Source organism: Ochotona curzoniae, unplaced genomic scaffold (assembly GCF_017591425.1).
Source record: "Ochotona curzoniae isolate NIBS_2020 unplaced genomic scaffold, NIBS_Ocur_1.0 contig_2723, whole genome shotgun sequence".
Lineage (NCBI taxonomy): Eukaryota > Metazoa > Chordata > Mammalia > Lagomorpha > Ochotonidae > Ochotona > Ochotona curzoniae.
The window spans coordinates 8,800,001-8,944,179 of record NW_024465573.1 but is presented as its reverse complement, the minus strand read 5'-3'; positions in this window follow the sequence as shown (position 1 = coordinate 8,944,179).

The following is a 144,179-nucleotide window of genomic DNA, read 5'->3' as shown; positions in this document are numbered from 1 at the left end:
CCTACACCCAGAAACATTCAAACTTTTGGAAGAAAATGTAGGAAACACGCTGCAAGAGCTAGGTGTAGGCCCTGACATTCTTAACAGAACACCAAAAGTTGTCATCATTCTGAGAAGATATTATTTTAATAATTTGCTATCTCGGGCCCGGCGCGGTGGCGCAAGTGGTTAAAGGTCCTCGCCTTGCACGCCCGGGATCCCATATGGGCGCCGGTTCTAATCCCGGCAGCCCCGCTTCCCTTCCAGCTCCCTGCCTGTGGCCTGGGAAAGCAGTCGAGGACGGCCCAACGCTTTGGGAACCTGCACCCCCGTGGGAGACCCGGAAGAGGCTCCTGGCTTCGGATCGGCATAGTATCGGCCCGTTGCGCTCACTTGGGGAGTGAATCATCGGACGGAAGATCTTCCTCTCTGTCTCTCCTCTCTGTATATCCGCCTTTCCAATGAAAAAATAATAAAAATAAATCTTTAAAAAAAAAAAAAAAAAATAATTTGCTATCTCAATGATGCATTCTGGTCCACATAGCCCATAAAAAAATCCAGTGAATCTGCAATATTCCTAGAATAAAATTCTTATCAAAATAATGTTAATTTAATATATACATATATATTCTTTTTTGCAAGTAATGAAAAATAATATATCTCGTAGAATATGATAAATAAGGTAATCTCTGCTCATTCTATATAGAAGATTTTTCACATCCTCAATTGTATGTGAAGTTCCTTAATTTATTCACTCCTTTGGGTAGAGTCTTTAAATATTTAGGTCTTAGTATTATATGGTGATAATTAACACATCATGATAAAAATGTAATCAGTAGATAAACCCATTCCAAGCAGTAAATACAATATTGCTGAAATACTTTATGCATGTCATTATTTGTGTTTTGATTTATGAAAAAGTATTTGTGAATATATATGCACATTTTATTAACTAAGTCAAAACAGAGTAATGAGAGTCTGGATTGATCATTTTAGAATATCTTGTGTCTAATACTTTGCCTTGGGCACACAGCAACCTCAATCAAAAGAGATGAAATGAACAGAGTACAAAACAAAAAAATTGGAGCCCTTGCTTCGATGGTGAAGTCAAAGAGCAACCTCAGATAGAGTACCAAAAACAGTATATTGTGTTGCTGTAAATATAGGATCATGCATCACTTTCTCATATGCACATTTCATTTCCTTTGGATACATTCCCAGAAGTGGGATAGCTCAGTCATACAATGGGTCAAGTTTCAGTTCTCTTAACATTCTTAAAATTGACATCCACAGTGACTATCAGCCTACACTCCCATCAACAGTTAAGAAAAGTAGCTTTCTCTGCACATCCACACCAGCAGGTGTTGTAGAGTTCTGAAAGTAGGCCAATTTCACCAGAATAAGGTAGAATCCACAATACTACATTAGTGAAGATATGGAAACAACCCAAATGCCCAAGCAAAGAAGAGTTGGATAGATCTACTCTACGGAATACTACTCAGCCATTATAAAGAATGAAATTCTGCCATTTGCAACAGAATGACCCCAGGTAGAGATCATCATACTCAGTGATATAAGCCAATCCTAAAAGAATATACATCATGAGTTCTGTCTGAAAAAATGCAACTTTCAAACAAAATATAAGATTAATAGATACAAAGGAAAGCATGCATATTCATAGATTTATCTAGAGGATCTGTATAATATAGGCAAATATACCACGAAGTGGAGATACATTATGGTATGAATCTCTGCTTCTGAATAAAAGATGACTCTCTATGAAATCGTTAAATATATCTTGACACTAAAATGCTGGACTTTACATCATTCTCTATACCTATAATGACAGGATAAATTTAAATAGCATCATGGTGGACTTGTGATTATTGTTGATGTACTAAACTATTGCTACAACATAGGGAAAAACAGCATTGAGAGGTTAGAAATGGGACATCCATAAGCCTAAGGAACTGTATCACGAATAACAAAGAACCTCAATTAAAAAAAAGAAAGAAAACAGTATAGGCAAAGCTGGTGTAAGTTGTACAGCATTTGGGATTTAAAATAAGACAAACTAGTTCTGAGTTTTTCTTTGCTCTTAAATCCACATTGTTAGCAATATAATTTGTGAATAAAAAAAAGATGATTCATTCTGTCATTTTCTTGAATGTCACTGTATATTCAGTAAAAAAACTGTCAACTGTTTTAACAGTCCTGTCAACTCAAGCAAAAGTCACTCAATATCTTTCAGTATCTTCCTACTTGTTCTTTGTAATAATCACCTTCAAGAAAAAGACTTTTGTGTTCAGAGCAGGCATTAGTTTTCAATGTGTTTGTTTCCAGATAGTCACTGTGTAAACACAACCTGTTTTTAAAATGTCAAAAAACTGCAATGATCAACAGCGTTGTGTATATTGAAGCATTTGCTTTTCAGACTTTAAATAATATATTGCTATTATTACACAGTGTTTCTGTTGTAGAATTTTGTTAGCATTTTTCCCAATATATTGTTTAACAGGAAAAGATTTTAACACTGATGTTACCATGTAATAAGTTCTCCTGTAGTTTAAGTGAAAAATATTCTTGTAGGAAGCAATTTGATATAAATTGTTTTAGTACCATTGTCTATGCAATTGTGACCCAATTGCTGAACTTTGTTGTTTTGTGTCTTAGAATACTACATGCCTGTAAATATTTTAAAATATTAGTAAATTTATAATATCTTAAAATTGAATTGGACACAGAAAAATAAATGCTTGTGTGTAAAAATACCAGTGGCAGGTTTTTATACTTCCTTTCCAAATGATTTTGATATTTAATTTTGATTTTCAATATACCTTTGTTATAAAAATAATTTGGAAATATTTGTTTTGCAAGATAGGAATGCTAGGGACTAGCAATACAGATAGCATAAAACTTTTGGCAAACTATAAATGCCCTTTACTATTATCCCTTTATAGGTAAAATACAAATCAACTAGCTGAGAAATGAGTGTGCTAACATCATTGTAGGAAATAAGTGCATAACCTTCACTTATCAGCAACAGGGACTTCATTTATCCTAAAATACTTCAGTCTACATTGTATAATGCTCAATAGGATCATCATTACAAACCCAGCATTGTAGGTGTAGACAAGAGTAGAAAGCCTGGTATCCTATTGTCAAGGTGTATGTACCAGTTTCATTGGGAGTCCTCTTTTTGTTTGGTAGTAGAGATGTGTACTGCAACATAAGTTCACTTCCCCATGTGCTAGTCTCCATTATACAGTTCATCTACAAGAATAAAACGAGACGCATGATATCACTTTAAACTATTGTGTACAACGTAAGAATAGGGGATTATTGTTCTCTTAATCCAGGATCCAGCAATCGTGTCCATTCTCCTCAGTGATTGACATTATGACAACCTATTGCATAAGAAGAAGCTATTTAAAAATAATCAGGAATATGAATTTTGTACCATCATATTTTTTAGAGAGGTTAACAGTTAGTGGGTGTCAAAAGCTTAACATTGTGAAGTAATGTTTTGAAGTTAAGCTATTTGTTATATGATAATGGGATCATATAAAAATGAAGAAATCAAAATGTTTAAAGAAACAAAGCAAGGTCTATTAATGAGTCTATATGTCCCAGAGTGCCCGGGTCTCCACTTTTAAAATAAAAATTTATGCATTGAAATTGTGAGAGGCAGAGAATAAGATGGAAAGAGAGACATCTCCTCTGCTGGTTCATTACTCAAAGCCATAGGAGTCAGGTCTTCACTCTGGCTTCCCCATGTTTGCAGGAGCCAAACTTGAGTCATCAACTTCTGCTTCCCAGGATTCTTATTTTCAAAAAGCTGGAATTCAGAAACTTGAACAAAGGCACAATGATATGGATGCCAGTGTTCCAGAGAGTGTCTTATTGCTATATCAAATACCTACCAAATAGTGTGTCTTTCATAATTATTTTACTTAACAGATTATTTCAGATTTTGAAGAAAAATATAGAATAGAATAAAGGAAAACTGTATCCTCCAGTTAGTTCAAATGTTTGTAATTTTCACTGAATATATTTATTTCAAGACCCTTTTTATAAATAGCATGAACTTGTATGTGTATATGTCTCTAATAATTGCCTCTATCAGATTTATGAGACCTTACATATTTATTAGGGTGTTTGCAAGCATTAAGCAATAGAAATTTATTTTCTCGTGAATTTGAAAGGGATAAACACAAGCTCAATTGTGTTGGCCTACCCTTTTTCTTCTTGAGCTTCTTCTTCCTTTGTGGAAGAGTGCCATCATTTTGTATCTTCACTTGGTTGTTCCTTGCTCTGTAACTATATGTGTTTGTTTTCTGTCCTTTTTCCTTTCACATAAAGACACTTCTACATAAATATATATAGGTCAATTTAGATTTATCTAATTAAGGGACTTGACTCAAATACAGTCATTCTATTTGGGTGCTAGAATTTCCACATACAAATTTGGGGAATAAAAAGGGTAGAGAATTCAGTTCCTAACATGGGTAGAGGAGAACAGTAATTGGAGATACACACAATGTATACAATGGACATGTGATAGCCTGTAGTCTGCAACTCTGGCATCCCATATGGGCTCTGCTTCTAGTCCCTGCATCTCTTCTGATGAAAAACCCTGCTAATCTCCCTAGAAAGGTGATGAAGGGTGGTCCAATTACTTTGCATATCACACATGTGGGAGACCTAGGTGGAGTTTCAGGATCCTGGCTTCTGCCTGACCCAACTATTATGGGAATATGGGAAAATAAATCTCTCTAATTCCTTCTCACAAAATAAAAATCTTAAAAAATTTCAATCGTATCCCTAAAATATCAATCCATTTCTTTACCCCATTCTATTTTAGTAGTAACCCTGAGTTTGAAGCAAGAGCTTAGCATTGTTATGAATTTTAATATATGTATCTATAAACCATGTAAATCTCTATTTTTCCTATTCAAAATTTATAGATTATATCAATTATTCTGTTTTATTCTCATAACTCTGTAACCACTCTCAGCATTGAGTTGTTATTTATCTCTGTTGATCCATACACTTTTATTTATTCAGTGTAATTGCTGATGATATTTTTGACAGAGAAACTCTTAGCATATTTTTATTACCAGTATTATCGACAACACCTTCAGCGACAAAGTGCCCTTGAGATATGTTTGTGTTTAATTTTATGTACCTCTATTGAAATGATGTCTATAGGTGAGATTTCTGAGTTGAAAATAATGAATATTCTTTAACATGACATTGTTGAAATCTTCAATTTTCCAGATATATACTCTTACCAGAAATGTGTATGAAAATTAGTTCATCTTGCCTCTAGAAATTGCCTCTGTTAGAATTGTGAATTTCTGCATCTGTTTGTTAAGGTGTTTGCATGGACTAAACAACAGAAATTTATTATCTTTAATGTCTCATTTTTCTGAAAGGTGGAAATAAAAGACTGATGTGTTGGCTGGTCCTATTTCTCCTAGGGTTGCTTCTTGCTTTGTGGATGACCTACATCTTTTTGAATCTTCACATAGTAGCTTCTTGGCCTCTGAATGAATGTGTTTGGTGCCTGTCCTATTTCTTTTCAAATAAATACACTTGTGGTGTACATTTATTTAAGAGACTTATTCCAAATGCAATCATTCTGATACTTGGGATGCTAGAACTTAAACATATTGATTTGATGGTGAAATGGGAAAGATAATTCATTTCTTAATCTTGGAAAAAATAGCAATCAAAGTCACATGAAATGAGAACATGTCACAGTAACAACTGGATTGAACCAAACCTATAATTTCCAATTAACTACATCACAGATAAAACTTACAAATTTGAAAAGGTATAAACAAGTCTCAGATGTCCCAGCTATTATATTTAACTTAGTTTTTGATACTGCTGTGGTACAGAGTATGAATCTAAACACCTGAGCGAGTAAAATGAGACTTCAAGTCTGTTTAGTGTTGGTACACTTCTTCATATAACACTCCTACCATGAAAAACTTGCATCTTACACACACACAACCGTGTTTTTCTAGCAAGAACAAAAAATAAATTCTGAAATGCATAGCATTTAAACTGAAGAAGACACTTTCAAGAAGTTATATGAATTATTGAAATGCTTTGAATTTATACAGTAGAATTAAACAACTATTTGTAGATAATAAATTATTTTACTTCTAAAGTATGTAGTGTACTCTTTCAAATTTTATCAGTTATATTTTCTTCACATCTTCTATCTTCAATAAATAAAGCTTTCCTAAAAATGTCTCAAGATCTGAAGTTGTCATTAAATGAATATGCATCTGTTGTTCCTAATTAAATCAAGTGATCTAAAATGACAAGACCCATCATTGTTCAAAGATTTAAAAGTTCCAGAGAACTTTTACAATTGGCTTTTAGACTGCTCTCTCTTTAATGTGCACCCATCACTGGATCAAATATCGCCCACTGATATTGCCAGAAGAAAGAGAATGAAAACAGGGCTGGCATGTACATTTGCTTGATTCTCATTCCTTGACACAGTCTGTTGCTCTTCATCCATGTAGTAAAGCTCTGTTTGAACTGAATGAGTGCTCAATGCAATGCAGTGACAGAGGGGAGCACAGAAGTGATGAGAATTCAGAACACGGAGTGAAAACTAGGCGTCTTTAGCCATCAAAAGAGCACAGTCTTCAAAGTGGTCTCTCCTTTCAATGACAGAAGTGAGACCAAAGGGCACATTATTTTTAAAATACCAAGGAGGTACTTGAGCAAATGAAATTTTCACATTAGAAATGAAAATAGAGGTAGGGGAAAAGGCTTCACATTACAAGAGCAGACAGGGGGAAAGGTTTCACATTTGAAGAGCAGAAATCTCAGAATTTTTCTGTGTCAAGGCAACACAATTAGCATCAGTCTCAGAATGCATGAAACAGCTTTCAGATTGTCACAGGGTTAACAAACTCACAGACATTTTCACTTCAAGATCCATAATACAGACCTTGATATCAAAAGGCATTATGCAAATGATTCTGAAGGTAATGAGGTTCAATTCTTCTGGGACCTCTAGAATATATAAAGAATACCTCTCAGAATTGTCTGACTAAATAATGGGAGATGGAAACACTTACCCATTAAGAATCATCTTCTGTTGGTTGAATCTTGGCACTTGGGATGTTAATACCTTGGCAAGTTTTATGTGCAAATTCTGACAGTGTCTGCAGTTTCTAAAGAGCCCCAAGGCAAGAAACAGATATGCAGTGAACCTAAATATGCACACACAATCCTTATAAAGATTCCTATACCAACAAGTTTAAGGGGGTGAAATCTTAGCATGATAGTTTTAAACAAGCCATTTATTTATTTGAAAGGCAGTGTTACAAAGAAGGGATGCCCCCAGCTGCCCAGGCCCTGCCACACAGATATCTTCTCTAAACTGGTTCAAATGCCAAATGGCCTCCAAAGCCAGGACTTGGTCAGGCCAACACCAGGGGCCAGGATCTCCCATGTAGGTAGCATGGACCCAAGTACTTTGTCCAACATTCACTGCATTCGCAGTTACATTAGAAGAGAGGTGGCCATGACTCAAACTGGCAATTCCATGATTTACAGGTGATATAAGCAGTGGCTTCGCATACTGTACTGCAATGCTGTAGCCCCTGCAGAGGACATACTGCTTAATAATTAGTGAGGCATGCTGCAGACCCACTGATATAGCTATTATTGATAGCTATCAACTCCTTTCTTTACTGTGTCTTCTAAATTTTTGTCTCTCTCACCAAGAACTGGAGCAGTTTGTGTGCTTACTTCTGGAGTGTAAAAGTTCATGTCTGTGGGACCTTAGCCCCATCTTCAAATTCTTATTCTGTATTTCCTACGATTATCAACAAATCATTTTCACTAATCCTGGTATTCTTTAAGTTCTCTTTTTCTCTCTTAGACACACACAAATATACCACCTACACAGACATCCACAGCCTTCCCTCAATCTTAGTGACTCTTGGTAATGCAGTTTATTTTCCCTGCACGTAGGGGAACATGCTTTTTTGAATTCTGATTCACTAGCCTGAAAAAAACAAAGTAACTAGGTGATGATTTTATCCTGAGATTTATATATTTAAGGTGAGTGCTTTGCTTTACTGCTCAAATACTGCATCAGGACTAAAGGATTTATGCATTCAACTCAATGCTCAATGGCTGAGAGCCAACCCTGTTTGGTCATGTTGATTAAATTGGGAGCCAGGTTCTAACAGTTATTTCTCAATCCCAGAAAGCCCCACATTCAAGACAAGTGAATGCAGACCTGGTCTCCTCATCCTAACTTTGACAATGTTGAAGACAATCCCTGTTTCACAGCTCTTCTCCTAGAATATGTTCACATGCTATCTCAAGGTGGTAACGAAATTCCAATATCTTCACTTGTGTTGAAATAGAATGTATGCTGTTGAAAATATCCTGCTGAGTCATACAGATAGTAATTCCACAATAATGTAGCTGATACAGTTAAGATGCCTACTCTTGATTAAATTGGTGTTTTAAAGAGTTAGCAAAGTGCTAAGGGTGACTGTTTTTCAGAAGTAAAAGGCATAGAAATTTGCAAGCAATAGTCAGAAGTTTTTCCCTGTAGTTGTAGGAGAAAGGAAGCTAAGGTTAGGCCCAGATCTAACAATTACAGCAGAGTTCTAGATAAATTCTCATCACTCATACACCTGATATGCCAAGCTGAGAATTCTAATTAGGAAAGAATAGAATTCTCAGACAAGGAGTGAAGACACTCTTGATGTAACTAAGGGATCTTGAAACCAACTCCCATTTTTTAAGACTGAATTAATGAGTGTTCATGTAGTTACTTTGTCAAGAGCTAGCACTTTCTTCTAATTTTGATGTGCTTTAGAAACGTTTACTTAGAAAAAAAAAAAGAAACGTTTACTTGCAAAAATTGAAGAGCAAACAAAACTGTGTGCACCTAGGCACAGTAACTGGCCCTTCCTGGCATACACCTTGAAAACCATAAGCAGGGTTTACTCAACATAACCCAAGTGCTCCAGGTTACAAAGAAACTAGAAAACAAACAAAAACAACACTTACTGTCAGGAGGCAAAAGAAACAGATAAGACCAAAAGGTGAGAATGAATGTTCAAAATATGGACATGTATAATATGATAGTTCACGGATGCAGAAATCCAAATTCTGCCATACGTACAGTACTAAACATGCTGAGGATCCCTTAATACAGACAAAGGATATTTCCTAATCAGGGGATGAGTTATCCTCTCCACCTGATTGTTGAAAATTTCCTTGGCAAAGTATGACTTCTCATGATAAATTGAATGAATATTAAATGTCTTCTTACGCCATAAATAGATTCAAAGATTCAGTAGCTTTCCTCTTCCCCATACTCCTTTGCTTTCAGTTTTCCTCTATTGCTTAGAGTCATGTAAGTCACTGAGTGCACAACACACACACATTCCAAACTGAAATATATCTCTCTTCAACCACACAAAGACTCCAAGAAGTACGTATAGCTCTACTAACATGGAACATTTACCTCAACTCTGTCCTTTAAGCTGCCTAATAGGGCTGTCCTTTTCATGGAACAGAGCTCAAGTCATATCAATATATTCAGACACTCATCACAATTGGGCTTTGTGTTTCACAGTACAGAAATTAGGCAAAGAGGTGCTCATATGAGGAAACGTGTTCATAGAAGGACAGATATTGTTACCACAGAAATAAGTGACGTAAAAATCTAAGTCATTGTTTCATGAGAATTATGAAAAAATATCAGAGAAATTATTTCAATTGCTCCATTTCTGTTAGAATAAGTATTACAGCTGTATCTGCATAAGGTGCAGCTCCTGATACTGAAAATACTATGGTTTTCTGGGCAGCCAGAGGTTCATTCTCTGTTGGCTATCAGTAGCCAGGTACATAGTCTAAAAATGTTCTAACAGTTGTTTTTCAAATAATTATTTGGATTCCCAAACATGGATTTTAATCAGAATGTTACAGTGCCCTATAATCTTACAGTTATAAATTCCCTGTATACTTCAGTCTCTAGCATACATGTATTGAAAGGTCACCCAGAGTATTTTCCAATTCATATTCACCATATTCAATTTTCATTTCATCACTGCAGTGGATCAGTGTACCGCACATTTTTTTAAAAAAATCAAGATCCCTGTGGTCCCTGAAGCAAAAGACAGAATGTTCATCACTCTGCTTCCTATGTTATAGAGACCTGCTTTGATCTTTTCTATAGATGGGAATTGAAAAGATGGAATTTGTCACATAATAAAGATCAGAAGCTATATTGATCTGTTTCTGTAAAGACACCACATTAAGCATAGTTTTCACAGTTCATGACCCATCTGGATATTAAAGGGGCAAAATAATATTGAATGGCATTATAATGGGACCACACACTTTGTCCCCTTTTATTCTTGAAGTGTAGCTGTAATCTCTGAAGTCTCACTGGGATGTAGTACTGCTTCTAATATATAGGCTTGGCTGGACTTTTCTGCTAATCATTTGAGGGTTCTTTTGTCTTTTTCAGTAATATCTTCACAAATCAGGCTACAAGAGCTATGTTTATGCATGTTCCTAAGTATTATAAGCCTAATTTTTCCTGGACTACCTAAAAAATACTAATAATTACAGCACTTTTGAGTGAATTTTCCAAGACTCCAGTTACCATCTAAATCTCCCAATTTTCACTATATAATAATAAGAAGGTATACTATTTCACTTTACATGATGTCAGCATTGTTTTCAACAGTCTTTGAACATTGCAGTAGAAATAAGATACATATTTATGCATATATTTCTGTCATCTTATGTAATCAATAACCAATTAATATTGGCTTTACTTTATAGATCATACAAATAATGTTGTGAGACATCAATGAGCATGCTTTATCATTGCCCAGTTTTCATAAACTCACATTTAATATTAATTTTAATTAATACATAATGATTTCACACATTTATGAGGTTCAATGCAATGTTTTGTTCCTACATACATATTGAATAATAATCAAATCATATTATTTTATATTTGTATTTCCTTAAGTTTTTACCATCTCTTCATTGACTGTACATTCAAAATCTTCCATGCATTTTTAGATGCACAATATGCTACTGTTAGCAATATTCATTATGTCATGTCACAGGACACCAGAAATTATTCCTCTTAAGTGTAACACTGCACATGCTGATCAACATCTTAGATCTTTCTTCCTTATTCTCCCATGTCTCTGGCAAATATTCTTCCAAACTCTTCTCTGCATACAGTTTATTTTAAATTTCACATATAACCAAGTTCATGCTGTATTTGTCTTCCTTTGCCTGACTTATTTCACTTCGTAGAATGAAGTTCAGGTCCATTTGTGTTGTTACAAGTAACCGGCTTTCATCTTTTTATTATTACACAGTATTGTGAAAGGCCTATGTATCACATTTTCCTTATACCTGTACTTTTCACGGATGTTTATACTGAATCCATATCCTGACTTGTAAGTTCTGCTGCAGTAAGTGTAGGATCCCAGGTGTTACTTTGACATGCTGAATGCCTTCCCTCATAAATACACCCAGAAGCTGGGTTACTGCATTCTATGTTTCACAGTTTTTTGTCTGCCTAATGAAATTCCATACTATCTTGCATCATGGATACACTAATTCACAAATTCTATCAACAGAATGCCATGTTGATTACTATAAATAGCTATTATAATAATAGTTACTACCATGTTTATTTAGCTGATTTTTTATGGCTTATTTACTCATATATTTTTTACTTTAAAGAGAAACAATAAACCCAGAAGAATTTTTAAACCTAATTAAATGAATTCAGAAATATATAAGGAGTTCAAAATATTAAACAAAACAAGCAATTTATAGTTAAGAAATGGGCAAAGGATTTGCATTTTTCGAGAGAAGAAATATTAGTGTGTTAACACATAAAAAAATGTTCAGTGTCACTAGCCAATAACTAAATGAAAACCAAACCACTTTGTGCTATTATCACACTCTACTTAAAGTAGCTATTACAGTCAAGACAAAAGAAATAACAAATACCAGTTTGGAGAAAAGAAAATACATACATATTATTGATGGGAACTAGAATTGTTGCAGTCATAAAAAATAATGTGGGGATTTCCCAAAATGCCAAAGATAGGTCTATCATATAATCCATGTATCCCACTTCATAAGCAAAGAAATTCAAGTCAGCAAATGAGAAATATGCCTACACTCATATTTATATAGTATATTCACAATATCAAAGCTGTAAATCAACTAGATGTCCACTCAAAGTTCAGTGAGTATCCAAAAAATTATACACATATAAAATAGTTTGTCATAAAAATAATGAAATGCTGACATTTGCAACATATTGATTGAATTAGATCACTACATCAAGTGAACAATGTCAGACACAATTATCATTTTCTCTATTGTCTATAAAATGTAGACATTTTTTAAAAGTACCTAATATTAAAACATATAGGTGTGTCTGTCTGTATGTATATTTGTATAGTCAATATGCATCTAAAATAGTGACAACTGGGAACTAGATAGATGCAGTGATGGGAGTTAAAAATAGGTATTTAAAAACAAGAAGGTAGTGAGTTCTGATGTTCCATAGAATAATAGGAATATTTCTGAATATATTCTATATTCTATACATATTCTATATTTCTGAATATAGAAAATGAAAGAATTATCTGCCAAGGTTTAATGTGTATCTGTTGATATATTAAATCAATTGCCTTAAAATCTCTAAATGTTTCAGGTAATCCAAAGTATCAATAATTTAAGTAGCTGTAATAAAAATATAAACCTGTAGATTTTAGCTGCGTATTAGTGAGCTCTCAATAGAGGCATCCCTATTACTCCCATCTACTCTGTCCACACTTGCCACAATGTGACCCCTGCTCTTTATATCACAAATGTGTAGTTTGTTTTCTCATGACTTATACCATGCAATATCATTAGATTTCAGCACAAGTGATGATACTTCACAAGTTAGAGAAATCCTAAAGACAGAGTCTCCGAAATGTTTTCATCAGGAAATAGTCGATACACATTCAAATGGCTAGAGCCAGGAAATGTGTCCAGGCCACTGAAATTCTCCATAACATTTTCAATGCTTTATACATTATGGTTATATTGACATGTTTCCTTTAAAAACTGGAAAATTCCTATGCCAATTTCCACACTAATTACTTCATTTCATAAAACAAATTTGAATTTTGAGCTACAATCGAAGAAGTTGTCTTTCCTTATTCTGTTTTTACTGCACATTGATTTTTTTGAAAATGTGACTTATAAATCATAAATTTTCAAAAATCAGTTTCTTTCTCCACCACCCTGCTCACTTCCCTTCCCTATATTTTTAAGCTTTCAATATCATAACACCATGCAACTGCTTGCACACTTAATAATGCTCCAGAACACCGCTGAGATATTCACTATAATTAGTGGTAAGGAACTGATACATTTATATATTCATTTATACACCATAAAAATCTTCACCAGATTTCCGGATTCTTCTAACATATTCAATAATAGGAAAGATATGCTAGCTCTAAATTATTATTCACAAACTATTTTTATTTCATCACATAATGAAATCCATTTTTAACAATTGGTTGCAACTTCAGACATTCAGTTTTTGCAAAATGGATGGAATTAAATTCCAGAGCGAAGAAATTTAATGAAATGTGCACCTGCAACATATCCTCCCCATTAGCGTGTCTTCTTAAGTTCATTAAATAACAGATGAGTCAGAATGATTTTACCTTCTAGGAATTAATTCTCCTTTTGCAAATTTGCTTAAGGAATAAAACAGTAAATTTTTGACATGTGTCAGATTTTTCTGTTTTTTTTTTCATGGCTAAAGGCAAAAACTTTCAGCTTCATGATGTTTTCTGAAGACTGATAACTACTTCATATTTAATGCACTGATTGAAAGGTACAAACTGTTATTTAACATGAGCTCAATACAATTCTATCTGCAACTTAGTACCTTGATTTGTTTCTTTCCATGAGGGTATAGAATATTACTTAAGAACAAGTTTCTTTACTACTTAACATAGTTTAGATGTGAATTATGCTAGTTAAGGATGAAAGCACTTAAATAGCAAAAAATAAAAATCAAAATATGTAAATTTTAAAATTGTTCAAGAATTTTCTTAAATCCCCAAAAGATACATACACTTTTCTCCCTCTTATTTTCTCCATTCTGCTTTCTCTTCCTTTCTCACTCTCTGTCTCTCTCTCTCTCTCTCTCAATCTATATATATATATATATATATAATACATATACCTTATATTTATATAAAGCAGAAAAGACAATAAAAGAAAACCTGGTGCTGGTAAAATTGTTTTTGAAAGGAATATTTAAAGTAACTAAGAAATAACCTTTCATGTGCTTTGTAAGAATCATGTACTCTTTTGCTTGTTTCAATTAATATACTATGAAACAATCCAAAAAATACATATATTTCCCCATTTTATATTCAGATTGATGTTTTAAAGAATTATGTGTGAAACTACTGTTCAAAAGGTCGGCAGAAATTTAAAAAATTGTCAAGATACATGTTAAAAATTCATTGGAAGAGTAGTATTATTCTCCCTCACCAATGGTTATCAAAATTAAAGCAGGATATAATTTCCAAAGTTCTCTATCAAATTAGAAGGGGATTGGAGGAGTCATTGTAATCTAATCAACATTTGGATGCAATTTGCTCCATAAATCTTTTTTAAAAAAGCAATAAGTATTTTACATCTAGAGATTTATTTAGTAAGGCAATTTTGATGCTTTTTTCCTAATTTAAAACAAAATGACTTCTATTCTCACACTATACCTCATATTGAAAAAGTAAACATTTTTATGTTTTTATTTTACCACTAACCATAGCATGATCATTCTAAATCATACAAATTATAATAGTAATATATCTCTGTTTTCTTTGAATTAAGACTTTTATGGCTATGTAATAAAATATTGCAATCACTATCTGAAATTTCATAGTGAATATCAGTGAACCTAAAATGGCATCTGTTTTCTTGGTAGCAGAGCTTTCTATCTGTGGAGAAATCAACCATGGGGAGAGGGCTCAGGGAGGGGTGGGGGGAATTCCAGTGCCTATAACACTGTGTTACATAATGCAATACAATTAACAGAAAACTCATTTTAAAGCTTCTGATCAACAATGAGAAACACATATAAGAGTTCAAAGAATTTAAGGAATATTTTACACAAGCAATAGCAGCAATAAAGCAAATCAAAGCTGATATATCAGAACTTAAGAACACAGTAGAGCAAATTAAAAGTGCAGTGGGGAGTCTCCAAAACAGAATGAAGCAAGCAGAAGAAAGAATCTCAAAATTGAAAGATAAATTTTGTCATCAGGGGGAAGCAAACAAAAAGCTGGAAGCAGAGCTGGATCAGGCCAAAAAAAGTATTCAAGAACTGAAAGACACTATTAAGAGGCCGAGGCCAAATACAAGAGTTATGGGATTCCTAGAGGATGCAAAAAGAGAAACTGGTTTTTCAAATATATTTAATGAAACATTAAAGGAAAATTTCTCTAATCTAGAAAAATAATTGGAAAACAAGATCCAGGAGGGGCACAGAACTCCCAACAGACCTGATCAACAGCAATCTTCACCAAGACACATGATCATCAAGCTCTCTTCAATTGAACATAAGGAAAAGATCCTTAAATGTGCACATGAAAATCAACTGCCATATAAAGGAATGCCAATTAAACTCACAGGAGATCTCTCACAAGAAACTCTACAGTCAAGAAGAGAATAGAATGACATATTCCAGATTCTAAAAGAAAAAAAAAAGTCAGCCTAGGATAACATATCCAGCAAAGCTTTCTTTTGTCTTTGAAAATGAAATAAAATTCTTCCACAGTAAAGAAAAGTTAAAAGAATGTGCCTCTTCCAAACCTGCCCTACAAAGGATACTTCAAGATGTTCTCTTGACAGAGAAGAGGAATAGTACCAAATATAACCAAAGGCAAATGTGAAGAACATCCCAGTAAAATGACAACAGAAGACTAAACCAATGAACAACCCATTACTAAAATGACAGGACCAAATTACCACCCATACATATTAACCCTGAAAGTAAATGGCTTAAGCTCAATCAAACATCATAGATTAGTAAACTGGATTAAATAAAGAAAACCCATCTATTTGTTCTCTAGAAGAGACACATTTCACCAACAAAAATCAGTGGAAACTATATCGCATGGGTTTTGATGTTTTCGGTTAATTCCATCTCTTTAAAACACTTTCTTCTGATTCAATTCTTCAATGACTCATAGAAAATATAGTAGCATCATTTTCTGCAAGAACATTCTTGATTTTCATTTCTTCAGCTACATGTTAGTCATTTAGTAGCATGTTATTTAACTTCACGGTGTTGTAATTTCATTTTTCTTCTCGGTGTTGATTTTGTTTTGTGGCTTTTCATTTAAGGGGATGTATAGTACCTGTGTAATGGAGTCTGTCATATCTTGTAACATGTTATTTAACTTCATGGCATTGTAATTTTCTATTTTTCTTTCTATTGCTGATTTTGTATTATGACTTTTCATTTGAGGGGATACAGTAGCTGTGAAATGGAGACTAACATATCCAGATGTGAGGATACAATGCGGTATGCATCTCTACTTCCAGACAAAGATGGACTTCTAATGAAACTATTTACTATATATTGACAGTAGGATGCTGGACTCTCTGTCATTGTCCATGCCTGCAGTGATGGACAGATGACTGTGTATGAAGAATTATACTTCAGTAATGATATAGCAGAACTTGGTGGGGGAGGAAACTGGGGCAGGGATAAGGGAAATACCAGGAGCCTATGGAACTGTATCATAAAATGATGATGATGATGATAATAATAATAATAAAATGTAAAAAAACATATATCTTTATTTCAGAGAAACAATTGCCTGTACAGTATATACCATGTTGTTATGTTAATGAGATTTTAAATAAAAATATTAATAGTTTTCATCAAGTGTAGTGAAAACAATTATCTTCATACAAAGTAACAAACCATAGCTATACTAACAACTTATTGAAAGGTGTAAAAAAATGGAATAGAATGACAAAACTAATACAAAGATCGAATTACAGGCTAATCATGGACTCCCATATGTTTCCAGTCTGGTGTTAGCATTTCATTTTCTGAGTTAAGTGAAAAAATCAAATATTTCACCTTTGATACTATAGTAAGTAGAATTGCCTTCCTATTTTCTTTCTGGCAAAGTTCCTTGTTATTGTATAGAAATGTCTGCTGGCATGCAGCAGTGACAAGTAAATTTATACAGAAGCAATAAAAAATGTTCAATATATTTCTATCTCCAAGAAAACTCATAGAAATCTATAAAAAAGAAAAACTTTTTGTTAGCCCTTGTTTTTTGCCTTAAAGTTTAGGTCTACTTCTTGCAATTTCTCTTCTTACTGATTTCTTCTCCATCTTGTGGTTTGAAAACTCACTCATAACATAATATTTTAATAAAAATACATCTCAATTTTAGATTTATTTCACTTTATAAAACATAGTTGATCCCATAAAAATTAACATATTGAACTCATATTATTCCAAACTTGACTCATTTTCAACCATTTATTTAACTCAAGACCAAAAGACAATACTGGCCCTATGGTTTGACCCATGTTGTCCTATAATAATTTGCTGTAACTAGAAAATACAGATCACAGAAAGCAAAACAGACACAAATGCATAAATACCTCTTTAAGAATGAGGACTTTAAGGAACACTGAGACTGAATGGTGTCTAAATTCTTAATAATAAAAAAAAATTTCAATTTGGAGCAAACAGGTGGTTTGATGACTAATATGCATCCACAGAAGCAACATGTGATATACCTTAGCACTCATGTCCCTGCAGTTCACACAACAGACCACAGCTGGCTATCCTTGCTGTTGGGTCATTGGGGTGGATCATCAGATGAAAGATTAGGGGCAGTTACTGTGGCTTAGTATATAAAGCCTGCAGCACTGGCATCGTGTATGGGCACTGTCTCAATTTCTTGTTGCTTCACTTCTTACCCAGATCATGGATAATGTGCCTGGGATATAAAGGAAGACCCCAGTGAAGCTCCAGGTTCCTAGCTTCAGACTGGCTCAGTCGTGGTCATTGAGATCATCTGGGGAGTGAAACATGAGATGGAAAACCTCTTTTTCTGTGTGCATTTGTGTGTGTGTGTGCGTCCACCTGCTCCTCTCTAAAACGTTGTTTCCTTTGAAAGAAACAAATACATCTTTATATAAAAAGATTTATCTATGTCTTTGTCTTTCTTTCAAATAATATAATTTTAAAAGATCCTTTAAAATTTTTGGCAGCATTTACAGATAATCCAGAACTATGGAATATTTCACCTTTTTTTTTTTCCTTGCACCATGCTATCCCTAAAGTGAGATATTACATATTGCAGTAACTTTGGTTTAATGGTTTTCAGTTGAGGTTAGCATATAGAGAGTTGATTCTATTTTATTTAGTTATTTTGTCTGTTATTTCTCTTATACTTATTAACTTTGTTTAACATAGCTCTCGAATTATACAACTATTACTCAAAATTATTATAGATGTTTAAAATTAATTCAGCCATATAAACTTTGGGATGGATTTTTTTTATATTCTGTGTCCTTTGAAATGAAAAAAAAAAATGATGAACTACTCAGATGACCTCATTGCTCATGAGCCAAATGAGTATTTTGACAGCTATAGATAGGAGACAAACTACAGGGTATTTATGTTTGATGTTAACGTGAGCATCAATCACTTTTTGTTAAAATGATGAGAAAATTGAATGTCACAGTCTTAGCACTTTGGTTTTAGTATCTCTATTCTAAGTTTAGCCAATTGTGACCACTCATTCTTTTCCTACACACTCAAGACTTGATAATAAGTATATTCATAGATTAAAAAATGAAAGGATTTCATATACAGCTGTTCTTATCATAGACTTCTCTCTGATATACCAACATGTATGTCAGGCAGCCTTTTAGCCCTCATTAACTCATTCCCCCTGTGTTACTCATCCCTCAAGGTAGAAGTTATGCCATAATTTCTACCAAGAGCTTTTAGTTCTTGAGTTTAGATTCTGGCCTGAATTCTTAGTAACATGGTAGAAGACTATTCTTTGCTACATCTTATTTCCCTATTTTTCTAAGTGCACATTTTTTTAAAAGATTTATTTATTGCTTGTAAACACTTGAGATTGTAAATGTTCATTTCAACATTGTTTTGTTATTGAGTAATCAAGCTCTAGTTATTAATTGTAATTCCTTCAGTGTCACAATTTTGGTCACACACTAACATCTATTCCTACAAGAAGGTTTTCAATTCCTGTTTTCACCACTGTTATGATGCATTTTTATTTTTGTAGCATGTCTGTTAGCTTCATGTGATGAAAATTCATTATTTTTCATCCTGTTGTGGACTGTGCTCACAGGTTCTATAATTTAGGAGATATGTAATGGAAGTGTAGCAGGGACTGATGTATTCAGACATGAGACAAAGTGCTGTGTGTCTCTATGCATTCAGACCAAAGATGGACTCCCAGTGAAAGAATTGAATGTATTTTAACAGTATGATAATGGAATCCCAGTGAAAGAATTAAAGCTATCCTAACAGTAAGATGATGGACTCTGATGATGTCCATGCCTACATTGTCAGGAAGCACTTCAATAACAGCATAATGGACTTGTGACTGTTCATGAAGGACATTTGTTGCAAAACTAGAGAGGAAATCACTGGTGTTGGTCGCAGGGAGGGACCTTGAGGAAGGGCATGGGAAACCCCATGCCCTTATATTTATATAAAAGCCAGATTTCATAAACACACACACACAGAGAAGGAAAGAGATAGAGAGAGTGAGAGAGAGAGAGAGAGAGATGTTTTCCATCAGCTGGTTGACCCCCAAATCGCTGCAATGGCCAGAGCAGAGCTGATAGAAAGATGGAAACCAGAGGTTTCTTCCCCATCTCCCATGTGGCTGCAGGGACCTAAGAACTTGCATCATCCTCTGCTGCTTTCCCAGGCCATAAAGAGAGAGCTGGAACAGAAGTGGAGCACCTGAGACATGAACACATGGAATGCTGCCACCGCAGGTGGAGGACTGGCTTTATATGCCACTGCATCAACCTCAGGTCTTACTCTCTGACCTTTTATTGACTGGGATGGTTTCACAAATGTAGCTGTGAATTATGACAGGGAGGGATTCTATATGATTTGATATATAACATTTAATTAGACCTATTACAAAAAAGAGTTTCAGGATGCAGATGCAAACCACAACTGCCTCACTCGATACTTATCTTTTACCCCAATGGTATGTGCTTGTCACAAGTCTAATACACAGATATGTCATTTTTCAAGTTCTGAAGGCAAAAACAATGTCAATATAAACTACCACCTAGAGAATTTAAAAATGTTAAATTGTAGAATATGAGAATATCAAGAAAGCAAATAGAATAAAATGCTTTTTTGAAATGTAATACTTTAAATGTTTGTTGAAACCTTTGAATAAAACAATGAAATTAATGAATAAAGACAAGGAAAAAACTCCAGGGGGCTAACATAATATGGGAGGCTAATCCTCTGTCTGTGGTGCTCCAAATCCATGTGGGAATTGGTTTGTATCACAGCTGCTCCGATTTTGATCCAGTGTCTTGTTTCTGACATGCGAAGGCAACTAAGGATGGCTCATGTTACGGGTCTTTGCACACACATGGGGAAACTGGGAGGAAGCTCCTGGACCCTGGCTTTGGATTTGCCCAACCATTGCAACCATTTGAGGAGAGAACCAGCAGATGGAAGACCTCCTTGTTTCACCTTATCTTTGTAACTCTGCCATTTGGAATATATATATATATTCCATTAAAGCAGTTTCTCTAATATAAAGTGATATGCAAAAGCACAAATAATATATCAAAATAAGTAAGAGTATAACAGAAGATAGTAACCAACCATCTTAGTAAAAAGAATAAAAAATGTGAGCAAGTTTGCAAATACTCATAACAATTTGTGCAAGCTAATCCATGCCCAGGGACTTTCTCAGAAACTAGTAAAGTTAAAAGTAACTTCTATCTACAAACCATTTTCAGTCACAGAGTATGCTGCGGTTTCTGGTATTATGTTTGGAAGTCCAATGCGCTATCCATTGCGCCACAGAGCCAAGTGCGGTTTCTGGTATTATGCTAAAAACATTAACTTAGTACATCTTCCAAATGCATTCAGTCAATAATTCCAGACAACATTCCTTCAAGAAAAATCTAAAGAATCAAAAAGTTTAAAAGTTTTTTAAAAATGATGGTTATCATTTAACAAAATATATTAGTAACTATCAGAAAAATAATAAATTTATATAAGACATTTATTACAATTGCTTCTGTGTGTTTTATTAGAATTTTAGATAACTAATGCTAATATAATGAGGCTTTGGTAATTAGAATTTTAGATAATTAATGCTACATAATGAGTCTTTTGTAATTTATCTTTAATTTCCCATGTATTTACTGATTGCAGAGACAATGAGCCAAGGAATGATAACCATGCTCTCCAAATGTCTGCAATTGTTGAAACTTGCCTACGACAAAAGCTGGGATCTGTAACTTCATCCAGCGCTCGCATTTGGGTGGCAGAGACCCTAGTACTTAAAGAGCCATCTTCTGATGGATTTTCCAGGTATTACAATAGGTAACTGGATTGAAAGCTGAACAGCCAGGACTTGAACCAGAACTCTGATTTGGGATGCTAGTATTGTATAGGTAGGCTAACCTACTGTGCCACTGTTCCAACCCCTAACTTTTTCTAGATTTCATCAGGAATGTTCATCTATGTTCAAATAAAAAATGAAAAAATAGAAAAATGGCTGACATGCATTGTGATAATTTAACACACACACAATCAGCATACATTTTAAAATGAGTTTCCACAGTGCTACGAAGCTGACATGAAAAATATTTTAAAACGCAAGGATAGAGATGGAACCACATAATTTCAAAAAGCATGAGCATTTTTAAAAATTATTAGCTTACTAATTAATTCATTAATTTGAAAGAGCCACAGAAAGAGGTAGGAAGAGACAAAAAAAAAAAAGAGATCCTTTTTTCTTTTCCCAAATGTCAACAACAGCTAGGGAAGGACCCAGGTACATTAGCAGGAAGCTGAGTTGGAAGAGGAGCTACATTTGAACCTGGATGGGCATATCTCAAGCACTATTTAGCAATTGTTCCAATCTTCCACCAGAATGCCATTTTCATTATTGCTGTTTTGTTCATTGTGTTTTTCCTTCCTGGCCTCCCCTTCGCTATTCTTTGCCGCATATTACAAACAAAAGCTCCACAGTGAAGGATGCATAAATTTTCTTTACTTACAGGTTCTCAATCATATCACTAATCATATCAAAATGTAGAAATTACCAGCTGATGAGTGCCAATACAAACTATAAATTCTTCCAGTTAGGAAAAAAATTGACTGACAATTAATCAAGTTTATAATTAGTCAAGTATTTAAGATATGGTAAAAAATGGAAATGATTATGTGAGGATTAGTTCATTTATTGCCAATGTCAATTTTTACAATTTCTTAAGTTTTAGAATATCCAAGGTTTTAGGCAACTTGATTGTTTTTTTAATTTCTCATAATTTGGGCTTATAAAAATTAAAGCATTTTCATGCGCATGTGGTACATTTTTTCTTTATTTTGTCTGCTAATTTTCTAACAAGGTTTGTATCTGAGACTTATTTTGCTAGCTGATCACTTCACAACATTTTATTCACTGGAAATACCATAAAGCAAAAGTGTTCACAAAAAAATACGAAACTGAATATACTTCCCTGTGCCCCGGAAGATGTTTACCTACATTGATGGGATTTTGAAAGAACCAAATAGTAATTCAACTTAAAAATACATTAAGTTAGTCATGCCCTCAATAATCTTGAGGATTAGCAGAACAAATTTTATCAGTAAAGAACAGATATTTGGAAAAGGTTAACTATTTCAATTAAGATCTGGAAGGATTTTCAAGTAAATCATCACAAACAAAAGGGAAAGTCAATTGAAGGAGAAAAACTAAGTATTTTTAGCTCTAATAATTGTTGACTTTTAATTATAAAAAAAAAAGTCAATTGAAACAACAGATGAAGACAAAGATGAGGAAAAAGACGGAAAGGAGAAGAGAGAGAGTCTGAGTGAGACTGGACTAGAATTGAGAATTCTCTTTCTAAATATACTAGTATTTCTCAAAGATTTTTTCTTCCATTGCATCTTAAACCCTTCAAACCACCTCTACTTCATTGGTGAAGTCCTGGATTTCACGCTTCCCAGATTCATTAGCAACAAACCTGCACTCAACACAATGTTCTCATATTGAAATTGTCTGTCAGGGCTGGAAACCGAATGGACCCAGCAATCACAACGACCAGCATATGCATAAGCTGATTGGTGTGACGAACAGTGTTGGAGTCTGTACTAGCAAACTCACTCAAGAATCAGATCTGGGATCAACTTAGATGAAGTTTCTTTGGATATCTCTCCAACTGAACTGCTGACCTTGGAACCCCAACCATCAAGAGACTGTCAGCCAGCGGACTCTGAATAGGTTTCAGTGCGGTTGGGACAGTGAGACTGGCAGCAATCCAGAACTGATAAACTATCAAAACTGTTTGAGCAGGACCCTAGGAGAGCGCCTCATGTTGGGGATCGGGGATGGGTGGGAGGTAGGGTGGGGCTTTTCCCTTTGTTACTCCCCTAACCCCAGATACAGGGCAAAATGATTATATGAGTGTGGAAACAATGATATTACCCACTTTCACCCTGTAGCCCTTGACCCTTTGTACCCTAATAAACTAAGATTATTAAAAAAAAAAAAGAAATTGTCTGTCACCTAGTTGCATGTAGTCATTGATCATTGATAATCTGTCAAAGTTTGGGACAGAACTAGAACCAAATTTGTAGAGTCCTGTGAAAAAAATTAACTTTCAAGGCATCTATACAAAATGAGTATGAATTTCAAGATGGCATTAAACCAAGGTGGAGGGTCCTGTGAGACTGTACATTCGTGAAACAGGCTCTGTCCAGGAAACTTCTCCTTCCTCTCCATAGCGCAATTTTAAAATTCCAAGAGGATGCTTTGTGATGTGAAATGTACTAGCCACATGTAGACAAACCAGAGTATCTGAAACTAATCCAGTGCAACTAAAATTTCATTTTTGAAAAATGTATAAAGCAAAACAAAATGATATTATTCCTTTAAAGTGTAACATTTTTGGCATGGCTATATTTCATTTCAATCAATGAAAATTTAATGTTGGAATTTTATACAAGAGGGGGTTTCAAAATGTTCTAAATACATTACATATTTTCCATTAAGTTTTAAAACCTTTTCATGTGATGTTGGTGTAAAAACACAGTTGGGATGGAGGAATGGTGTTATGGTATAGCGGGCAAAGCTGTTGCTGGTGGTATCAACCTGCCACAAGGGCTCAGGCTGGCATTCCAGCTGCTCCACTTTCTATTTCTAATAATAGTACCGGAAAGACAATGGAAAATGATCTAGGAACTTGAGCTCCTGCCACCCATGTGTGAAAGCAAAATGCAGATTCTGGACCACACCTGGCTTTTGCAGCCATTGAGGAAATAACTACCAAACAGAAAATCACTCTTTTCATTTGTCTCTATTTCTCCCTCTTCCATCCTTTGACTCTCTGTTGCCTGCCTTTCAAACAAATAAATGAATTTTAAAAAATCAAATAAAATCTAAAACTGGATTGAATGTGACATGAATGAAGGACCTAACTCAATTGCATGTTAATAATTTAGCATTATCTATGGAAATCCTATAGGAGTGAGGTTGACATTCTGGGATTTGATTTTTATTTACCACTTTTGTCTATAATAGGGTCAATTTTCCTCTACTTGCTGTGTGTGTCTTGGTATTTTTTTTTAAAGATTTATTTATTTATTGGAAAGTCAGGTATACAGAGAGGAGGAGAAACAGAGAGGAAGATCTTCCATCCTATAATTCACTCCCCAAGTGAGCACAATGGCCGATGCTATGCCGATCCTATGCCAGGATCCAGGAAATTATTCCGGGTATCTCACACGGGTGCAGGGTCCCAAGGTTTTGGGCTGTCCTCACTGCTTTCCCAGGCCACAAGCAGGGGTTGAATGGGAAGTGGAGCAGCTGGGATTAGAACCGGCACCCATATGGGATCCCGGCGTGTTTAAGGCAAGGACTTTAGCCACTAGGCCACAGTGCCGGGCCCGTATATTGGTATTTATACCTAATAGAGTGTTAAGCCTATGATTATGAAAAAAATAAGTTTCTTTTCCATTTATTGTACTGGCTACACAAGAGACAGATAAGACTATTCATGCATATAGAATCCTACTCAACTTCAGAGATTTCACAGAGAAATTCCACACAAAGGAAAACTGTATATAAACTAACATTTGATGACTTAAAAAAGCCATGTGAGTTATCATGAGATTCTACTGGGGGCCTCCAGAAGTGAGGGAAACAGCAATTAATTAATCCGCGTACAAATTTGACAGGTTAACAACACAAATCTTCTCTTAAAAGGTTTCTAGCAAGAGAAAATATACACTGGCCAGCATAAAAATAAAACCAAAATGGTAGCCATGAAGTTGGTATTGATTCAGTGAAAAAATTCTAGGTGAAGATCACGCAGATGCACAAAAGAAAACAAGCTATTTTTCTTTTTCATGGTTTTCTTTCCACCATTACTTATATGAAAGAGGTATTCAAAAATTCTGATATTGGTTGTGGACAACACAAGCAACATCTTAACTGCTAGAGCAGATGCCCACTGGGGCAAAAGTTTTGATCTTGACTAAACTTTTGACTCACACAGTAAACTTAAAATCTCATTGCTGTCAACCGTTGGATTTTAATTTATGTTTTGAAATGCTCTTACTTAGTTGATTAGGGTACAAAGGGTCAAGGGCTACAGGAAAGTGGGTAATATCATTGTTTCCACACTAATATATATTTTCCCTGTATCTGGGGTCAGGAGAGAAATAAAGGGAAAAGCCCCACCCAGCCTCCCGCCCATCCCAGGTCCCTGATGTGAGGCACGCTCCGACGGTCCTGTTCAAGCAGTTTTGATAGTTGAACAGGTCTGAAATGTGCCAGTCTTGCCTTTCCAATCACAATGAAACCTATTCAGAATCCACTGGCTGACATAGTTTCTCCATGGTTGGGGTTCTGAGATCAGCAGTTCAGTTTAGGGACCTCCAAACAAACTTCATCTGAGATGATCCCAAACCTGATTCTTATGTGAATTTGCCAGTAGAAGGCCTGGCACAGTCCATTGCCTCAATCAGCTTATGCTAATGCTCCTTGTTGCAATTGCTGGGTCAGTTCTGTTTCCAGCCCTTGAACCAATGGGTTTCCATTTGAACCAATGGGTGTTGTAGTTCAGCTCGATCCTGCCCACTTCATACTTGGCCCTCACACAAACCAGTGGGAGCTGCCACCTAGTTGGGGTGACTCACCATAACCCCCACCAGGCCTGCTCCCTACCCTGGTTCCCATGCATGCCAGTATGTACCGCAGGCTTGTTCAGTCTGTCCCATATCCCATTTAGCTCTGGTATTTGTTAATGGGCATTGAAGCCTAGTTCAACGCAACCTGGCCTACTATGCACTCCACACACTTATTGGCAGGTGCCTTTCTGTCTAGCCACCCTTGCCCCTGTCCTGGTTTTCATGCTCTCCAGTGGGAATGGTTACCCACGAGGGAGGTGCCCACTATCTCCCTACTAGGCCACTCCAACTTTGGATTGTGCACTCTCCAAGTGGTTCTGGCATTTAACTTAACAGAATTGGCCCCCATTGCCAGCCTCTAACATCTGATGATGTGACAAAGCTGTTGGATCTTTCTAATTGTATCATTTATTCAATATTTTTATGCATGTTGGAATAGAAGTATCTATTAATGCTATGATGTATACATGGATAGAAACAGTTGCAATGTATATTACAATTTCTAATAGGTATTCATGTAGTACATTTAAATATGAGAACCATATATGTGATAGAACTCTGCATTTTATTAATGTTGATATATTATATCTGCATGTATATTCTTATACAGCCACTTGTGTGCATGTAAATAAATATTACATATATCACAGCATATTTGTATAATCACACAAAAATGTAAAATGACTTATCAGAATCATGAGGTGTACGGACAATAATGGGAATGACACATGTATATTATAATCATAATCTTGCCTAAAGATAGTACTGGGAGACATTTTGACATAATTCTACTCATGAAAAAATGTAATGTTTGAGCATGCATTTCAAAACCTCATTTGCATGTATTTAATTAACATGTAATATATTTTAATCTTCATTATATCAAAGTACAATCATGTTTTGGCAAGCCCTAAGGAAAGCTACAGCTCAGTTGCTTTTCTAAACGGATGTTCCATCTTTTTAGAAGTTTTAGAAATAGCAATTTTTGTAAAAGGTCAGAATGAAGATACTTCTTACTTCCTCTAAGCTGAGGTGAATTCCAAGTAAACAATCTTCAACAGGAGGCTTTTTTTTTTTTGCTTGTTATCTTCTATTATATTCAGTAGCTTTGTATTTCAAACTCTATTTATAAATTTTGCTTAACCCAAACTGTGCTTGTTTTAATTTTTAACCATTTATTTATTTATTTGAAAGAGCTGGAGAAAAAAAGGTAGAGAGAGGAGGAATGAATAAAGTAGAGAGATGAGAAAAAAAGGAAAAATAGAGAGATCATCTGTTTATTGGTTCACTCTCCATATGTCCTCAACACTCATGGCTTAACCAGGTCAAAGACCATAGCCAAGAACTTCACCAAGGTCTCTAATGTGGGTGGCAGGGGCCTCAACACTTGGGCCATCTTCTGCCACTTTCCCAGATACATTTTGATGAACCTGACTTGGAGGCAACACGGCTGAGACTCAACCCTGTAAGTAGGTATGGGATACAGGCATCACAACAGCAGCTTAACATGCTACATGACACTGCCAGCAGCCGAAACTATTTTTAAAGTTCTTACTAAATACTTCGGTTTAAATATATGATATTATTCATTATATGCATTGAAAGAAGGTTATTAAACTTGAGGATACTTACTTAAATGCAATAAAGCAGAATCAGATGGCAAATCTAACAACTATCTTAAAATACAATTATTTATTTAGGGGATGGCATTGTGGCAATACAGTTGAAGTCTCCACCTGAGATGCCATTGCAACCATTGTTGGTAAGTCAACAAATGGATGGAAGATCTCCCTGTGTGTGTGTGTGTGTGTGTGTGTGTGTTTGTGTGTGTGTGTGTTTCTACAACTCTACCAAATGAATAAGCAAATGTCTTAAACTGCATTTAATGACTTATTTTTCCTTTGAAAATGTCTGTTTTTATCTTGGCTTCAACAGATAATATTGATGTGAGTGCAAAAGAGCATTGCTGTAGTTTGATTGGTTATTCAGATAATCCTTTGAATTCACTCTTGCATGGCCTAGTAAAATCCTGTGGTTACATGTCTTATTGGTATATCCAAATGCAAGCATCGTATAAGCTTAGTTATTTTTTACTTCACTATATCCCATTAATGCCCTCTTTTTTTCAATGTGGCATACCAACTCATGTAAATTCTGTAATATCTCTACTGGCTCTGCCTCTGCATAGAGGTTACTTTTCTGCCCTTTCAAACATTGAAATCTGTTCATATTTCAAAACCTGATACAATGCCACATACAACATAGAGACTACTAAATGAAACTAGCATGGATTTGATCCATCCTGGACCACAAGTTCAGAGCATTTTACACTTGCTTATACACTGGCTATAGTGCTCTTTATATTTGGGGTTAATAAAATGTGACACATGGGTTGGCCTTAATGATAAAAATTATTTAAAAATTAGTGTAAGTTAGAATGCACACTTGGATTCATACAGCAGTTTTTCTTATGTTATCTTTTTGTTACATCATTACTATAAATGAGCAGAAGAGATTTTTGTTGCTTACTTCTTGTTTTTATAAATCTAGATAAAAGTATCAGATCCTAACCTTAAGAAAAACAAAAGAATAAATTTTGGTTTAGAAATATATAGGTTAAATCCAGATTCATCATTGTTTAGGCATTTCAGTATTACAGACTGTTGTGTCTAGCTATTACATCATTCATTTTCGAATTGAAATTGATTTCTTTGATATTGACTTTTCATCAGAATTTTCTGTTGTTAAAGAAAAATATGACTTCAAATCCTCATACAGTTTTAAATAAAGTCTGATAGTTCAAAACTGGTAAGAAATTGTATTTATACCTTGACACCTGATTTTCTTATAAGGTATTAATTTTTCCTATGCATTCTATGATGATATTTAAATATTTGCACACTGCTGTCAAAGTTTTTCAAATCATAAAAACATTTTAAACATACACATGCAGGGCCCAGTGTTGTAGATTTGTGGCTAAAGTCCTCACCTTGCATTCACTGGGATCTCATATGGCCGTCTGCTTTGGTCCCAGCTGCTCCACTTCCCTTCTGGCTCCTTGCCTGTAGCCTTGGAGCGGGGGGGTGGGGACTGTCCAAGGTGTTAGGGCCTTGAACCTGGGTGGGAGACCTACAGAAAGCTCCTGGCTCCTGATTTCACATTGGTTCTGCTCAGGCTGTAATGACCACTTGGGGAGTGACCTAGCAGACAGGAGATCTTTCTCTTTGTATCTCCTCTTTGTATGTATATCTCCTTTTCCAATAAATACATAAATGAATAATTTAAAAAAATATATACAATATACATGCAATCTGTGCTTATTGCTCAGATAGAAATCATTCTATTGTTTTACTGTGAGATTGCCTTTAAATATCTACAAAGAGTAATTTTTATAAATATCTAATCACTTTAAATGAATTAAAATATAATTCAAAATAACTTAGTTTTGTGCAACTATGTAATTACTACTTTCTTGATTGATAATAATTTATTTTTTATCACTTCCAATGCTATTTTGTCACACACAAAAAAGCTAATTATTTTTACTTCAACCTTTGCAATTCAGATACACTTGAAATAAAGAATGAATAGCTTGAATTACTTCTAAATCATATAGTCATTTCTATATTATCATATAATAAATATATAGTAAAATCTATGAGTACCTAATCTTCCCGTGAGTTAATGTGCTATGATTTTCTCTGCAGCAGGAATTTCTAAGTTAGCTCATGTAATGGGATGATTGTTTCTTTCACTCCCAGTAAGGAAACTATAGGGAAAATGCCATTTTAGAGCTTTTTAAAACATGCCTTCAAAAACAAGCTACACTTTTAAAAATAATCTCAAAAAATGACAATTTAAGTAAATCTGATACAAAATTTTAGTTTCATGAAAAAATTAACTTTTTACATATCTTTCCATTATGGAGAAAATTAGTTTATTGGCTGATGTGACAAAATAGTAAAAAAAAAAAAAAAACCCAAACAAACAAACAAAAAAGACTAGGCATTTAAAAAGTTCAAATGCTACTCTAAACAGAAAAGTTTGGAATCAGAAAAAAAACTTTCTTTGGAGAACTACGCATTTTAGATTTATAAATTTCCCTTAAAATCTGGGAAGAAATCATTGTATTGGTTGTGTTTCACAGAAGCCAGAAAATACTCATTTGTAAACATTGCTTTAGATGCATTGCTTTAGGGTCTACGTAACTAGCAGGTGATGTTTGAAGTGTGTCTAACTAGACCAAGAACCATCCCACTCACATGTAAATGCAGGTCTCACGCTTAGATTTCAGGCATTTGATTTTCTGAGATTACTAATTTGATTTTTGGTCATTCAATTGCAGAAATCTGGACTGCTTATGATCTACATGAAAAAATTGTAAAACCTAATATACTTTTAAGACCCTATGCTACTCATAAAAACATGAATAATGGAAATGGGGCAGAAGAGCAGAGAAAACTTCCATATCCTTAGAATGTGTGAGGAAGACATGAAATATAACCTATCAGGAATGTAAGAGGTAACTTACAGACAACAGATTCAAATCAGCATTAGACAATAGTAAAACTATAAAGACATATGGGGGAATCAAGAATGATCCTGACAACCTCTTAACAGGAGGTCATATGCACAAAGCATGGCAGGGACCCCAGAGTGGAGCAGGTGGACAGGAGGAGGCTTGTATCCCAACCCTGGAGACTACCGGATCCTCACCAAGGACTATCAGTACAGACACCAAGGCCTACATCGCAACTGCCAAGGAGACCACGGGGAATTGGAGTGCCTTCAGAGGCCGAGAACTCTGAGGTCATCCACCCCCTTTTGGATCTACCACAGGGGATGGAAGAAGCCCAAATCCTTTCTTGCAGGATCCAAGTTCATCAAAACAACAGCCTGGAGCCCTGAGTGGTCCGCAGAAACAGAAGAACAGTAAACTTCCTTCAGGACTCGGAAGAGGAGCTTTCTCTGGTCCTTGCCTAGTTCCAACTTTGGATCCCCACCCTCTCTTGCAATGACCATCAGGGTCACTGCGGAGTCCCCCCAACACACACACACACACACACACACACACTAGAATAGACAGAGAGAGAACAACAAGGAAAGCTTGGAACCAGACAGGCAACAGTCACCCTGGACTCACATATACCTTACTAGGTAGGACACAAAGATTAGTTACTCCTCACTGGCGTATTGAAGATTTCTCTGCACACCCCTCCTAAAACTGTTCTGCATCTCAATTGTTGACATAGGCCTTGTTAGAGTTATAAGCCAGTTTTGACTATCCTAAAATCTGCCAAGTTCAGCAACACTATAAACTGCTAAATACTAAGATGAAAATAGACACCAGACAGCTGAATAGTAATCTATAGCCATTTTAAGGTGCATAGAAGTCAGTAGTATATAAACTAAAATTGAAATGTCAATGAAGTAGTCGCAGGATATGGTTAAGAACTTGCATTTTTTTTTAACATATTGTTTACTCAACACCATGTCAATTAATTCCATAATGTTGTAAATTGTTGCTGATGTTATGTTGTGGCTTTAAATTGATCGGGATGATATTCTGCCAGCTCTGCCTTCAGACCAGAAATGGTCTCCCCAAGAAAGCGTTGAATTTATCTGGACAATAAGATGCTGGACTCTATGATTCATATACAGTTGCAATGAAAGAATCTTGACTGAATTTGAAATGTAATACAGCAACAATATGGAGGACTCCACCATGGGGGGAAGGTACGGGGAGGGGTGGGAGGAATCTCAGAGCCTATGAAACTGTGCCACATAATGCAACATAATTAATAAAAAAATAAATATAAAAACAAAGAAATCCACTGGGCAGATAAATGAGTGTTCTTTCCTGAAGGGTTACAAATTCACAAGAACAAAACAGACTAGAGAGCTATTTGCTCTCCAAAAACTAGCTATAAATAAAATAATTTTCCTATTTAATTCAAGAATAATAATCCAATGAGCTTTTCTTCTAAACAATTTCTAGGTATCATTTCACTTGTTTTGTTAATCTTCAACCTCTCTTCCATTTATATCTATTTTCACAAAAAAAGTTAGCATAGGTTATCCAAAGATATCCAGCAAGATAAGTTTATGTGGGAAGGGGACAGAACAGATACAAGGCTGAAAACCTGTTGAAAAGAGGGTCCAGGAAGAGGATGCAAATGGCCCTTGCCAAGAGTGCATGCAGCCCCCAGTGAGTCCTTGGAATCCTTGATAGAGGGCAAGCATCTGTGCTCTGTCTAGCTATTAACCAAGGTCACACAGTGCTCCACATCAATTCCCCATTTCAATAGTGCATTGACCGAGATGTCTTGTTATCTTTCCTTGAACTCCCTGCTTACAGACATCACCCAAGTCTGAGTTGTGTTTGAACTATTGTGTTGAGTGTATAAAACCTGGAACCCTGGAAATAAACTTTTGTCAGTTGCCTACAAGAGCACTGTCTTTCACATACCCCGCCCCCCATTTCCTTCCAGTCACTTTCATCCCCAGGACCTGCAAAGTAACTTGCAAAAGGTATCATCTTGTCTTTGTGTGGTAAAGTTTCAAAGAGGATTTGTCAAAGCATAATGGCTTAATCTGTTTCCATTTTTCAGCTACACCAAACAGGGCTTCAAAAATGTAACTTCTATTGCTAAATGCCACCCAATTTCAGAGGATTTCTAAGCATTTGGCAGCTGACATGAAATTCATTACTGGACCTCAGAGATTTAAAGTAAAAGAAGCAAATTAGATGCGAAAGCAAAGAGAAAAGCATTTATATTTCCATATTTTGGTAAGAAAAGAGCAGATGGCATGTTGAACACCCTGGATTGGTGAAAATGTTGTGTGCTATTAAATAGTTTAACAAAATAGAAATCCCAGAAGGTAACAATGTGAGAAACTTCAGCAGTTCATCAAATCAACGGCATTTCTTACTTCTTTATAGCAGTGATGTCCAGAGGACCCAAGACAATACGCATTTCTGCAGCAGCATCCACTTTCAAACTGACCATGGTAAAAACTTGATTCAGCCGTTGCTATGAATTTGCCTTCCTATTGTCTGCATCATTTTTGATGTATATTTATTAAACACCAAAGCCAAACTCCACATTATCATCAAGTTGGCACCTTTTTGGTACAAAAGGGCTCATTGACAGCAGGAAATTTTGACCAAAAAAATTTAAGAAATGATCTGAGATATTTTCCTAATATAGTTCTTTTCCACAGACAGTGAACTGTTTTTGTGTTGTTAATTAATACTCATTTTGCATTGAATAATCTGATTAATGCCTAATGTTTAACAAATATCACTCATTATTCCACAAAGGCATGTAATTTTTGCTTTTCCCCTGGAGAAAAATTGGAAATAAAGATTGGTACTTAAAGGACAACAGAAATCTTTCAAGCATACTTGATAGGCAATTTTATACTAAATCTCTCTTTTTCAATCTATAATGCATCTGATAATTTTGTGATGGAAAATTGTTAATTTTCTTATACATTTAATTAAAATTGATCATAATCACAAGAGCGGAAAGTAGTATAACTCATTTGTTACATTCATAGAATTTTTAATCCAAATGACACTACAAAACTGAACTGTGTAGATAATGAATTCCCTTGTCTCCAAAAGCAATTTTTACCAAGTACACTGGCTTCTCAGGTAATTTTCATCCTAATTTCAGTTTAATCATCACTTGCATTTTAAAGCAAAATCTTAAGACAATGCCAGCTGAAGGCACAAGTTAATGTCATGTTCTCGTTGCCCATCTTGATTTTTTATTGAGTTAAATAACGTAAGAGAACACATACAAGTAAGTGGTATTGTGAAATGAGGAAATGGTCCTACCTGGAAGGTCGGTGGCAGAATTGTCAACGGTGAGTTTGAAGGAGATTTCCTGGATATGAATTCCAGCTCTGCTACTTTCTTACCATGGAGCCTTGAGCAAGCTACTCAAAATCTTCATGCCTCATTTCCTCCACTGTAAATTGGAAAAACTATTTGTATTTATCTTACAGTGTTAATATAAGCAGTAAATAAGTTAGTATCTGTGTAAAACAATTGCAACAGAGCTGAGGACATGTTATGCACTATATGAGTATAGATAAATAAATAAATTCATTTGTTAAATATGGATTTTTCCCTAAATAATAGCAAAACAAAGTGTGTGTGCATGTGTGTATGAAATTAAATTTACATTACTGTTTCATTGAACACAGTATTTATCCTGGGATATTTGAGATGCTGCTAATCCCTATATTTTGAATTGTCCTTTAGGTAGAAGTACAAAACAATTTTGTTATTCAATTATAGCATATTTTTCCTATAATTACTTTTTTAAAATTTTAGCACATTTACAGAAAATTGCCAGAAAAAAATGGTGCAAATGTAATGGAAAGTTCAGCTGTAACATACACCCAGATTCTCCTATTATTAACATCTTACATTACAGCATATTTATTTGATACAATGTTAAGCGATTACTTAGTGAAGTAATCTGTTGAGTGTATATTTCCCTAGTTTTTACCTAACAGCTCTTTTCTACCAACATCCCATTCAAGAAATCACATAACATTTAGTTATTTTTCCTTGGGTTCCTCTTATCTCTGATAATTTATCAGACTTGTCTTTAAAGACATTCATATTCTGTGAGGTCCTGGTCAAGTATTCTGCAAAATGTCCATCAGTGGAGATTTAATAATAATAATGATAATTAATTTTACAGAGGGCAGAGAGACAAGGAGAGAGAAGTAAAGCAATAAAATGTGCCACATGTTGGTTCACTCTCCAAACACTTGGAATTATATCTGGGCCACGATAAATTCAGTACCCCAGAATACAACCCAGGTATTTCATGTGAGTGACAGGAATCCAAGTGCTTGAGTCCTGTTCTGTTGCTTCCCTGGCTGTGCATTAGCAGAAAGCTGGAATCAGGAGCAGAAGTCAGGACTCCAACCCAGAGAACCTTCTATGGAATGGGAACATCTTGAGCAGGTTCTTATACAGGTTTCATGAACTTTTCTCTCTCTCTGTGTGTGTGTGTGTGTGTGTGTGTGTGTGTGTGTGTGTGTGTGTGTGTGTGTGTGTGTGCATGCGCATGCGCAGAGGGTACAAGCTTTCAAGAACTGTCTTAACAAACCGAGTCGTTATTTCTTCTTCTGAGAGCTGCCTAAAAGATGTGGTGTCACCTGCTGGTGCATACTTCCCCCTGCCTCTATCCCTACACTGTGGGGCCTGTGTCCTTATCAGCCCTAAAGCACTCTAACTGGATGAGTGCTTATCCTAAACCAGTACGACTTTATCTTAACCAGAGTATAACTTCAAAGATTCTATTTCAAACAAATTCATATTCACTGAAACTAGGGCTTAGATATTAAACATCATTACCGGGAACAAAGTTTAACTTACCAATGAACAAACTTTATGGAGATCAGTTTTGAAATAAAATATGCAACTTATGGAGGCTAAAGCATGTGAGGAAGTATCTTTGAAAATAAAGCCTTCAGATCTTGTGAGTGCTCGAATACCCACAGAAGATGACGTTTTCAAGTCATCCAGTAATTATGTTTTTGCTCTGAGATAGTAATTTCTTACTACTTAGTTCCTCTTAGCAGCATGATATATATTCAAGCCACCCATTGTACCAATAATAGAATCAACACACCCCGCCTTCTATAGACCTCAGTGCTCTAACAAGCTTGGAAAAAACAGCATATTTTATCATGAAATATATGTAGTATAATGCTATATAATATAGTGTAACAATAAATGCCATGTAAGCAATATACAAAGTATTATGCTATATTTGAAATATACTTTCACAATAATCCTCTGCCTGAGCTGTATGTGTAATTCATCATATGCACCGTAATGAGTTGCTAAATAGAACCATTTTGCATAGTCTTTACTGTACATATCATTAATTGCTCTTAGCAATTTTCTTTTTTTTTTTAAGACTTATTTTTATTATTTTTTCATTGGAAAGGCAGATATACAGAGAGGAGAGACAGAGAGGAAGATCTTCTGTCCGATGATTCACTCCCCAAGTGAGCGCAACGGGCCAATACTATGCCTATCCGAAGCCAGGAGCCTCTTTCGGGTCTCCCACGGGGGTGCAGGTTCCCAAAGCTTTGGGCTGTCCTCGACTGCTTTCCCAGGCCACAGGGAGGGAGCTGGAAGGGAAGCGGGGCTGCCGGGATTAGAACCGGCGCCCATATGGGATCCCGGGCTTGCAAGGTGAGGACCTTTAACCACTTGCGCCACCGCGCCGGGCCCGAGCAATTTTCAAAACATATCATTAGATATGAAGGGAGTCTGGCATTGTGTCACAGTAAGTTAAGCTTCCATTTACAAACTTGGCACCATTTGTAAGCAACAGTCTCAAACCTGTCTGTTGCACTTCTCTTTGAGATTCTTGCTAATGTATCTGAAAAACCAGTAGAAGATGGCTCAAAACTTTGGAACATGTTAATACACCAGAGACCAACATGGGGATTCTGGATCCTGGATTTCATTTGATGCAGACCAGATGTCATGGCCATTTAGGGAGTGAACCAATGGAGAGAAGATCTCTCCCAGTCTAACCCTTTCTCTCTCATTAACTCTTCAAATAAGCAAAATTTTTTAAAAATACAAAAGAACTTTAAATGCTGATTTCCATGAAGTTTTTGAAGCTTCTTCATGTAATAACCATATCACACAGTAGATCTTTTGTATTTATTCCTTCCATCCTTCCAAGCTGTGTATGCTCTGATAAAATATCTCATCAACTCCAGTCCCTGAAAATCACCATTCTTTCTACTTCCCCAAGTTCCACATCTTCCAATTTTACATATGAGTGAGATCAATCAGTCTTTCTAAGCTTGATTTATTTTATTTAGGATAAAGTCTCCAGGGTTTGTCAACACTGCCACAAATGACAGGATCTCATTTTCTTTTTCAAAACTCCATTTTCTTTACCAGGGAACATGTTGCTGGACACTAAAGCTGACTCCATATCTTGACTATGGTGATGTGAGTGCCGCTATCTTCAATACATTAATTTCAATTTCTTTAGAATGTGGAAAGAGAATATGACTTTTTATTATAGGTAAGTTTCAGATATTTTGTTTTCTAGAAATCTTTTCTATGGTGACCGTACTAATTTATTTTCTTATCAACAGTACAAAATATTACTCTCTCTGTACAAACTGCCCAACAGTTCTCTCTCATGTTTCTTATGATAATAATTCTAAAATGTTGTGGGTTCATGTGTCATTGTGGTTTTAACGATGAATTTGTGACTTTGATCATTTACATGTGGTTGTATTTCTTTTTTGGGGGGGTGTCTATTCAAGTCTATTACCATTTGGTTTTCATTTTTATATAAGAGAGAAAGAGAGAGAGATATTTCTACCCAATCTTTCACTTCCAAAATGGACACATACGCAAGGGTTGGACTAGGTCAAAGCTGGGAGTATGGGACTCCATCCAGGTTTTCCACTTGGGGGACAGGAGCCATCAGCAGGGATCTGGGTTACAAGTGCAGTAGTCAAAAATTAAGCTGGCACTGATCTAGAATGCTAACATCACAAATAGTGGTTTAAAAAACTGAGCCACAACACTAGTCCGAGCCAGAGAAAAATTTTTTTCTACTAGTTCAATCCACATCTGTGCATTACAAGGAATAGTTTGAGCCAAATATGCAAACTCAATGTTTTTTTCATGTGAATAATAACAATCAAGGCATTTGACTCAACCCATATTACCTCTTAGGGTCTGTATTAGCTGGAAGCTGAAGTCAGGATTTGGAGCAAGATATCAAGTCCAGGCACTCTTATATAAGATTAAATTGTCTTAATCAGCATCTTCTTTCACTTTTTTGACCTACAGAAAGAGATCTTCCATCCGTGGGTTCATTTCCCAGATGAACACACAGCGGAGACTGCCAAGGCTGAAGCCAGAAGACCTGAGTTTTATCTATCTCTCGCATAGGAACAACTATGCTTGCTTTTCCCAAGTGTTTAGTAGAGAGCAGAATCAGAAGTGAAGCTGCCAGGGCATGAACCGTGGGGTGTAGGCACAGCAGATGGTGGCCATCCTAGCAACCCCACAGTACTGGTCCTCTTATCAGGTTAACACTTGTCCATGCCCATTTTTTTCAGGTGGACTTTTTTTTTTTGCCATTAGATTACACTCCTTAAATATGTTGGATACAAAGCCTCTATTATTTCTAGAGTGTTCAAATATTTTATCCAGTTATTTAGCTCATCTCTTCACTCTGTTGATTATTTTCTTGGCTATGCTTTTGGTGTAACCATTTGGTTTTTATTACTTTTTTGTGCTACTGATTTTGGATTCATATTTGAAATCTTTGTGATATAAAAATTGAAGCTTCTTTTCAATGTTTACCACCTGAATTATTTTACAGTTTCATGTTGCATTTGGTTTCTAATCCATTTTGAGTTATACATGATGTGAAAAAGAGTCTAGATTCATTTTTCTACTGTAGGTAGCAAATCATCTTCAACATGACTCATTGAAATACAGGGAACTGTATCGGAAGTACAGCAAACTGGACTTAAACCTGTACCTGTATGGGATGCTGGTGCTGTGGCTAGAGGATTAGCTGAATACACTATGATGCCGATTCCTTTACTTTTCTGTTGTCTACTTCGAGAGGTTTCACTGGAATTCTCAGAGGAATTACATTGATTCTGTCAATGGCTTTGCGTCTTACAGACATTTTAATGCTATTAATTCTTCAATCCATGAACACAGGATATCTTTCCATTTATCAATTATATTTTCATTTTAGAAATTCTTAGTAAGGCCTAACATTTAAATTGTTGTCATGGGCTCACGCGGTACCCAACTGCCAAAGTCCTCACCTCATATGCACCAGGATCCCATATGGATGCTGGTCCTTATCCTGGCATCCCCACTTCCCATCCAGCTCCCTCCTTGTAACCAGGGAAAGCAGTCAATAATGGCCAAAGCCTTGGGCCCCTGCACCTGTGTAGCAGACCCAGAAGAGTCTCCTGTCTCTTGGCTTCAGATTGGCTCAGCTCCAACTGTTGTGGCTGCTTGGGGAGTAAACTAGAGGATGGGATATCTTTCTGTGTCTCCTCTCTGTATATCTGACTTTCCAATAAAAATAAATAAATCTTAAAAAAATCCTGAAATGGCCTAGTTAGGGCTTTTTTTTAGATGATGCTTACATTGTTAATCAGGTAAGAAGGATCCAGGGTTGGGAAAAAAATGGATGTGATCATTGTTTCCGTATTTTCTATTTCTTCTTTCTTTTTCTGGCAGATGGGAGGATATAATGGAAAAGCCATACCCAGTCTCCCAACTCACCCACTACCTGGGGATGGGGAACAGTCACCAGCAATGTGGCACCAGCTCTGAGTGTTCTATCCAGGTGATTTAATTAGCTTTAAAATGGATTCCACTGATCCATGGATGAGGAATCCCTCTAAATGTACATTGGCTGGCACAGTGGAATTTAGATTCTCTATTCATCCAGATACTTGCTATTATCCTTTGACTGGGGTAGTTGTCCACTTTGTTCTGTTCTTCTTTTGCTACAGTACCGGATGTCTTATGCAGTGCGCAGTGAGCTGCCATTCTATGTGTATCAGGGCCAGCTGTCCATTATACTGTCTCTTCCACTGAGGATCAGTTTTCACAGGCAGGTCCAAGGACCCAGGCCAGGCGATCTGGGCTCTGCCAGAATCCCTGTCCCCAAGGCTCACAGACATGGCACTCACCATGAAGCCAGGCCCAAGAACCTAGACCAGACAATCTGGGCCCCACTGAAGCCCTCCTCCTCCCTCTCCAGGGTCACAGACCTGGCACCTACCGATCCCAGATGAGCATGGCTTGCCTTACCTCAGTGCTTCAGCCTACCTTGGTCCACTCTGCCCCTAGTTCCAGCTCCTGCTGGTGGGTAATGCAACCTAGTTTGGCAGAGCAGTCCCCAGCACTGGCCCAGTGTGAACTGACTGGTGTTGTGGCCCAACCCAGCCCCTCCTGCACCCCATCTTGCTTCTCAGATCTGACTATAGTTCTTATGAAATGGTCCAGGCTGACACTCCCCCAGACCTGACCCACACACATGCCAATAGTAGTGTAACCTGCCCTGGTTTAGGCTGCCCCTTGCCTTGGTTCTTGTGTTCACCTGCACGGAATGCTTTCTGATAAAGGAGTTCCCCAAGCTCCTCTTTCAGGTCTCCTCCCAATGACAACGTTGCACACACTAGTGGATCCTTAGCTTGACTTTTTCCCCTCTCCTTTTGACAGGAACAGTGTTATCTACCAACCAGCCCACACCCAATCTGGTTCTTACTGTTGATTGTTACAGCCCAGCCACACATGGTCCATGCCAAAACACAGCTCTCACACACTTCAGTGGGACCCGATACCTAGCCCAGCCATTCTATAATCACCCTGGCTCATGAGTACTAGTGGCTGCTGAGTCTAGCCCAGACTGGTGCTCCCCAGTCCCAGAACACAACCATGTTAAGGAAGATTGTAGCCATGTCCAATGCAGCCTACTACCCACATTTTGCCTCTCATGCCCACCAGTGGAATTGCAACCCAGCTGTGGTATTCCCTTAGCTCCCAACCAGGCATATTCTAAGCAACAGATCTTGCACATCTCCAATGAGACGGCTGTTTCATTTGAGTGAGCCTACATACTACCCCAAAGATTCTGTTCCCAGATCTGATTCACTTATATGTTGGTTAATGTCATATGAGGTTATCTCACATTACCCATTCCCTGTTCTGACTCTCATTAATGGGTTCCATGATATATCCCTGCAAGCAGAGTGACCTTGTCCATTGAAGTGCCTGAGAACGCATTCCTCACCTGGACATGAACCCTTATGTCCCCCACTCCCACCAGTGCCATCGTTCAGATCCCCTGGAAGCCCACACCCCACATCCCCAGAGTTTACCACCAACCAGCCCAAGGGCTCCAGGACCCCAACTTCTGCTGGCTGCAGCCACATGGCTGGCATGCAGAAATCCCAGCCACCCCCCCACCCCTGCCCCAGCCTAGACTACCTAGTTAGGATTTTAAATTTTGTAGGTGGTATTGCTTTGTGACAATAAATTTGAAGGATATGTAATTTGGTTAGGCAGACTCTATACGTAATGAATAGCATAGAAAACGGCTAGGTTTCTTGGTTCTAATTTCATAGTTTATATTAGCAGATACAGAAATAAGTCCAGAGAATGCTTCCAGAAAAGATTTTCCTAGGCAATGCATACATGACAGCTTTTACCAGCATTAGGAAAGCATCAGCACATGGAAAGTTTTGAATCTATTCTTTGCTTCCAGATTAAGTTATTTGACTCCTCATTCACTAAAAACCATTTTGTAAGGGGAGTGAATCATGTTTATCTTTGTTACTTCCAATCTATCTCTTTTATTTAGCTCTGTGTCAATTTTACCAGTCAATAAATAAAATTTCCAAAAAAAGTATTAATTCATTACTTGGATGTTGAAAAAAAATTAACTGGTTCTTTTAATTCTAATCTTGAGTAAGCATCTCTTTAGATACAACATCATTTTGAGGAAGACTGCATTTAAACTAAAATAAAACCAAGACTCATTTAGATTTTATAAATCTGTTAGTCTCATGATATAACAAAACTAAAGACGTGTGTGTGTATGTGTGTGTGTGTGTGTGTGTAGCACTGATTTATCTTCAGATCCTGTTGGGCATATCTAGGGACTCTTCATTTTGTAATTTGTACTCTTATTTGTCTGTAAAGATTTATCTTCCTGTGTGCTATGTAGTGATGACAGATAACCTCTTTAACATTTTATGTGTTCTGTTTACTTATTGATACAATGCCATGGTGTTTCTCCCATTTTTCATTTGAACTTTCCCCAGTTCCAAGGTAGAACTGGTAATGAGTTAGTATAAATTAACAAAAGACTTCTACAATATAAACGTACACATATTGCTAAGATTCAGAAAGCACTGTAAAAGAGAGGTAGCTAATAATTTTAGCTAATTTTACTCTTTTGTTAAACACTCTCACATCAACTCTTCACTTCATGATTCCATGAACTGTACAGCTATTCAAGGCACACTGAAAGCTAATCTTTGTGGCCTTTTCGGAAGGGACTCAGAAGATGGAAGATTCCTTATTACTCTCGCCTCCACTTTCTGTAACTTTGTATTTCAAACTAAAAAAATTTAAAAGATATTTGAGACTTCACTGCTTCATGTGACACAGCCACTAATGAATTACACACAAATGACAAATGCCCACCACAAACACACACACACACAACCCTACACATCCACAAATATCAAGGATCACACTTGCAGCTAAGATCCAAACACACATTCATATATATTTAAGGAGTTTAATATAGTAAAGAAAAGTAGTTGTTATGTACTACAGTTTGTAAGTCTGATAAGTCTGATTTGATTAGATCAAAATCTTTACTTCTCCTGGCTTTTAAAACATCCACATGATCATCAATCCCCAGCTAAAGTTTCTCGAAAAGTGGTTGAAAATGCTGATGAAGGTCATTTTAAAATGAGTATCTCTGGTATTTATACTAATTTTTGACTGAATTTCCTATAAGACTATAAATACTGTCATCATAGCAAAATTTTAATTGAAAAATAAAAGAAAGGGACAACTCCTTTGGCATTAGCAGTGCTATTCAGAGATTCCTCACTCGCAGCCACACGTCTTAAGATTATAAAACTCAATTGCCTTAAAAGCTTTTTTCACTAGAATCTTAAGTGAAATTACAGTAAATGTGCCTAGATTGAATTTAGAGCTGCCACACAGTGCAAATGTTACCGGTGCCTAGATTTTTACCTCTTGCTAAAATTTCTAGTTATCAAGTCTGTCTCATTCACCTTCAATCAGTTCATTAAATTTCCCAGCTTGGTTTTTCTTGTTTTTTTCAGAGACTTGAGCAGGTTTTGAAGTTCTTAAAGAGACAGGAGATATAATTTAACACCTTGCAATGTTCAGCAGAGAAATGTACCAAAGTGTATGTGATTTACAATTCCATAAAAAGGTATCAGAAAGGAGAGTCAAGGAATACTAAGGAAAAAAAAAAAGTGTGCCTGTGGCAACAAGCTGCCAAACACCAAATCAAAAATAAAAAGTGAGGAAAGGAGACTGTCTCTTGGCAATATTCATGGAGTGAAGCCTCCACACAGTCTCTGTGAAAAAGGACATGCCAACCTAGCCCTTGCACACAATGAAAAATTTCAGTAACAACCTCACTGCATGTTGTTCCCTTTCCAAATTTAATAGGCATATTGAAATGCTTGGTTTTTATTCCATTTAATATTTTGTTAAATGTGTTTTTATAAAATAACCTCTGGCTGCAATACAACTCTAATGGCATAGGTGTTGCTTTCTTATGCAATTTTGTTTTTTCCATAAAAGGGAATCAACAAGCTGTTGTTTGTGTCCTTCACAGAAAAAAGACTGTACTCAGAAACAGTTTCTTTTCAAGCAGGTGCTTCTGCATATAAAAAGTAAAATGATTTTTAATAGTCACATCCTGAGCTACCTTACTTTGCTGCAGTAGAGCTCTCTAAGGAAGATAATGCCATGCTGCTAAGTTCTGTTTAGCTGATCATTTTAAAAAATAGTATGCCGTTTTAGATTTACATCATAATGACTGAATCCTTGTCTGTGACTGGTACAGATGTTTTTGAATGAAGGTAGATGATTTTTACAATGGGATGACCTACTCTTGTCCACTGGATTATTAAATGCATATCCATTAAGAACGGTAACTCCTCGCATATGCATCTTTAAATCTCATTAACCCCTTAACTCTCTGTGAAGATTTTTAAAAGAATTATATATTTCATAAAAGACAACATTAATTCGATGGTTTGCTTTTACTCTTATCTTCTACAGGAGATTTTTACCTCTGGAAAAGGTACTGTATTTTTATCTTATAAATCTAAGTATTTCTTGTATTTTCTAAGGGCCAGATGCATACTAGGTTTTAAAATGACATATTTTGTTTTAATAATGTGCTGGGTAAACTCTTCATCTTGAGCATTTACAATGATTACATTATCTCTACCACTACATTCATTTCAATTTGTATTTATATAGAACCTATGTCAAAGAACAGGAACTTGGGTTCTAACATAAAGTAGTCAGATGTTTCTCATGCGACAGCTGGTACATTGTAGCTGGCATCATGGCATTGTGGCATAATGGGTAAAGACATAGCCTGCATCCTATTTAAGTGCTGGTTCATGCCCTGGCTGCTCCACTTGCAATCCATTTTATTGACAATGACCTTAAAAAAGCAGCAGGAGATGACTCAAGTCCTTGGGGCTACTAATACCCACATAAGAGATCTGGAAAAAGCTACTGGCACATGATGCTGGCCTGGCCAAGTCCTGCAATTGTGGCCACTTGGGAAGTGTACCAGCCTATGGAAGAATGTGTTCTCTTTCTTCCTCTCTCTCTCTCTCTTTCCTCTTCCCTCTATTCCACTTTTCCTCCTTCTCTCTCTCTCTCCTTCTATAACTGACTTTCAAAAAATAACTTAAAATGGTATATTAGGGCAGATACTGGACTGAGTCATTATATCACGTATCAGGCATCCAGATGCCAGTCCAGATTTCTGGTTCAGTTCCTGGCCCCAGTTGGCAGATTCCTTCTTCACAAACCCTGAAGGACAGTGCCAATAATTCCAGTAGTTGTAGTCTTCTCATTCATGTGGGAGACTTGGATTGAGCTCCTAATCCCTGGCTTCCCATGCTCTCCTTTTCACAACTTTGTCATTCTAGGCATTTGGCGAGGGAACCAGTAGATCGGAGCCTACTACGTTTCTGTTCTTATTTCTTTCTGTATTTCTGAAAAAATTAAAGATAAGAAGAGAGAGTAAGAGAAAAAATAAAGAAAAGGGAAAGCAAAAAAAAAAAGAAGAGAGAGAAAAATGAAGAGAAGGAAGGAAGAAAAGTAGGAAGGAGGCAAAGGAGGAGCGAGGGAGGCAGAAAGGAAGGGAAGAGGAAGGAAAAGGAAAAAGGAAAATGAGAGAGATGAAAAGAAAGTGAAGCGATGAGAAGGGAATGAAGCGAAGGGGCAAACAAAGGGAAAGGAAGGAAAGGGAAGGGAAGGGAAGGGAAAGGTAGGGAAGAAAGATTATATTTTTATGATGATATTAAATTGAAAGAAAACTGAGGAGAAAGTAAAGAAATACTATTATATATGCTATGAGATCCCACAAAATTTGTCACCCTTGATGAACCTTTACTTTTCAATAATTAGCACTGAAAGTACAGAATTCTCATTAGATTTTATTTTCAGTCTTATATATTCTATGCTTTTGTTCAAATGTATATAGAGAAATAGCCACCATTATAGTACCAGACAAATGTTTCAATGGTTTAAAAATCCTCTCTATTTGTTTTTTCACCTTTTCTGTATCCTTAGGTTGAAACAGTCACTGGTGTTTTTACTGACTCCATTTTTTTTCCTTTTTAACATTATTTCTATTGGAAATGCAGATTGAAGGAGCAAAGGAGAGACAGAGAAAGTCTTCTATCCACTGGTTCACTCCCTTAGTGGCCACAATGGCTGTAGCTGAGACAATCCAAAGCCAGGAGCCAGGAGTCTATTTCGGTTCTCCCACATGGGTACACTGTCCCAAAGCTTTGGGGCATCCTTTACTGCTGTTCCAATCTCCAGCAGGGAGCTGGTTGGGACATGGAGCATCCGAGGTACAAACTGGTGTCCATATTGAATCCCAGCGGTTACAGGCAAGGATTTAGCTACTAAGCCACTGTGCTGGTCCAGCTCTCATTCTTTTTTAAGATAAACAGTACAAACCTGGGGACTCAAGAATTAGTGATGAATTAGGACATGCTGTTGAAAAGATAACATAAACAAATGGAAATAGAGTTTTCTTTTAAAAATTAAGCCTAAGTAAGATATTTACTACAAATGATATATAGGAATTGTGTCTTTAAACATAGAACAACAACAAAAAATGTGTATTTGCAAAGCAGAGCAGCAGAGGGAGAGAATTTCATCCACAGGTTCACTCCATAAATGGCCATGGCAGTCAGGGCTAGATTAAGGCTAAAGCCAACCACTTACAACCTGACCCAGGCCTCCCAGCCCTTACACCACCCACAACCTCCCAAGCACTGGGAGTTCGACAGGAAACTGGTGCTCATATGGATGCTAGCAACCAAGGCAGTGGCCATAACATCACCCCTTGTCCTCCCCTTTTCCATATACTCTAAATAGACCACAGTGCTAACAATGTAAAAGTCATTTATAATGGAAGTTTCATTTTTTCACTTGATTTAAAGATTTATGTATTTATTTTTGAAAGGCATATTTACAGAGAGAAGAAAAAAAAGAGAGAGATCTTCTACCCACTGCTTCCCTTCTTCAATGGCTGCAACTGCATAGTTATATTCACATAGTCATACCATTCTTATAATTGAATTACAAAGTCTCATTAAATTTTTCACGTTGTTTTCAGTCAGGTGCCATCTTTTCTGTATTATTCTGCTTCAAGTTTCTATTTTCATTATTTTGGCAGATATTTTAATGGGGCAGAAGATTCAATTTTAATGAATGTAAGTTTATCAATTTTTCATTGATCATACGCTTCAATGGTTTATATTATATGTTTTTAAAGTCTTTTGTTAGTTTCACATGGAAGGAAGAAAAATATGATCCTTTTAAATCTCTTTTTGGTATAAACACAAGTTCTAAATCAATTTTAGTCATTTTTAATTACAGACATTGCTATATATTTATTTGAATTTAGAAAAAGAATGGTGATATATTTGTATCTCTTCTTTTTCAGGCATTATGTTTTTGCTTTTTCCTTTTCTTTTCTCATTACAGTTGCTGAGTTATCCAAAACAGTATTAAATCCTTTACACTATTGTCTGCCATTCAACCAAAAAAAATCATCGTCTCATCAGAATTTCAGGTAATTTTCTTAAATGTTTATGATTCATTTTCGTATTATTTGAAATATTGCCAAACAGATAGGAGAGAGAAACAGACACAGATAAATCTTCCAACTGCTTGTACACTCTTCAGATGCCCATAACAGCCAGGGCTGTGCCAGGACTTAACAGAAGACCAGAACTCAGTCCAGGTCTGCCATGTGGGTAGCAGGCATGTAAGTACATGACTCAGTCCCTGCTGTTTCTGGGGTCCATATTGGTAAGAGACCGGTTGGGAGGCCGAGCTTGTACTTCAGTACAGGATATAGGTGTCTCAGGTGGTGTGGACCTTGAGCGACTGGCCTGTGCTCAAGTGAAATCTAAACATGAAACCAACAAAATAAATATTTTGTGTATATATACTATTAACATATTATGTGAATGTCTCATTTCAGTCTGATAAGAATTTCAAAAGGAAAATTTCATCCAGTTGCTTCTGTTCTATTTGTTTCTTCTTTTGCATCTTTTATTTGTTTAGGTAATTTCCATTGATTAAATCCAAACTTATATGTTTTTGTAACTTCTCTTGATAAAGAGGCCTTATTTATGTTCATATGCACTAATCTAGCATATAAAGAGTTAGTTAGGATCATGGGAAATTCTTTGGATGTGGGACACATGCATATAGTTGTTAAAAATTATTCTAAATTTAAAAATAAAATGTGATTGGAGAGAGTGAGCAATTCAAGGCAAAACATAAACAAATACAAGCTTAAAATACTCAGTTAAAACCTGCATACATGCACATAACAGGCTAATGATATAATCAAAATATATGTAAAAACCATTGAAAAAATCACTTTCAGATATTGTGGTATTGTGTAGAGATCTCAAGGAAAATAAAAGACCATTGCAAGACCAACCAAAGTTGTAGGTCAATTATTCCTTGGGAAAGAAGTGACCACTACCCAAGAATAATTTTGTGGACATTTATAGCTGAGAATCATTGAGTAACAGGGCCAAGAGGGAAGGTGGACCTTGGACATCTGCATTTAAGTTTTGTAAACATGATTGTCATTTTGGTTTTGCTCATTACAATATATTTAGGGCACATGATGAGTACCTACTGAAATTTTATCACAATGTCAGAGTTGTATTTTTAAAATACATACTTTTCTGACTGAATCTACCACTTTGTTACCAAACATTCTTCAAGATTAGAAGTGGGTATTTAGTGTAGTGGTTACTATAAGGCACTGACTGCTGCTTCCCAGGTTAACATGCTTGGGTTCAAACCATAGTTCACACAGGCTTCTGCTTCCAGTGATTCTGAATCCTGAGATACAGCAGTGATTGTTCAAGTAACTCAGGTGGGACCCTTAGATAACATCCTTGTTCCTGCCTGGAACCCACTCCAGTCCCAGTCAACCAGTACACGTGCCCTCTCTTGTTTGCTCTCATTCTTAATCTGTTTCTCTGATTTTCAAATTATACAAATTACACTGAAATATACAAATTAAAGATTTAAATTAAATGAAACATAAATGTTGTTTAAAACTTTTAAAGTATACTGAAAATGCTAAAAGTATTTTGCCATAATTTATGAATATTTTGAGATTCCTCATTAAGAAGTACCTGAACTTATACATTTATTAAATTTTTAAGTAAAATTTGCTTGTTTTATCAAAGCTCCCTTCTTGCTAACAGTCCAGCAAAGGCTGGTGAAAGCTTTTGGTAACTTTTCCATAATTCAGCAGCTAAGGGTAAATTTCTTACAGGCTAGTATAGTAAGAAGCCCCTTTCTGTCTACATCAAAATCTCTGTTGACAACTTGCCAATGGCCTGAGGCTAAACCCAATTAGCAGAACTTCATTTCCCAAAATAAATTAATTTAAGCTAAACTTACTTTTAAAATGACTGAACTCTTACAGGATATTCGTTAAAGAAAATTTATGTGACTTCGATTATGTAGCCTGTCAGGTTTCCTTGTACTCAGAATATATGAGAAGAAGCAATTTGTTAAGATACACTTTCCTTTATATGTCATAAAATATACCTCATATTAGTCACTACCTCACTGTCCATGTTAATCTCCAACTTTTCATGTGCTACAAAACTAAACTATATAAGTGTTCTGAGGTTGTATGTTTACATACATACATATTTACATACTGCATCCCCTGTATTAACTATTCTATTCCACTCCCCCCTCCCTGACATAGTAACTCAGTGAGCTAAGCTGCCACCTGCAACACTGGCAACCCATAGAAGAGTGCCTTTCTAAGCCCTGGCTGTATCACTTCTGATCTAGCTCTCTGCTAATTGAATGGCAACACAGAAGATGGCTTGAGTAGCTAGAGTCCTATCATCTATGTAAGCACCCAGCTGGAGCTCTGGGCTTCTCATCTCAGACTATTCCAGTTAACACCCTTTGTGGCCAAAAGTGTAATTGGAAAAGTGAATGAAAGAGCTCTATTGGCACAGGCATCTTTCATTGTGCCTTTCAAATAAATAAATAAATACACCTTAAAATAAACTATTCTTTTCTCATTCATATTTTGGGATACCTAAAAGTTTTCTGAGTATCAATTAAATTATTATTTTGAGTAAATTTCTTCCAAAAGCTTCTGACTTGCTTGATAGCTCAAAGTTTCTGTTCTCATATAGAAATTTCTACCAAAGCAACACTCTTAAATCCCAGCTATTATTCATGGTTGTATGTCAACTGGAATTTTAGTTCCTACGTACCTAGAATATTATAATTTTCTATTCAGCTTCAAAGACTTTATTTAATAAATAGGCATTCAGTGTATATTTGCAGACATAATGAAAGAAATGAGGTCAGAACTTTTCCATAATATTGTAATCAGGTGGGACCCTTACTAGGTCAAGCATGAAGTGAACAGCACCCTGAGGGGGGCACAGATCCAATCTAACTGTTAGCACTGAATTAAATCCCAATTAAACTGAGCAATATTTCTACTAATATAAATTTATTAAATTAGATAACTTCCACATTACTCAGATTCTTTTCCAAAAACAGAAAGAACACTGTTTCATTATATGTAATATATATATGTATGTATGTGATTTTTTTTATGCTCCAAAGTTATTTTTCTTAAAATATGTACTATAGTCACAATATTTAGTGCTGAAAATGAAAGACTTCATCGAAATGTGAAACTCTCAATATTGCCACTCAGGGAATAAAATCAAACTGTGTTATTGTAAGTGAAATAGAATGATGAGGCTTTTCAAGTGTTTACATTATGCATTTACACTGGAACTCTCCTATAGCCTCTATATCAGAGAATTCCATCTTCACTAAGCACACTTTTTACCACAGAGTACATATTCAAAAATTGTTACTTCGTAAAACCTTAAGTAAATCATTACAGACCTTATTATCACTGAAAAATATACTTTACTGTTGCTACCTTTGCAATAACATATCTTATAATATTTTTGAAAAAAGTTGCAGACTTTTAAACTTAAAATGTAATAAACGTAAAGCAACAGCCCCATTCCACACATTTTCATCATCCACTTTATCCAAAATAGAAATTCCAAACTCATGTCTTAGGCTCCTCATGAACCAGACACTACTAATATAGTGCTTCAAGAAGGAATACCTACGGGATCACTTTTCTGAAAGAAGGCATGCTTTACCAGGGACAGAATGAATGGAAAGCTTGACATGTTAGTAAATTACATAACACAAAAAATGGCAGTATAACTATGGAACATATGGAAATAAAGAGCAGTGTAGCTGGCCTAAAACCCAATGGCATGTATGAGAACTGGGTCTGGGAGTGGATCAAGTGGAGGAACTTGGGAAACTCCCCTGGCAGGTCATAGCTCTCACAGGCGAACACATGGTCCAGATCTGGGGGGTTGAACAAGCTGGGCAAAGTAGCTCCAATGGCTGGCTAATGTGTAGATTGGTAATGGAATAGGGTGGACCCAGCAGAACTAAGCAAACCTTAGCCCACAAGCAAAATTAGAAATCAGGGTGGAACGCAGGTCATGCTGAGCCAGGCTCTTGCACCTACTGGTCTGTGTGAGCCAGGGACGTTAAGCCACAGTGTGTAATGCAAGGGCCGGGACAAGTGAGGGGCTGAGCCAAACTAAGTCAGAGCAACCACTGGCATGTGCGTGATCTATGGCTGGGAACAGGCCCAGTAGGGGAGCTAAGGGAATATCCTAGCTGGGTGGAGGTTCCCATCAAGAGCTTGGGGCTGGAATGACGGCTGTGTTCTGATCAGGATACAGTTATAATCTCAGCACAAGTGTGGACTGGGACTGGACGCACCAAGCCGGGCTAGACTCCAACACCATCTGGTGCTCTGGAGGACCAGGGTAGATGTGGGATGTACTAGGCTAGGTCTCAGCCCCTAATGAGCCATGTGTGAGCCATATGTGGGTACGGAAGAACCATGGCTGGGCTGAAACATCCAACAGTAAGAACCAGATTGGGTTGAAGGCCAGTTAGGAAAAGCCACTGTTCCTGATAATACAGGAGGTGAACTGAGTAGGGCTGGCTCATGGACCCCCTGGTATGCGCAAAATCTGGCATTGGGAGAGGTTCTGATGGAGGAGTCTGGGTAATTCCTTTGGCAGGACACAGACCCTGCAGGTAAGCGCAAGAAGCATGAAAGGAAACAGCCCAGAATAGGCCATGGAAAGTTTCCCACTGGCATACACTTGGCATGGGTCGGGGGCAGACCAGGCTAAACCAGTTCACATCAGCCACTAGTGAGTCTGAGCACCAGAACAGAATGCAAGTTGAGCCAGTTTGGGTCACAACAAAAACTAGTGCACATTATGTAATGCCAAGGTGAGGTTACCTGTGCCGGATGTGACCAGAGCGCCCAAACCAGCACATGTGAGAACACAGATGGTGGGGGCAGAGCCGGCAGGGGGGATATGGAGGTGCTCCCCTGCTAGATGGCTACTCCCACTGGAGAGTGTAAGCTGGGATGGGGGCAGACCAGACTAAACAGGGCTACGACACCTGTGTGCCTCATGTGAGCTAGATCAGAGAAAAGCCAGGCTGGGCTGACTGTTCTTACTGGTGCAAGCATAAATCAGTGTAGGTGAGGGTTGTTTGGGCTTAGCCGCAGTATCAACTGGCAGATGCTGGCACAGGGTGCTAATTCTGTCAAGTTAAACTGCAGAACCACCTGGAGAGTGCATGATCCAGGAGTGGGAGTGACCTAGAAGGGAAATAATGGGCTCCTCCTTCTTGGGTTACCACCCTCACTGGAGGGCAAGAAAACCAGGATGGGGGCTTTGGTGGCTAGACAGAAGGCACCCAACAGCATCTGTATGGGCTGGATAGTCAGGCTCATTGGGTTGAACTAGGCTTCATGTCCACTGACATGTATGAGAGCTGAACGGGATGTGGGACAGACTGGACTAGTCTGCTGCATATACTGGCAAACTGGGATGGGGCCGGGCCTGGTGGGGGTTATTATGGGTCGCTCCAACTAGGATGCAGCTCCCACTAGTTTCTGTGAGGGCCGAGTGTGTGATAGCCAGAACCAGGATGGGCTGCAACACCCACTGGTTCGCATGGAAGACAGCCCTGGAAACAAAACTGACTCAGCAATTGCAACCACCAACTGATTAGAGTGATGGACTGTGCTGGGTCTTGTACTTGCTAGTATATGCAAGAATCTGGTCTGAGAACACCTCAAAGTCTTTTTGGGGATCTCCCCAATCGAATTGTCAGATTCAGAACCCTAACCATGAAAAGAGAGAAGACAGAACGAGTCAATCAACCACCTCAGCCATATGTTGGCAGTGAAAGACTGGGCAAACAGAGACTCTAAGATGGACTATGTCTATCAGTGGATTCTTCAACGACTTCATCATCCTTAGAATGGTGAGATTTGCAGCAATTCACTGTTGAACTATCAAAATCACTTGAGCAAGACCCTCAGAGCATGCCCCACATCAGGGACCTGGGGTGTTTGGGAGACTGGGTTGGGCTTCTCCCTTAAAATCCCACTTTACCTCAGATACATGAAGGAAACAATGTGGAAATAATAGTCTTAACCACTTTCCTGTAGCCCTTGAGCACTTTTACCCTAATTAACTATGTAAAGATTGTAAAAAATATAATAAAAAAATGGAAAAAGGAAAAAAAAAAGAGCAGTGTAGGAGACTCTCTAACTGGTATAGTGGAGGTGGTGGAGGGGGTGGGAAGAGGCGACAATGTCAGAATTGTTCATGTGTTGACACCACAGAATAATTATCCAAGGTATGGTCACTATTGTGTTTATTTCTTAATTAAAATTAATATTCTATGTGATTATTCAATATTACTGTAACCCTGCAATTTAGCAAGTCTACAGAGAAAAATGAAGTGACTTTCACTGAATTATGTTTTTGATTTGATCAAATCTAAGAATTCTTTTGAGGTTTTAGTGGGTAATCCACAATCAGGTTTGTGAAGGGATGCATAGCTAGGTGTAGGTTGCATTATACAATATCAAATGAACAATTTGCTATCAAATTAACAATTAGCAACTTGAAATAGAAAAAAATTTACCATTTGCTGAACATTAATTCCAAGGGAGGTTGCTATGCAGTTTAAATAGTTTATCCCTTTGAATTATTCATGATCACAATGTGGTAGCTATTTTATAATCCTTTTACAATTAAGAGAATCAGAGTTCTAGAAGGTTAAGGAACTATGTAATATTACACTTGGATTAAGTAAGAGAGCAGAAACAAGAATCCAGGCTATGTGACTGCAATATTAATGACCTTTTTACTGTAATTTCAAAGTTATCTTTTTCCCCATACATTTTTATAATGTTAATAGCAGCTGAAATAGGTCTAAACAAAATAGTAGTACAATCGATATATCCATACTATTCTGACTTTCGCACGTCAGGATTCTATGTAGGACAAAGGTAAAAATTCAATACTTCTTGAATTTTTGCAACTATTGAGTCATTTTTATATGTGAAGAATATACTCTTCCTAAAATAAGAAACAAGTGCCCAATTATTTCCTTACCCTTTTGTGGTGTCACAGACTTGCTAATTACCCTTGCCAACTTTTGTGACATTTTCTTCCAACTTGGACACACTGACTCATTCACACATGAAAGTTAATGATTGAAACGGTGATGAGCAGAAAAGACAGGTAGTGATGAAATATGATAATAGTCTCTCTTTTTTCAAATAGTGGAATGTAATCCTATCTGTACTCCTTTTCTAAGGCTATTATCTTCAGGATGAATCACTTGTCATGGCCCATATGTTTAAATTGGCTCCTACTAGGGAAGCTACTATATTCATCTACAATTGATTTCATTAAATGTGGAGCAAAATGATAAAAATATACAATACCACTAATCAGATGCCATGTTCACAACAATAAAAATGATAGAAATTGCTATCATCAAATATTTGCTATTTACTGGGCTTTGGGTATCTGTGCATGCATTTGTGGGTATATTTATTTTATTCTTCTGCATTCTTTAAACATTGTTTTAGTGATGAGGAGAAAGGGACAAACAAGACTTAAGATTTATCAAAGCCCTTGAAGTATTGATTTACCTGGACTGGAATTCTAACCCACATTTCACAGACCTTATGTACAATGATCCTGGCTCCTTTCTAGAAGAAAGTTTTGGTCATAATGCACAGTTCACTCATGGGATCGATATTTTTCAAAGTATGGTCTGCAGACTGTGACCTTGGAGAAACTTTCAGAGCTCTGCACTGTCAGAACAATTTCTTAATAGTACCGATAAATTATTTACTTTTCTCATTATTTTCATATTAGTACTGAAGGTAAAAATAGAATGATGATATAAGTATTAGAGTCAGCTTCAACCAAGATAGTAGCAAATAGGCAATGAACTTATTGCCCACACCTCCACATATTCACAGCTGATGTACATCTTAGACAATGAATTAATAAGTAAGCAAATGATGTCATAAATGAATAGATGCAGGTGTAAACAAATGTTGTGGGGCCAGCACCATTTGATAGCAGGCAAACCTTCCTTCTGCAGTACAAGCATTCCATATGTATGCCAGCTATAGTTCTGGCTGCTCCAATGCTGACCTAGCTTCTTGCTTATGACTTAGGAAAGCAACACAAGATGCACCCATTTGGGAGGCCTTGAAAGAAGCTTATGGCTCCTGGCTTTTTCCTGTCTCAACTCCCGCCATTATGGCCACCTGGCAAGTGAAATCAGTGGATGAAAGATGCTTTGCTCTGTCTCCCTTTGTAAAACTCTGTCAAAGAAAAATAGGTAAAATTTAGAAGAAAGAAAACCACATAATTTTGCTTAAGCATTCCCTGACAAAACAGGAAAAAATGTATGATTGGTACCAAACACTACTGAAAAGTGAACACATGATTTTTCATTCTTTGTGAAAAGTAGGAAGTACGCAAGTAGCACATCCATTGCCTAAGAAAATGCGATATTCTGCTCAGGCAAAGCACATTCAGTACAAATGCCCTAACATTTAGGACTCCATCTTTACACTGGAAGATGTCACAGTACAGCTGCTAGAATATGGTGGGTGCTAAATAACTATTATATATTTGTACATAGTTGAATAAAATTTCCTTGAGCTGCACAACTAAAATTAAGCTTTTCCAATTTATACTCCAGTTACATGCAATTTGTCTTTAGCACAGGTTTCAGTCTGTTTTATCTCTGTTTTATTTGTTATGTTTGAGTAAAAAGTAAAGATTCTATTGAACTAAAACTTTTTGAGGTATTCACTGGGAGCATAGACAACCCCATTTGATTTTCAGTCTATTATGATACTATGGATGGGAATGTATTGTCCCACTTTGTTACACATCATGCTACAAGCTTGGCATCTTGAAAGTCTCAATGTGTCAAAGAATCTTAAGCTAAAAACAGGTTGTCATGTAGATCAAATAACACATAGAAATAGTAACTTCCAGCATGCTCTATACCTGGTTAAATTGGAAGGGACTCATAATAAATGCAGTAAGCAAGAAAAAGAGGATGTCAGTGACAGGTATTACATGAAATTTAACAAGGATTTTCTCATGATACAAAACCAATGACTGTTAGAGTATCTCAGGAGGATCTTTGCAGTGAGAAAGCTCCTATAAATGGAACAGAAACAGGTAAAAAGTATCTTTGTAGCTTTCCTGTTCTGTACCTGTTAATAATTTTTTCTCCTTTGTAATGCCTTTGATTTTTTTTTTCAGTGTCATAGGCACTGGGATTCCCCCCCACCCCTACCCGAACCCTCTCCCCATGGTGGATTTCTCCACCTTGTTGCATTACCACAATTCAAATTCAGTTGAGATTCTTTCATTGGAAGTGCTTACCAAGCATAAAGTCCAGCATCTTATTATCCTAGTGAGTACAACGATTTCTTGGTGAGACCATCTCTGGTCTGAAGGTAAAGCCAGCAAAGTATCATCCCAATCAATTAAAAGCCCCAACATAACATCAACAACAATTTACAACATTACGGCATTAGTTGACATGGTATTGATTAACCAATATGTTAATAGGAAAATGCAGGTTCTCAACTGCATCCTGTGACTTCTTCATATACATTTCAATATTGTTTTATATTCAACTGGGTTCTATACACCTCAAAATGGCTATACATTACTATTTAGCTGTCTCGTGTCTATTTTCATTTTAGTATTTAGCTGTTTATAGTGTTGAAGCATGATTTTGTTGAACTTGGTTGTTTTTCGGATGGTCTGAACTGGCTTATAAGTCTAGCAAAACATGTGTCATCAGTTTAGCTACAGAACATTTTTTTTTAGGAGGGGTGTGCAGAGAAATTGCCAATACCTCAGTGAGGCATAACTAATCTTTGTGAGTCAGACTGCTTATGATCTACATCAAAACTGTAAAACCTAAAACACTCTTAATATCCTATGTTATTCCATAATGTGGAGGGAATGCAGAGAAATTTTCCATCTCCATACAAAAGTGTGAGGAAGACGTGAAATATAGCCTATCAAGATCAAATCTGGTAACTCACAGACAACAGACTCGAATTGGCAATAGACAATAGTAAAGCTACACAGGCATAAGAGGGGAATAGCGAGCGATCCTGACAGCCTCTTAACAGGAGGTCGTGCGCATGGAGCAGGGGGGAGACCCCAGAAAGGTGAAGGTGGACAGGAGGAGGCTTGAATCCCAACCCTGAAGACTCACCAAGGATCCTCACCAAGGACTATCAGTACAGACACCAAGGCCTACATCCCAACTGCCAAGGAGATCACAGGAAATAGGCGTGCCTTTGGAGGCCAAGAACTCTGAGGTCACCCACCCCCATCTAGAGCTTCCACAGGGGATGGAAGAAGTCCAAACTCTGCCCTGCAGAAACCAGCGTCTTCGGAACAACAACCAGGAGCCCTGAGTGCTCTGCAGAAACAGAAGAATAATCAACTTCCTTCAGGACTAGCGAGGTGAGCTCTCTCAGAATCCCCTCAAAACAAACGAACAAACATACAAACAAACAAAAAACTTAGAATAGACAGACAATAAAAAGGAAAGCTTAGAATCAGACAGGAAATGGTCAGTGTGGATTCATTCATACCTCACTAGGCGGGACACAAAGATTAGTTATGCCTGTGATTTTTTGAAAAGGATGAAACATGAATATAGGGCTTGGCACTGTAGCCTGGTAGTTTAAGTCCTTGTTTTGTGTGCATGGGGATCCCATATGGACACTGGTGCATATTCTGGCTACTCCACTTCTCTTCCAGTTTCGTGCCTGTGGCCTGGGAAAGCAGTCAAAGACAACACAAAGCTTGGGACCTTGCATCCACATGGGAGATCCGAAAAATGCTCCTAGCTTCTGGCTTTGGATTGGCTCAACAATGGTCATTGTGGCCACTTGGAGTGTGAACAAGCAGACAGAGGACCTTGCTCTTTCTCTCCTTCTCTCTGTAAATCTGACTTTCCAATAAAAATAAATCCTAAAAACAAGCAAACAAAAAAGAAAAATATAGAGACCTGTGACAAGCAGTGAGTTAAGCTGGTCCCTGCAGTGTCAACCTCCCACACAAGCACTGTTTGGATATTGGATGCTAAACTCCCAATTCAGCTCCCTACTGATTTGCCTGGTAAAGTAGTGAAGGATGATCCACGTTCTTGGCCGCTGAACTCACCAGGGAGAGCTGCAAGAAGGTCCTGGTTCCTAGCCCTTGATGTTGTGGACATTTAGGGTGAGAAACAGCAGATGAAAGGCCTTTCTCTCCCATTATTTCAGGAACTTTTTCTTTTTCAAATAAACAAAATCGATCTCTTAATAAACAAAAAAGTATATACTATCAATGTTTTTTAGATTTCTTCATCTATGACCCTCACTAATCAATTCATAAATTTTTGATCAGCTTGTAATGTGCTATAATAGAGTGACCGATAACAAAGCCTCACGTTACTGAAATCCTATTGTTGGGGCTGACCTTTGGCCTAGCAAGTAGGATATGCAAATTAAAACACCCACATTCCATATTTTAGTGCATAGACTCAACACCTTTCTTGAGTCCCTGAGTTCTTCCATCTCTGGTTCCATTCCCAAATAAACAAAGTGGCCAAATCTGGGCCAGGCTGAAGCTAGGAGCCAAGCACTGCATCTGGATCTAACCCCAAAGATGGCAGAGGTCAAAGCACTTGGCCATTTCCCACAATCTTCCCAAACATATAAGCAGAAATCAAGATCAGAAGCAAAGGACAAGAACTTGATCCAATACTCTGAAGTGGGATGCTGCCATTATGACCTGTATGTCATAATGCTGGCTCTGATAATATAAATTAATACAGTATATTTCATCAGTACTTGCCAGGTATTATATAAGAAATGCTTTCTTATTTAAAAGGCAGAAACTATTTTTTAAACTAAAATATCATGTTTTATATATTAGAAACTTAGTTTAGCATTTGTTTTTCACTTTTATATCTGTGAATTAATTTATGTGCATGACATGCTTTAGATATATATATCTTTTTCAATGTGGATAACTAATTGTCCTAGTGAAATGTTTCAAGCAATCTCTTATCTTTTAGTGGTATGAAATTACACCTCTAAGAGTGTTTGTGTGTGTATGTGCCTGAGTGAGTGTGTGTGTGCCTTTGACTAAGTTAGCTTATAAACCTTATCATTGCATGCAGTTGCAGTTCATTATTTTTCTTAGTACTTAATATTTTAGCCTAACAGATATTCATACACTGAAACAATTAGTACAGTATGTGGCATCATCTGTTAATAAATTTATTTTATAATCACAAAGATTACCTGATATTTCTAGTATATTAACGGAGAGCATTTTCATTAGAAGATCCATACACTACAACCATAGCTCAGAAACAGTCACAAAGTTCTAAAATAGGACACCACTGGGAAACTCAGGTGTAACTGGGAATGAAGGCTTAAGTTTTAGACTCAAATTTAAACCTGAAGTTTTAGAGTGAAGTATTAAGTTTTAGAACTCCAATTTAACTGCAAAGATGAGATATGAACCAAAGTCATGTTTTTATTGTGGGGTAGACATAGGTATTTTAGTGGCTGTGAAAACCTAGGGTCAGAATTGCACATCAAACAGCAATACAGTAGCTATTGCTATTGGATATCATTCAACACCAGAAACTAAAGACATAATTCTTCTATTTCATAGGTAAATTGCAATTTCTTTGTAGACAACCTCTTATTTTTCTCGGTTAACCTTAAAAACTATCAGATATTGAAAAAAAATCAAAAGCTTTTTCAATCTGGTTTTGCTTTTATTGATTGTTTTTCTTCTTAGAAATGACGACTTGAGGATTTTGGTGTGTGGGACCCACATGTCATTCAACATATTTAACAAACATAACACTTCCAGAAGAACAACTAGTGAGTAAAACCCACAGAGAACATGTCCATGCCCCTCTACTGAATTTTAAGTCCAAAGATGGCACAGATTTCTTTGTGTTCACTGCATTTACAGCCTCACTCCAGCATCTATAACTGATCAGTAGCAGATAATCACTACACACTTTTTAAAAAATATTTCTGCCTAATTAAACTAACTTCATATTTAGTCAAAATACTATCTTAAATTAATATAGAATAATATGCTAAAATGTATTCTATTTCTAATTTTTCAAATATCCCATACAATTTTCTTAAATACAGTTTATATATAAAATAAAATGTAAAATAAAATAAAAGATGACTACTTTTTCAGGATGAGAAATCCATGCCCAATTGTTTGCTGAGCCATTAACTGAAGAAATATTTATCAAAGAAGAAAGTTATCAAATTGACAATACTAGATGAATATAACTGGCACTATAAAGATTTTATAATTAGTATAAATCTGAGAACACCTTGAAAGTAGTCAAGACTATCAGCCTTTCACCTCCCATTGAACAAGACCAACGTGCATCATCATGTTTTAAACTTTATGTCAATTAACTTTACATGCAGTTACATTTAGGAAATTTACTTGCATTTGAGAATGCTGGACTAGTCATACTGATAAATAATTAAAGTCTAATAAGGATGTAAATGTATATTAACAAAGCCTATAGAATTATTTTCTTGTACCTGTATTACCGATAGATACTGCATCGAAACCCCATTACCTAGTGGGTCTGTGTTGTTACTCCTGGAGAGGTAGGAAAACCTCTCCTACCTGGACCATGTAGATATGTATAGTATCTTTTGCAGGCCACGCAAAACTGTCTCTTAAAAATTAACCTGCTACAAGTTCACTGAATTCAGAGTTCTGTTTGTGATTCTTTGACAGGGCCAGAACAAATGATTTTCTTTGCCTTACACAGCTATGGGCTGAACATTCTTCACCCCTGCTTGTCTGCTACCAAATACTTTCAAAGAAAAAAAAAGAAAGAAAGAGAAAGAAAAAAAAAGAAAGAAAGAAAGAAAGAAAGAAAGAAAGAAAGAAAGAAGAAAGAAGAAAGAAAGAAAATAAATTTAAATAAAGATGCAATTTTAAAAATGGGAGCACTCATTTTCAGCGGAAGTCTCCCAATACTTGATTGTAAATAAGAAAATATATCTATAATTTTAAAAAATTAATTTCATAAAATAGTGGTATTTCCTCAACAATGCTAAAACAATGCTAAAATTGGAGAAAGAAGATTATAATGACACAGGAGATGAAGTGTTCATTGGTTGAATTAAAGACCATTGAAAGTGGAAAGTAAGACATCACAGAAATTAACCTCAATGAAAATGCTGATTCTATTGGGATTACCCCAGCAAGCAATGTACAGGCGTGTATACAGTGTGCCAAGCTCAACCTGCCTCATTCCAACCACACCACTGAAATAAGTCTCTTGAAAAGCAAGAATGATTATCCAGTGTTTTGGATATGTTCCTTTTTGGTGTTGTAATTACATGTTGGCAACTTTTATTTCCCTTTCCTGTCGCTGCTGCTCTTCCCAAGGAATCCCACCAGGCCTGTATTTTGCTGCTCTCTGTGTTCTCTGATAATTTAGGGATCATGAAATGCTGAGATTTACAGCACTCTGCTGTACAGAAGACACGCTGTGAAAATGTCTTTGCAGGCTCCCAGCTGTCCTCACACTTGTCAGAGCAGGAACTTTAATGAAAACACCTCGGCAGACACAATAAAAGGAAACTAGGAAACAACACTTTTGAGAGAAGGACTGTGAGGAAATGCCAGGACACCATATGGTTTTTACTTTTTCTTTTTCTTTCTTTCTTCCTTTTTTTTTTTTTTAAACAAGAGAGCCTTCTTAAATCATTTGTACATCTGATATTAGTATAACTTTACAGGGACATATACTCGAAAGACATTCATGAAAGACATGGGACAAATACTAACCAAGAAAGACATAAATCATTAAATTGCAACAGCAATTTTAATGTCTTCTCATTCCATATCAGCTGGAAATAATGGGGACAGAACAGACATCAAGTAGTCCAATGGTCCTTTTTTTTTTTTCTGACAGAAGTGGCAGTACCTCAAGAATTATTACATTCCCTTTTATGTCAAGCATTTAGGAAACTGTGGGGTCTTTCCATACTGGTATGAGATCCCAAGTGTTAGCAGTCCATAAAAATGGAACATTAATTGGTTTGTCGTAAGTGGCTTCAGTGGCCACAAAAGCTAATGTGAGTTATTTAACAACAGTGTTTTTGGACTTTTTCACTTGTAAAATGAGTTACCAACATTTGTCATGGGGATTTAATGAGCATCTCAGATGACTCTTATACTTTCACACCTGTGTGTTTGCCAAGATAAAGTTCTCTTTTCCATTAACACCCAGGCTACTCTTGCTTCTCGTATTTATCTTTTCTGAATTATTATACTCATTTTATGCACAATTCCTTTCATTTCCTGAAATACTTGCTTTCTATTCCTTATCCTATAGGTCAGTAGGTTAACTAAATATTCTCCTTCCTAACTCTCAGCTATTATGAGATCTAAGATCTATGATGTCATGATCTGAGCCTAGTGAAGTTCATGAATATGTAATTTTTCACAAGGTCACGGAAAATTCTCATGCCAAAAAAATATTGCAATTGAATATAAGAAACTTTCTGATGATAGTTTTTCACGTGTTTTCTATCACTGATAATATGCTATTTCAACATACCACGTGAAACAGATATGATGTTTATTTATTATCCCAGTGCCAACAACATATTAGGTAAAGAAACCAAAAAAATCAGTATTCATGAATGGAGCAAACAACATGCTACAGAAGGTGATGTGCTGAGCTAATATATTAGCTATCTTTCCCAGATCAAAATGATGCGGAAGATAATCAAATATTTCTTGTTGATACATATAAATGATCATTAATATCAGATACCCATAATTAATACAACCAGTAAAGAAATATTCAAGAATACTGTCTTCAACTTGATAAGGAAATATGCAAAATAATAATGGGAGGGCCAGCTGTGTGGTGTAGGAGGCTAAGTTTCTGCCTGTGACACCAGCGTCCCTTATAAGCACTAGTTTATATCCTGGCTACCCCACTTCTGATTCAGCTCCCTGTTGATGGCCTGGGAGAGCAGAAGTTGGTTGAAGTCCTTGGACCCCCATACCCACATTGGAATCCCTAGAAACAGCTATTGAGCTCTGGCTTTGGATGGACTCAGCACTAGCCATGGTAGCCATTTAGGGACTGAATCAGCAGATGAAAGATCTCTCTCTATATCTCTCCTTTGCACTCCTGAGTTTCACATTAAAAAAAAAAAATCTTAAAAAAATAATAATGGTAAAGCACCAAATAATCCATAAGATGAAGACCATCACAAGATTTTCCATTGTCAATATTAGTTACAGAACAAATACAGGAAATCCTAACTGGTGAAACAAAGGAAGAAAAGAAAACAATTCCTAATTGGAAAGCAAAACAACAACAACAAAAAATTCTATTTCCATATGATATGATAGTCTTTGTATAAAAATCTAATAAACCTACAACAGGGGATAAAAGCAAAAGAAAAAAGGAACACATGCATGTGATGTCAGCAAGGTATTAGAAAACAAATAAGGACTCACAAGTTATTTAAATTTCTATGTATAAAAGCTAAAATTAAATCCAAAATTGCATTTAAAAATCACTCAGAAATTCTGAAACTAACATTTTACAGGTGAAGTCTAAAGATTTTTAAAGCACTCTAAACTGAAAATATTAATGTCAACAGGATGTTCCTTAGGTGGAAGAATGTGGTCAGATAAAGCATCACACTGCATACCATAAATTACAGCTGTATAGTTAAATACATAGAAAATGCTTTAGTTCATTTACATGTATTTCAAATTGTATTGATTATTTGAATACAAATACTAATAAAATATTGTGGAATTTATAGCATTCATGAATAATAATTTCATAGACATCAACAAAATATGGATGCCACAATAAGGCTTTTATGCTTAATTAAAGAGTATATCAATTTAAGATGAACTATTGTTGTAGGGTTTTCTACCAAGAATACGGCAGCAACCTCAATTTTTGTCTCACAGGAAAGAATAATTTTCATGTGGACACAGTTTAGTTTTAAGGCAGATTTATTAGAAAAGCTGAGAAGAGAGACTCCCATCCTAGTGACAGGAGGCAGCTTTAAGAGAGAAAAGAACCTCTACCTTCTGCTATGCCTTTTCCATGCCTGCTTATACCTTTTCCTTTATCTACAATGCTAGATATAATAGAATAGCAAAAAGTCAACCTTCTTATTGTTACTAGAGGAATATACTACAGTGATAATATGGGAGAAAATGGTAGAAGGTGAAAGAAGGGAGGAAAGAAGAAGTGAGAGAAGACCATTTCCCTATACCTACAAAACTATATCATATAAAAACAACAGTAACAAAAAAAAACTTTTAAAAAGCAATAGAACAACTTAGCAGAGATCAGTAAAGACATGGAATAATTGAACATCCCTTAACCATCTGCAAACTGAGATATTCAACACAATAATTAACAAACTTCCAGATGTTTTCTTAAAGGAAGTTGAAGAGCTGACCCTAAAATTTATTTGGAAATATAAAGTATCCAGGATACCTGAGATAACTCTAAGAAAAAAATTTCAAGGATTCAACCAGGTAAAGGTTTTGTTATAATAAATGTTCAAATATTAGATTGTACTGTTTATATACCTTCATGACTATACTAGAGTTCACAAAATTGCACCTTTTGAATGGTTGTATTTAATCATGTATTAATTATTGCAATGAAATTTGGGGGGGGGGGCAAAACATGAATACACTATAAACTAACCATTATCAAGTGGAGCAGGAATGGTTGTATCAGTAACAAGTAAAAGGAGTTGGTGCTGTGTATAGTGGTAAAGCCATTATCTACAAGCTAGCATCCCTGAGGGACACAGTTTTATGCTCTGGTTGCTCTGCTTCCCATCCAGCTGCCTGCCAATGGCCTGGGGAAAGCACCAGAAGCATTGAAAGTTTGGAATCCCTGCCATTCAAGTGGGAGTCTTGATAAAGCTCTTGGCTCCCTTCTTTGGCCTGGCTCAGCCAGCGGAGTGAAGCAGCAGAAAGAACACCTCTCTCTCTTGCTTCTTCTCTCTCCTTCTATCTTCCCCTATGTAACTCTGACTTTCAAATAAATAAAACAAATAATTTTTACAATAATAGATAAAGTGTATTTCAGGGCTAAGAATATTATGAAAGAAGGCAAAAGAAATTTATAAAGATGAGAGTAAAAAAATAAAATGTAGGAAATCTAATCATTTTTATGCCCCCAAAAGAACTTCTAATTATATGAAAAAAATTGATCAAACATCAAAGAAGCAAAGAAAATGCACACCTATATATCATAATTTTGATAACACTTTCAAAACACATGTTTAATCATAAAGAAAAAATATACAAAAAGCACAACCCACAAAATAGACAAAAAATTAGTTCTGTTTCAAATTAAAAAGTGCACTTTGGGAGACATTGTAAAAGCAAAAGGGGATATTATAGAAATTTGGAAGAAAGAATGGCCTTTTGAATTTTCTTCAAATGATTTGTGTCCAGAATATTGACCAAACATTCAAAACTAATTAGAAATGAATAATTAGAACAACAAAATCACTTACTTTTTTTAAACACAGATTTGTACAAACAATTCACCAAGGATAGTAACTCTTACATCATGGGTATAAGTTGATAAGAAGATGCCTGACATCTTCATTCATTAGTAAATGCAATTTAAAGTCTCAAGGATATACAAAATTCATATGTTAAAATAATAGTTAAAATTAAGAGATTGACAGTTGTAAATCTGGGGATGATGTGAACAAACCAGCATGTTCACACATCACTGATGTGTTGGTGATGGTTTTCTAATGGTGTATACATATGTCAGCGACTTACCAAAGTGCACAGCTGATTGCATGTGAATTATAGCTCCACATTATTTTAATGAAATAAAAATTATGGAAAAAAATTAAGTCAAACAAAAATCCTAAACACTTCGTATCACGTAGTGTTAAGTGCATTAGCCCTATCACTTGAACATCATTTAGCGAATATGATTTAGCTTCAACATCTTCTTGCATATGTGATGAAAAACATATTTCTCATTGCCTTAACTTTTTGTGTGATTTTACAGAAATGCTTTTTCTTCCTACAGGTGCTTTTAAAAAAGAAATCATTATAGATTCTATGATTGCATTCACAACTTAATTTACACAATTTAGTAAAACTATATTTTGACAGATTCTACTGGCAAGGGAAACTGTATTCATATTTACACAATACAAATAAGTAATTCTAAAGTTATACTTGAACCTGCTGAGGTTTCTTTCACCAGGGACATGCAAACACACACACACTGTAGCTTACGACATGTTTTCTACTCCATTGTTACTTATCATTTTCTATATTCAGAGATGGAATTGCATGAGGATGGGATCTAAATATTATATGAGACTGTGTATCTTATAAGCTTTATAATACATATTATGCTATTCAAGCATGAGAAAGAAGGAAGATTGTTTTCAGAAATACTCAGTGTCAGGAAAATAATATTCTTAAGGGGAGAAAGGGAAGTATATTTGGTGGCTGGGAACGTTTGATTAGTGATTTGGCATGTCTTATCTGTAATCTCACTGTTGATATCTGATTTCTTAACCTTAAAGTGTCCATAGACTTTACAGCCACACTAAAATCTCATTCTAAAATATGTGGTTGTATTAGATCTAGAGACTCTGAAAGGACTTTGAGGCACAAGCATTCTATCAGTAATCAACACCTGTGAAAAAAGCAGGCTGTGATGGTGAAGAGGCTAGGGGAAACACTGTCAGGGCAAAGCCAAGGTCACAAAGTACCAGACCCACAAAGGCATGAGGAAATCAAGAGCAAACAAGACGCTTTAGATTGACTACCACATGGCCAGAGTGGCTGTACATCCATCCTCTTCACTCAGTTAATCATCACATGTAACTCCCTTCCCCTGGCCTGGGGGTGGAATGTGCCCTCAGAGGAAGCATTTAAAGGAAAGAGTGTACTGGAGCTGATGGATGGGGTTGCCTGCTGACTGCAGTCCCTGCAGGTGGGCAAGAAGTTCTCCTTGCATTTGGACCTTAACAGAGGACCTTTGTTTTTATTGTAGCTGTGCCTTTTGTTAACTAGATTCCTGGAACATTTCCTTCAGATCATGTAACTTACCATAAAATTTAGACAGCATGTTTCAAAATGAAAAGTGCAGGGCTTCTTATTGAAAAAAAAAAATACTGAATTTTTCAAGGCAGACATTTGAATATTAAACACATTGGGAATGGATGCAGGTATCTAAGTATGTCCTACTGCCTACAGGATTAGGGTTGGTCTCCCTTCCTAGAGGTCAACACTTGGCGAAACAAAGGTGGACAAGGCAGGAAGGTGTAGAGAGCACCTGGAATTGCAATGATGGCAGAACAAAGCCAAGAGCACAGAAGCTGTGGAGAAAACATTTCCCTCTGGAGTACAGGTCTAACTTCCTGGAAAACTACATCCCTGATTTTTTTGTTCAGGAATGTGTGATAAAACAGGAAAGGATTTTGGTTCATACAGACCCTGAAGAAGCTAACAGCTGGAGACCCTGCTGACTACATGCCCCTGAGATGAGCAGTAAAGATTTAGTGCAAGGATGTTAGGATAACATAGCTTTGTGTCAATTGTACTAACAATCTTTAGTCATTTTCTAATGATATTCAAAATTAACAAGAAAAGGGGTAAATGTTCTCATTCTTCATTTTGCCTTTCTTTTTCACTTTTATCTCTGCGTTGTACATTTCTAGGTACAAACTCAGACAGATTTTGTCTATTAGAATTGATACAGTAATTTGACATTTCTCTCTGTATTTGAGCTTTATGCTGCATTTTAATTAACTTTAGCAAGAAAATAACTGTTTCAAGAGCCACATACTAGGCCAGGTACCATGGTTTATTGGCTAAATCCTTGCCTTGCATGCAACAGGATCCCATATGAACACTGGTTCATCTCCCAGCTGCTCTACTTCCCACCCAGCTCCCTGCTTGTGGCCTGGGAAAGCAGTAAAGGATGGCCCAAAGCCTTGGGACCTTGTACCCAGGATTCAAAATGTGGGGGACCTGAAAGAGGCTCCAGGCTCCTGGTTTGAGATCTGCTTAGCTCAGGCCACTGCAGCCACTTGGTGAATGGGCCAGCAGATGGATCTCCTTCTCTCTGTATATTTACCTTTCCATAAATAAATAAACAAACAAATAAATAAATAAATATTTAAAAGAAAAATGTGTACACACTTCATTAGGAAAATACATCCCTACACATTCTTATTTTCTGCCCCTGAAATCCATAATGTTAGAAATTTGGAATCTATATCACATCAAGGTGGAATGATAATGTAATCAACTTTTATTGTGGACTATGTAATGAGCATGACAGTAAATACATACAACTATGCAATGAAAAGTTTTAACTACTGAAAATAAATATCTTTGTGAAACTCACGAATATTTACCAAATAATGACAACACAATATCAAAGCTAAAAGTTAAATCTGAAAAAAAATACATTTGAAAATGTGAATAGATATCTATACATTCAGCCAAGAAAGCTGGTGAGAGACCCATAGCGAAACTAATCTTAGGCTTGTTCAAATATTTCCATGGAATCCAGGGGTGGAGAAAAAAAAAAACATTACTTTAGGCATAGAATATTGATCAAAGGAAGCAGAGGAGTTTTCAAGAATACATTTGAGTAAGCTACAGGCTTGTCAAATGCAGTACAGAATTTTGTTAACTAAAATTTATTTTCAACATGTCAGAAAGGATTGCAGAAGTTATTTTTAGTTATATAAAATAGAAGATGATTCTTGCATATGATAGCTAGTCTTGTCATGATGTACATTAGAAAAAAAAAGATGTGCTAATGAGCAATGAAAATGTATATCTCATCACAGACTATATTATCCAAGAAATAAAAAGTCATGCAACACAGTAAACAAAGAAATGCACATGGTTCCGTTTAAACTATACTAGATGGGGTAAGCAAGTAGTTACAAAGACAATGGATAATAAAAGAAATTACTTGAAAGACAGGCTATTAGGGGTATTGGGAAGAAATCTTTCATCCACTGCTTTACGTTTCAAATGACTACAGTAGCAGAAATTCAGAAGCCAGGAATTGCATCTGGGTCTCCTCTGGGTCACCCATAACCCTATCATTTGGGCTGCTAACCTAGGCTCAAAAACAGGAAGTTGGATGAGAAGCAGATAATCAAACCAGCACTATGATATGGGATGCTGAAGTTGCAAGCAGCACTATAGGTTTCAGACCAAAATAACAGCCCCCCCACCCCCACCCCTGCTTGATGGAGCTAAAATAATTAAATTTTGGGCCCGGCAGCGTGGCCTAGCGGCCAAAGTCCTCGCCTTGAATGCGTCAGGATCCCATATGGGCTCCGGTTCTAATCCTGGTAGTCCTGCTTCCCGTCCAGCTCCCTGCTTGTGGCCTGGGAAGGCAGTCAAGGATAGCACAAATCCCTGGGACCCTGCACCTGTGTGGGATACCCAGAAGAAGTTCCTGGATCCTGGCTTCGGATTGGCATAGCATCGGCCGTTGCACTCACTTGGGGAGTGAATCATCAGATGGAAGATCTTCCTCTCTGTCTCTCCTCCTCTCTGTATATCTGACTTTCCAATAAATAAATACATCCTTAAAAATAAAATAAAATAATTAAATTAAAAGCTATGACAAATAATTTTGTTAATGGAATATGGCTCCTTTCTGAATTAAATCCACTTTGTTTCAAATTTTGGTTCATTTCTACAACTAATAATTCCAGGAAAATATTTTCACATTCAATAAAGAAATAAAAGAATAAACATGGTATACTGATTACTTCTAAAAATTTTCATCAAGTCAAAGTCAACAGAAAAATATGAGTTATTCTATATTTCTACTACTTAATTCATTCAAGATGATTAGTCGATCGTAACATTAGCCTTTGAACAGTCAAATATTTTATATACCATTGCCCGTTTTCTCAGATCAAACCTGCTTGTGAAAATACCTTTGCATTTCTGAGTATCTTTGAAAGTTCTGCCTTTTAAATTCTACAGTGTCCATATCAACTGCGAATAACTGAGAATGCACCAAGACAATCATCAGACAATGTGGCAATGCTGCATAGTTTCAAGGCATCAACAGCTTCAATCAAATATTTATATCTAAGAACTTTAAAGAATATAAGAAAAGGGAAGGCCATAATCTTAACTTTTTTGTGTATTGTTGTTATTGGTCTTGGCATCAGCATAAAGATTTTCAGTGACTGCTTATTCAAATTATGAAAAATAAATGATACAGTGTCAAGAATATTTAATTCATATGAACATGATCAAGTAATTAAGTACAGGGCATGCAATTCTGTAGCACATAGATTCATGAAATTCAAGGTTTGGAAAAAAAATTGATGGTCCATCATGTGTACATTTTCTACATTTGTTTATTTCCTTTATTATAACAAACCCATATACACTTTGGTATATATACATAATAAGCAACACAGGGTATGTATACCACTAAAATATATCAGATGACAGCCCTTCTATGAACGAAAGTAGATATAAAGAATCAGAGCTATATTTATATTCATTAAGGAAATGATGACATTCACATGCTTCTATTAATGTTATAGCCTAGTATTTACTCACTAAATTGATGAACATTGTTGCTTAATCAAACAATCTACTTTAGAGATCTGAAAACCTTTGATAGATAAAAAGTTAAAATAATAGATATTGAAGAATGAAATAATTTAAGTTGCATAGGAGTTAATCCTGTACCAATTAAACATTGTATTTGCTCCTATTTTATGTCAGATAACATTAAATTTCATGGCTATAAAGTTGAGCAAAAGTACCAAATATTATTATTATTATTATTATTATTATTATTATTATTATTATTATTATTGAGCTCACCTTATGGTCTACTTTGGGAACAAATAAATAATTTCACAAAAATGTCAAATTTCACATTTAGAAAAGGACTAGAAAGGAATGGAGAGTCTAACAAAATTATCTTAACAAGACTGTGGCAAGAGAGGAAATTCATTGAGCATGAAACATACAAACGGTTCTGAGCCTAAGCATGAATGGGTGACGCAGATGGCAGGGGCAACAAGGCCATGAGGTCTTGTCCTGCAGGGCTGGTGTCTGTCCTTACCATATCTCAGTCACATTTCAAATCACTCTCTCATTTGAGAAAGAAACCATGTCTGACTGACTTCTACAGAAGAGACAGAAATAGTAGTACTTAAGTGACATTAAGTACACAAGCAAGGATTACAATGAGCACAGTAGCACAGCCTAAGAATTCTGAAAGCCACTGCAAAACTTATTAACAGTGTTAAGTGTGGAGTGAATGTATGATAACTTTTCCTTTCTTGACAACGTCACTATTCCTTCTCCCAAAAATGTTGGAAGGTCTCAACACACAGTTGTATGAGCAAGCTTTGCAAAATCTATTGAAGGAAGAGCATAAATAAGGGCTGGCATTGTAGCCAGATAAAACATTGCGTTCCACACCGGACTCCTGTATGAGTGCTGGCATGTGTTTTGGTGTCTATTCTTTATTTTTTAAATTTTACTTTTAATATTGTTTATATAATTGAGAGGGATGTACACCTATGTGGAGCTCTCATTAAGTTGGGGGCACGCAGGTATGGAGGAAGGTGAGTGGTACAAGTATTTCAGGTTTTTTCTCATGTGTCCACAGGGGAGGTGATAAGAGGGGTGCTGCTTGCTGTCAAACCACATTAGTAAAAGGGATTCACCAGCAGGAGCTGCAGCCCAGCAAGGGAGTAACCAAAGTTTCCCTTTCAAGCCTGTTTCTGGCCCTGAGTCTTATGTGTACTGGCGGTGCCTTGGCCCAGCCTGGGCTAGCACACCCACAGTCTCAGCTTTCACTGGCACAGGTTGCAGCCTAACTCAGCTAAGCATGTCCCACACACTGTCCTGACTCTCCTTCATGTCAGTAGGTGCTGAGGCCCGGCCTAAAATGGCTTGTCCAAAGACCCAGCCCACAAAAACTCTGATGGGTGGCTGCAGATTTCCCTGAACTGGCCTTCCCCGAGATCTGGCTCCAGCGTTTCCCAATGGGTGCTACAGTCCAGTAGGGGAGTTCCCCAAGTTCCCCTACCAGGCCTGCTCCCAGCCTAGTATCTCACATGTGCCAGCCCTGGACCCTGTGGGACCCTGTATCAGTGGGTGCTACAGCCTTTCTCCCCACAATCTCTACCCAGCCCCAGCTTCCACAAGTGTTAGGTGGGTTTCTGTCATTTGAGTTATATGGTCCAGCCTCGCTTGTCCAATCACCACTCCCAGCAATCTGTCACAACCTGGTTGATGCTGTAGTCCTACAGAGATGAGTTCACAAGTGCCCTACAGAGTTTTTCAACAGCTATGGTTCTCTCATGTTCTGGAAGCTGCTATGGCCCTGGCTGACATGGCCCACCCCCAATTCCTACACTTGTATGTGGGCACTGTGGCCTAACCCAGCCAGGAATGTCTTCTACCCCCAGGTTTTGCATGCTGTAATGAGTAGCACAAAATGCTGTTTAGCTCAGCTCAGGTCTCCCACATGGGTGCCCTGGCCTGATCCAGACTGTCCTCCCATTTCCCCTCTAAACCACTCCATCTCACCTTTATCACCTGAAAGCTTAGTGATCTTGTCTGTGGAAAATCTCTGGAAAACATTCCCTCAGGTGTTCTCACACCAATATACCCCAGGTCCCCTTCCCCAGGCTACCTTAAGGAGCTGGAGTGGCGACTCCTGCCCAAGTTCTCTGTCTTCCCCACTTATAAAAAAAATGCTGGGAAATTGGCATAGTTCATACAAATTTGGCATTAACCAGGTCCAAAATGCTATTGGCTGCTTTTATCCCACAGTGTACCACTTGCCTAGGTACAATGCAACATAACAAGTTGCCTAGGGGTCAGAGCTGCTCTGCTTCTCATACAGCTTCCTGCTATGACCTGGGAAAGGCTGAAATGGACACAAATGTTTACGCCCCTGCCACCAATTTGGAGATGAGGATGAAGCTCCTGGCTCCTAAGCTGGGCCTGACCCAATCCTGGTAATTACGGACATTTGGGAATTGAACCAGCACATCAAAGACATTTTTTTTTGCTGTCTCTCCACATCTTTCTGTATGTAAGCTTTCAAATAAAAAAAATAATTTTAAATGCTAATAATTATGTGATCATCACACACACATAGCATTATGGTACATAAGCATGTACAGTCATTCACGTGGTGGCCAATATATAAAAACACAGCTATATTTTCAAATTTGATGTAGATGAAAGGATTAAAACCTAGGAATGTCTGAAAAATTTGGTTACTGCCAGTTTTATGGACTTTTGAATTAAAATACTGAATAAAAAATGTATAGGGGCTATCATGAACGTATAGCATAAGATTAACAGCTATTTGCAATCATGACATCCCACACTGGAGTGCTAGTTTGAAGCCCAAGTGTTCCACTTCCAATCAAACATGTCGCTAATGAACCTTAAACGGTGAGGGAGATGATTCAAATATTTGGGCTGCTGCTACCAAATTAGAGAACAGAATGGAACTTCTGGTTCTTGGCTTTAACCTGACACAGACCTAGATGTTATACTCATCCGACGAACAAATCCGAGAATGAGAGATTGTCTGTCTCTCACTCTCTCTTTCCTTCCCTCCCTGTCAGTCTTAATCCTTCTTTCTCTCTCTCCCTTTTTCTCTCTCTCCCTCTCTCTCTTTCTCCCCACCTATAAGATTATTCAGCCAAACCTGTTTTTTTCAAAAATAAGAATACCCAAGAAAGATATGAATAGGTGCACAAGTTATTTTTATCACTCTAAGATTCACAAATCTATATCTCAAAAATTATAAACAAATCATTTAGCATATTTGACTCAATATTCTAAACTCTATTATTCCTTTCCATTTAATTCCCTTGCTAATTGCTTCTCCTGAGATGACCATTAGGGAAATATGGAAATTTCAAGTGTGAAAGGATTAACTATAATAAATGCCCTTTCCTTTCATTTATCCATTTATTATTTTACATATACTAGGAAATCTATTTAGCCCTTACTATGTGCTACATAGAAAAAGTTAATTAACTTTGATATTTTAGCATTGAAAGAAAAAAAGTATGAAATTCATTTTGTAAATAAGACAAAACAGACTCAGGGACCTTAAAATACCCAGAAACCTCCTGCCAGCTGGATATCACTGGCTTCAGATTCACAGGGTTTGCTCTGAAGCCCATATTCCTTCTTCTAATTTAAACTAATGAGAAGTAAGAATTGAAACAAATTATTCACAGAACAGATATTCCTCAGTAAGATTTCCAGCACTCCGGTTATAAATAATTCATCTGAATTCCACATTGAAAACAAAAAAATCAACAGTCACAACTGGGGACTGTAATGGGATGTCCAGGACCTTCAATGTCATTCAACCCCAAACACAGTTACAATTAACCGTGGTCCTACTAACATACAGACATCAATTTGCTTTGAATATAGCTAGATGGTTTTCTTCCACCGATGCTAGAGCAATGACATCCCATGAGGCTTTATTGGGGTCCTGTATAAAGAGCTGTTGGTGGTGTTTGAAAACAACATAAATGAGACACAATATCCATGAGCTATCATTTACTTTGTACAGGAAGATACACATATGTCTTTGGACTGCTGTCATCCTAAAGCTGTTAGCCTTGCAAAAAGTAAATTATTGCAAATCATAACATTTATTTATTTATTTATTAAGATTTGTTTATTTTTTATTGGAAAGTCAGATATACAAAGAGGAGGAGAGACAGAGAGGAAGATTCTTCCTCTGCTGATTTACTCACCAAGCGCACGTATCAACCTGTGCTCAGAGCATCTGAAGCCAGGAGCCAGAAACTCTTTCTGGTCCCTACACAGCTGCAGGGTCCCAAGAACTTGGGCTGTCTTCAACTGTTTTCCCAGGCCACAAGCAGGGAGCTGGATGGGAAGTGGAGCAGCCGGGATTAGAACCGGCACCCATATGGGAGCTTGGCATGTGCAAAGCGAGAACTTTAGCCACTAGGCTATCATGCTGGGCTCTTTTTATTTTTTCTGTTTTGCTCAATGGTGTGTTAGCAGCACTTTGTTTTTCATATTAATTTTGACAGTCTCATTGTGGTTTGTAGATAGAATGCTAAGAACATGACGATATCCTCTTATTCCTCCCTCTCTTTCTTCCCTTCTCTTTCTCTCTCCCTCCCTACATTTTTTCCTTTTTTTTTTTTTTAATTTTTGAGGTAACATTAAAACAAACCTATTTAAGAGAGAATAAGAGATATCTCCTGTCATAGTAACAGAAGGGAGCTACAAGAGAGGAAAGACCCAAGAAATGGTGAAGTAGTGTCTTTAATGAACCGTCTCACAGAGAGGGACAAATGAATTAGAATGGAGGAAGGGGACTCATCATAAAGGCAGCAATGTCTGGCACTTTGTTCAGAACAAAAAAAAAAAAAAAAACAGCAGAAGGGTGTGACTGGTGGCTTCCTCCTCCCATTCTGATGATAAACTCAACCACCATCTCTGTGATAGTAACTCAGAGTCATGGCTTGATATAGGCTGTGTCTCCTTGCTTTTGTCATGACCACAACTCTAAGTGACGGCAATTGATATTCTATTTTTCTCCCTTTGCTCTTTCTCAAGGGGACCGAGTGACACATTCTCTAAGCAGAATGTGCTGTTAAGAGGATAAAAGTAAGGGAAAAGTAAGATTTTATGTTTTAGAAAATTAACTGCAGTAGGAACCAGAAACTCGATCTATTAGCGCATCTGACACCTTACAGTGCAACATGGCTGAACAGGATGTAAACACACCAACTTAAACTGCTCAGGCATATGCAAAGAACAAAGGACTGAGATACCAGGTACACTATTAATGGACATTTTTAGTGAAGTGACAAAAAACAGAAAAGGCTGTGATTCAAGAAGAAAGATGACAAGCATTGTTGCAGCCTGTCTTTTGGCATAGCCAGATGCTATCTGTGAGCTACCATCTTCCACACCAAGGTAGAAAGAAACTTGCATGCCATGCTGCTTGCAATTTTAGCTGAGAAGGGATTCCACTCATTGACTTCAGCCTGGAGAGCTGACTGTGGTTTGAGCAACTATCAGGCTTGTAGTATGTACACTACATTGCTTTCCTCATATCTAACCCAAATAGAATGCCATACCTGGCAACAAATAGTGGCACAGTATGCCCTGGTTCCACTCCTACCAGCATCATAGTTGGAGTCAGGGTATCCTGTGGGGCAAAAAGATAACCTGCCATGTCCTGTAACCATGGCAGTTTGGTGGCATTAGTCTCAAAGCTACACTCACACACTCTGTGCGAGCTAAGGGGATTCACCTGAGCTTCTAGGAGCAAAATATCAGAGGCAGCTCATAAAATAGAAAAAAAAAATCTACTACCATTCTGGGAGACCAAGATAGTGACTCCACTACATCTTGTAAAACTAAGAGTCCTGTCTCAGGACTCGGGCAGTTAGTATTATATGTACCATACCAGTTGGACTCTCCTGCAGTACTTGAGGAAGGGTCCATCCATATGACACTTTCCTGTTGCAACAGTAATTGCTACTACAAGTCCTGCTACTAAGCAGGCTTGTCAGTAGAACAAGGGAACAATCACCTTTGTTTCTTAAGCACCAAGATGTGGGCCCTAACTATCACAATTGCCAGGGAGACTTTCACTGAGCTCTCTGTCAACCAAACATATATTGCCAAGGAGACACTCATTCATCTCAAATCCAAACTTCTATCCATATAAACAGCAGCAGACTAGACCACTGTGTCACTTACAGTCAAAGCTGACATTAAGACAAAAGGAATTACACAACCCCTACACTGTTGGGCGCACCTATAACCAAGGCCAAGGTACAATCCAAGTGACACTCAGCACTGTACTAAACCCTTCTACAGTAAAACCTCTATAAAGAACAAATCAGTTCACCAAATAATGGGGATGCCAACACAGGGACAGGGACATGAAGAAAGAAATCAGCACTATTCCCCATGAAGAATCCAATATTCCCACAGAATTAAATCCTGAACTGAGGAAACCCTATGGCATGCTAAAATTACAATTCAAAATAATGATTGTAAAGAAACTATGCATGCAAGAGAAAACATGTAGACAGATTAAAGAGATGAAGAAATGAATGTCAGTATGGTGGCATGGTATGCTAAGCCCTGCCTGTGATACCAGCATTCCATATGGGTGCCAGTTCCTGTCCCAGCTGATCTAGCCTTCTGTTTATAGCTTGGGAAAGCAGCAGAGTTCCAAAGTCTTGGCCTCTGTACTCACATTGGAGACCCGGAATAAACTTCTAACACCCAGCTTTTGATTGACTCAGTTCTGACAGTTGTAGCAGTTTGGGGAGTGAACCAGCAGATGAAAGATCTCTCTGTCTTTCTGTCTCTGTGTGTGTGTGTAATTCAAATTTTCAAGCATTTCAGAGCATGTTAAGAGGGAACATTTCAAGAAGAGCTTTTTGGTGATTATTTGGTAAGCCTCATTTAAGTAACCAGTGCCTCAAGAGAACAGTAAGAACAGTGAGTATAACTGATCATTCAGGAAATGTATCTCTATTCCCAAATAAAAGGAGGACTCCCAATGCAACTTAAATATAACTTGACAATATGATGCTAGACTTTATAAAATTTTCTATACTACAATGCCATGATACATTTAAATTACAGAATGGTGAACTTGTGCACGTTGCTGAAGGACTGTACTATTATAATAATATGGTAGAGGGGGACATTGTGTGAGAGAGAATGTGGAGGAAAGAGAGGTGAAGGAAGAAATCTCTATACCTACAAAATAATATTATGGAAGATGACAATAAAATACAAAAACTAATTTTTTTAATTTGGAACACAGAGTTACAAAAAGGAGAGAGAGAGAGAGAGAGAGAAGAGTATCTCTTTCAGCGTGCCTCACTCCCCAAATGACCACAATTGCCAAAGTAGGCCAGGTGAATACCTGGTACCAGGAGCTTCTTACAAATCTCCCATGTAGGTGTGGAGGTTGAATAGCTGGGCTGTCCTCCACAGTTTTCTGGAACACATTAACAGAAAAACAGTTGGGAAGTGCAGCAGCTGAGATTCAAAAGGGCAATTGTTTGCATCCCAGCTACTTTATTTCCCATCCAGCTTATGGTCTGGGAAAGCCACAGAGGCTGACAAGGGTACCCAGGCCCATACACGATATCCAGAGGAAGCTCTTGGCTCCAGGCATTTGCAACAGTCCAGTTGTGGCCTTTGCAGCTATTTGGTAAATCAACCAACAGATCAAAGAGTTTCTCTCTCTCTCTCTCTCTCTCTCTCTCTCTCTCTCTCTCTCCCCCGTCCGTGTGTGTGTGTGTGTGTGTGTGTGTAAAACTCTGCTACTTATATTTCTAGCAAAAATAAAGTCTTTTTAAAAATGGTTGATATGAATGGACAATCACACATAATACACCAAAGCCTATGAGATCCAGCCAAAATGACACTATATTTAATAATCTAGAACAAATAGAAGAACACCTGGATCAATTATATATCTTCCCAATATTGAATAAGGGGGCTAGCATTATGGAACAGTTGGTTAATCTGCCACTTGTCACATAAGAATACCATACCTGACTGTCCACTTAAGTCCCAGCTAAACCAACCACCCACAATGCATCTTTCTACTAACATACGTAGGAAGTCACTACAAGACAGGTAAAATAATTGAGCCCCTGCCACCCATTTGGAAATCCAGATGGAATTTCTTGTTCATGGTTTTGCCCTAAACCAAATTTAAATATCGTGGCCAATTACATAGTAAGACAAAAATACCTATGAATAGATATACCCAACAGTTAAATATTCCTGATAATGTGATACTAGATTTTCTATCTTTGTCTATACCTACAGTTTCATGATGTGCTTAAGTACAGAATGTTAAACTTGGAACTGATACTAAAAGACTACACTATCATAATAATATGGAAGAAAATGTTGGGAGGGGAATTGAGCAGGGATAAAGCAGGATAACAAGCAAGGAATCCCTATACCTACAAAAATGTATTTGAAAAATATTTTTAAACAACTAAAGAAAAAAAAATACATTTTCAAAACTAAAAAGAGAGGTAAAATTTCTTCACAATGAAAATTGTGAAACTTCGATAAAAGCAATTGAAAAACTCACAACAAAATGAAAGAGACTCTACATTTATGTATTGGATGAATCAGTGTGATTTACTTGCGTATACCGCTGAAAGTAACTTACAGATTCAAGCCAATCCCTATTACAGCATAAATATGGAACTACCAAAAATCAGTTACAATATTGGTGGAATCACAAAACACTGTATACATGTAAAGACGTATTACAAAGTACCCCATAAATACGTATATTTTAAAACAAAATAATGAATAATAACACAGCAAAAACAAACAGCAATAGCAAGCAAAGCAAAATGAGCGCCCATATGGAATCTCAGCCCATGCAAGACAAGGGTTAGCAATGGAGCAATCGCACCAATTCAGAAATTCAATTTTTTTAAATATTTATTTATTTTTATTGGAAAGGCAGATATACAGAGAGGAGGAGAGACAGAGAGGAAGATCTTCCGCCCAATGGTTCACTCCCCAAGCAGCCGCAACAGCCAGAGCTGAGCCAATCCAAAGCCAGAAGCCAGGAGCTCTTCCAGGTCTCCCACGTGGGTGCAGGGTCCCAAGGCTTTGGTCTATCCTCAACTGCTTTCCCAGGCCACAAGCAGGGAGCTGGATGGGAAGTGGGGTTGCCAGACTTACACCTGGTGCTGATATGGGATCCCGGCGCATGCAAAGCGAGGACTTTAACCACTACACTATCACACCAGGCCCCAGAAATTCAAAGTTTGTCTAAGCCAGCTGTGTATACAGTTTCCTCTGTTTCATATCTTGCAAGCTTTTGATTTTGATTATTAATTTTCAGCAATTGTTTAATACTTCTTTATAATTTTACTTTGTTTTCTTGTTTCCAAGAAAACAAAGTAAATGTTGAATTTGATCATTTAAACTGTATATTATTAGTTTACTTTTATTTTAAAGCATATTTGTTTTGACTACTTTACCATTAATTCGTGTATGTCATCAATCCATGAGTTTTCTTTATGAATTATGGATCATTCTTTATTAGTCTCACCTTTTACAAATATTTTTTTTACAGCTTGAATAGTCATTATTCTCTTAGTAGTATGATGCAATAAAATTATTTTTAAATGCAACGCATGCAAAGTTACCTTTAAATCCATATTACATTTATTTATGTTTGTTTTTTAATAATGTTTCCCTGGGAGTGGCACAGTGGCTCAACAGATTCCACCAGCAGAGACAGCATGCCCTATGGGCATCAGTTCCAGTTTTGGCTTTTCCACTTCCCATTTAGCTCCCTCGCTATAGATTGGGAAGGCAGTGGAAGATGGCTCAAGTTCTTATGCCCCTGAAAGCACCTGGGAAACCCAAAGAAGCTTCACATCAGCTGCCTTCACATCCTGGCTTCACATCAGCTCTGGCCACTGAAGCCATTTGGAGTGCAAAGCAGCAAATAGATTTTTTCTCACTTGCTCTTTCTGTATATCTCTTCCCATCCTTCTATGAATTTACCTTTCCATTAAAAATAAATCTTTTTAAAAAATGTATCCCTTAAAATTAAAAAAAATGCAGTAGAAATTTCTTGATATGAGAAACTAATATTGCCACTCACATGTTCTTACACCTCATGTTTCATGAAGTTATTTAACTTATCTTTTGTGCTTCTTTAGATGATGATGGCAATGATCATTTTGTGTTTCTCCATATAAGTAAAAATAAATTTCCCATCAAGATTTATTTTAAAACGCATCTTCTTGTACTAATTTGCTACTGTTTCCTCTGATTTAATTTCATCAAAATAACTCCCTCCCCAACACACATACACTATTATTTGTTATTAAGATCTATTCTACTATTCTAGCTGTTTATTGTTTAATAGCATCTTATCCTAATTAAGATGATTCCATAATATACACTTGTGTCTATTTCATCTGAAGCACTCCCACTTGATTCATTTTTACAATTACCTTGACATTTCATCAGCTTTCAGTATCTCAAATAAATTCTAACATCAAATTATCTAATTTTATGAAAGCATAATAGCATTTTTAAAAATGCATTGTATCGGGCCCTGCGCGGTGGCGCAAGTGGTTAAGGTCCTCACCCTGCATGCCCGGGATCCCATATGGGCGCCGGTTCTAATCCCGGCAGCCCCGCTTCCCTTCCAGCTCCCTGCCTGTGGCCTGGGAAAGCAGTCGAGGACGGCCCAAAGCTTTGGGACCCTGCACCCGTGTGGGACACCCGGAAGAGGCTCCTGGCTTCGGATCGGCATAGTATCGGCCCGTTGCGCTCACTTGGGGAGTGAATCATCGGACGGAAGATCTTCCTCTCTGTCTCTCCTCTCTGTATATCCGCCTTTCCAATGAAAAAATAATAAAAATAAATCTTTAAAAAAAATGCATTGTATCTGTTTTATTTTGATGCCTAATCAAATATTAACTCTATTTTTATGACACTGTGTTTTATCCTATAAGAATATTGATTTTTGAAATAATTGTTCATTATTCTATATCCTTAACTAGATTTCTTAGAAAAATATTCATGGATCATTGATTGTATTTTACTTTGATATTTTTGATATATACTAGGACCACCCCAAAGTTATAGCAGATGAAGCTTCTGCATTTGGCATAGGCATCTGGTCTCTGATTCATGTCCTTGCTGTTTCATTCACAATCTAGTTCTCTGGTTATGGCCTGGGAAAGTAGCACAGGATAACCCAGTCCTTGAGCCCCGGCATCCATGTGGGAGACCTGGAAAGAAGCTCCTGGCTCCTGGCTCCTGGCTCCTGGCTCCTGGCTCCTGGTTTTGGATTGATTCAATTCTGGCCATGGCAGTCAATGAAGAATGAACCAATGAATGGATGACCTCTCTTTCTTCTTCTCTTTATAACTGCCTTTCAAGTAAAAATAAAGTAAATCTTAGAAAAATATGAACACATTTTGCATGTAGAAAACGCATCCATCCATTCTTTTTTTCTGTGTTTCTGTGTTTATTTTTCTTTGCAAGATATAGAAATACAAAAATTTTGTAAAATGGATAAATAGTATTTTATTGTACATGTTGATAAGCTATGGTATTTATTATCACAACTTGATCTCATATTCCTTTGTATTTGCTAGATTTATAAGTCATATCATAATTAAATAATGCCCACTTGCTTGTTTTTTCATATATTTGACAAGGTAGTTTACACTGAATTTCTAGAGTCTTGGCTTTAGGTCTTTCAGCTGCCTTCAAACCTCAGGCATTGGCTTGTAGCATGCTAAAGTAACAAGTTCATTCAAGGCTCTTTTCCAACAAGGACTGGCAAGTGCTCCAAAGACAAATGTGTGAAACAACTGGCTTTAATAATACATTATTATCCCATAGAAATTTTTGCTTTCTTGTTACTTCTGGGTTCTAATGAATTCTTCTTTTTCTTGAAAATAAAAAAATACATCTTAAATATTTTAGATTTATATCCTGTGTTTTAGCTATACATTTCATATTGTGATTCTGACAAATACTGAGATTTATCTGAGCCTTGCTATGCTTTCTTGACTCTATGCAAGTCACAAGTAAAATGTTTTTCAACCCTTCGGTATGCGGATTACACCTATAGAAGTAGAGGAAAGGTGTACAGCAAGTCTAACACTGTGCATAGACATGAACAGTATGCACAATCTACTTGGCAAGATCACTAAGGCTCTTTTCCTAAATTTTCTGAAAGGCTATGGACGTTATATTTGGTAGCCAATACTATAAAAGTATTTCCACTTTATGTCTATACTTTTAGAGCTCCCTTGTAAAGCAAATCTGGGACTTCAGTTTTTGACATGTATAAGTGTAAATTGTTAAGTTAAATGCATTCCCTACCATGCAAAGCATAGGTTAATTTTAGTGTCTTTGGAACTTTAGAGAATGGAGTTCACATCTTCCCATCTTGGTTCTTCCATCTGTAAAACACAGAGTTGTAATTTGATGATCTTTAAAGTCCTTACCAGACTTTACATGCACAAAGGCAAGTAATTCTGGAGCTGGAAATTAAAGCCAGATTTATTTGATTCTGAGTCTATTCCATGCTATTCTGCTGCTCATTCCTTATGGAATTTGGTAAGTAAACCAACTGCAATCAAATGAAATTTGTAATGAATCTCTTAAGCTAGGTTTTGAGCCAGCAGTCCAAAGATTATAATTTGAACTACATTGCTAATTGGTCAAAAATACTTTAGTTTACAATTACCCCAAATTAGACCATCTGTTTAATGAATAAGAAAGTGAAAATATAAAACATTCATAATCCCCTCTCTCTCATTATTTCTGAAACGTTTGGGAAGATGATTAAACCTTATAACATACAAAACCTCTGTTATTCTTATAGTGGTTTCCTTTTTCACATATTTATTTTCTGGGTTGTTCTGCCTCCCAGGAACAAAATAACCAATTCAGATTCCAAATGTTTTAACTATTATACACTAAAGGAATACAAATATAAATATGTTTATTCACAGCTTAAAATTTGCAACACTTTTTTTTAAGATTTATTTATTTTGATTACAAAGTCAAATATACAGAAAGCAGGAGAGACAGAGAGGAAGATCTTCCATCCAATGATTCACTCCCCAAGTGAGAACAATGGCTGGTTTGTGCTGATCCAAAGCCAGGAACCAGCAACTTCTTACGGGTCTCCCACACGGGTGCAGGGTCCCAAGGCCTTGGGCCATCCTCGACTGCCTTCCCAGGCCACCATCAGGGAACTGGATGGGAAGTGGAGTTGCTGGGATTAGAACCGGCACCCATATGGGATCCTGGCACGTTCAAGGCGAGGACTTAAGCCGCTAGGCCACACCACTGGGCCCAAAATTTGCAATACATTATAGTTTTAGAATTAGAGTAAGTCATCCATTTTGGTTAAGAAATAGTATTTTAATGTATTATTAATAAAAACTGATTCATTTCACTTTTAAAGTTTTTTAAATATAGTTATTTTCATTGGAAAGTCAGATTTACAGAGGGGAGGCATAGAAAAATATCTTTCACTTCCCAAGTGGTTGCAATGGCCGGAGCTGCAAGCCAATCCAATCTAAAGCCAGGAGCCAGAGCTTCTTCCGGATCTCCAGTGCAGGTACAGGATCCCAAGGCTTTGGGCTGTCTTCTACTACTCTATTAGGCCACAAGCAGGAAGTTGAAAGGGAAGTGAAGCAGCTGGGATATGAACTGGCATCCATACTGGATCTTGGTGCATGCAAGGTGACAAATTTAGTTACTAGACTACTTCGTAAGGCCCAATTCTGAATTTTTAACAACTGCTTATTCATCATTTATTTTAGGATATAATATAAATGAGAGAACGAGGTGTCTTTTTGGATGTCATCTAAGTACAGATTCATGAGCAGAAGAGTACAATATAAGCTATGCGCTATGATAACTAAGAATAACCTCTGAAGTGCCCAGTGCGATGGCTCAGTGGCTAAATCCTCATCATGCACATGTCAGGATCCCATATGGCTGCTGGTTCATGTCATGGCTGCTCCATTTCCCATCCAGCTCCCTGCTTGTGGACTGGAAAGTAATAGAAGATGGCCCAAAGCCTTGGAACTTTGCATTATTGTGGGAAACCAGGAAGAAGTTCCTGTCTCCTGGCTTTGTGTTGATGCAGTTTTGGCTCTTGTGGCCACTTGGGGAGTGAATGAGCAGATGGAAGACCTTTACCTCTCTATCTTCATCTCTGTGTAAATCATTCTTTCCAATAAAAATCACAAATAAAGCTTAGAAAAGAGAATAACCTCAGAAACCATTGTGAAAGAGAGAATATCTGAAGTATATGCAATCATTAGATAGAGGTTCATGACCTGGTTACTGAGAAACAGTCTAACCATAGCAGCTTCATCATGGTTCTTGTCTTTGCTTCAGCTTTCATAAGTTTGGTGGGTAAATATTTATTTAACCAGGGACATATTAAATTTCACAACCAAGGTTTTCTGTGATATATAAATAGGCCCATTTACTATAGAATTGTACTTCCTAGAAACCTAACTCAAGTCATTTTCTTATTTATTATGAAACAGCTCTCATTACACTCAAAATCACCTTTCAGCTTTTACCTAATGAAAAGGTTTTAAGAATACACTGTAACACAGCTCCTCATTTCTTAAGAATAAGAATGCTGATAATTCCCCCCACCCCCATGGCCTTGCATGAGTCTCTTTCCGTAAACCGAGAAGTACAGAGGTGTTTGGTCAGGCAAGCAGGGCAATATTCATTCCAATTTATCTTTAGCCTTAAAGTCAGAATTTATATTATGTGGTTACAAGTAGTGACACTGACGGATCTCATTTTCTGATGTCCAAGGCAGACACACAGGAAGGAGGCAGAATCACTATTAGAGGGTATTTTCTGGTCACGACTACGTGATTATGAGTGAGTATGGTGCTTGCTTACATCATTAAGTCTGGGAGTTTAGCATGAGGGAACCTTATCCTATCTTTGAAGAAATGGAAACTTGTTCCCAATATTTCATTTTCTCCTCTAATTTTTAACTATCTTCTACTTTTAATGATGAATGGTATTTCTGAACATATGTATAAATACATAAATAAGCAAATAAACAAAATTCTAAGTAAATTTTATTATTCAATTATACTATATGATTTATAGCTTGTAAAAGATACATTTTAGGGCCCGGCGCGGTGGCGCAAGTGGTTAAAGGTCCTCACCTTGCACGCCCGGGATCCCATATGGGCGCCGGTTCTAATCCCGGCAGCCCCGCTTCCCTTCCAGCTCCCTGCCTGTGACCTGGGAAAGCAGTGGAGGACGGCCCAAAGCTTTGGGACCCTGCACCCGCGTGGGAGACCCGGAAGAGGCTCCTGGCTTTGGATCGGCATAGTATCGACCCGTTGCGCTCACTTGGGGAGTGAATCATCGGACGGAAGATCTTCCTCTCTGTCTCTCCTCTCTGTATATCCGCCTTCCCAATAAAAAAATAATAAAAATAAATCTTTAAAAAAATAAAAAAAAAGATACATTTTATAGTCAAGTTACAAAAAGAGAACCAGGGAGTGGAAATATGTGCGATTGGAAGTGTGTGCAGCAGTGGACTGCACCCCAATCTGTCTTCTCTGTCCTTGGATGAGCTGTGCTGGGATCCTTGATAAGTAATTCTAAGAAGTTCAAATGCTAGCCACAGCCTATCTGCCAGCCACACGTGATGAATGTGATCTGAGGCACAAGCATAAAGGCCTTAAATGAGCATAGCTTTGGAAACATTTTCCAATTATTTTGATTAAGTTAGCTTATCTCAGTGTAAAAGATGCTGGTTTTTGGAAGCAGGTATCCAACTTCAAATGCTGCTCCATTACTGCTCTATTCTTTTGCTCTAGTCAGGTACTTAAATTCCCTGTGCTTTTTTTTCTAGTTTTTTTTCTAATTATAATAATTATAGTTCCTACTTCAGCAATTTGCTGTAATAAATTCATTCAGAAACTACACTTAACAAAACACTTATAAAGGCTTAATAATTCATGGTAATATTAGTGCTTATCCTATCTATTTTTTCAACAAACTAACAGCTATCACAAGCAAGCCCTAATCATTCCAGATATAAAGAAATATGTATCAATTCATTGACAAAGAACATGAATAATTTAATTTGAGCTATCCCAGTTTATCTAAAGTATCACATTTTACTAGTAAAGCACTAAAATCTCCTTATCATTATCATCAAGTAAAACGATATACAGATAATTTTGCAAATCAAGAGAAGAGATTTGCATCTCTGGTAATTTGCACTGGGAAACTGCTAAATGTTTAATTCTACCATAGTCTTTTTGAAATGCACCTTATACAATGCAAAACTTGAAGAAAACATATGTTGTCAACTTTTACACAATTAGCATTTAAAATAATGTTGTGATATACTTGCATTTGTGATCACAGAGTCAATAATACAGAACTTAACAGTTTTGTTCTTTAAGAAAGGATGATTTCAGTATCAGGTGATAATATATTAAGTTCTGTATTTTATTTTAAAAAATGGTGAAAAATCGTGCTGGTGTTGGAGGGTGTTTGGAGCTGTGAGTATGGAATCACAGGGGATGCTGCATCTTTACGAGAGTGCCTGGGTTCATCTTCTGACTCTGCTCTGGATTCTTTCCCACTGATACTGTGCACGTTAGAGGCAGAAGGTGATGCTTAAATACTTTGGTCCCTGGAATCATGATTCTGATTTCCTGCCAACGTGCGTCTGGTTACCTCTCAGTCTGGAGCAGCCACAGCTGCTGCAGGCATTTGAGAGGGAACCACAGATTCAGTACATCCCTTTATCTGTCTGTGTCTTGTTATCTGTGTGTCTCTCAGCTAAATTTTAAAAATTAAAATTAGAAAAGAATGCATTTGTTAGCCTTCTATCATGAAAAATGAGTTTTGAGTTTGTCATATTCACGTAAGTGGTTTAAAAATAAATGAGGCAAATCTTAAAGATTTCTTTTAAAACGATCTCTTTTAAAAATCCAATGACCTTATGTCTGTGTGCAGTGAATTACATGACTTCCTTCCATCTGCCACCCTGAGAGTCCGTGGAATTATTTCAGGTCCAGCTTCCGGTGATGCCCCTTTAGGGCCCTTACTCAAAGGCAAGCGATGTGAACAATGGTGTCAGGTGTACATGATACTTTTCTTCTGTTATTGCCCTAAATTATGATGAAAATTCTCCATTATGCATCAAGTGGGTTTTTAAAAAACACATTCTTTTCATTGTCATCAAAGTTCACTTGAGAGACAGAAAATATGGAAAATATGGAAAATTCAATTGTTCCAATCCTTTGCAGCACCACACTGGAGAGTGCTTTCTCATTCTAACAACTATCCCAATAACTCATATCTAAGTGCGGGTGATCCTCCTCAGAAGGAGAGCTGTGTTTTCTAGCTCCTGCTTACGGCCCTGACCTGTCCAATGAATATAAAAGGTAAGATTTACTGGCGGAGAAGAACAGCTATGAAATTCATGGGCTAAGAGAATTTGACTTATTTATTTAGCTGGGTTTGAAGTGAAATATAGAGTATAGTGCAAGTGAGGGTCAGAGGAAAATTAAATAAAAGATCAGGGAATGGAAATTCTTTCTGAGTTTGACTGAATATCAAATAAAGGCAATATATTTCTAACTAGTTTTCTTGGGATTACTTTACAAAAAAACCCTTTTTATCCTTTTACTTTAAAAACACATTTTATTATTTTTCATTGGGAGGAAAATATTGGAAGGTTATTTTTAATAGAGTTTGAAGACATACTGAATTTATACCATCAAATAGGAATTTCATTGATCCTCCTAATCAATATGTTTTCCTAATTGATGTCATTGCCAAGTAGATTAGGTTTAGATAGGAGTTCTCTCTTCTTATAATTTATTAACAGTAAAATTCCTGCACAGACATGAAGTGCTATTCAAAAGGCAAAAATTCATGGAATATTTCTGTAACAGCAGACAAAACGAATCATACAAACTATTCTCTACTTTAAATCATGACAAACTACACACAAAGTCATCTTCGGGATAAAAATCCTAACGAGACTTCTATCTTTCCTTATAAGTAAATAATCATAGATCAAGGATAAATTCACAAAAATAAGTCATCCTCTCGGTGACCATCTTTTGTGTTTGGACTCTTATACTCCTTTTGGCCTTACGTGAAAGAGAGGCTAAAAACAATTTTACCTAAAACTCTTTCCTTTCATGGAGAACAAATCTAATACTATTTTTAATTGAGGATGTTTACACTTATTATATTCAAATATTTTGAAAGTAAACTAATGTTCCTGGCTCAAACTATCATTTCACTACTTAATCCATCTACAAATTTAGTAATTTTTGTTTGTTTGTTTTTTGTTTGTTTTTGAACCTGTCATTGATACTGTCTCAACCCATGTATTTTGAAAAATTGAACTTGCATTATTTTTAACATATTGTTTACTCAATACTATGTCAATTAATTCCATAACATTGTATATTGTTGCTGATGTTTTGTTGGGGCTTTTAACTGACCAGAATTTTACTCTGTTAGCTCTACCTTCAGACCAGAGAAGGTCTCCCCAAGAAGCCGCTGAATTTATCTGGACAATAAGATGCTGAACTCTATACTAGGTATATGCTTGCAATGAAGTAATCTCAACTGAACTTGAACTGTGGTTATGCAGCAAGGTGGAGGAATCCATCATGGGGGGAGGGTTGTGGGAGCAGTGGGGGGAATCCCAGTGCCTATAAAACTGTATCACATAATAAAGTGTTAATAACAATTAAAAAAAGGTCACTGTGTTTTATTTAAAATTTCTGTATATTGTCAGAAAATTTCACATATCAAAATGTACCTATAATTCTAGATCATTTTATTAAACTTTATTTTGTTAATGCTTTGGAGTAAAAATTTATTACCATATGAATACTTGTACATTGGAAATTCTGGTGCCTTGAAATTGTCAGCATATTTTAAGGAGCAAGTAGATCAATAGAAGTTTCACAAAGTTTTCTTAAGTGTTGCAGGCATTTGTCACAGCAATTAGAATACTTAGAATGTTGCTTTCCTTTCAGGAATAACTTTCAATTCTCCTACTTGCTATGTCCCTGAGAGCTTCCTGGTCAAGTTCACCCTAGGAACCCTTGAACTTGTGTCCGAGGCCCAGATCTGTTCCTAGGTTGCTGGCTTCAGACTAACCCAGTCCTGCTGCTGCAGATGTTTGGCCTGTGAAACAATAAATGGAATCTCAATCTTTCCCCCCTCCTCCCTCCTTCTCTCTCTCTCTCTCTCTCTCTCCCTGCATGCACTGCAATTTGACTCAGCCTTTAAAGTAGGATAAATAAATAGAGGCTATTCTTATAAAACTATTGTAATAAAAACTATTTCTTATTAGACTATTCTAACAAAATGCTGCTTGGAAAAGCTTGTTATTGGATGAATTATATTCATCTGCATAACAGAAACATAGGTACTTCATATGCTCCTGGTATACAGATGAACATAATATAGATAGGATCCTTTGTAAGTACAGTGTGTAAAATGTTTAAAGGTTTTACTTTACCATCATATGTATTCATTTTAATAGGAAAATAATATCATATATATATAAAATAAAGTGACTGAGTTCTAATTGTGAATTCAGACACTGATAACATAACTATTTGTTTCTGAAATATAGTTTTCTACAAAGTTTAAATACTAGCATATATTTTACTTTGCAGTAATTTATAGAAGCATACATAAAGGATTCAGATCATACAAATATTGATCAATACTTTCCACAACAGTGGTATGATTAAAAATAATATTTAAAATAGTATAGTGAAATATCTTCAGAAAAATATCTAACCAAGAAGTTCAAAGTTCTTATTCTCAAGAGAGACTTCAAAATTAAAAACAAAACAAAATTTCACACACACACACACACAACCACCTGTCTCAAATAACCATATAAAAACTCTAGAAAACATTCAGTGACTACAATTAAGTGAAAATAAAATGTACTAAAGACATATTCCAAGAGGTAGGAAATTGTACAGTAATCATAATATCCCCTTCTCATTCCAATCATACAAAAGGTGGTCCTGAAATGGAAGAGGCAGCCACCAAACTCTTGTGAGCCTTCTTTGGAAAGACTCATATTTCTGGAGGCTTCCAGAAAGATGATTGCCACTGTTTTTTTTTTGTTTTTTTTTTTGTTTGTTTTTGTTTTTTTAAGTAAGTCTTGGGTACGGAGATATGAGAGAAATTGCTTTAGAAAGCTAAAACTTGTGGTAGACTCAGGAAGTTAGTTATTCAAAAGCTCACTAGCAAACTGGACAGTTCAAAATATTACAAACAGGGTTGGCAATAAAAGGAAATGCAAAAGTGTGAGGAGACTTAAGTTTATAGTCAGGCAGACCTCAGGCTGAGAATACCCAGAGAAAATTCCAAGACTACAGTAGAGGCTGCCAGAAGCCAGTCCCAGGGTCTGCCACATCCTTGGCAGGGCCTGACCCCAAATGGCCCCACACTGATGGACTGCCATGGCAAGGGCCTGCAGATTGCCTCCTGAAGGGTATTTGGAGATGTGTGAAGGTTGAGGTTGATGGGGGAGTTTTTGACGGGTATATAATGACTTTTGGGAGATTCCAAGGACTGGGCCACTGAAAACGGGTAAGGAATGGCTCTGGGGTCCTTCCATTGACCAGGCCACTACACCTGCAATGAAACCAATGAGTTGAGATGGGGTGGTTTACAAAGGAGAAACAGGAGGACATGTCTGGATAAGACCAATATGTCTGCCCAGGTGGAAGACTGGGCTGCACTAAGTAGCATCACACACTGCCCACAGGCACATGTAAAAGCTATGGTGGTGGGGCAGGGGAGGAGTGGGGGTTCCAAGCAAGGCTAGGCCACAGAGCAGTGGTGGGTTTTGCAAAAGAACCAGATCTGGAGACAGATTGTGTAGGGGATTTGTGGACTCCCCCTCATGGAACTGCAGTACCCATTGGCTTACATTAGAGATGGGGGTGGTGACAGTCTTGAGCTAAGCATGCCCATGGAACTCACCAGCACATCACGAGAGCTGGAGTTGGGAGCAAATCTGACTGGACCAATCCTGTAGCACCCACTGGAACACCCAAGAACCAGGTTTGGAAGAGGACCTGACCAGGCTGCATCAAGTACCAGCGCATGTTTAACAAAGTATCAATTTTATTTTTAACAGGCTCAGCCAATTCCAAGTAAGATAAATCCAGAAACACACACACACATTATAATAATGTGTCTTTCTCTCTGTCTCTCCTCCTCTCTGTATCTCTGACTTTCCAATAAAAATAAGTGTTTAATAAAAAAATATGAAAAAAAACTGACATACACAAAGCAAAATGATTGAAAACCTCTAAGCTGAAAACTCTGCACCAGCAAATTCGTCTTTCAAATATAAAAGAAAAATTAGGCATTATCAGATAAGCAGACGCAATAGGATTTCTAGAGTTTTTGTATAAAAATTGTTATTCAAGCTCTTTAGGTTGAAATGAAAGAATACTAGAGAATATCTTGAAGCTGTGTAAAGATGTCTCCTGTAAATCTGAATGCATAAGCAAATAAAAAATAAGCAGTGATTCACTTTCAGTTTGTAATATCCCTCTCTTTCTAGGAGAAATGAAAGACATGTATAAAGTGATTATAAAACTGTGTTATTTCAGGTATATGAGCAATACATAATAGCATGGGAAGGAGCTCTACAGGAATAGAGCATGTACAACTTAAGTTAAGCTGGTTTGAATTAAAAATAGACTGTTATAACTTTAAAGACAATGTAATATACATGATAATTAGGGAGAAAGCGTAAATGCAAAAAAAAAAAAAGGAAAACAGAAGGAAATCAACCATGCCCCATTTTTGCTATAGCTTAAAATATATATCTTCATTGGAATTGTGTGGTTTTTATATATGTTAGTTAACCTTACATCAAATCTGCAGTAAATCAATGATACTGATGTCTGCTGTTGACTTTTTTGAACTTCACTCCATCTACTGTTCTTTGCTGCATCTCCCTTCTACAGTTAGGTTTTTGAGAGAGTCCTACACTATTCACATCTCTGATCCTTAAAGACCCTGCCCTCATGGATAATGATTTTCACCACTCAATCAATTTACAATCCCTTTTTGAAATCTCAGTCATGATGCTTATCTATTGATGTCATTCCATTTTCCACTAAAAATTCCCTCTTATTTTGTGACTATTTCTTTTTAAATTGTCTGACTCTCAATTAGATAATTCTTGCTTTCTTCACGGATTATTTTCTCATCACCCATCCATTGAACATGTAAGTTTTCCAGGAATAAACCTTAGTCTTCTTTACTGGAGATATAAGTCAATGTAATTTAAAAAGAACACTAAGACTGGAAGATTTGTAAATGTATTTGCAGATAGTTTCTATACTTACAGTAATTTAGAGTGCTCTTACCATTTAAAAAGAAGTGAACTAAAGTGAAAATTGTCCTGACATATTTGGAATAATGCTTTACACCAAGAAATGGTTTCCCAAAAATCCCATGTCTTTTTTGGGAAACACTGGCCTAAGAGATTTTCTTGGCTGTCCCGTTATCTCAGAGATCCTAAATTCATCTCTTTGTAATTATTGCTAATCTATATTTCTTCTCTGAATTTATTTGATGAACTTATCACACATGATTTACAATGATATTCAAATCAAAATTTTTCAAATCTAAATTTCTCAGTTGTTGTGTCATGATTGGAAGCTAGCCTGTATATAGTGCCTTAAATGCAGGAATAGTCTCCCAGTTTTGTTCTCTTAGCTTAAAAACGCCTTGTACTGCTTTATGAATGCAAATTTATCAAGTGCTAAAGTTACCTTGCTCTCCTGTAAGAGCAGTGTTTCTGGCGCTATAAATTCCCAAATCATCGGCCCTATACTCTTCTAATTTCAGGTACATAAGTCATTTGTTTCTTCAATAGATAACAACTTGATGTTTGGGTCTTTATTCAAGAGGGTTATTTTAAAAATAACTTCATATACAGTACCAAAATAACTACCAGTGTGAGTCAGTCCCAGTCTGACTATTTTGCCAATATCAGAATTCCATGAAGGACAGGATATCACCAAACATTAAAAGAAGGTCATGACTACTGCAGACCAACCAAGAACTTATATGCAATTGAACATCTGACTCTCAGCCACAACTTCAATTTATAAGAATTTCCACCTTTAAGGTCTCTGAGAGCCTGGGTATAAAGGGATAGCTGCCCAGCTCTTTGCTCTGTATTTCACAGTATACATCTTTCTTCTATGACCCAAATGTCAGTGATCTAATTTCTGCACATCAATTGAGTAGATACAGTTTTATAGATTCCATAACAACTCTCTAAACCAGTACTGAAGAAAATTCAATATAAGGATGGTTTCCTGCTAGATTCTCTATTCCATTGAGTAGCGATATTATGAGCCTAATTACTAAACATAAAAAGCTGATCATCATCTTTGACTACATTTCTCCCCAGGAAAACTGATGTTCAACTCCCTTCAAAAAGGAGACAATAAATAAACACTGGCCCCAAACCACAGACGATTTCCACTCCTTAAACGATTTCACCTTAATTTTTATAATATTATTCCAGGAAATGTATATGTCTTGACAGATAAACAGGTACATAGTTATATCTGTGTGAATACATTTCAAAACAACAAATGGATTGCTCTATATTTTTTGGCCAGAAGCCTGGTTTTGTCCCTTAATAATCTGTGATAGATATTTTATAGAGAAGCACATACATAATGTTTCAAACATTTCTAACAGTTAAATCCCATTCTATTTTATGCAGATGTCAAAACCTATTTCATGTCTACAAAGAACTCATAATGCTCCTGATTTAAAAACATGGTGTCGGTGGACTCATGGGGATTTGGGGGTATGAGCTTGCAGGGGCCCGGTGGATGGTGCTGCTGGGGCATGAGGGGACCTGGATACTCAAATCTAACCAGGTAGAGTAAGCCTGATCCCAGACAGGGTGAGGGGAAGGGAGGCAAGGGATGAGCTCTAGGTTAGCATGCTGGCATCATGTACTGTTCAACCAGGCATGGGGAACACCGAATGTGCTTGGATCTTGGACGGAGAGAAGGGTAAGTTCACAGGCAAGCATGTGTGCCAGGATCTTTGGACCCTAGTGGGTGGGCAGAGCTACATGCCACTCACTGGAAGACTGGGCTTCAGAAGATGGGGCAGGGGAACCCCTGAGCTCCTGAGCAGAGGGACTGTGGATTAGCCTGGGAAGATGGAAAAAGAATGTGTGGAAGAGAGGGCTACTGATGGAATACGTTACAGGTAAAGAATATCTTCTGAAGCCATCAACAAGGCCACAGTAGTTGCAGGTAATAAATGCAGCTGGGACTGAGTAGTTTGGAGTGGGAAAGCTGGAGAAACTTTCTGGGACAAACATATGCTCCTACCTGGGAGACCTGAGATGAGCTAATTAGTATAGACCACCACCAACCACTACCCGTCAGCACACACTAAAGCCAGTGCTGGGGATCTACCTGGCAGGGCTAGATCATAGTATCCACAAGTGAGTGTTGGAACAGGGGATGGATGATGTTAGACTGGGCCCGGCACTACCCAGAACAGAATAGAACCAAGGGCTAATGGGTGGTGGATATGTGGGTTCACATCTATAGTTTGCTCAAGAGCTGAGGATAGTGACAGGCTGGGTTAGGCATGACAATGGAACCTTCCGACCTCATGGGTTATGGGGTTGGAAACAGTCCAGGATGGTCCAAGCTAACACATCAAGAAGACACACAAAAGAAGAGGATATAGCACAGGCCAGGCCAGGCACCAACACCTACCAGCTCACATAAAGGCTGAGACTGATGGTCAGATTATCCCAGGTAAATGCCTAGCAGCCCATGGCACATGTAAGATCTGAGAGTGACCCAGATGAGGGAACTTGGGAAACTCTCCTGGTGGGTATAATTCTTGCTGGTGTGCATCACTCAAGCCTGGGTATTGGACTAACCAACTGTTTCCACTGATGCATGCATTAGCCAGAGTACATTCAGAGTACATTCAGGTTAGGCTATGCCACAGCATCAGCTGGCAAGCCCTGAAAATGGAGACTAGCCCTGTCATGCTAGACTGCAGAACCATCTAGAGAGTGCATGATCTGGGAATAGCAGTGGATTGAGTAGGGAAACTACAAGCACCTCTCTGATGGGCTGCAACTCCCACTCGTAAGCACGAGAAACATGGCTGGCAGTGGGCCTGGCAAATCAGATACTGGCACCCATTGCCAATGAGTGTGGGCTGGATAGTGGGATTGTTAGGGTTAAGTTAGGCTGAACACCCACTGAGATGAATGAGAGCTGAATGGAATGTGGGACAAATTGGATCAGTCTGCTGCCCATATCGGCATGCACAGCAACCAGTACTGGGGGTGGGTGTGTTGGAGGTATTGGGTTCTTCTGACTAGGCTGTAGTTCACATTTGATATACCTGAGGGCCAAGTGTGTAGTGGGCTGGGTTGGGGTGGCCCACAGCATCCATTAGAATGTGTAACAGATGGGGCTGGAGACAGAACGGCAAGCACACACAAGTATCAGATCTGGGATCGCCTCAGACAAGGTCTCTGTGGAGATCCCCCAACTGAACTGGTGGACTCAGAACTCCACCCATGGGGAGAATTACAGGATGTGTACTGATCGTGGAGTGCATGTGTCAGAACTGAGCCTCTTAAGTGACTAAGACAGAGCAGTGTATGGCAAGTCCAGATACACAAGAGGATATGGCAGTCCTTTGTGGACTGCAAAGGACATCTGATTCCATTGCAGAGAATGGAGGACAGAACAAATTGGACAACCAACCCATGCAAGCATTGATAGCAAATATCTGCGCAAATGGAGACTGTAAGGTCTACTGTGTCAGCCAATGGCCCTTGAAAAGATCTCCTCTTCATCCCTGGAGCAATGAAATCAACAACATTTCAGAACTATTGAAACCACTTGAGAAGTACCCTTGAAACATGCCATACATCGGGAACTCTGTAATGACATCAAGTGGCTGTTCCACATCCCCAGGTACTAAGGCGGTTGGGGTGCTGAGTGAGGCTCCTCCTATTCTCTCCCCTCTTCCCCAGATGCAGGAAAAGACATTTTGATGAGTGATAAAGCAGCACCTAGGCTGATGTTTCAAGGATATTGATGAGAATGATGACAGCAACTTCAGTTCTTCCCTCACACAGTAAAATAGTTTTCATGTGGACAAGTTAGATGAGCAAAGCAAGATTTATGAAAGCAGAAATCTGCTGCAGAAAGAAGAGGGAGCTCCAAGAGAGGAAAACCAGAATGTTTGTGAGGGTTGAACTTTCTAAATACAATTGTATAATTCCAGGGAATTTTTTAAAAAAATGACAAAAGTAAGAGATTGAAATCAGTAATGTGTTCTAGCTTGCGAAAGAAAGAAAGAAAGAAAGAAAGAAAGAAAGAAAGAAAGAAAGAAAGAAAGAAAGAAAGAAAGAAAGAAAGAAAGAAAGAAAGAGAAAGAAGGGAGAGTGTGATTGGAACTCGTTTCTTTTCACTTAGGATAAGGTAAAATCTCTGAAGCGTGGGTTACTGCTTCCTTGCTATACTCAGGGGGATGGGATTCACATTTCAAAAGGGTGTTCTACCTAACTGTACAAAAGTTTCTATTCTTATGATAAAACCAGAAACCAGGCGGGAAATGATATTTTGCCTTTCCAAGAAGTAAAACAGGGAAGAAGGAAAATCTCATAAATTTTTGATGGTACTTACTTTCTCTCATATCACCTGGGAACTAGCTATATTAGTCTATCTAAATTCCTACAGTGATAGTAGCTAAATCACTGTTTAATTATAAGGTAGGCATCAACCTATGTTTATGAGAGATGCTATACAACACAAGCTGGCATTTTGTGAAGCTGAAGGAGGAAAGAAATACAAAAGCAAACCTTAGGAGCAGATCAGCATTTGCACACCAAAAGTCTTTCACTGTATAATTTGCAAACTCTGCCCTCCCATCTAAGACAATTACGGGGAATCCTCATGCTGTGCCAAGGGAAATATTAGTTCTAAAATCACTATGCTGCCATAATATTCCAGAGAGGTGGAGACAGGAGAAACAGTGTGCCCACATCCATACCAATAAAAATCAGTTACCCTCAAATGTTCTATAATATGTACTCTCTTGATTAAACATGTAATCTCAAGTTAGCATGTTAAACAAATACCTGGCTAACTGTTCCTCTCTGTCTCACCTCTGAAAATGTTTTCTTGTGTGAAGTCAAGAGCCTCAGATCCAGTTGTCTCCTACAAAAAAATAGTATAGCTTATGCTAAGCTACTGACATGAGAACAGGCTTAACATGCTTGAAAATTCTACAGAAACCTACTGTGATTGAATTGAGAAAAAGTAAACTCAGAGGAAGATGACTACATCAACCTGATTGTGCACTACAATAAATCATCGTTTAATGATTTTCTTATAAGGATATTGGGGTGTTTTAAGGGAGTTGAAACAATATACATTGTGTTTTTCAAATGCAGTGCCTTACATTTAGTGGTTTTACAGAAGTCAACAAATGTTACTGGAAATCTGGAACAATTTCTTTATATCCATCCCAGTGAGGATAAGAATCGACAGCCATTAGAAAAATGTGTATGAAGATGAATACAATTTACATGAGATATACATTTCACTGTAGCTGAATTTTCTGGTAATTGGTGTGTGACATAAGAGATGTTTCTAGATGAATGAATATGAATTCCAGTATATGAGGTAACTATGATGGAATACGTACAATGTCTTTTATGGAGCTGAAAAAATTAAAATATGTTATGTTTAAAATCCTATGAGACAACCAAGTAAAGATGTCAAGTAGATAGATAACTGTAAGTGAGGACTTTGAAATCCAAAGGAATACATCTGGTTGGAAACACATGAAAATGATGAAATGTAAAGGTATAAAAATAAATGCCATCATTTAAGGAGACTCATGGAGGATGTTGAGAATTCTCTCTAGATTAAAGCTCAAACAATGTTAGCTGTATGGGATTCTCAAAAACTCTACTAACATATCACAAATATGAGGAATGTGCTTTTATGGAGGCTAACTGAAATTAAAAAAAAAAAAAAACCTACTGTCTAAGGTAAGAAATGCTGCTCCACACAAAATCGAGATGTGAAGTTACCTAGAACCAGTCCAACCTAAAACTGTTGACACATTTTGGACACCCTTCTAGCTCATTAACGTGTACTCTATGAGAACTAATGATAGCTCTAAAGTACAAAGAAGCATTCTAGCCTGAAAAGAGATCAGTAGAAGGGTCAAGGCAGCATTCAGTAATCTCAAATAAGCCCCTAAAACCACATGAAGAAAAAAAGACAATGAGGCTGCCCAAACTAAAGTATAATTATAGACTAGAGTAAAATGGCGTAGATCAGACCTAAGAAACAGATTATATTGTAAGATAGTGGGAGACAGAAAAAAATAAATTTAACATTAAGTATAAAGTCTGACTCTTAAGAATTAAACATATTAAATTGGGCCCAGCAGCGTGGCCTAGCGGCTAAAGTCCTCGCCTTGAACGCCCGGGATCCCATATGGGCACCGATTCTAATCCCAGCAGCTCCACTTCCTATCTAGCTCCCTGCTTGTGGCCTGCGGAAGTAGTTGAGGACGGCCCAAAGCTTTGGGATCCTGCACCCGTGTGGGAGACCCAGAAGAAGTTCCTGGATCCTGGGTTCAGATCGGCATAGTATCGGCCGTTACAGCTCACTTGGGGAGTGAATCATCGGATGGAAGATCTTCCTCTCTGTCTCTCCTCCTCTCTGTATATCTGACTTTCCAATAAATAAATAAATGTTTTTTTTAAAAAAAAAAGAATTAAACATATTGGCATTGCAAACAACAAATACATGAGACAAGATGAGATAAATTGATTTAAGATAGATAAAGATGTTTTCTCTCCCAACACAATTAACAAAATAGCAATAAAGCACCTGTTCAGCAGGTAGTTTCAAGTATGATTTTTAAGGTTTTTGAAGCTGAGGGAAAAGAAGAGGCCATAATGTTCAACATGCAAAGAATAACACTTGAAAAGACTATGTTTACTTAAAAATTTATAAGAAAATAACTATAAATTGCTAACATCACAGTAAATAATGACTAAAGAGTGAAAAATAGGGCCTGGCAAAGACCTCAATTGCCTGATGCTATGTAAGTGGATCCCTTACAGACACCAGTTCCTGTCTTATGTACTCCACTTCCCATCCAGCTCCCTGCTTACAGCCTGGAAAAAGCAGCAGAAATCCTGCACCTACACGGGAACTTAGCACTCCAAGTGATGCAGCTAGATTAGATTTTACTGAAAAAATGCATCAAGTGATCAAAATGATAGACAAGCTGTAAGAATAACCACACCTTGAGGAGTAAAGGAATGTATCTACTGAGTTTAGCTTACAACACACACACACATGAATGCACACACACACACACACACACACACACACACACACACACACGCAAATTCATGAAACATGGAAGATAAAAGAAAACATGAACCTTAATCCAGAAAAAAAAAATGCAGGCAATGGAGAGTCTCTCTGAAAGTGAACAGATTTCACATTAATAAAAAATTAATTTCATAGCTATTTCAAAGGATATAACAGAAACTATGATTGGGTCCAGTGTGATGGTGAAACAGGCTAATCCTCTACGTGCAGCACCAATATCCCATATGGGCATGGCTTCATGTCCTGGCTGCTCCATTTCCAATCTATTTCTCTGTTTATGACCTGGTAAATCTGTGAAGGACTGCCCAAGTCTTTGGATTCCTTCATTCACAGGACAGACCCAAATAGATGTTCCTGGCTACTGGCTTCAAACCAGCCTAACTCTGACTACTGAAGCCTTTGGGCAACAAAACAATAAAGGGCAAAGCTCTCTCTGTCTCCTCTAATATATATCTTTAAAATTAAAAAAAATAACAAATTCGTTTTAAAGAAAACTATGATTAAAGATGTTAAATATAGTACAGGGCCCGGAGCAACAGCCTAGGGCCTAAAAGTCCTCCCCTTGCAAATGCTGGGATCCCATATGGATGCTGTTTCGCATCCTGGCAGCACTGTTTCCCAGCCAGCTCCCTGCTTGTGGCCTGCAGAAGCAACTGAAGAAGGCCTGAAACCTTGAGATCCTGCACTTGCAATGAGAGACTCAGAAAAAGCTCCTGGCTCCTAGTTTCCATTCAGTGTAGATCTGACCATTACAGTCGCTTGGAGAGTAAATGAAAGCACAAAAGATATTCCTCTATATCTCTCCTCATCTCTGTATATCTCTGACTTTCCAATTACAAAAAATAAAAATAAATCTTTACATATAGTACAATTTAAATGATTTCAAGTGGAGAAAACACATAAGGAAATAAGAATTAAATATTTAAAAAACAATGGAAATTTTGAAGTTGGAGATTAAAAATAAAATTAAAAATTTGCTATCAAATTTCAACAAATTTGATTAGCAAAGGAACAATTAAGGAATTTGAAAACATATTGATAATTAGGTGATCTGAATATAGAGAAAACAATGAGAAAAATGAAGTATCTTGGATAAATGTAAAACCATTAGTAACAACAATAATATGCATAGTGAGAGAACCAGAGGAGAGGACACACAACATCAGAAGAAGAGGTTCAGAAATCAATGCGAGAATCTCCCCAGATCTGTGGACAAACACATTGAGCAAACTCAATAGATTTCATGTGAGATGAACACAAAAAACAATGTCACAGTCAAAACGTTAACAATCAAACATAAAGGGAAAAATTTTAAATGTCACCAGGGGAAAACACTTGTCCTGTCCTAGGACACACTGACCAAATCAGTAGCTGGCTCTTCAGGAGAGTCGACAGAGGCCAGACTCTGGGACGCACATCCAGAATGCTCATAGGAAGAGACAATGGGAACGACACAAAAACCCACCAAGGCTCAATGTGCAGGAAACCTGTCTTTCAAAAATGAAGGCAAACCAAAGATACACCTATATAAACATAAACAGATAATGTGTTGCTGACTCAGAGGAAATTTAAAATGTAAATTCCTCAAGCAGAGCACAAGTGGCCCTGCATAATAATATCACAACAATCCAGGCAATTATAAAACACAGTGTAATGGATACTTTCATTTTCTCTTCTATTAACTTATTTAGAAAGAAATCAAATATAATAGGGTATATTGTTAAGTGTGATACATCTTTTAACATATTTTTCAATAGAAATGAGATTTCTACCTTACACCTTATAAAAATTCAATTCCTAATGCATGAAAGACCTCAATGTCAGAGCTAAATCTGTGAAACTCTTAGAAAAAAATGTTTAGGTAAAGCATCATGATAAAAAAATTCATAGTAGTGATACGAAAAATACAAGTAACAGAAGAAAACATAGGATTTGAATTTTATCCCATTACAAAATTTTGTGTTCTAAAGGCAGCATGAAATGAAAAAGACAAATCACATTTGTAAAGTCTGTATTTGATAAATGACTTCCATGTGGTTTGTATAAAGAACTACAAATGTATAATTAATATATAATTAATATTGATAAGCAAATAATTTGTACATATATGTCTCCATAAAGATATAGGAAGTATCATCATCATCAAATATTAGTGAAATGAAAATCAAAGCACAGAGAAATTCCACTTCACACCTGCTAGATTGTTAACTACAATATCTCATATAAGATGTTGTGCTAATAATTACGATACAAGTTAAACTGCCTATGTTCCATTTCTCTTGGGCCTAGATTCAATAACCAATTACTGGTCCTTGCTCCTGACTCAAGCAAGCTTCCCGTAGATGTAGAACCTTGCAGGTAGAGTGACCACACAAGTGTTGGGTCCCAGCTCTTCATCTGGTAAAACTGTTTTGAGATTCCAGCTTCAGGTTTAAGCCCAGCCCAATAACAGCAGCTTCAGTCCTTTGGGTAGTGAACTGAGAGGTCTCCTTTATTTTTCTTCTGAATTAATGTTGGGTTTTTTTTATACTTTTTATTTTGGATTTTATCTTTTTGTTGTTGTTTTGGATTTTATTTATTATTATTATTATTAGAAACTCAGATATACAAAGAGGAGGAGAGACAGAGAGGAAGATCATCACTCCTCTGATTAACTCCCCAGGTTGCACAATGACCGGAGCTGAGCCAATCCCAATCCAGGAGCCAGGAGTCTCTTGTGGTTCTCCCACGAGCGTGCGGGTCCCAAATATTAAATGACTACATGAACATAAAATGTACAAAATAGGAAATTTAGCCACGACAGATATCACAAATAGTAAATAAAAATATAAAAATAAAATTTTTTTTTAAAATTTAATTAGTGCAAACAAAGAAGAACAGATACTCTATCATCTCAGCTTTTTAATTTTTTTTACATAAGACAGAGCTACGGAAAGAGGGAGCAGCTGGGACTCTAAGAGTCACTCGTATGGGGTGCCAGCATTGCAAGCAGCTTCCTTCCTTGTTACCTCACAATGCCAGCCCTGATCTCAACTATTTTTAAGAATTCAGGTCAATAGTTTTAAATGTCTTCATACTGCTATATAACTGATCTGAAGACATTCTGCGTTTGTAAATCTGAAACTCCACAATCAAAACAACTCCCCATATTCTTTCTCTTTAGACTTATTTTTTAATAATAAATTCTCTTTTTTAATAAAAGCAAGTATTTATTCCTATGGAGACAACACATTAAATGTATTAAGCTTGCTTTTTCCTTTTACAGATTCCATTTGGTTTTTCATTCTATGACCAACAGTTTAATGAGCCACTTTAGCTAGCCTTTCCCCGGGTTAACTTACAACTCTTCCTAAATACCCCCAGAGTCATTTTGCTGGAGCAGGTGTCTATTTTTCTAGACAGTTCTTGCCAAAGGGCAACATGATAATTAACAAGCTTCAGACCTGTAGGATTCAAGAGTTCATTTCTGACAAAGGATCTAATATGCCACACTCATGGTAATGCTTTTGTAACTCAATGTTTTTTTTCTTTATTCTTATCACATTGTGTTATGTGATACAGTTTTGTAGGCACTGGGATTCCCCCTACCCCTCCCACAACCCTACCCCCATGGTGGATTCCTCCACCTAGCTGCATATTCACAGTTGAGGTTCAATTGGGATTCATTCATTGCATGCATATACCTAGCATAGAGTTCAGCATCTTGTTGTCCAGATAAGTTCAGCGGTTTCTAGGGGAGACCTTCTCTGTACTGAAGGTAAGGCTAACAGAGTAAAGTCCCTGTTGGTTAAAAGCCCCAACAAAACATCAGCAACAATTTACAATGTTATGAAATTGATTGACATAGTATTGGGTAAACAATATGTTAAAAATAATGCAAGTTCAATTTTTCACAACACATGGATTGAGACAGTATCAATGACTGGCTCAAAAACAAATAAGCCAACAAACAAATAAAATTACTGGTTAAATTAAGGCAAACATGTGGTATCTAACCTTTTGGGATTCGCTCATTTCCCTTAGCATTATAGTTTCCAGTTGGGCCCATTTAGCCACAAAGAACTGCATTTTGTTTTTTTTTAATAGCTAAGTAGTATTCCATGGAGTAGATGAACCAAAGTTTTCTTATCCAATCTTCTGTTGATGGGCATTTTGGTTGCTTCCATGTTCTGGCAATTACTGATTGTGGTGCTATGAACATAGGGGTGCATGTTTTTTTGTTTTAAAACAGGTGTTTTGGATATATTCCTAGGAGTGCTATTGCTGGGTCATATGGTATGCAGATTTTGAGTTGTTTAAGTGTTCTCCATACTGATTTCCATAAATGCATTACCAACCTGCATTCCCACCAGCAGTGGAGTAGGGTTCCCTTTTCCCCACATCCTCGCCAACAAGTGTTGTTGGTGTTCATTTTTATGTGGGCCAATCTTACTGTGTTAGGTGGTACCTCATCGATGTCTTAATTTGGATTTCCCTTATTGCCAGGGAACTGGAGCATTTTTTCATATGTTTGTTTGACATTTGGGCCTGTTCCTTTGTGAAATGTTTGCCCATTTCTTGTGCCCATTTCTTGAGTGGCTTGTTTGTTTTGGTGTTTAGGCTGTTTTGGAGTTCTTTGTATATTCTGGAGATTAGCCCTCTATCCCCTACATAGTGTGCAAAGATCTTCTCCCATTCTGTGGGTTGCTTTTTTACTTTGCTGATTGTTTCCCTAGCTGTACAGAAGCTTCTTAGTTTGATGAGGTCCCACTTGTTTATTCTGTTCTTAACTGCTATTGCTTTTGGTGTCTTTCTTAGAAAGTCAGGACATACTCCTAGGTCTTGCAGGGTATTTCCTACATTTTCTTCCAATAGTTTGAAGGTTTCTGGATGTAGGTTTAGGTCTTTTATCCATTTAGATTGGATTTTAGTGTATAGCGATGGATGTGGATCTATCTTTTTGTTTCTGCAGGCTATCAGCCAGTTGTCCCAACAACATTTACTAAAGAGGCCTTCCCATTTGCTTGGGCTGTCATTGTTTTTTTTGTCAAAGATTATTTGGCTGTATTTGTGTGGGTTCCCTTTTGGTGTTTCTATTCTGTTCCATTGATCTTCCTCTCTATCTTTGTGCCAGTACCAGGCTGTTTTGATAACCACTGCTCTATAGTATGTCCAGAGATCCGGAACTATGATTCCCCCTGCTAACTTCTTGTTCTTTAGGATGTTTCTAGCTATTCGTGGTTTTTTGTGTTTCCAGATGAACTTTTGAATCATTGTATCCAGTTCCATGAAGAATGTTTTGGGCAATTTGATTGGAATTGCATTGAAAATATATATTGCTTTTGGTAGTATAGACATTTTAATGATATGGATTTTACCTATCCAGGAGCATGGGATGTTATTCCATGTTTTGAGGTCTTGTTCAACTTCTTTTTTGAGTTGTTTGTAATTTTCTTCGAATAGGTCTCCTACACTTTTGGTTAAATTTATTCCCAGTATTTCATACTTCCCTCTGTTATTTTGAATGGTATCTTGCTGGTTAGATCTTTTTCCATCTTGGGGCTGTTTGTGTACACAATGGCTGTTGGTTTTTGTTCATTTATTTTGTACCCTGCCACTCTGCCAAATTCTCGTATAAGTTCTAGCAGTTTCTGTATTGAGTCTCCTGTTTTTTTTTTTATGTACAGGATCATGTCATCTGCATATGGTGAAAGCTTGACTTCTTCGTTTCCTATTTGTATGCCTTTGATTTCTTTTTCTTGTCTTATGGCCTCTGCGAGCACCTCTAGGACTATGTTGAATAGCAGTGGGGATAGCGGACATCCTTGTCTTGTTCCAGATCTCAGTGGAAAGGAATCCAGTTTTTCACCATTCAGTATGATGCTGGCGTTGGGTTTTTCGTATATTGCTTTGATTATATTGTGGATTGTTCCTTCTATGCCTACCTGGTTAGGGTTTTTAACATAAAGTGATGTTGGATTTTGTCGAAGGCTTTTTTCGCATCTATTGATACAATTATATGATTTTTGTTCTTCAGTTTTTGGATGTGGTGTATCACAACCATCCCTGCATTCCCTGGATGAATCCTAATTGGTCTGGATGTATGATCTGTCTGATGTTTTTTGGAATTCTATTGGCTAGTATTTTATTGAGAATCTTAGCGTCATTGTTCATCAGGGAGATTGGTCTGTAGTTCTCCTTCTCAGTCGGTTCTCTGTCCGGTTTTGGGATTAAAGTCATATTGGCTTCATAGAATGAGTTCGGAAGGGTTGCATCTTTTTGTATTGTTTTGAAGAACTTGTAGAGGATTGGGTTTAGCTCCGTTTGGAATGTTTTGTAGAATTCTGTGGTAAAGCCATCTTGTCCTGGGCTTTTCTTTGAAGGGAGATTTTTGATCGCTGATTTAATCTCTGCTTCAGTTATGGGTTTATTCAGATCTGCTGTTGCTTCAGAGGTGAGTTTTGGTAAGTGGTGGGAGTCTAGGAACCTTTCCATTTCCAAATGGTTATCTGATTTGTTGGAGTACAGATCTTTATAATAATTTCTGATTATTTTCTCAATGGTTGCAGTGTCTGTTGTTATGTTGCCTTTGTCATCTTTGATGCTGCTAATTCTCGCTTTCTCTTTGTTAATTGAGCAAATGGGGTGTCTTAAAAAAAAGATTCTGGTCACAGTGTATGCATCCATGTTTATGCAATGATCTCCCCATAATAGATGAGAATAAAGGCAGAAAAAGGAGAAGAGAGAAATAAAGGTATTTGAATGTCTAAAAGGAAATATATCATCCCTTGATATAAAAATCAAATTACTTTGTAAAGTAAGTATTTAGAAAGCAGCCAAAGTTTGGTAAATAAATGTATATTAAGACTGGCCATGATTATGCTAATTTACATAAATGCAATTGTTTAAATACTTATTTATTTGAAAGGCAGATTATAGAGGGAGAGATGCAGATCTTCCATCCACTAGTTCACTTTACAAATTCCTACAATGAATAGAGGTGGGCCAGGAGCCAGAAATTTCCTCTGGGACCCTAAGTGTGTGCTGGAGCCTAAGTATATGGGCTATCATTCATTTATTGCTTGCCCAGGCTCATCAGCCGAGAACTGAATTTGGAGTAGCTGAGGTCCAAGCTGCCATCCAAGAGGATGCCTGCATTGTAGGCAGCAGTTTTTCCCATCACACAACAATGGAAGTCCTAAAAATATTTTTAAATCAAACACCTTAAATTTGGTCTTATATGTTTATAATCAAACATTAAAGCCAAGGTATTTTTCTCATGAAAGGCCCAAGTGATTCCCTTAAGCAAGCAGAGCTTTATTAACTTCTAATAACACTGCTTGCTGTTACTAATCATGGACTCCTTTCCCTGAGTCTTCAGTCTTTCATGGCCCATTTAGCTCCCTGGCACATGCCCTGAAGTTTTTACAGAAGCCCAATATTTCTAATATTTAGGATAAATTGAGAAAATTGGGAAGCAAAAAAAGGAAGAAAATGTATTTTCTGTTGCACTTCTAAGTAAAGGCTCAGTTCTCCCCAGACAGCCATTTAGTGCTGTTGTGCTCTCCCAAAGGTTGATTATGCCTCTTCTCGTTCCTGTGAGATAATCCTCTAATCTTCTCCCATCAGTCATTTCTACAAAGGCAACACAGGATGCCTCAGAGGTTATTCATCCAGTTGTGCCTGATATCAGCCCCTAAGAACCCTCTTATCTTCTCCTTTTTCAGATCTGATACTGTTTAAGGAAAAACAGCGTATTTATTTGTTTGTAAGCTTAAAAAAAAAAACAGCTCTACAATTGCTTCTGCTTCTCTGAACACTCTACCATAAGTTCATGTGAAGTATATTTCTGTGGGATTTTACTTTTCTTCGCCTTTTGGTGACCTCAGTTGCATAATTACAGCATATGGTCCCAGTGAGTGTGAAAAGTGAGTATGAAATTTAACTGTTTTAAAACATGCCAAAAGCAAGAACTCTTTCAGTGTTTTCTAATGAACAAAATGATAATTTACCAGATGTTTCCAAATTTACAATAATTGGAATCATAAAATCTTTCCAATAGAATTGAGAAGTGCATAAAAATTACATTTTATACACTTCAGCTGTGATTTCAAAACTCAAATTAATTTATCAGGCTATTAGTTTAAAAATGTGCAAAACTATATTCCTTTGATTTTGACTTTCAACTCTATCAAAGTAGTTATAATCTATAACAATTATTCTGTTACAGCAAGAAAGTTCTCAGAAGTCAAAAAGAAAAATTTTTAAATAAATGTGTACTGTACTTTCAATGAATATTTATTGTTAATAGTGGGAATATTCTTGCATTTGTCATTATCATATTAATGTTTTTAAATTATTCTTCCCCTTCTGTGTATGTGTGTGTGTCAGTCTCTATCTCCCCCATTCTGGAACTCTGGATTTCAAAATACACAAATCTTTAACCAAAAATACACTAACTTAAATGCAACTTTTAACATAAACCTAAATGTAGTCACTACTAAACTGACTTTGGGGGTCCAATGCCATGCCATAGTAGATTGAGCCTTTGCCTGTGGTGCAGCATCCAATTTAGCCACCTGTTCTATGCCCAGCTGCTCCACTTATGAACCAGTTCTCTACTAGCGTGCCTTTGAAGGCAGCAGAAGATGGCCCAAATCCTTGGACTCCTGAACCCCCATGGGAGACCAGGAAGATGCTCTAGTCTCTAACTTCAGACTAGCCCAGTCCCAGCTATTGCAGCTATTTGGGAGGTGAATCAGCATATGGAATATTTTTCTTTCTATTTCTCTTCTTCTCTCTCTGAATCTGACTTTCAAATAAAAATCCATAAGTCTTTTGAAAATGATTTTGAATCCATGTTTACCTCTAAATTTGAAAATGAATATATTAAAATTGGGAACTAAAGATAAGCTTATTTTGATGCAATTTTAAAGAAATCCAGAAGCAGATTTTAATTATTCATATTTTGCATGAATTTTTAAATTGTTTTCAATTTTTTTATTGATTACATTGCATTATGTGACACATTTTATAGGCACTAGGATTCCCCCCACCCCTCCCCAACCCATCCCCCATGGTAGATTCCTCCACCTTGTTGCATTACCACAGTTCAAAATCAGTTGAAATTCTTTCATTGCAAGCATCTACCAAGTATAAAGTCCAGCGTCTTATTGTCCAGATAAGTTCATCAATTTCTTGGGGAGACCATCTCTGGTCTGAAGGTAGAGCTGACAGAATATCGTCCCGATCAATTAAAAGCCCCGACATTACATCAGTAACATTTTATATCGTTATATTGCATGAATTCTATGAATGCTCTTCTACAATTAAAACTAAAGAATGAGTGACTGTCCTCTGCAGTCTTCAGTGATATGGAGCCCATCAGGCCATTATGAGAAGTTGGTGACAACATCCATGAGAAAGGAAGTGTGCACAGTAGACCATATGACAGGTATTTGCTCTTTCTTTTATCATGTGATTTTCATAGCAGTGATTCTTTAACATCACACTTACAATTTCCAGTCCTTGTTACTAAATAAATAGATAAATACAAATAAAATTTTAAAAAAAGAAGATTCAAAGATTCTTTAATGTACTTGCTCATTTTCCAGATGTGGTACATCAGATTTCCTATACCTCAGTAACAATATTTTCAGTAAGAGGGAACAGAGAAAAATCACATGAAATGAATATCAAAGCTATGGGTTAGGTTGACTTAGAATGTCTGCACCACATATTTAGCCTAGTTCCTGGCCTGGCTATTCTGTGCTTCCACTCTAGATTTTTGCTCATATACTCTCAAGTTAGCAAATGATGGTCCAAGTGCTTGGGTTTGAGACCTGGATGGAGTTACTGACTCCTGGCTTTAGCATATGTCAACCCTGGCTGCTGCAGGCATTTAGGGGATGAACCCACACATAAATTCCTTTCTGTGCCTAACATTTTCCTTTTCAAATAAAGCAACAGATTTTATTATTATTTTTTAAAAAAAAGCATACAATAAGAGACAGGCCTTTAGCCTAGTGGTTAAGAAACATGTTAAGATTTCTTTGTCCAGTGTCATAATTCCTATATTCAATTGCCAGCCAATGTAAACTCTAGGAAACAACACGTGATGGTTCAGGTGGTTGATTTCCTGCCACATACGTGAGTGACTTGAACTGATTTTCTAACACCTAGACTTGAGCCTGGCTAATCCGCTACTATTGTGGGCATTGGAGAAGTAAAGCAGCAAGCACGAGTTCTCGTTTCTTGTTCATTGTCTCTCTTTCTCTCTGCCTTTAAATAATATTTTTGAACAATCAGACAATTAGAAGTAGACAATTAGAAGACAGTTAATTGGGCCCAGCGCGGTGGCGCAAGTGGTTAAGGTCCTCACCTTGCACGCCCGGGATCCCATATGGGCGCCGGTTCTATCCCAGCAGCCCCGCTTCCCTTCCAGCTCCCTGCCTGTGGCCTGGGAAAGCAGTCGAGGACAGCCCAAAGCTTTGGGAACCTGCACCCGCGTGGGAGACCCGGAAGAGGCTCCTGGCTTCGGATCGGCATAGTATCGGCCCGTTGCGCTCACTTGGGGAGTGAATCATCGGACAGAAGATCTTCCTCTCTGTCTCTCCTCTCTGTATATCCGCCTTTCCAATAAAAAAAAATAATTAAAATAAATCTTTAAAAAAAAAAAAAGAAGACAGTTAATAGATACTTAGACATTTAGAAAGCATGTTCCTCAGAGAATAAAGATCTTAGTTCACAAAACTCAACTCAGATGAAGTTCAAACTCAATCAAGAAGGAATAGTTTTCTTAGAAAATAAAGTTTATAAAATTTTTAAAAATATTTATATGTTTTTTTATTGCAAAGTCAGATATACAGAGATACAAGACAAAGGAAGATCTTCCATCTGCTGATTTACTCCCCAAATGACTGTAACAATCAGAGCTGAGCTGATCTGAAGCCAGGAGCCAGAAACCTCTTTCTAGATCTCCCACATGGGTGTAGGATACCAAGGCTTTGGGCCATCCTCAACTGCTTTTCCAGGCCACAAAAAGGGAGCTGGATGGGAAGAAGTACCAAAAGGATTAAAACCAATGCCCAAATGGGATACTGACGTGTTCAAGTTGAGGACTTTAGCCATCAGGCCACTGCGCCGGTTTATAAAGGTTTATAAAGGTTTATAAGGTTTATAAAGGTTATAAGGTTTATAAAATTTGATCATAGCATAGCAATAAGAGATTCCTGGACATGAGAAACTACATGCACAAACATGTAAATGGATTATCACTGAGATAATAAAATAATGCAAAATAATTTCCACTTCCATGAAAGACAGACATTTCCAAAAGGAAAAGGCCACTGGTGTTAGCAAAGTGGATTTTAATGTAGTCACTGCTTTTGGCTACACTGGAGATGATATAATTTCTGGTAAATATGTGAAGGTATCTAAGTAAATCAACAGATGAACAGATAGATGGATAGGTATGTATATATGCATATATATATATATATATATTTGTGCGTGTGTGTAAGATATTGTGCCAATTTATATATAAATGTATATGCCAATTATAGCTGGACATGCCAATTATAGCTGCTATGTATCTATTATCATATATATTATAGGCAATTATAACGATGTAAATATAATTATTATGCATGAATAGTAATAATAGGTATCATAAAATGATATTACTGAATATAATAATATAAATAACAGTTCAAATATGTCATATGTAGAATAACATGAATTGAGTGAAATAGAAAATGAATATTTTCCATGAAATATACATTAAATCAAACGAGGGATCTCTACATTTTAAGTGAATTCAGAACATGGTAGTGAGTGCTTGGGCACAAAATCTGTTTACCTGTGACCAATTATGAAAATAAATTGAGGGAGAATTATAAGCAAATATTTTTACTGATTATAACAAATAATTGTAAAGAAGGTACTTTTGGAGTTTTGAAGCTGGCTTACAAAACTTGTTAGGAAGATCTGTTAATATTTTTTTCCAACTCCCATGTTCAAGGGCATTATTTTGGTGCTTGATACTTGCCTTGGTGGGGCCTATGTTGTGCTGTAGTGGGATAAGTTGCCGAACCAGTATCATCTATGGGTGAATATTCCAGTTGCTCATTATGATCCATCTCCATTCTAGGTCTCCTATGCGGGTACAGGGTCCCAAGGCTTTGGGCTGACCTGCAATGCTTTCCCAAGCCACAAGCAGGGAGCTGGATGGGAAGCAGAGGAACCAAAACAGGAACTGGTGCTCATAAGGGATCATATCACATGCAAAGCAAGGACTTTAGCCAGTAGAATACTGCACCAGACCCAGAAAGCAGTAAGAGCTTACACATTCTCCTCCAGTACATATTAAGAGCATTTTCCTGCCCACTGGCTGTGTTGACCAGTATTGGTTTCTGTAGTGGCAGCTATGTGAACTCCTCATTGACAGCTGCTGAAGGACAGTACTATTGTAATAACAACATGAGGGAAAATAGTAGCTAGTGTGGAGAATGGGGATGGAGTAAGTAAAAGGAGATACAGGGAGGAATCTATATCATGGGAAAAAAATAGACAATAGAAACTAGTTTATATAGTGTTATTAATTAATTAATTAATTATCTCCCTTGACACTTGGTATACTTGATGTCTTCAATATGTGTATATTTTCCTCTTGTTCCCTTGCCTTAATCGCTCAAGTGAATGATCAACTGACATTCTTTGGACCATCTGAAAAATTATCTAGAATTTTAATTCTCCAACTTCACTCATATTTAAGGCCTCAATGGCTATAATTAGGTTGACAGTCATGATACATTAAAAACTATGCATCCAAGGCTGAAGTCAGTGCAAGTTTTTGAAAAAAAAAATCACTCAATTGCTCAAACAAGTAGAATATGATAATAAGAACAAATTTCCAGTAATGGATAAACACTTAAAAACTGATTTGAAATTTTTATAATTTATAACTATGTAAAAGGGAATGGTTTCTTTTTAAAGTGACATCATTTCAATTCTTTACTCAGAAAAAGGGCAACTTCCTAGAATTCTCGCTCCCCTGATGTCACTAAGACATGGCCAGCCATCAGAATACATGCCCTTTAGTTGTTTTGGAATAATATGTAGGGAAACTAAGCGCTCTGCACACTTATGACATACTCAGGCTATTAGGATGATTTCCATACATTCTATATGTTACATGATATAATAGGATGCATGCCATCTTCCCCTATACAGATTATAATAGTACTGAAACAGACCTAAAAGTGAAAATCATTAGGGGAACTAATTAATACACTTATATATGTCACTATGGTTCTTTTTTTTTATAAATATTTATTTTATTGGAAAGTCAGACATACAGAAGAAGAGGAGAGACAGAGAGGAATATCTTCCATTTGATGGTTCACTTCCCAAGTGGCTGCAATGGCTGCAGCTGAGCCAATCCAAAGCCAGTAGCCAGGAGCTTCCCCCACGTCTCCCATGTGGGTGCAGGGAGAAATTAAATAACAGTAAGGAATACACATTAGCTATAAAGCATCCAGAGTTGCAGTCCATTTCTGCAGTATCTTTTAAAATTCTATTCAAATAAAGACAACGGATTTCATGTATTTCACAGGTATGATTATATGAAATATCAGTACTTCACACCCTGCTCTTTCCTCCTTTGATCCCTTTACCATTTCCTTTTTTTTTTTACCAAAACATCATTTCATCTTATTCTACAATCACAGACTTAAAACACCACTACTCATGATAGTCAGCAAGCAAAAGAAAATTAGAAAGACCTCAATTCAACAGAACTATAAATAAGCACTAAAATATCAATAAAATCCTGAGTCAATTTTGTTCCCATACAGCTTTATAGTCTAAATTAACTACCACATAGTTGGAAAAAAACATATAATTATTCTATTCTAGAATATATTTAATTAACTATTTGAATAGAGGGATGGCAGCCATATAAATATATATATATATCAATATATATGATATATATGATATATGATAAATGATATGTGATATATGATATATATATATATCAATAGTAAAATAGAGCATTAAAAAAAAGAAAACCAACAAGAAACAGTGGTGGAGATGAAACCATTTATCACAGTTTCAAAGTCATCTGTATGAAAAACAATAATCATCTTTGAGCAGTTCCCTGGCAAGATATAACAGTAAGTTCAGGACATATCTGATTTTTTTTTTCATATTCTTAAGTAGTAATTAGTAAATGTTGGTCAGTTGTGAACTTGGATTAACATATTCTTCATCTACGAATATCTAGACATTTGCATATTATAAACTGCAACTTTCAGAAAGATACTCCTTTTTAAATTTCTTTTCTGCAAGTTAGTTGATACTGAGGTCTCCCAGTCCCCTGTCCTAATTTCCTTCCCCTCCCTTCTGTGCTCCCCTCCAGTCTCACAATGTGTGCCTTTCATGAATTTTCCCAAGTCCATCATGCTGCTGCTGCTGGAGTGTCTCCCAACCATGTAGGTAACTGTCAGTCATTATGTTGTTAACTCATTCTTGTATCCCAGGGTCCTAATGAAGGTACAATGAGGACTAGATCTTTGTTATTTATGGGCAGTACTAATAACAGTGATAAAAGGGATATTGACCATCTCACGTAATTATGAACAACCAGTCTCTTATGCATGGTTGACCAATGAATTACAAGATCTTATTACACAAGGTGTAGTTAAGCATGAATGGAATAAGATCTTTGCACACTACACGGGGGACAGAGGGCTAATTTCCAGAATATACAAAGAATTCCAGAACAACAATAACATCAAAACAAATAAAACAGTCAAGAAATGGGCAGACACTTTACAAAAAAACAAATTCAAATGGCTGAAAGACATGTGAAAAAAATGCTCATGCTTTCTGGCAATAAGGGAAATTCAAGTAAAAACAACACTGAAATTCCACTTAACGCCAGTAAGAATTGCCTATATACAGAAAGCTACCAACCACACATGCCGGAGAGGTTGCAGAGAAAAAGGAACCCTATTCCACTGCTGGTGGGACTGCAGGTTGGTGCAGCCACTATGGAAGTCAGTATGGAGAACCCTTAGGCAATTAAAAATCCAGGTACCATATGACCCAGCAATGCCACTACTAGGAATATATCCAAAAGACTTTAGCAACAGGCATCCCAATGTTCATTGCTGCACAAACAAAAATCTCAAGAATGTGGAAACAACCACTAAAATGAGGATTGGATAGGAAAACAACTGTGGTTCATCTGCACTATGGAATACTACTCAGCTATTAAAAAGCCAAAGAAACAAACAAATAAAAAAAAAAAAACCGAAATACAATACTTTGTGGCCAAATATGCCAAACTAGAGACCATAATGCTAAGGGAAATGAGCCAAGCCCAAAGGTCAAATATCACATATTTGCGCTATTATAAAATAATATGATGTCAAATCTAGGGACATTACATGCGAAATATACTCTTTTCGAAAGTGCATTCTGAGTATATCAATTCAGCCCATTGCCATCATGTGAAACACAAATATGCCACCATGAAGTATGACTTTTTGGCAAAGGATTGGTTTGAGAGGAAAGCAATCAAGAATAGGATTCAGTCAGTTCTCTGCCCTCCATATTTTCGCTCGAAATCAGGACTTATATAGAGTCATACTCCCCACAACTCTACCTCTAGCTATGAGGACAAAGGTTAATGACTAAAAAAGCATCTTTAAACCCCTATCTTTCCAAGGATGACACCAGAGCCATTCACAAAAATATGCTGTACTGACTGGCTTTTATCTTTTATCTCTTTTTTTTGTCATAGTTTGCTCATTCTAAAGGTTGTCAGTTATTTCTCCTTATCAGTTCTCTAAAGATTTACTCTTCTTTGTTGAAGATGTTTTGTAAGCTTGAATTCATAGCCACCTATGTGAATTACTCATTTTATGACTATTTCCTGTGTATATATGGAGCAAAGTATGTTAATAAGCTTCTGCATATCTTTCTCATATTAATCTTTTCTTATTGCAGGAGTGTGTTAGGATTAATAACTGATGCAAATTTGTTTTACCTTCCTTATACTTTTTTAAAAGACTTATTTTTTTAATTGGAAAATCAAATATTCAGAGAAGAGGAGAGACAGTAAGGAAGAGATCTTTCATTCGATGATTCACGCCCACATAGCCACAAAGGCCAGAGCTCAGCTGATCCGAAGCCAGAAACCTGGTGCCTCAGCCAGGTCTTCCACACAGGTGCAGGACCCAAGGCCTAGGACAGTAACTGAGTGCTTTCCCAAGCTACAAGAAGAGAGCTGGATGCAAAGGGGGCCACTGGGATTAGAACCAGCACCCAAGTGGGATCCCGGCATATGCAAGACGAGGACTTTAGCTACTAGGCTACCGCCAGGCCCAAGTCTGTTATACTTTTACCTTGAAACAAGAAACAAGTAAAGATTATGCTAATTAAGCATTTGAGATCTACTAAAATAATACCAAGACATCATACACAAAAAGGTGTAAGTATTCAAACTTTTAGAAATACTCATTCTTTATAATCACTATTTTTTTTGTTGTTTTTGCAAATATATTGTAAATCCAACTAAAAGGAGATCGAAAGCCTGGCTCAGCAACTTTTCCCTCATTCGACAAATTATTCAATTCATTAAAAGAATGTAAGCAAGGAAGAAAGACACCTTAGGTGTTCTTGGAACTCTGTGTAGCAACCATATAAAAAATAAAATCAGATAAAAAGTGAATGAGAGCATGGCCATAAATTAGGAAATCACCATCATATGTTAGATGATAACAAGAAGGCTTAAGTAAGAATGGTAACATTCAGAGAAAACAAAAGATAGTTACTGTTTCCAAGAGACTTAAGATATAAAATATTTGGAATTAACTAATAAAATAATGCTACAGGTGAAAAGTAGAAATGAGACTATAAATAGAAATGTAAACATTAATATAATCAGTTTTAATGCATCCTTCATATAGTTCCATATGGATTAACCATGAAACTACCAACATTTAAGCTTTGGTGGAGGTGGGGGGGGCACTCACACCTTCTTTGGAAGTATCAAATGGGTCCACAAAGTCACATGATTTTGTATCAATTGCAAAAGTTAGATTTCTTATATGTATCAGATTAAGATTGCTGCCAATTTACACTCTAACTTGTGGTTTGTGAAGCACCTTGTTCCCTGTTTCATTGGATGACATTAAATAACTGTAGGTATTTTTATTATAAAGCTAAAGAATTTCATTTGTAACATGTTTGGTTTACATTTTTATGGAATATATTCCATTTATTCACAGGTTGTTGTGTAAATTATTCCTAGTCATCCTGCTGTCAGAATGATTTTCAAAAATATATGTCTGTACCTCTCACTCTGTCAATTTAGTCGCTGTCAAAATGGGAAGATAGAAGCCAGATGTGTGACTTAAGTGCTCGATTTGTAGTATGTGAAGGAAAGATAAGAGGATGTTTGCAGTAGGTACAGAAAAGAGATTTGAGGCAGATGCTTCCCTATGTTAATCCATGTAAAATGTTCCTATTAATGGCCTATGATCCTAAGCAGTAGATTTTGTATTCACTGATGACAGAACAAATGAAAATCCCTCTTTTGCAAAACATACTTGATCATACAGACTCCCCAATCATAAGAAGTCCTTTATTTTCCCCACTCTTGATAGATATGAACCACTAATTGAATGTACTGGTAAGCCCTTTTAACTGTAGTTTTAAAGCTGCTTCAAGGGATTGACTTATTTCACTGAGCATAATGGCCTCTAGTTGGGACGATCTAGTGCAAATGGTGTAATTTCATTCTTTTTAATGGTTGAGTAATATTACATGGAGTAGGTGTACCAGTCTTTAACCACTTCTCTTTGGATGGGTCCCTGGATTTCTGAAGTGTTTTATAAACCCTGGATATTAGTCCCCTATTGGTTGTGTAGTGTGCAAAGATTTTTCCAGTGTTCTGTTGGTTGCTTCTTCACTTTGATGATCATTTCTTTTGCTGTACAGCTTTTCAGTTTGATGTAGTTCCATTTGTTTACTTTGACTGTCTGAGCTTTTGATAACTTTTCCAAGAAGTCTTTCCCCATTCCTGGATTTGTAGAGTGCTTGCTATGTTTTCCTTTACTAGGATGCAGGACATGCCATGTTGGGCTACAGCCAATTCACATCAGGGATCAGACTGGGGGCTGGCTGAGTCGGGTTAGACTGCAATACCCACCAGCATGACCTAGAATAGAGGGCAAACTAGACAGGGCCCAACTACAGTACCCACTGGCAAAAGCCAAGGTGATTCAGAACAGGTAACCTTGGGTGCCAGCACCCAACAATACATGTAAGACCATGGGAATGTGAGCCCAGGCTCGGTAGGACTATAGCATCTATTGGCCTGCATGTCAACTGAGATAGCGGAGAGCCAGTTAGGGCTAACCGACTATAAGCACTGGTACATCCATGAACCAGAGTAAGTTCAGGCTGCTCGGGCTTTGCCACAGCATCAGCTGTCAAGCCCTGAAAATGGGAGGCAAGCCCTCTTGAGCTAGGCTGCAGAACCACCTAGAGAGTGCAAGATCTGGGAATAGCACTGGATTGAGGGAAACTACAAGAACCACTCTGATGGGCTGCAACTCCCACTCGTAAGCACGAGAAACATGGCTGGCGGTGGGCCTGGCTAGTCAGGTGGCACCTGCCATCATCAGAATGGGCTGAATATTGAAATTGGTTGGGTTAGGCTATGCTGAACACCCATTGAGGTGAATGAGAGCTAAATGGGATGTGGGACAAATTGGATCAGTCTGCTGCACATATCGGCATGCACAGCAACCAGTACTGGGGGTGGGTGTGTTGGAGGTATTGGGGGTTCTTCTGACTAGGCTGTAGTTCACATTTGGTATACCTGAGGGCCAAGTGTGTAGTGGGCTGGGTTGGGGTGGCCCACAGCATCCATTAGTATGTGTAACAGATGGGGCTGGAGACAGAACTGACCCAGCAATTGCTACTACCAGTGTGCATGTAGGCTGCTGTAGTTCACAGACTGAACTGGATCCTGTACTAGCAAGCACACATAAGAATGAGGTCAGGGATTACTTCAGGCAAGGTTTCTTTGGGGATCTCCCCAACTGAACTGGTGGAATCAGAACTCCACCCATGGGGAGAATTACAGGATGTATGGTCTAACCGTGGAGTGCATGTGTCAGAAATGGGCCTCCTTACTGGCTAAGATGGAGCAGTGTATGACATGTCCAGATGTACATGGAGGATGTGGCAGTCCTTTGGGGCCTGCAAAGGATATCTGGCACAATAGCAGAGGAAGGAAGGCAGAACAAATTGGTCAACTCCCAATCCTAGTGTTGGTAGTAAATATCTGGATGAATGGAGACTGAGGTGGACTATGTCAGCCAATGAATTTGGGAAAATGTCCATATTGTTGGTTCAGCAAGATTGACAGCATTTCATTGTCATCAAAACCACATAAGCAGATCCCTAGTGACACACTCGACATCGGAGACCCTGAATTGATATCTAATGAGCATTCCCCATCCAGATACTGGGCTGGTTGGGAGGCTGGGTGTGTGTTCTCTACCAGTCTCCACCCTTCCCTCAGATCCATGAGGAAGAAAAAGATATTTTCGAACTATAGTCTCATCTACTTTCCCCTAAACCTTGATCTTTCCCACACTGACCAACCATGTAAACAACATTAAAAAATAATAATAATGATAAAGAGAGGGAAAAAAAGAGAGAATGTGGAAACAAGGTCTCACTTTCCTCTAGCCCTTGAGGCTTCACACCCTAATCAACCGTGTAAAAAATAAATAAAATTTAGAAAAGAGAGAGAGAATGGTTAGGAGAACATAGTAAAAATTTGAGAATTGTTAAAAAAAAAACATTTTAATGTAATTTTGTCAAAGCATTTAAATGCTTGTAAATTTTGGATCACTAAATTTAATTAAAATGGATAATGAAAGGATAGCAGTCTAAAACTCAGCAAACATTTTGACATTTGCACATATACTTCAACCATAATAATAAATGGCAAATTATCAAACTTGCTGGGGGAAAAAAAGTTATATTTGAATGAAATGCAAATTCTTGTCATTCCTGATAATACAATCAAGGAAAAGGTCCCTGAATCCTTTGAAATATTTTAAATGCCTTGCTTAAAGAAAACAAAATACTAGCATCAATGAAAATAAATAAAATCAACTTTGCCAATACAATGAGCATACTGACAACAACCTTGCAAACATAAAAATATAAAATCTTATCATTCGTATTCAATGAATATTTTTTAATATGTTCCAATTTGACAATCCTGTATATCTGAGGTTGCCAATAAACTACGAAGGTAACAGGAAAATAGGTAAACCAGAAGAAATGTAATTCACAATTCAGAAAAATTACATGAAGACAAGAATTACTTCTTTCCCCCCAAGATAAATATAATATTTTTGTCAACATTTATGTGGACAAAATCTAGATATTCATTGTTGTATTTATATCAAAGAATTAAAGCTTTATTTTCAGATTTGTGATATTAACTAACTTTTTAAACATTTCCAATTATAAATTTTCAGTAAAATATTTTTATTCATAATTATGATTGCTTCTCAGCAGTGTTGTTCACACCTGTGAGAATTCTAAGTCTTAATTTTAGATTTAATCTTTGTAGTAAATTTAAATAGCAGGTTGAATACCATTTGAATTGTAAAATTTCATGGTTAAAAATACACTGCTGTCAGTTTGTACAGCTTAGAGAAAATTGTTGGAAAACAATACAATAAATGTAATTTCTTTGTTAGGACCTATTTGGTATTATTGATGAATATGATTTAAGTTTCGAGATTGAAACCAAATTCTTAGAATGTAAAAGCGTGGACTAGACCCTTGCTCTTTCCCCTAGTCCTGGGTATCCTTGTTTGCCCTACAACAAAAGGAATTCACTAAATTGAGTGAGGGACACAATGGATTCCAGTTGCAGAATTACCTGTTCTTTGTAGAGAAGAACCTCAATGGTCAGTACTATCTGGAGAGCATCATCTGGGGTGGGGGGATTTCTGAAGAAAATATAACTACATTCATGTAAAGCCCAGACTGAAGCCATCTGATAAACAAACTCCCTGAAGATCACAGCATTGCTGACTAACCCGGAAGCTAGCATCCATGCAGCTTGCAGACACTCAGCCCCAATTTCTGTCCATGAGAATGCTCATCCCTAACTCGTGGGGAGTCCTGGGAATTAAGCAACTGCATGGCTGCCTGATTTGTGCTTGTATTTGCAACATTTTTCACCATCCTGCTGTCAGAGATTTTTTTTTTTTAGAGTTAATTATTTTTACTGCAAAGGCTGATTTACACAGAGAAGAAGAAAGAAAGATCTTCCATTCATTGGTTCATTCCTCAAATGGCTGCAATGGTTGGAACTGAGTCAATCTGAAGCCAAGAGCCAGGAGTTTCGTTAGAGTCTGCCTGCATGGGTGCAGGGTCCCAAGGCTTTGGGGCATCCTTGAGTTCTTTCCCAGGCCACAAGCAGGGAGCTAGATGGAAATTGGAACAACCAGGAGAGAAATCGTTGTCCATATAGGGTTCCTGTTCTTGCCAAGTAAGGGTTTAGCTATTTAGCCATCACGCTGGGCTCCAGATACCGGTTTTTCTGCTCATTATAATCTAGATTTTAGACTATAAATAGTTACAACTATGTCAATGCTATGAAATTATGTCATGGCAATGCTCTCCTTTAAAATAGAAGATAGATATTCAAAACCTAAAAGGTATAGACTAGGTAGATTGCCTGGAGATGACTGGAGATTAATACCTAATATCATACATAACTCATCCTTCATTCTTGCTTTTTTACTGGGAAGCATCCCTTTAAGAACAGTTTATATTTAGTGATGTTCATGTACCTTAGCTGCAGAAAGTTCACACCCACAACCACCATGGTCAAGGCATGGGAATACAAGAAGTTTTAACATTATCCACGCAACTCCAGGAAGAAATCACTATTTAACTTGAATTACTTTTGTGTGTGTGACATTTAAAATTAGCCCTTTGCTACCTGATTTATAAAGGATGTATTTCCACATATTTCTCCATAAATGATTCTCAAAATCAAATGTTTAATTAGCAACTCTGTGCTCTATTGTATTGTTGTTTGACTTCAGATCACTTTTGCTTTGGCAGTTAATACCAAATAGTCTCCATACACTATTTTGTTCCAAGGCACAGAACACTGCTGTATCATCATTTTAGTTGATATTTCCCTGAAACATCCAATGCTTTGCTTTAGGATCCAACTTCTGACTGCTATCACCCAGCATCTTCCGGAAAGAGCTGTTTTTCCTGTCTTCTCATTGACCCAATAGTTCTTGCCACTCTCTTAAGACTAAAAACATTAGTAATGTTACCAAGAAGTCAGCACACTCTTCACAGATTGCTGTATTTGACTTCCCCTTTTTCAAATCAAAAAGACACCACAAAGTCCTATCTCACTGTCTGCATTCTGGAATGAGAATTCTTGCTGTGTAGGGCATTTTTGGAGTTAGGGGATCAGTCAGCCCTTGAGGAAATGGCACGATGCTTTAGGGATACTTGTCTATGACTCTAACTTCAGGACTTGCTAATTTTGTCACTTGGGAGAGTTATTTTACTTAAATAATATCTGTGTAAAAGTATATATTAGTAAACCCATTTTCAAAAAGTCTAGTTATTATCAACTGAAGTAATCCCTGCAATAGTGCTGGTCATATTTTTCTCAGGTTACTTCTGAAAGTATCTTTTTATCTAGTTGGTATTATAATGTTTTTCCAGTTGTATCTCACAAAAGTCTTCCTCTTTGCTTCATTTCTTTCTATGAGCCACAGATTCTTACATTACTTAAAAACCCATTACAAAAAGAAAGAAAGGTAACAGTCTTCTAAAAATGTAGATAAACCCACCCTATTTCATGCAAGTAAGGCTCATAAATTGCTGCTGTGTTGTTGGTTTTTGTATTCATGCTGGTTTCCTAGACAAATCTTTATCGTCTCTAACTTCGCTGGCACACAGAAAAGCATCATAGTGTGTTTCAATTCAGAGATCTATGACTTCCTTAGTGTCAATTTGAATAAATTTTCACTCGATGCTGCCAAGACTACTGTTCAGATCATTCACAAAAATGGGTAGTTTATCATAGTTAACTTCGAGCAGCCTTAGAGCTATATGCATAATAGCAAATTTCAAGCTTAACTCTTCAGATATTTAGACCTTGGGTAGACACATTATCCACAAAGTTTATGAAGTGTGCCTTGACGAAGTGAAGCAATTGGTGTCATCGGCTAGACTCTTGGGAAGGTTCCAGCAGAGCATCAAAAAAGTAATAAATCAACACAGTCCTCCAAATTATGAAAACGACCTTTCTTTTCTGTTTCATGAACCTTCATATTTTTGAATGATGATTTCTTGAGGACAAATATTATCTTATCTGATCAGTATTGAAAGTGTTCATACAAATGCTACTCAGACATTCTAAAGGAATATTGCCACTTTTTCCAAAACCCATGGTACTTTTTAAAAGCTGCTTGTGTCTCATATCTATTTCATAGGAAATGGAAAATGAGGGCCCAACACGATGGCTCAATGGCTGGATCCTCACCTTACAACTGCTGCAATCCCATCTGGGCCATGGTTGGTGTCCCAGCTGCTCCACTTCCCATCCAGCTTTCTGCTTATGGTCTCAGAGAGCAGCATACGGGGGTGGGGCACAGCATCTGTGGGGGAGACCATGAAGGAGCTCCTGGCTCCTGGCTTTGGATCGGCTAAGCTCTGGCTGTTGCAGCCACTTGGAGATTGAACCAGCATTTCTCTGGGTGAAATCTGACCTGCATTTCCCATAAAAAATAAATCTAACATAAAAAATAAAGGAAAGCAGAATTAACTAAGAAATCATACATCATTCATCTGAAAATTAAAACCCTTAAATGGTTCTGTTTTGAGGACAAAAAGAACCATCCTGAAATTACCCAGAAGTGCCTACAGAATTGAACATCATGTCTTGCTCCGGCCCTTCTTTTCAATGCATACATTCCCTGGCTCTATTCTCATACGTTTGTTTTCATTTACTTTTTTTTCTTCCTTTCCTCTATATGGTCTTGATTGTCCTGTCTTCTGTTACAGAATTAATCATTTCACCCCAATCTTTCTTAACCAATTCATCTATTTTCAAAAAAGAAAACTAGCAAAGAACTTGTCAGGTTGTATAAGATCTTTAAGCCCTCTCTGAATCCAATCAAGTTTTAAAGATTTATTTATGTTTAATTGGAAAGTCAGATATACAGAGAGAGGAAGAGACGGAGAGGAGGATCTTTCATCTGTTGATTTACTTTCCAAGTTGCAGCAAGAGCTGGAGCCAAGCCAATCCAAAGCCAGGAGCCAAGAATTTCTTCCAGGTTTCCCATGTGGGTGCAGGGTCCCAAAGCTTTGGGCCATCCTTGACTGCTTTCCCAGGCCACAAGCAGGGAACTAATGGGAAGCTGGACGCCAGGACATGAACTGGCATCCATATGGGATCCCAGTGTGTACAAGGCAAGGACTTCAGCCACTAGGCTACCATGCCAGGCCTCTTTATTCTTACATTCTATTTTAAGAGGAATCCTTTGCTTAGAAACACATGTTTCAGTTTTTAACTACCTATTTGCTGCATCACTTATTCATACTACCTGCTGACTTTCCCCAATAGCCAGACCATAAAATCTGTGAAAATGTGCACAGTGTTGTTGCCCCCTCTCCTTTTTTTAATCCTTTAAGGCTAGCTCCATGTTAGGCATGATTCATAGTCAATTACACTTAGTGTTTCTCTGAAATCAGAGGCGATGTTCTGATGGCTGCTAATCTGAAACCATAGACAAGACTGGATAACAACGAATTCCCAGATCTGCCCCATACTTTTTGAAATAAACTACAAGGAACTGGATAGAACGCCATTACTCTTGACTGCCACATTGATAAATTGTTAATAAGTCTCCCAACAGTAAAATTAAGATCTGAATTTAATTCTGTGGCATCCTGAAATAGACAAATTCAGAATCCTCTACCATCAACAAAGCTATAGTGAGGTTTAAAAATACTGGAAGAAATAAGAATTTAATTGACAATTAAGGCAAATTCCTAGGCACACAATTAACTTAAACACCTACTATTGCATGAGTCTTCTTATGCAATCCCTTCTGATTAATCTTTAAGATCCATTGTGACACTAGATAGAATGTCACAGTAATAACCACATGGTATAATCATGGACTTAGTTTGGCCTATTGGTTATTTTTACATGTAAATTGTTCACAAATATATGAGTAAAGTGATTCATTTAAATTTCAAATTGTCAAGATATTATTTAATCATTTGAATCTATAATCACATTTTACTACCTTGATATATTATAAAAATATGTAGGAAATCTAAATATATACCTATGGCTGACTTATCAATTCCTAAAATAAATGATAATAAATATAGCATGTTCTATACAGTGAACATTTTTATTTTGTTTTAGGCTCTACTAGGCAAACTGTAGGGTTAATTCATTTTATTTAGTCCTTTGAGATAATCTCATATTATTACACATTAGATCTCACAAACTCTACAAACTTATTTTTGTTATAATGAATAATTGTGAAAACTAACACTTTTATTCTCATCACACCACAGCTTGCATGATCAGCCTTTTTCACAGCTATAGTCATTTTGAATTTTATATAAACATCAAGAATTTTTTCTTATCTACAAAATGAAAAACATACAGCTTTCCTTTGCACTCTATATACATGACCTATTAGTACATATTCCAGAACCTCTAAAAGGGTTAAAAAACAAAACCATATAATTGCATATTACTTTCTGTATATAAACTCCTTAACTTTGATTGTAAAGCTCTTTCAGATAAATTAATATATTTCTATTCCTATTTTTTAATTAATTTATTTTTATTGGAAAGGCAGATATACAGAGAGGAGGAGAGACAGAGAGGAAGATCTTCTGTTCGATGGTTCACTTTCCAAGTGGCTGCAACAGCTGGAGCTGAGCCAATCCGAAGCCAGAGGCCAGAAGCTCTTCTGGGTCTCCCACGCGGGTGCAGGGTCCCAAAGCTTTGGGCCATCCTCGACTGCTTTCCCAGGCCACAGGCAGGGAACTGGATGGGAAGTGGGGTCGCCGGGATTAGAACCAGCATCCATATGGGATCTTAGCACGTGCAAGACAAGGACTTTAACCACTATGCTATCGTGCCGGGCCCTATTCCTATTTTTGAACTTAAAACTAGGCAACTTACTAATTATTTTCTTAGTTTATTGCACACTCAGTTAATTCAAAATATTCATAATCATTCCACCAATAAATCAACATTCAAACCATTAGAATTTTTTAATGTAGTCCAACGCATCTCATATCAGCATTCATACATCCTCTAGTCGCCGTGAGTCATATATGAGGGGAACAAGAATATAACATGGGTCTTATGTCCTTGGGATAGTCAACAGAGATTTTTCCACTAGGGGCTCTTAAAACTGCATTTAAAAAAAAATAATAATCTTACTTAGTTGATTAGGGTACAAAGGGTCAAGGGCTACAAGAAAGTGGGTAATACTATTGTTTCCACACTAACATCATCATTTTTTTTTCTCTGTATCTGGGGTCAGGGGAGAAACAAAGGGAAAAGCCACACCCAGCCTCCCTCCCAGGTCCCCAAACTGAGGCATGCTCCAAAGGTTCTGTTCAAACAGTTTAAACCTCATTTCAAAAGACCAGTCTAACTTGCCCACCACACCAGTTTCTGCATTGCCTTACCCACAGGGACCAAGACCTACCAAAGTTGAAACACTCTCAAAAAACTGATCAGACACCAACCTGCTCCTCCATATTCTTGGAATTCCCGCACATGTAGGAACACCTGGAATCCCAAACTGTGACCTCTGTCACATGGTCACTCCATCTGTTTGCCAAGGCAGATGGCCATCTCTTTAACTGTCTCTAACACATTCAATTTGGCTGTGAGTTTGCTCCCCATTCCTTCTGTTTATGTGCCTCCTCCACAACATTTCATGCTCAGCTTTCTGTGCTACTTCCTAGCAAAATATCTCTCCTCTACACTAAGTATATCTATTTCTTTAAATCATCATTGCAAATATAGCACAATTTAACAGAAAGCACATTAGAATTTTGTTTTAGTTTAACTAGACACAATAAGTAAAATCCAGCTTAATTTATCATTAAACATTTCTAAAAATCTTGTAAATATTTTCAAACAGTAAAGACGGTAAAATGTATCACTATTCTTTATGTTTTTGCTATTGTCTTCTTCCATGTAGACTACTATAAGAAAGTGCCTCAGATCATGTTGTTTATATACAACATAAATGTATTTTTCAGTGTTCTGGAGGCTGCAGTATCGAGATCACATTACAGATCTATTCGCTGGTGAAAGTCATTTCCTAGCACAAATAGTGCATTCTTGCAGGATCCTCATATTATGGAAGAGGCAAATGAACTTCCTTGAGTCTTTCCATATTGATACTAATCCCATTTGGAGAGGTTCATTGTATCCATCCCCAAAGATGAATTTCAGCGTGAATTTTGGGCACAGATAACTCTGAGAATACAGCAGTTACATAACTTTTGCATTCTGAATGTTATACTTTACATCTGGCTGTGACAGCCCAGACAATAATAGAAAATGACAACTGTAAGGCGAGGTCTCCTGAAATTTTCTGGGATGTATCCATAATCTGACCTTTGACATAACCTTGGGTTCTTGGAAAGTCCCAAAAGGGGAGTGAGAGTGCTTATCGCAAGGAAATACCTCACTCTAGGATGAGATCTTGCTTTCGCTTCTATACATGAAAGGACTTATCTGTCTGGTTCTGTCGTTAGCTAATATGTGGGATAGGTTTATTACTGTTTGGATAAAGTGCATAATGCCTAAACAGATTGGGTATTTCTGTTCCATGCCTCTACAGTTCATTGGATAATTTCATTGTGCGCTGATGTTAAGCTTAATTGATTGAGCGATTCCTATCATGTGCCAGTGCTCTCTTCACTGTCTGGAAACCCCTGTACACGGCTGGTCAGGACAGCGCCCTCTTCCACACATGGTAGTTCAGGACGGTCCACTGGCCAGTGAATAAAGACTCCTGAACATCCAAGAATCACCTCCAACTCTAAGACCGATTTGGTCAACTCACAGTATGGTGACAAATTTACTTTTGTATTTGACAATAAAATAAACCTATCCATTGCGTATTGTTATTGGAAGATTCTTTTTTTGGTACTAATTATGATGCTAATGTGCTAAGTCCATTATCCCAATGTACATTACACTCCATTTGTCACATTGAAAAATAGATTTTCAAACAGGGTCTAATAGCATAGGGATATAATAGCTTAGTACATAATAGATTATTGCAAATTTCTCAGAAGCTAACTTCTATTAATGATGGCAAAGAATCTGTTAAAATAATGATAATGCTAAAATATTGAAAACATCTTGGCATGACATATATTTTAACTAAGTAAAAGCATTAACTGTACTTCATAAACATTGGCAAATAGATAATTTTGACTTTAAATATTGTGTTATTCATCAAAATCAAGCTTAATAACCTTTAATTATTATTGTCATATATATGTAATTTAAAAACTTGAAGACTTTTTTATGTGATGCCAATTTTTTGGAAAATTTACATTTACCAGAATTTTATTATTGTCTGATTAGACAACACTTTGGCCTGAAAATGGCATTAATATAATACAGAAAAATCACTTTTTACTATTTTGGAATTTAGTCATCTGATTATATGATTCTCATATTCTTACTGCTCTCATATTTTTGAGTTGTTATACGATAAAATTAATAATTATTGGTCATTCAATTTGAAGGATTTAACACTACTATAGAGTCATATAACTACCGACACATTATCTATTTGACTCATATTTCTCTGGCATATACTTACTGTTTTCCATCATCATCATCCTGTCTTTTCAAGATTGCTTTATGAATGAAATCATATGACATTTAATCTTGAAAGAATGGCTACTCTCATCTAACATACAGGGAATTCATGCAAATTATATGTGTCGACAATTATTCAGTTCTAGCACTAAACAAAATCTCACTGTGCTAAGGTTTAATCATTAGTTCAGTTGTTCATCAGTGGTGGATATTTTGGAAATAACTGGCTGTGACAACGATAAATAAAGCTATAACTCTTATTGGTATGCAGATTTTGTGTGAATGCAAATTTCTATTTTATTAGATTAAATGCTTATTAGCAATATTCTTGGAACACATGGCAATGAACAGTTAACTTGAACAGATGTTATAGAAATATTTACTACTAGAAAATACCATTTTATATTTACGCAAGACATTTTTAACAGTTTCAATTGTTTTTTACGGTTATCTGTGTTTCATATTTTCAGTGTATATGTAATTTAATAAATCTAGTCTCAGTCTGAATGTTTAATGATTAATTATATTTAATATATTTTCAAGTATATGTAATTCTTGCATATGCATTGAAAGCATGTCCATATCTTATGCCTATTTTTGATTAAATTGTTTGCCTCTGAGTATTAAAAGTTCATTGCAGGTTCCAGCATGGTGCTCCAGTGGCTAAATCTTTGCCTTGAACATGATAGGATCCATATGGGAAATAGTTTGTGTCCTAGCTGTTCCATTTCCCATGAAGCCAGGAGCCAGGATCCTCCTCCAGGTCTCCAATGCGGGTACAGGGTCCCCAGGCCTTGAACCATCCTTCACCATCTTCCCAGTGCACAAGCAGGAAGCTAGATATTAAGTAGAACAGCCAGAACACAAACCAGCACCCACATGAAGTCCCTACACTTCTAAGGTAAGCGCTCAGCCACTGAGCCATTGCGCCAGCCCCTCTTTCATATTTCATTTTAAAAAAACAGCAGAAATGCATTTTTACATGATTTAGTAGAAACCTATTGTGCATATAAATATATTCAAATATCCATGTATTCATTGAGGAGCACCAAGGCTGATTTCATACATTTGCTATCACAAAATGAACATGGGAGCACAGGTATATTCCATGCCGATTACATTTCTTCAGTATATATTCCCAGAAGTAAATAGATCAAATTTTTTAAGTAATCAGCATGTCATCTTTCATCATGGCTCTACTAATTTAATTTTCCACCAACAATGCTTAGGTGTTATTTTTTCCCTGACTTCACTAACATTTGTTAACTTCTTATTTATGGATAATAGTTATTCTAAAAAAAACTGACATGATACATGATTTTGCTTTTGCTTTCCATTTGCCTCATCTTAGCGATACTCTTTTCCATTTGTTAACTGGATTATAGTATTACTATTAATAATTTCCATGCTTTCCTTACATGTTATTCATATTAATTATTTATAAGATATGTGTTTTGTAAATATTTTTCTTTCTATTGAATGTCTCGAGTATATTCATTGGTTCCTGTATTGGCAGAATGTTTTTGCTTGAATATAAACCTTCTTACTTCTTTTTCCTTTGATGCTGTGTGATTTAGACAATCTTATTTACTGTCTAGCATGTTTCCCCTATTTTTTTATCTAGTAGTTTCATAATTTGAAGTTTTAGTTAGATCATTGACCCATTTTATTTCAGTATGGGTTATAAAGAAGGTGTCTAGTTTCAAACGTTTGCATGTAGAAACCCAATTTTCCCCAAGTCATTTAATAAAGAAACTGTCCTTTCTTTAAAGAGTGGTTTTAGTGTCTTTGACCAAGATATGTTGGTTGCAGATGCATGAATTAATTTTTTCTTTGGTTTTGTTGTTCAAGATTTCTTTGACTTTTAAAGGCTACTCTGTTTCCATCTGGATTTTTAAAGTTATTTTTTTTTCCATCTATGGAATAGTGAAGAATATCATCTGTATTTTGATGAAGACTGCATTGAATCTGTTTGTCACTTTGTTAATATGAATATTTCACTAACAATCCATAACTATGGAAAGTTTTCTCAGTCCTCATGTTTCTTGTTCAAATATTTTCTCTAGTGTCTTATAATTATCATTATGTAGGTCTTCACATTCTGTATCAAATTTATCCCAAGGTCTAGATTTTTGGTAACTACTGTGAATTCCATTGCTTTTGTCTTTTTTTTTTCTTCAGTTATATCAGTGTTCTCTAACAACACACTAAATTCTGTGTGTTGATGTTGTACCCAACAATTTTCTAACTGTAATTATCAATTCTAATAGTCTCTTGGCAGAGTCTTGTTCTCTCTATGAAGAATCATATCACCTGCAAATGGATAATTTGACGTCCACCTTTTCTATTGTTTGACCTAATTTCTTTTCAGTATATCCTATTGCTAATTTCCTTGAAATTTTGTTCCATTATTTTATACATCTAAAAGACAGGGAAATTTCATCCTTATTTTATTTCCCAGTTTTGTTTTACTTGCCAAACTCTCATAACTCTAGGAACCAAAAAGTCAGCATAGGTCTTCAGGGTCAATGACAGATTCCCAATCGGTTGGGACACCACCTGTTGCTTCCCAGCGTCTGTACTAGCAGCAAGCTTGAATTGACAGCAGAACCAGGATTTGAAACTTGAAACGTCTTGTGAGATACTCAGTGCCCCACTCAATGGGCTAGGTATTTGATAACATCTGTGCCTTTCTTTTTCCATGTGTCTGTTCTATTTTCTGATGTAAGTATTGGAATCATTGTAATAGAGTTCATTTTAATTAGCAAGTGGTCATTCCATTTTCATTTTCCCACAAGAAATTGTACTGAAACATCAGTGTTTCTTCTTCAACTTTTCCATACAAGTTATAACAGAAACCATCTGGCTCTAGAGACTTAATTATTCAGAATAATTTTAATTATACCTTAATTTCCTTTTAAGGTACAGACTGTTCATGTTATATATCTATCTTCAACTAAATTTGTCAAGTTCAAAAAGTCAAGATTACTATAGGACGGTCTATATTCCCAATAAATTCATTCTGTTGGGCCCTAACACAGAGTATCTCAAGATGGACAAAGTTGTGTTAGGATATGAGGCTTTAAAAGAGATTAAGTAAGTTAAAGAAGTAATTAGGTCTAAGATTGTTAGAATGGGAATCCTTATAAAAAAGGAAATTTGAGCATAGAGAAATCAGCACCATTGTTCTCTTCCCCACAGATTTGCTTCAAAGCCAGTCTAAGCAAAATCAACAAGGAAAAAGGAGGGAAACATAAGCCTGCATTTTCTCCAAGAATTACAACTTGCCTCTCCTGCTCTGAAAACCAAAATCCAATATGTGTGTGTGTGTGTGTGTGTAAGCTCTCACTTTGCCTAGTTCCTGTTTCTAGATATTGCTTTTCCCTAGAGTATACTGGACAGTTTGGGGTGATGGAGATAGGGTAGGAGGCTCACTGTCGGACTCTTTGAATTCTAAACTTCATCCTTCATCCACCTATTAACTGTTCCTTTTAGTCCTTAAATAATGCTTCACTGGTAGCCAGAAATCTTTAATTTGGAATTATTTCAGAAAAAAATATAAACTGTAGTATGTATATAGAAATAAAAGATAGTTACTTTTTCTGAGAGTTGATTTTGCTAAAGAGCAAGAACAAAGTCATTCACAGGGCTGGCATTGTGGCACAGTGAGTTAAGTTAGTTTACTGAGAAGTCAGCATCTTATTTGAGCATTAGCTCGGGTCCCAACTGCTCTACTTCCTATTCAACTTCTTGCTAATGCCCTAGGGAGAGCAATGAAAAGGTGCAAGAGTGTGGGGTCTCTCATTCATACAGCAGTCAAACATGGAGTATTATGCTCATGGCTTCTGCTTGGTCCAGAGCTGGTTGTTGCGGCAATTTGAGGAGTGAATTAGTGGATCACAGTTTCTCTCTGTCATTCTTTTTTCAAAAAAACTGAAACTATCTTTTTTAAAGGGTATTGATGTTTGAGGTGGATGAAATGGAAAACAAGGTGGGTACAAAGTCAATTAGAAACTGAAAAAGCATAAAATTTTGCTTATATACTAATAAGACAAAATGAATGCAATCTAGAAAACAAGAAATTCAGATTAATGTTCTAAACATGGAAATATCTAACTGTTCTTCATTTTGAGAAAAAAACAGATTGATTTTTTTTTTTTAGTGGAAAGCAGGGTGACTTTGAGAGAGGGAAGGGAAAGAATTCTTCCATTTTCTGGTACATTGGCCAAGTTAGGCTTCAATCAAAAGTTGGGAACTCCATGTGGATCTCCAATGTGGGAGTCAGGAACCCAATTATCAGGCCAATACCCTGGTCATATTACCTAAAATCTAGAACAGAAGTGTAGAGTAACCAGGAACCACCCAAAACCCCAGTATTCCATGTTGGTATCTCAAGAAGTATCGCAGTCTATCCCAACTGAATGTTATTTTACCTTCCAGGTGACAGTACTATCAGTTCTAACTAAGCTTGACTCTAAGTTTTATTTTCAAAATCCAATTTACAGAATTGTCTTTGTTTTCAGGAACATATGGCCAAAAGCAATTGCTTTAATGAAATATAGCAGGCATCAGAATTGAAAGCTGTTGCATGAAATGAGCTTGAGCTAGGCTATCAGAACAGGTAAAATATCAACTAAGTTTATTCATAGTTAGATTGAATTTTTAAAATATCGCTAAAACCATAAAATTTCATGATAATCAGATATGGAAACAGTTTCTGTGGGGTATCTGTGAGCTCACCCTGAAGGATTGCCATGCCAGTTGGTTTGCTGAAAGACTAGGAGTGGTGACAGGTTCAGCTAGGTATGACCACTGAACTCACCAATACTCATGGGTACATGGGTTGAGAACAGGTTGGGCTGGTCCAAGCTATGGTACCCAAAGGTGCACAAGACATGTAGAGCGAGCCAGGCTGCAACATCAAGGCTGAGATTTGGAGGCAGATTTTTCTAGGTAAAGGCCTAACAACCCATTGGGACATGTCGGATCTGGGTTTAGGAGTAGGCCTGGTGGGGTGGACTGGGAAGAGATAGGATAAATCACAGAACATTCACATATGCAAAAGCCAGGATGGAGTGTGGACCATACTCGGCTAGGCTAGGCTATTACATCTACCAGTCTGCATGAAAGTCTGAAATGGGGGAAGGATGGACAGGACTAGATTACAGCACCCACCAGCAAGAGTTGGGATTGGCAGTGAACCTGGGGCTTCCAAGATGCAACATCCTATGCCAAAGGCCAAGCCAGGTGATGGCTTATCCCAGGCTGGGTCAGAGCAACCACCAGAATGGGAAAGATGTGTGACTGGAAGCAGTTCTGGTCAGGGAGCTAAAGCGGAAACATTTGCTGGGCTGCAGTTCCCACTATTAAGCAGGAGAACTAGAATGGGAGCAGCAAACTGGGCTAGATAAGGCTGCATTATCCCTTGGCATTGGTGTGGACTGGGTTTTGGGTGTGTCAGACTGACTAAACTCCAGAACCTGCTAATTTTCACAGGAACCAGCAAAGTGGTAGGGTGGTTTTGGCTAGGTCTCATCACACACTGAACCACAGAAGAGCTGGGTCTGTGGGTGGGCCAGGCGGGGATGGGCTGTAAAACCCAAAGGCAAGAGCCAAAATAGGTCTAGGCAGATTGGGCAAGAACGCCCTACCTGGCAGTGCAGTGGGTAGGCCAAGTCATGCTAGGCGAAGAACCCACTGCTATGAGTAAGACCTGCCACTGGCAGGCAGCCTGATAGAGAACCTTGGGGAACTATTTTGTCAGGATGTAGTCCTTGCAAGTGAACACAAAAACCAAGGTTTGGAGCAAACCAGACTAGGCCACGCTACATTTCCTGCTGTCATATGTGTGGATCAGATCTGGGGGCGGACCAAACTGGACCAGTGTGTAACACACCGTTGTGGATCTGAGAACCAGGACAGGATTCAGGACAGGCTGAATTGGGTCACAACACCAACTAGTTCACATTAGGGCCATGCCTAGGGCAGTCCAGGCTGAGCCAGGAGGCAGGATCTGCAGGTGAACAATGAGATGGGGCAAGATATGCCAGACAGGGCCATGACATCCACCAGTACACAGAAGACCTAGGGAGCGGGGGACAGCAAGCGTGATAGGGGTGCTGTGAGAACTCCACTGTTAGGCCACTGCTTCAGTTGGTGAGCATGAGAGCTGGGACTGGGGGCCTAAGAGGCTGGCCAGGGCTGCAAAGCCCATTGGCCAGCACATGAGTAGGGTTAGGGTGAGAGCCAGATTGAGTGAAGTGATCATAGCCATTGGTGCATGCATTTGCCAGAGTAAGTGCAAACTGGTCAGACTTTATTACAGAGTCATCTAGCAGGTTCTGGGACTTGGGGGGGGGGGCAAATCCTGTCAGGCTGGACTGCAGAACCACTTGGAAACTGCAATATCTGGGGCTGGGAATGGACCTAGTAGGTCAGTGGTGGTTACCCTTTAATGGCCAGCAGCTCTTACCAGTGACCATGGGAACCAGTGCTAGGTTTGAGTCTGGCTGGTCAGGCAGTGAAACCTGATAGCATGAGTGTGGGCTGGAAAGTGGTGTTGGTCAGGCTGAGGTAGGCTTCAATGTTCATTGTTGTGTATGAGATTCAAACAGGATGCAGGATGGATGGGATCTGTCTGTTGCACACATTGGCAAGTGCAGGAACCGGGACAGAGTGTAAGCCTAGTGGGGGTTATTGGGAGTTACTCTTACTGGACTGAAGTTTCCACTGTTGTACAGAAGGCCATGTCTGTGGTGGGAAGGGCAGCTCTGGGCTGCAGAATCCATTGGTTTGCATACGAGATGGGACTGGGGACAGAACTGACCAGACAACAGCAATGATCGGTGTGTGTGTAGGCTCATGTAGGTGACAGACTGTGCCAAACCCCACACTGGCTGGCACACACAGGAGTCAGGTCAGGGGTCTCTTCTGGTGAAGTTTCTTGGGGACCGCCCTACCCTTGACTCAGAACTCCAACCACAGGGAAAACCATACGATCTGACATCTGAACGTGCAGTACATGTGTCAGAACCGGGTCTACTCAGTTGTTGAAGTCAATACAACAGACAACATGCCTAGCTGCACATGGGGGGCATGACAACCAGTTCATTGAAGCCTGGAGAGGATATCTAGTACCATGGAGATCAGAACAAACTTGATAGCTCTCTCAGCCAAGCTTTGACAGTGAGTAACCAGCTTAGTGGGCACTCAGGTGGACTATGTTAGCAAATGGACTTTAGAATGATTTCCTCAACCTTGGTGCAATGAAATCAATATCATCTCAGGTCTATTGAAACCACTTAGGCAGTATCCTTGGAGCACACTCCACATTAGGGACCCAGGGATGATATCAGGTGGCCATCTCCGATTCGTGCTAATGCAGTTGGGCTGCTGGCAGTGCCCCCATCCCCTTCTTCTCCCAATTTGCCCTGATACAGGAAGAAAAATGAGATTGGAGGAAGTTGTTTCATCCACTTTCCCCCATTTCCTCCCCACACTAATTGATTGTCCACATGGGCATGCATCCTTTGTAACTATGTAAACATCACCAAAAATAAAATAAATTACAAAAAATCCATACAGTTTCCATACTTTGTAGATTACTAAAAGTATATAATTTATATAATTATTTTTCTAGAAATACATTTATTTATATATTTCTACATATTTGTACAAATTCACTAAATCTCTCTTCTCTGTACTGAGTATTATATCTGAAGTCTACTCAAATGTAATAATGAAGCATAACGTGGGTCTCTGAATCAAAAAGAATATTGTTTTGTCATTGAGAAGTAGAGGTATACAAAAGCCAACTGAAAAAGTCTGAGAATTTTTACGTAACTTTTCCTCATCCCATAGCATCAAGAAGGCTTCAAGTTTTCCAAATTTTCAACAGTAAAAGTAGAAACACCTTATTCTAGAAAGGCAAATCATGGTAGCACCAAAACTACTTAAATTGGGTTGATAGCATTTCATTTTACACAAAGCTTTTAGCCTGTAGTTATCTGTGCTCTTACCAATTTAAATGTATTAACTCTGAGTGATTTTTAATCGATCACTTAAACTAATGTACATCAATTCGCCATTTTGGTAAAGGAAAAATAAGTTAAAACATGGATGTGGAGCAAGCAATAATGACACATTTTCAATTTGCTTTTTCAATCTAAATACACATGGCTATTTTCTATGTTTCCATTACTCATCTATACCTAATGACATCCAGAAGTGGCACTGGCAAAGCCCATTAACAATATGCTATTTTTTAAAGTTAGAATAAATTGTTTTTCAAAAACAAACAATGTTACAGTGTATGATTGACTAAGTGTGTACCTAGTATCTTGTACTTCTGATTACTTAGGCAAAAGAAAGCAAGGAAACATAATGATGTTAATCAGCATCAGGCTTATACCGAAGTATTTTTTTTCCCTTAGATATTCAACTTCATCTCACGTGAAATGTGTGTTAAACTGTTGACAGGGTATTTAAACATAAATGAAATTGTTTCCTAGAATTCCACAAAATTTAACTGGTATCTAAACAACACAGTACAAGCCAGCTTAGATGTCCTTAGGTAAGGAAGCAAAATTCTTTCTTTTCTGTTATCAATTTTTACACACTAACCCACATGACGTGAGGTAAAGGAAGACAACGTCTTCTGGATGACCTGTAAATGTTACGTTCTAAAGCAAAAATGCATGCTTATTGAGTACACAGATGTGTCTCAGCCATGCAGTTATTTGTATATACTAGTGATATCCATTTATGTTCATTAATTTTATATCCTGCAGCCCTACCAAATTCTTCATGAGCTCCAATATCTCTTGAATGAATCTTTTAGTTCCCTGTGTAAAGAATCACACCATCTGCAGAAATAGTATTCATTCCTCAGTTCTGATTTGGGTTATTTTAATTTTTCTTGCCTAATAACTCTGTTAAAGACTTCCAATAGTATATCCAACAGTAGTGGTGAAAGTGGACATTCTTGTCTAGTTCCAGTTCTTAGTAGAAAACCTTCCAGTCTTTGCCCAGTTAGTATGACGCTGGCATTGGGTTTTTCATACAATATTTTGTTTTTCTTTTTTACAGATTGCTCATTCTATGCCTGTCTTGCTTAACTATTTTTAGCATGAAATGATGTTGGCTTTTATAAAATTCCTTCTCTGCATTTATTGAGAAGATCATATGGTTTTTATTTTTCAGTTTGTTGACATAATAAGTCATATTTGTTAATTTGTGAAAACTAAGCCATCCCTACATAGCAGGAATAGATCTCAGCTATTCCAGGTGAATGATCTGCCTGACATACTGCTGGATCCTGTTGAATAGTAATTTGTGAATTATCTTTGCATCTCTGTTCATCAGAGATAATGGTCTGCAGTTCTCTTTTGCTATTTTATCTATATCTGGCTTTGGTATTACAGTGATAGTGGCTTCATCACAAGAGTTTGGGAGAATTGCCTCCCTTTCCATAGTTTGGAAGAGTTTAAGGCGGATCGGGGTAAGTTCCTCTTGAAACATTTGGTGGAATTCTCAGTGATGCTATCTGATCTATGGAATTTTTTCAGTTGGCAGGTATTTAATTACTGATCAATCTCAATCCTTTTTATCGGTCTATTTAAATTTTAATTATTTTATGATTCAATTTTGGAACATTGTATGTGTCCAAAATTCTACTTATTACTTCTAGGTCTTGTGATTTGCTGGCATAGTTGCTTGTAATGTTTCCTAATCATTCTATGTATGTCTGATATCTGTTGTTACATTTACCTTTCTATCTCTGATCCTACTGATTTGTACCTTCTCACTTTTTTTTTTTTTGATTAGTTGGGCTAGAGAGAATATATTTTGTTGATTTTGTCAAAGAACTGGGTCTTTGTTGATCTTATGTACTGTTCTTTTGGTCTCTATTTGGTTTAGTTTCTCCATTACTTTGATTATTTTTTTTTTCCTGTCAATCTTGGGATTACTTTGCTGCTGTTTTTCTAACTCATTCAACTGTAAGGTTAGCTCATTTACTTGGTGCTTTTCTAATTTCATATCATAAGCACTAACTGAGATGAACTTTCCCCTCAATGATGTGTTCATTATATCCTATAAGTTTTGGTATGTTTTGTTGATGCCTTCATTTGCTTCAAGCAATATTTTTTATTTCCCCTTTGTTTTCCTCTATAACCCATTGTTCATTCAGTAGCATATCACTCAGTCTCCTGGGATTTGCATGTCTTCTGAGGTATTTTGATTTTATTTGTCTCCAGTTTTACTCCATGATGCTCTAAGAAAATGCATGGCATAATTTGATTTTTTTAAATTTCTGAGGCTTGTTTTGTGCTCTATGACATCGTCAATCCTGGAGAAAATTCCATGTGCTGATAAAAGAAAAAAAGTGTATTTTGTGTCTGTTGGATGAAAGGTTCTGTAAATATCAATTTTGTCCATTTGCTCTACTGTCAAGCTGAGCTCTGTTCCTTGGTGAATTTCTGTCCCTTCGATCTATCCATTGATGTCAATGGAGTACTAAGGTCTCTTGTTATTATTGCACTGGAGTCTACTTCTCCCCTTAAATCCATTGGTATTTGTTTCTCATAGCTAGGTGCCCTTTCATTGGATGAGTACATATGTATTATGGTGATCTCTTCTTTCTAGATGGATCTTTTTAACATGTACTATCCTTCATCTCTTAATATTTTTCACATCAAAGTCTATATTTTCTCATACAAAAATTGCTATACCCACTTATGTAAAAAGTTTTAAGACTGGAAAGCACAAAGGTAAACTATTAACTCTTTGGTGACTAGAGTAATCTATTGCCCAAACATTAGGTGGCATTTTTAAAAGCTTACTTCTATCAGCAATGCTTATTTAACCTTACAATACACATAATCTTAATATTATGATAGACATGGAAGACCCAACAAAATGTAAAAAAGATATAATAATGGTCTGAATTCCATTTATAAAGAAGCAACCATTAAATATTACCTTTTTGGCCTTAGAGAATAGGAAATAATCACACACAAAACAAATAGCTGAATATCACTTCAGTTGATTTTCTGTTTCAACCTACAAGTGCTACTAAAAAGTGGAAATGCCTAATTAAACATCATTTGTAATTCCTTTTTCTTGACTTACAATAGTATTCAAGTTTTAAGGACTATAAATATAACTTGATGATTTATCCACTCATGATTTTGTGTGGGATTCTGCATCAATAACACACTTCCAGGTAAGCCTAGCATCCATAAAGAAGGTCTCTTTGGGGTGGACAAGATTTAAGAACTGCATAGCTCTGAACAGTTGATAGAACAACTGCACTTGGCTTTAAAGATCACAGTACTTGATACTGACTAGGCAGGTTAAGCTTCTGCCTGAATTGCCAGCACTGCATACTGACACGGCTTACAGATGTTCTACTTCCAATCCAGCTCCTTGCTAATGTTCTTGAGAAAGCAGTGGAAGATATTCAAGCGCTTTGATCTATGAACCCCTGTGGGAGACGCAGGAGAAGCTCTTGGTTCCTAGCTTCATTTGGGCCATTGAGGTCATTTAGGAAGTGGATGAGCAGATGAAAAATTCTTTCTCTCCCTCTTTTTCTCACTGACTAAAAATTGCCTTTGAAAAAAATTTGTTAAAAATGATTCCTAGGGCCCAGCGTGGTGGCACAGTGGTTAAGGTCCTCACCTTGCACGCCCGGGATCCCATATGGGCGCCGGTTCTATCCCAGCAGCCCTGCTTCCCTTCCAGCTCCCTGCCTGTGGCCCGGGAAAGCAGTCGAAGACGGCCCAAAGCTTTGGGACCCTGCACCCGTGTGGGAGACCCGGAAGAGGCTCCTGGCTTCGGACCTGCATAGCATCAGCCGTTGTGCTCACTTGGGGAGTGAATCATCGGACGGAAGATCTTCCTCTCTGTCTCTCCTCTCTGTATATCCGCCTTCCCAATAAAAAAATAATAAAAATAAATCTTTAAAAAAAAATGATTCCTAGGGGTCTGATGCGATAGCGTAGTGGTTAAAGTCCTTGCCTTGCACGCCCGGGATCCCATGTGGTTCGGTTCTAATCCTGAAATCCCCGCTTCCCATCCAGCTCCCTGCTTGTGGCCTGAGAAAGCAGTCAAGGACAGCCCAAAGCTTTGGGAACCTGTACCCACATGGAAGACCCAGACGAACTCCTGGCGCCTGGCTTCGGATAGGTACAGCTCTGGCCGTTGGGGTCACTTGGAGAGTGAATTATTGGAAGGAAGATCTTCCTCTCTGTTTCTCCTCCTCTCTGTATATCCGCCTTTCCAATAAAAGTAAATGAATCTTAAAAAAGAAATGATTCCTAGTTGTTACATGAAAATATTTAATCTTATATTTGTTATTTGGCTCTACCTCACACACACACACACACACACACACACACTCACACATACACACACAAGGTCACCTGTTTTAGCAACTTAAAGCAGTAGCAATTATCTCACTGCTTCGGTAAATGACAAATTTTGAAGTGGCATAGTTAAGTATTTCCAGATTGAAGAGTATCATGAGTTTTCAGTCAGAATGCCAAGAGTTACTATCATCTGAAAGGTTAGCTGGGAGTTTTACATCCATACCACAGGCGCAACATTCACAAAACTTACATGACCTCAGTTCCACATCCTGTAAACGTGACTGAATGACTCAGTGGTGACATTACTTCTCTAACCATAGACGACACAAATCAAAACAAGATAGAACCTGAACTATCTTCTGATTTAAGTTTGGAATATTTCCACTATTTCCTATGTGTTAGCCAACTTAGTTTTATTTAAAATTAAAAGTTCAGCTCATTCATTTTTAAAGATCTGATACGTGTTGTTTTATTTTTGACTCAGTTTATAATACCGGTCTTATGAGTCTGGCATGTGGCTCAATTCGCTAATCTTCCCCCTTCAAATGCCATGATCCCACATGGAATCTACCACTTCAGTAAAAATTAAATACATTTTAAAAATTGGATTTTACAGCATGACATCAATTTCCATGTATTTAAAGGTCTTGATGCATAAAGAGCTTTAGAAATGGTGATTTTATTTAGCATTACTATCTGCAGAAGGACATCTGCAATTCTAATACAGGATGATTAACATGCATTTTTTATCATCTTTTATATATTATACAACTATTCAAAACTTCAAAAGGCCAGAGGACACAATATTAAATGAAGCTAAGGAAGTCTCATACGTACACACATAAATACAAATATCTCAACTGTATTCTGTGCATAAAGAATGAAAGAACTCACAGAATCTCAGAGACATGCTCTTTTCCCATGTAACATGCATTAATTTGAAATAAGACAAGTTTCAGGTCAAATTTTGAATCTGCTCTAAATTTTGAGAATTATTGACTGATAAAGTGACCCTCAGAATATCTTTCTTGCATATACCATTTGCAAGTAGAAGAGAGACAGGATAATTTCACTATCTCTAAAAGATTTAGAAGAATATTAGAACAATTTTTTGGATAGAATAGATATTTAAATTCATTTTCAGGTACTGTAATACAACATCAGAGACTCAGCAACTTATAAAGAAAAGAGGTTGCTCTGCCTTCAGAAGCTGTCTGGAAGCTTCAAAGTCCAAAAAGCATGCCATTAGCATCCCAGTAAAGACTCTGTCTTAATTACCACATGGCAGAGAAGCAGAAAGTGACCTGGTCATGTATGCAAGGCAAGCATATGATGAGCTCTACTTTATAATAACCACCCCTGGTAAAAATTAACTTACTTCCTAATCCCTACTGAAAACACTGAACTCATAAACTACCTTTAAGACTTCGTAGCTCTTATGGTTTCATTAGATCCCAACACTGCTTCACGGGTAGCCAGGTCTTCAGTGCATACATTTTGGCAGGAGACATCCCAGCCATACAAAAACCACAAGTTTAAACACTTGGTTCCCAATATCTCTCTACTTCTAACAATGAAAAATGCTTTCATTCCCATAAAAGTGTACCCAAATACTTAACTGAGATTCAAGGCAAGTTCCTCTCAGCTGTAATCCCATAGTACCAAAAACAAGTCATGTGCTTCCAAGCCAGAAGCATGGGAGAGTATAGTATAAACACTTCTTTTCCGTAAAAACTTTCCAGCTCCCAAAAAAAAGCAACAGTGGTGGGATTTCTGTTAAATAAAGCCTCAAATCCAGCACCCCATGCACACTGCAATGGAAGGTAAATTCTCAAGGCCTTTAACAATACTTCCCTCACAGATAAACCTACATATCTGCTGTTATGGGCTGGCTTTGCAGCTCTATGTCTATGCATTTCTCAGGCTAGTATTATATCACGCCAGTAGCTCCCTGTACTAAGTCTGAAATGTGGCAACTCCAATCTCACAGGTGCACTAGATGTTGAAATGGGAACTCTTTGCAGCTGGCCTCCTCTTCAGCAAACCGCTATCTGATTTCCCAGGGCTATACTTGAAATCTGGATGGAAGGATTATGTGGTCCCCATACTCCTTCTGTTCTCTACATCTTTAAGTTCAGCATTGAAAGAATTTCAGGGCCCAGCACAGTAGCCTGGTGGCTAAAGTCCTCACCTTGGATATGCCATGATCCCATATGGGCAATTGTTCTAACCCTGGCAGT